The sequence below is a fragment of the Ostrea edulis genome, chromosome 8 (genome assembly GCF_947568905.1).
Source record: "Ostrea edulis chromosome 8, xbOstEdul1.1, whole genome shotgun sequence".
In the NCBI taxonomy this organism is placed as follows: domain Eukaryota; kingdom Metazoa; phylum Mollusca; class Bivalvia; order Ostreida; family Ostreidae; genus Ostrea; species Ostrea edulis.
In genome coordinates, this window is record NC_079171.1 from 8,908,408 (window position 1) to 9,015,187 (window position 106,780).

Sequence of the window (106,780 nt, forward strand, 5' to 3'; positions counted from 1 at the left end):
CTTTGCATCTACTAATTTGTTTTCAAGAATATGTATGTCTTCAGACAGGCTGTCGAAATTATGACTAAGAATCTCTCTGAGAGTCTCAGCAGTTTTCTTTATAGCATCAACACTTTCACATTTTCTGTGTTCCGTACTGACACACATTGCGCAGCATGGCTCTTCGTGATCGTTGCAAAATAGCTCTAGTTTTCTATCCTGATGTGTTGAACACATATTTTCTCTACCAATTCTCGGTGTAATATTCATTCCTTTCATTTTATTCACTGGTACTGTCTTATGGTCAAGTGTTGTTAGACTTCTTTTATGATATTTTGTACACAATTTGCACAAATATTCCATGCAAAAGAAACAAAAATCGGTTGCATACTCTACTTCGCTCTGTCGTAAGCAAGCCTCGCATTGTGTTTGTTCTGATTCCTGTAAAAGTTTTCCTAATACTTCGTTTTCAGGGAAAAGTTCTGCCCACTTCTCTGGCTCACCTAAGGCATTATCAATGGGAATGTACTCACGGCATAATGGACAATTAAATCCCAAACGAGGCTCCGTAGATTTACACACATTATCAATGTAGGAAGATAAACACTTGTGACAGAAGGAATGTGTACACGGTAAAAACCTCGGCGACTTGAACTTTTCGATACATATCGAACAAAATGTAACATCCTCCGTTGTAGAGCTGTCTAGTGAAAGTTGCCATTTTTCTATCACAATTCAACTTTCGCTTTCAGTTCGAATTCAGCGTACCCGTTTTAGCCTCGGCGTTATAAATTTTCCGAAACAAATGGAACACCCCGTGATGTCTGTAAATGAAGTATCGATTGTAGACGTTGTCATTGCTGACAAGAAAATAAACCATAAATTCACTGCCCTTGTATATTAAGAGTCTAATGCACCGTCCTTCCCATGAGAATCATTGGACAAAACGTGCATTCACACTGATAAAAGTGCAACGAGTTATAAAACAAGTCTGTTGCGTAGATCTCTGCCCGGAAGTATAGTATTCGGGAACATGGAAGCCTATGTCGGACATAAGTAATTTAGATAGGAGATTAAAGGTTTAAATTCAATGTGACAATTAATCTCTTGATATTCCAGGATTTAAAAAAAGTCTAAATTTAGACGCACATGCAGTCTTAAAAATTCCGGAGCTATCTATTATCATATACTTTATATTCCACACAATATAATGATACGCAAGACGCAATCTAATACACAATTACCGAGCTGCCCAAGAGTTATTTCCCTTTTTGACCTCTTACGGACGGTGAGGCGCAAAATGTTTTTGTACTCACGCGGTGGGTACAAATGCTGATCGTTGTGTTCATATATTGTCTAAAGGGTGATTATCAGGCGTCATGCAGCAACCCGAACTGCTGGAACACACACATTTAGTAAGTTTATGAGTATTTGATAATAAAATAGCTCAAACAAAAATTGATAATCACCATCTTTCTTTTATAAAAGTATCACTTGCATAGCAGAGGAAATAAACAATAAGTTCATATTTAATGCAATGGCGTAATTCAAACAAAATATTCTTGATATTGTCAGTATAATGTATACCAACGGTTGATAAAAAGAAAAGAAGTAGGTACAGTTTCTACTGTCATCTGGCCCAGGAAATAGATGAATTCAGCAGGAGTCCCAAAATCTGACATTCAAATAAGGAATATATAAGCAAATCAAAACTACGTTTAATTTGATCCGAAATTACTTTCTGTTGTATGACAGGAGCGTGAAGTTGGCATAAAATTGCCAAAAATGCCAAAATGAATGAAAAATTTCATAAATTCAGGGTGTTTTCCCTTCAGAAAACATACAGCCCATGTGTCGAGCAAATTCATATTCAAATACATTTTTCGCCTTCTCTTAATACACAATATATATTAATTGCATTTTGCTCGACGGATGGGGACACCTTTTCCTAAGCAATAATCTGGATCAAATTTAACAGTTATCAAACTCTTTTTGAAAAATGGCGGGAAAAACTCTTATTCATGACGTAATAATGCTATAAAATTAGAAATAACTTCGATTTAAGTTGAGATTGTGTACTTGGCATGTATTTAACTTATTCAAAACACAGATCAAGCTTGATTCAAGACACATTTAAATCAAGAGAAATTTTTTGGGCCTTTTTATGTACACAATTGTACCTTGTTCTTTACGCTTTCAGAACTTTCATCCTTATTTAGATAGCCAGTCTATACTGTATTTATACATCTTGTACCCACCAAAGCGTTCAACAGAATACAGAACGTACCTCCATCACAAAAGAGCTGATATCTCGGAAGTTGCGTATCAAGATCAGGTCTTCTCTAACCGTTACACTGGAGACAGATCTGACAGCATTGCATTTGAGGTCGTGTTATTGACCACCGTCTCATGAATAATTCAATAAAGATTCGACCAATAACAATAACTTGACAAATAATGAAGGACTAATCAGGAATCGTTTTACTGAAGTGTACACAAAAATTGGCATCGATCCATGAAGTGTTCAAACGAACTCCAAATATCAGCGTTAAAGGAAGAACAAATGACGATCGTATATATTATACATCCATTATCGTTAAATATATTTTCTGTGGTATTCTAACATCGATCATGGCCGCCACCACCTTCTTCGATTATTATCCCGTGTTTCTCGGTAATTATCGACATGCGCATGATAAATACCAAGTATGTTCCGATATAACAGGAAACTTTCACGTTGACGAGAGCCTTCATTTGATAGAAAGGTGAATATAACGAACAGTGATCAATCTCATAACTCCTATAAGCAATACAATGTAGATAGTTGGCATGAGCTCACACTTAGTGTTGTTAGATCCCTCTCCAGTGTATCGGTGAGAGAGGATCTGATTTCAATCAGATTGTATCGTCACAACACTATAATAATCATCCTAGGGCACCGAGGTTAGATGAGAACAAAACGCTGGACAAATATTGGGCCAATGTTTTTTGAGAATGTCGAGATTATATGTCCGAGTTAGTTGGGTTAGTATGTAACTTGACTCAACATTTAGTCGATATTGTGAGAATGTCGAGATTATATGTCCGAGTTAGTGGGATAAGTGTGCAACTTGACTCGACATTTAGCCGATATTGTGAGAATGTCGAGATAATATGTCCGAGTTAGTCGGGTAAGTGTGCACCTTGGTTCAACATTTGGCCGATATTGTGAGAATGTCGAGATTATATGTCCGAGTTAGTGGGGTAAGTGTGTAACTTGGTTCAACATTTGGCCGATATTGTGAGAATGTCGAGATAATATGTCCGAGTTAGTTGGGTAAGTGTGCACCTTGGTTCAACATTTGGCCGATATTGTGAGAATGTCGAGATTATATGTCCGAGTTAGTGGGGTAAGTGTGTAACTTGGTTCAACATTTGGCCGATATTATGAGAGTGTCGCCACAGCAATCCGGAGTTACTTGGGTACACAGCTTTGACCCATCCTAAAAATGTGAAGATAAGAAACAATGATCAACCTAAGAATACGAAATTAAGTGCAGGGCAAACACAGGCCGTTAGACATGCCAGAGGTGGAATTAGGTGCCTATGAGGAGAGAGTATCCCCTGTCGACCGCTTACATCCACCTTAAGCCCTATATCTTGATCAGGTTAATGGATTTATCAGTAGTCAAAATCAGTGTGTCAAGAACTATATTTTTAATCACAAGTAATGAGCCAACACATTCATACATTATTTAGAATTACAATGAAACATAAAAAGGTTGGGGGGTTTTTTTTTGTTTTTTTTACATTAATCAATGCTTTTTTTTAAATACGTTGCATTTACTAAAGAATTTGTTCCGTGGCAGAGTGGTTACAGTATTGCGCTCAAAATCACACGGCCTCTCACCTCTTTCGGCGCGGGTTCGAATCCCGCTCGTGCCGGTAAGCGAGAAAGTTTCCCATTTTACTTTCGAAAGGTCGGTGGTCTCTCCCCAGGTACATTGTATCTGGGTTCTCTCTTCCACCAATAAAAACTGGGCGCCACCATATAACTGAAAAATTGTTGAGTGTGGCGGAAAACATCAAAACAATCAATCAAAACAAAAAGAAGTTTATATTTTACATTAGAAATAATAACATTATCTAAAATTCTAAAGAGTGTATAGAATTAATTTATCTATATTTAACATGTGTATTCTTTCAATTAACAAAACTGTTCAAAGGAAATCTTTGTAAGTTAATGCAAGCGAAAGTGTTGAAGATCTGCAGCGTCCAAAATAAAAAATGCAAATAAATACAAAAACGTTTTATTTCTTTTCATTTACAATAATGCGTACATGTGTAGACATGGAATTCTATACATCTTATAGACAAATAAAATACATAAAAAAGTATATACCTGTTATAGACAAACAAAAGACATAAAAAGTATATACCTGTTATAGACAAACGGTATATACTAAATACAGTTCATCGGAATAACAGCAATACTTCCTGTATTACATTTTGATTATACAAGTAAATATATAAAAAGCTGTCATTCATTTCTTTGCTCACACAATACTAACCCTACATACACGCTGGCGGTCTTCCGTGTGGTAGTTTTAATAGATGGATAACATTTTAACAAACATTGTTGATAGAATATGGATTGATACTGGGTTTGTTTTTTATCTCCTGATGAATGAGACAGATCTGTGATTGTGTAAAGAAAGACACACGTATTTTATTTTGAACAGAGATTCTATGGTACATTTGTTAACTACACATTAGTTTACTTTGAATTATTGATACTCTATGAAAGTTAAGCTATGGCTGAATTAACTCGATACCATAATTTTTGGACACTTATTTGGAATGATTTAGCAGCAACATAGTAAAGCAATATTATTACGAATTCACGGTTATAACGAATTCGCAGTTATAACGAATTCACTCTCATAGAGAACTCACGCTTCTTGCGAATTCACGTTTATAACAAATTCAAGCTTATCAAGCTTATTGCGAAGTCATATTTATTCTCCTTAACAATATTGGATATAACGAAGTTTGGTTAAAAGAAACTGTTTCTGATGGACCTGGAGGTTCGCTATAACTGTCTTCTACTGTAAAACTAGACTTTGTCTGTTGTGTTGTTTTAATGGCGCAGGAGCTTCGTTATAACTGTCTTCTATTGTATAACTAGACTTTGTCTGTAGTGCTGTTTTAATGGCGCAGGAGGTTCGCTATAACTGTCTTTTACTGTATAACTAGACTTTGTCTGTAGTGCTGTTTTAATGGCGCTGGAGGTTCGCTATAACTGTCTTTTACTGTATAAAAAGAGATTGTCTGTACTACTTACAGTGATATAATGTCCAACGTTAAGATCTGAATTTAAAATCAGTAGGATGGACATCCGAAAAAATCCAACGTTTAACATGCTTTTATCTTCAATATCGCTTGTACATGTTTAAGATAATCATATTATATAGCTGATATATATTCTATTCATAATGTAAGCCATGTATCCCGATATTCCTACAGCACTAGAAATGCAGACTAGCTCCTATCTAAAGTACAGCAAGTTCCCGGAATGTATGTAAAGTTAATATGTACATTATAAGTTAAATTTGTCTATACCATAACTTAGCTCTACTTGCCGTGATCAAAAATGTGACCAACAATAAAAATTATTCGTAAAGATAAAAATATTATCCAACTCATTTGTTTTATTAAAAAAACAATCAGTTCTACTTTTTAAAAATAAACCTTATCATTATCTGCTAAAAATAACCTTATCATTATCTGCTAAAAGAAAATCTGAATCACCTGCTTTGATAAAAAGAAACAGAGCTACAAGTTTAGATAAAAACACAGAATTACTTATTTTCATGAATAAAATCATAATGACTTATTTTCATAAAACATGCAGTCCTCTTCTGTATAAAAACAACTTATACTTGTCAATGATAGCGTGATGTAGATGCAATGTGTTAAAATATGTGAATATCAGTGTTTTTAGTTTTGTATAGAACACGTACAGGAAGGGATTCTAGGAAGCTGGTGCTACAATTGTAAAAATTAAAGATGTCGACCATGGTCAAATATTTGATTTAATTTTCTTTTGACAAGAACATTTGGACATGTTGCATATTTTTTGTGGTTGGGGTAATTCTGAAATCAGAATACACAAGTTGTTACATCATAAAACATAAAACTTAACTAAAATCAAATTACGACAAACTCAACATTGTCTACATTACCAAACACTTTAAGTGTATCTGTATTCCAGTTCTATTTGAGCAAAATGAGTTTAATGCCCAATATATAATCACCAATATGAACAATTATCAATTTGTGTCTGGTAGTTTCTGTCTAATTAGAGGTATACTTTAATATTCTACAAGTAGGTAGCTTCCTTAAAAAATCAAACAAAATTTCCTTCAAGTTTAGAAAATGTAAATATACAATAAAACACTTTTATAATAATTTCAAACTTACAGTAAAGCACAATTACATCAAACACTCTTATAATGAATTCACGCTTACAGCAAAGTGACATATTTCCTGTAATTTTTAAATTGTGCTATAAATTTCTGAGGTATAACAAATCACATTTATAATGAATTGAAATTGTTCATCCCCACTAATTTATCATAATTATGTTTTACTATAAAACTGTTCGCCCTAGAACTTCACTATAAGTATGTTTTACTATAATTGTTTGCCCTAGCACTTCACTATAAGTGTGTTTTAGTGTAATTGTTTGTCCCCAGCACTTCACTATAAGTGTGTTTTACTATAATTGTTTGCACTAGCACTTCACTATAAGTGTGTTTTACTGTAATTGTTCATCACCAGCACTTCACTATAAGTGTGTTTTACTGTAGTTGTTTGTCACCAGCACTTCACTATAAGTGTGTTTTACTGTAATTGTTCATCACCAGCACTTCACTATAAGTGTGTTTTACTGTAATTGTTCATCACCAGCACTTCACTATAAGTGTGTTTTACTATAATTGTTTGCACTAGAACTTCACTATAAGTGTGTTTAACTGTCCTAGAAATCATTTGTTTTATCTACTATCAATTTAATCCTGTCAAATTTGTATCACAAGTCATTTCTCTACAGTGTTTTCAATGTTACAAAAATGAGAACATTGTGAAACTCCCACCAAAGCCCCAAAAATCTAAGGATGGGATTTTCCCAAAATTATTAAACTCTGTCCATGCATATATCAAACAAGAAATCCCTCCCTCTTAAATAACATTATGGATTTAACATTCAGAAGCATGTCTGTGAAAAAGTACTAATTATCTGTCACACACACATACAAAAATAAAAAGCGACTAATGCCTGAGATAAAACACAAACACGAAACATATGTAGTCCAGAACAATCTAAATAATGAATCAGTGTTAATAATCATTATCAGTAAGCATAGGCGGATCTTTCAGGGAGTAAGTATACTACCGGAAGTCAGGCACCTGGGAACTATGTGTTCTATGATAAAATTGTAAAAGGAGATTAAAACTTCCATGTTAAAACCAAATTTTATTTACATACCAGGCATGTTCACAAGCGTTGCAAGTTTGATGCTTAGCTCTTTAGCAATATACATTTATTCCCCACCAGTAGATTTCCCATTGTTTTCAAGCGTTGTGCCTTTTTTCTCTTGGAAAATATCGATTTTGTTATAAAAACGATATCACCGTGCCCTATTTTCAATTTGGAAAAAAGAATTATTAAAAATACACATATTAAGGTATTGCAGACTAGTATTTTGAGATTCGCAAAAACGCCTCCTTCATCCTGAATCATAGTGTTATCAAAAATGCCTACTGATGAGCGTTTAAAATGCAAGGGCAAGGGATAAATGAAGATGGAAGCCGAATCTTGTCAGATGATGTCAGCATTTTTCAACAGGTTGGTAAAATTTAAACGTGTTAATCTAAAATCGGGGTAACGAAACTGAGTCAGGTCACCGTTCAGCTGATTTAAGACAAAGATGCCAAAGAGTAAACCTTTATACCTATTGCTATATCGATCTTGTCATTGCTGCATACTAAGTAACATGTGGAAATATGTAACTACATAATATATATATATATATAATACATGTATATATAAGTTCCCCAATTTCTTCGCCCCGCTCTAAATGGATTATTAAGTGGCTGGTCATGTTTTAAAAGTATGTCCATAAACACCAGATAATATTTATCTTTTCCCCTCTTCTCTGAAAGCTTCTTATGTATCTCGGGTTTGTAATTCTTGTACAGTGAAGAGGGGTATGTGACGTGTTTCAGTAATTGTACTCCCTCCCTTTCTTTGGAACATTTTGAATAAAAAATCATCAGATTGGTGGACTGGTGGACTGTTAGTCACCGAGGGCCTCTACCGTCCTTTAGCTAAGTACTTCGTTACTAGCTTGAAAATACGGATGTATATTTTATTGCTGTGGTATAATTTAGAAATTAATTTTAGAATTAAGGATTATATCCCCCATGCATAGCTCTTATCCTTAGACGAATTTGACTCCAATGTTTGACACTATAGTTTTCCATAAAATAACTTTTACAAAGTATAATGTTATTTCGGATGTCACAAATTTCGGTTGAGAATCACTGAAGAGATATTATGTGTCGAAATGCGCATCTGGTGCATCAAAATTGGCACCGTGTAAATTTTGCATTGATCACTATTTGGTCTTCCTCTGTTTAAAAAATCGTCATATGCGTAATATAATCTGATGTGTTAACTCGGATGTGAAACATCAACACCAGGTGATATTTATCTTTCCTCTCTATCAAGCTTTTTAAGTATCTCGAATGTTGTCATTCTGCTATAGTGCATTGGGAGATCTGGGGTATTTCAATGATTACAACCCGTTCCTTTTCGTTGGAATATTTTAATTCAAAAAGGTTACATTGTCTTCAAACGAAAATCGCGATTCTCTCTTTTGGGCTGGAAACTACCTAAAGTGCAACGAATCCCATAAAAAATATACTGAACACGGATAGATTAGGATATATCTAGACATATCTAGACCAAGATTGACGTAGAATATTTCCATCGAGGTTTTTAAAGAGGTTCGCACCTGACATTTGAAGTAATGTCAATTTTTTTTGGAAAGTGTATTTTTCATTTATGTATTGAAGGAAAATTAGGAAATTAAACAGAAAAACTGGGGTTGCAGCGCTTGTTACTGAGATATAGTGTTCTAAACATGACCTTTTTGCACTTAAAATTTATTCAGTTAAACTTGATTTTTCTGTTAGTGTCCACAAAACCTAAGCAACACAAATCAATCAATACATAAAATAGATACATAATAATGTCCTCTAACACTACAGATGAAAAAAGAAATTAATATCAGTAAAAGAAATAAATAATGACCTTTTTGCACTTGATATACAAAAAACTTCATGATATCAAAATTGAGAGTTTAAAAGAACATATTAGGAATAATGTCAATTTCTAAACTTTCCATAATTTTCAAGGTCTTGTCTTCCAATTTAAAATGCAACTTTAAAAAGTGGGGGTTGAAGATCAAATGTTTTAATTATTGGCGAAAATACTGATTTTTTATACAAAATTTCGAGTAATTATTTTTCTCCAAGATCAATCCAGAGGCTGATTCAAACAAAATAAATACTGATTTTAACTTCATGCTATGTCCAAAATCAGGATGCCCTCAAAATTAAAAAATTGCGACAGCATTTGCCCATTTTAGGGACAAAGTGTGTGCCCTTTTTCTGTCTAGGTAAAACACGAACTGTTCTATTCCAAGAAGTGAAAAAATTGTCACCATGAATATTAAGGATCTTTAGCTGCCTGTCTCATCAAATAGGATTGATATGAAATAGAGAAGTTGTAGTCCTCGTTCTGAAATCATATCAATAGACGAAATATATAGCACAATATACCCTATTCAATTTGTAGACATTGTCCATCTATTTTCATTGAACTAGGTGTAAAATAACTGGTTTAAATTCGATATCGTGTTTGCTCTGCAAACATTTAAAAACGTTTTATCCTGTGTCACCAATTTAAGTCCCAGGACTCAATGAACTGAGTCATGTATTGATCATGAAAATGTAGGAATGTTCAGAAATCTTTCATTACTTCAGATTTTCTAGATCCGCCACTTCGCATGGAGTTTTTAACTTATTCTAGCCGGCTCCACCAAGTTATATTGTACAGGACATAAAATAAGAATGTCGTAATCTCTCTTCTCACTCTACAACAGAAAAATAACAAGGTAAAACTGTCGCCATGTTGGATTTTGGCCATGGACCCCAATTAGTCATTAGCGGGAATTTCTGGAGACTACCTGAAATTTCGATGGTGTTAAACGCTCTGATTTATTGTACGAAATTAAAATCTTTTTCGATCTTGATTGCAAGCTGTTTTGTGTCAAAGGTAATTCAGTATGCATGATTTCGATGCATTTACTTGTTACTTATTCGAATAGGTATATACAATTGATATTTTATAAAATTTAGAGAATGACGTGATCAGTCAATACTCCTATCCTTTCCCCGGTTTGTTTATTCAGCAATATTTCATAACATTGTATGTAGTCGGTTATCTCTATTTTCATTAGACGATGTGACGTAGTCAACCTCGTTTAGTAGGCGTCCAATTTAGTACGACTGTTCTCTAATTTATTACGGTATAATATACTAAAATTTAATTCTACCTATTTTCTTGAATGTTACGAATCTTACAGCTCATCTTGATAGTAATTGTTTATTGAATTAGTCTTCTCCATATTTTTATTAGATATTTAAACAAGATGAATACTGGTTTTAAGTAGGCGTAAAATTGCTGGTTTACATTCGATATTGTATTTGGTCTGCTACCATGTAAAACGTTTTATCCTAGGTCATCAATTCAAACCCTGAGATGGAATTAAATGAACCATGTACTCATAATCAAACTGTAGGAATGCTAAGAAATATTTCTTTTCTTCAAATTTTTTGGATCCGTACCTCCATGGGGTTTTTCAATCATTTTTAGCCGGTAGCACGAAGTCATAATGTACACAGTATTTTGTGGATTAAATCCTATTGTTGCTATTTGTTTTATTGCTAAACAATAAAAATGAATATTTCATGTTTAGATGAGTAGGTGTTTATCGTTACATGTTAGTTGCTTAGATTTGTAGGTTTACACTGTTATATATTTAACGTGTAGGTGTTTACCGTTACATATTTCCCGTTTAGATGTGTAGGTATACACCGTTACATGTTTGTTGGTTAGATGTGTAGGTGTTTTCCGTTGCATGTTTCATGTTTAGATGTGTAAGTGTTTACAGTTACATATTTCATGTTTAGATGTGTAAGTGTTTACAGTTACATGTTTCATGTTTATATGTGTAAGTGTTTACAGTTACATGTTTCATGTTTAGATGTGTAGGTGTTTACCGTTACATGTGTCATGTTTATATTTGTAGGTGTTTACAGTTACATATGTCATGTTTAGATGTGTAGGTGTTTACAGTTACATATGTCATGTTTAGATGTGTAGGTGTTTACAGTTACATATGTCATGTTTAGATGTGTAGGTGTTTACAGTTACATATGTCATGTTTATATTTGTAGGTGTTTACAGTTACATATGTCATGTTTATATTTGTAGGTGTTTACAGTTACATATGTCATGTTTATATTTGTAGGTGTTTACAGTTACATATGTCATGTTTATATTTGTAGGTGTTTACAGTTACAGATGTCATGTTTATATTTGTAGGTGTTTACAGTTACAGATGTCATGTTTATATTTGTAGGTGTTTACAGTTACATATGTCATGTTTATATTTGTAGGTGTTTACAGTTACATATGTCATGTTTATATTTGTAGGTGTTTACAGTTACATATGTCATGTTTATATTTGTAGGTGTTTACAGTTACATATGTCATGTTTATATTTGTAGGTGTTTACAGTTACATATGTCATGTTTATATTTGTAGGTGTTTACAGTTACATATGTCATGTTTAGATGTGTAGGTGTTTACAGTTACATATGTCATGTTTAGATGTGTAGGTGTTTACAGTTACATATGTCATGTTTAGATGTGTAGGTGTTTACAGTTACATATGTCATGTTTAGATGTGTAGTGGTACACTGTTAGGTACACTGTTACATCTACTAACAAGCGTACCTGTACACGAGTCAACAAATACACAGACAGGACATGATGGTTCATCAAATGATTTATATTGCTTATTTTATATACATGTATAGAAAATTAGAAAAATCGTCATTTTTCTTCTCTCTCTAAAACAGAAACATAACAAGGTAAAACAGTCGCCATCTTGGATTTTTGCCATCAACACCAATTACTCATTAGCCAGAATATCTAAAGACTACGTGTAATTTTGATGACATCAAACGCTCTAATTTATTGTATGAAATTAAAATCTTTTTCTATTTTGATTGTAAACCATTTTGTATCCACGCCATTTCAGTATGCATGATTTCGATGCATTGACTTGTAAATTGTCACTTACTCAAATAGGTGTACGCAATTGATATATCACAAAATTTAGATAATAACCTGATCAGTCAACACTCTTATCCTTCCCCGGTTTGTTTATTCAGCAATATTTGATCAGATTGTATGTAGTCGGTTATCTTTATTTTCACGAGACGATGTTACGTAGTCAACCTCGTTTAGTAGGCGTCCTATTTAGGACGCTGTTCTCAAATGTACTACAGAATAATTGACTACAATTTTCAGTTTAACAATTTTCTTGATTTTAACGAATTTTACAACCTACCTACCACCAGATAATGACAGACAATTTTATTACAGTGAAATTGGATGTGAAAAATGTCTGTTTAGATTTTGAAAATGGCTATAAAATCAATGATTTTTCATTTGTTTACTTGTATCCATCCACGCTCATTGGTGGTTGTGTGATGATGATTTCTTCCTACAATATATGTTCTCTAGATAAGAGAGAAGTAATTTCATTAGTATTGTTTTAAGAATTGTCCTATACAAGAACGAAAGTCGTTCACATCATGTACGCAATCTAGTAACTACACGTGTATTGCTTGTTAATGATCTCTAGAAGGATTCCACGAAGAATCGCTATCCCAGCTCTTCCGTCAGGATAAATGCTAGTGTTTACAAACGTATACACGCCATAGATTGCTGATAGTGACAATTGTTTAAAAGTTATCGTCATTTTTTAAATATATCTAACTTTCATTTTGATCATTCCACTAGCAAATAAGGTAAACATAAATTTGACAGGATATCTATCGAGGTCGTTTGAATGATTTATAAATATTCCAACAAAAGCCACGTCTGTATAGTGCGCGTATCAGTTCATCTAGGTTATTTCAGTCTCGTGTAAATATTTGTTAATGGTTGCATTGTTTGCTCCAATCGACGTTATGTTGAGATTGTTTTCAGTTTGAAAGTTCAAGAACGTGGCTTTAAGGGAAAATGATAGCTTAAAATAATTTCTTATTAAATTTATATACTTATATATAAATGTTTTTATAATGTTTAAAAAACATATATATCATACAATATTCCCATGGAACTCCTTAATTTTTGCATTATTCACAACTCTGTATTTGAAAATTCAATGGAAAACTTTAACAAAAATGAAATCGTATCAAAGTACATCTTTTTATTCATGTATGAGATGTGAAGATAACGATCAATGATCATTCTCATTTTGTATAAGCAATGCACTATAGAGAGTTGGGCAAACACTTATTCCTGGATATACCAGATGTGCGATCAGGTGCCTAGGAGGAGTAAGCATATACGTTAATTGAGAGTCTTGCTTTTCCGATGGTGAAATCAGGCTTTACATGAAATGCCTATTGGAGCCATTCTAAATATGAAATGTACGCATGTAAATTGTCCGCCGTTTATTATTGGGTAGCTGCAGGTCTGAAGCTCTCTCAAAATATTTAAACAGATCAGACATGGTTACATCAACAAATGAAATCCTTTGAAGCTGTGAGTTTTCATGTTGCATGTGACTTTATTGAATATTTGAAGATATGTTTGGACTCAAGTATAGCAGGATAAAATGTTTAGATTTTTATATTAAATTTATGAGACAACAGAGCAACAACAAAAAACCCAGCGATATAAAGCATCAACCATACGCATTTTTCGCGTGGTAATTCGAAGGGTTTAATCTGTAGCTCTCTGATATTTCCCAATATCTTTTTTCAGAGAGCTGTATAGCTCTGTAACAAATTATTAGGGAGCTCCTATATTTTGAAAATAGAGTGTACTTCAAGATTTAGTATTTCTAATATTTTAATATAGATACCTTTACTGTCAACCACGTGTCATTATTGTTATTCTAGTCTTTATATTTGATAGAATTTAAACCTTAACAAAATGAAATTAGGCTTATTTTTGTACGCATAGGTTTCCATTAGCATTGTTGAAAGCATAATTTCTGTAAACCCAACTGCTCAATTACGCATCTTGACACGTTCCCTACACTATCAGAGTATTTGATTGGTGGATATTCTTAACGTTATGACCTTGAACTCATTGTAAGTGAAAATTTTCCCGGGAAAAAGTCAAAAGACATGGTAAGTAAGGGCAATCGAATTTTTGTCAGATTTTCTTTTCGACTTCAATGATCGACTACACAAATATGAAGGTGATATAGCATAAGTTTAATCTCCAAACTACAGATATAATGAAGATGAAGTATTTCGACATAAAATAATTTAAAACGTCCGTAACTCTCATGCACCCCTACACCGGAGGTTTGGTCGGAGGAAATCCGTGGGCAAATCGTCGTGTACTTAACCATCCCAAAAAATGTCTTATAAAACCCTAGAACACATCTACAGTCGATTGCGATTTATATTCGCTTTATTATAAATTTTCATGACATCGAATATTCTGTTCCTATCATTATCATTATGACCTGAAACTACTATAAATATGTTTGTTTTTTTCCTGTTCTGTTCAAATAAGTTTATAATTTGATTATGATATACTCTCCATTAATTTGGAGGAAATAAAGAATATCTTATCTTATCTTATTGCTCAATTTTGCAGTAGAATAATAGAAAAATTTGACTATGTCACAATTGAATCCTAATAATTAATTATTAAAGGAAAAGGTGCTATAATTGTTTAATATTTTAGATTGTAGGAGAAGATTCTGACACGCAAGAGCCAAACAGAGTCAGTTGATGTGCAGTTCAAAGGTAGAAAGCATTTTTCTTTTGAACTAGATTCTGATTCAGGTTCACAGAGTATATTGCGTCCCCATAAAAGGAAAAAAGTGTTTGAAAGTTGACATCAGCACTCAGACCGTTGGGAATCCCATTCAGAGTGTATGTTCAGAAAATATATATACTGAACATGTATGTCCCAGCGAAAGAGATTCGAATTGCAAACAAATTCAAACTTTGATCACATACAATAACAAACAAGAACTTGTATCACATGTGGACAAACAATCACAGACACTTGTAACAGGAACATTGGGGACAAATACAAGTGGACTGTTTATGGGTAGAGTTGTGGTTTCCCAATTTCCAAATTAAAAAAAATACACGAAGTGTTGTTTCTGGAACTGTCCTATTAAGAAGTGATTGCTTGTATTTTGACAATTAGTTCTGTAGACATTATTGGCAGTGGCATATCATTCAAACAATGGATTCATTGAAAAACATTGGTTTAAATAAAGATAACCTTGAAAATGAAAATGAAGAATTGCCTAGACTCAATCAGAGTTTGTTACTCAATATACATATTATTGACTTGTTTAGATACATGTACACGAAAGAGAAGGAAAGAGAAATTTCATGAATGATTAATGTTTTAGGCAGATTGACTGGATTAGAAGTTAGTAAAGAGGCACTTACTACCAAAATGTATAGAGTAATAAAGAATGATAATAAGCATAGAGGGACTCAAAGGAATGATTTCAGGAATTTGCGTTTTTCGAATTCGACAGCTACGTCCGTTATGAAAGTACAGCTGGAACATCAATCATATCCAGAACAGATGACAAGTTATGTTAAAGAGGTTGAAAAAAAAAACAAGCTTTTGTGCGAAAAAAAAGGAAAAGAATAAGTTTTCTTTCTGAGGAAAATAAAAAGCTAAAGCGCAAGTTGGATAGAGGAATGGATAGTAAAGAAAAAAATGAAGAAATTGAAAGTTGATCTTAAAGAGTCGCAAAAACAAACCAAAAATATTAAAAAAAAAGTCCGCCAAACTTTTAAACAAAGGCTTCAAAAATTAAAGGTAACTAATCAATTGAACGTTTCATATAAGAAGTATAAGGAAAGTATGAAACATAGTAAAGTCATAGAGGAAAAATTGAAGGCCTTGGAATTGAACATAAATGTTTTAAAAGAAGACTTTGGTAAAGGAACCATCAAGGATCAATTAGATCATTTAGAGACAGAGAACAATAAATTGAAGGACAGTAATGCTGAAATGGAAAGTAGTGTGCAATACCTAGAAACTGTATTAGCTGATAGTGATAGTAGTGACAGGAATTTAGTCCTTTTTGATAAAATGAAAAGGGAATATACAAATGATGCTGTGAAATGTATCATGAATTTGACTGACTTGAAGGTTGCAAGTAAAAAGGTTCTACCTGTAATCAATGAAGTTGCAACGATGTGTGGGAAAGTACCAAATAAGCTCCCATCTCGTCCTACAGTTGACTCGATAGTGGACAGGAAAGTATCAATTGCAAAAAAACAACTTGCGTGTGAAGTGAAAGACAAACCTAATACTACGCTCTACACGGATGAAACGTGTAAATATGGGACGACAATGCAATCATACATCATTACAGATGAGAAGCAAAACTCATTGGTTATGGGTCTAAGAGAAATGTTTAATAAGAACGGTACATGTACATTGGATACATTTCGTGAAATTATTCATGATATCAACTCTATGTGACAAAAGCGATAATAGTAATGTTGGACTCCAAATCCTTAAAAACATTCAAAATATTATGTCGGATCGAGCCAGCACAGAAAAGAACTTTAATAAACTACTAGATGAATACCGTAGTGATATTTTGTCACAAATCATTGAAAATTGGAATCAACTCAATGAATAACTTCTTTTGTGGACTCCATTTATTTGTTGGAATGGCTGATGTAGCCGAAGAGTCACTCAAGAAGTTTGAAAGGAATTTTTTAGATGGGAAAGCAATAGGATCTGGTGCATTGCCAGAACTTAAAATGTTTCATCGACAAGAAAGTGGAACATTAAGACTATTGAGGACCTCATCTAAAGCGTTTACTGTTGGAGAGGACGAGGAAAATGGTGTAAGCTTGTTTTGGAAAACTCACCTTAGTGAGAAAAAAGAGAACAACTTTATATTGCGCTTTAAGCATAACCGTTTTATCTTCATTTTTCTTCTCGGTCAAACAGTGTTTTATCACCGCAGTGACATCATCCATTTCCTGGACAACATTGAAGGTACCCAAAACAATCTTATCAAAGCTGTAAATATTGATATCAAGGAAGATTTATATGCTGCAGGTGCCAGAACTCTGGGTTTGAAATCTAAGTTTGTCACCGCACCATTATGACGACTTCTGGAATCGTCAGGACATATCTTAGATATGAATCTTCATTTCCAAACTCTCATGCGATTTCTTAGATCTGCAACGGAAGATGCTACTATCACAGTAGAGTTTATCCATGGGTAAATGATTCCATTTGATGTGTCAGACATAGAAGATTATGTGAAGAGGAGGCTTACTTCGGATGATGATACAACAAGTGACCTTCTTATTCCAATTCTGCAATGCATCTTCAGAGGATTACACACTTGACTGTGTAGGCTCATACCTGAGCATTTGCCAGGTGGGATCTTCGACAAACCATTACATGAGCTTGTCCAAATGACAAAATCTGTGATGAAACACAATAAATTGCCAGAATATTTGTTTGGTCAGTTAGATCAACTGATGCCATATAGACCAAATGCTACCATTTTAACCAATGAGTCATTTATAATGTACTCGCATAATACAACAAGATCATGGTTAGACAGTTTAAGTGCAGAGGAACAAAACAAACTGTTAACTGACTCAAAGAAGGAGGGTAGAGCCATTCGTCTTCCATTTCAACAACGCATTTTGGAAATCAAAATGAAACGTCAAGAGCAGTTGAAGAAACAAGAAGAATTAGAACGCTTGGAGCGAGTAAGGGTACAGAAAAATGAGTCTTTGACAAACTTAATTTGTTATTACGGACTTCGGCAATCAATTGCTGAAATTGATGAGGGTTTAGACAGATTACCAAGTGATGTGGAAAGAAGGAAAGCACTAGCAACTCATTTGAAATTTAGGAAAAGTATTCTGAAGCAAAAACACCCTGAAAAGGAAATATATAATTTCTCAAGGAGGCTTCCAACCGGGATATACGAGAAACTCTCGACCAATGGTTTGAATTCAAACTTGTTGGAATTAGTGAGAAACACATTACGTTCACCTACGCATGATATTGCATATTAAGGGATGCCATTATTAGTCAACAAACGCATCGAACATAAATTCACAGATGGCACATACAATGGAAAAGTAATATAAGATGTGCCAGAATTCCCTCATTGGTACAATGTGCAATACACAAATGATGAGGTCATCTATGCTTATTATCTTTTTGAAGACGTTAAGAAAGGTGACCTGAAAATTCTCATTGAAAAAGATTAGACATAAGTTAGTTGGCAATATGTCCACAGTATGCATTGGTTTATATATAAGTATGTAAATATGTATATACATTTGCACTTGAATAATGCTGTACAAGATTTTTCAGACAATATTTCTTGAAATGTTTTAAAGATGGAGGTTACTGCTATTTCTTTGTAAGTTTTTATTCAAAATTCCTGTTCAGAGTTCAGGGTTCTTTAACAACCTAGTTCATATTTATTAGATCTCTTCATTTTTGTTCCTGCTGATTGAATGCATTTTGTTTCAATGCTCAGCATAGACCAAGGTTAAATTGGTTACCTGGATAGCAACACAAAGACTATTGGATTTGCTCATTTGTCTCAATTGCATTTTATTTATCAAAAGTGGGGGGGTGCAAATATGCTGGACATTATCGTATTGCCTAGTTGGAGAAAGGAAACAATTTTGACTTATAATTTGGATTTTTGATGTGTTGGTATCCCACTTAATTTTAGCCTAAAGAAAGTGAACATGCAAATGTGACAAAGGGTTTTTAATTTGTCATTTTGATGCATATAATGAATTCTGAAAATCACTAAGATGAAGCTTTCTTCAGTAGGGAGATATTTTATAAAGATTAACCAATCTTTTCAATGCTTGGGGGCTGCCATGTTGAACAAAATATTACATCCCTGCTGGGTTATTTCTTATCATCCACTAGAGGGCAGCACTGAAGCTGACATTAGTAGGACACATTGTGTGTATTTTTGGCACATTGTAAGCATCAACGTTAAAATGGCATCAGCAGAGAGTGAATTAGATATGGGATATCAGGTTGAACCTGATGTTACAGAGGAAGAAGTTGCTTCTCAGAATAATGGTTCTTCACCAGCAGTTGATTTTAATGAGAGGTTAATTTTCCTTGATTGATGTAATTGTGGAAATTGTACAATGTAACTATGTACATTCAAGGGGTGTCTTTATTGTCATGAGTTTGAATATTATGTGTCAGCTAGATTGCATAAATATACACCTAATGTGCAGTTCTCTTCACCCATATCTTAAGACTGTGTGTCGAAGTCCTGTTATAATTGATACAGCTTACATTTATCCTTGGATTTAATATGTATCCAGAGAGGGGTCTCAGAGGACCTGGTTAACAACTTATTAAACAAGTAAGAAAAACACGAAAATGAAAAATACCTTCTGTATCCACATGTATTAAAATCTTAACACAACATGGCATTTGTGTGTAAACATTTCCAACACATGTGATAGAATACAGTAACAATTCTGTCGCAGACATGCTATCAAGGTTTATGGCCTACAGACAGCTTATCAACTAGGTCAAACGCGGTCAGCCTCTTGGGGAAAAAATCAGAGTAGTTTTACCATCATTTAATTGTTATAACATAAATTAAGGGAGCATTTCCAAAAGAGCACCGCAATTATGTAGGATTTCTTTTTAAAAAACATCAGACTCTGATTCAGATTCTAAATATTAGCAAATAAGTATTTTTTTAATGTCAATAAAGAATATAATTGTAAATTGAATCTCCAAAATTTATCGGTGGTCCATGTACATAAATTGTTATAAAGTATATAAGTTACATGCCTACATTGCAATACTTTTATGATACAGTCACCTTAATATTTAAAATCTAATGAAATTAATTGATATGGAAACTTGAAACATACAGTGTACTGAGTAAGTTCAGAAGTTGGAGGAGCTGCAAATATTTTGTGGGAGTGTTTTCTTCTTTTTCTTAATGCATTGTAATTAGATTTGATTTCAATTCTGTTTGCTCCAAAACTTTATCCATCAATTCTAATATGAATCCATAAACTTTTTCTGCTGTATAACAGTGCCCCAGTCAACAACAATGTGTCTCATTTACGTCAGAGCACAAGAACATACTGGGAAATAATGGATGACCTCCATAAACCTTTAACTTGGAGTGTTCAATTGATCAAATCTCGTAATAGAAACAAGCAAATTAGATTTAGGCAACACTATTCAGTTTCAGGAGGTCTTTTAAGTTTATTATGCAACAAATATTTTTTTCATGTTCAATTCCTTTAAGTTGTTGAATAATTATGGACTAACATTTGCTTCTGTTTCATGTTATTCATATTTTGACTAACATTCAATATTTCAATAGTTTTTAAACATTACATCCATATGGAAAAAAATATAAATCAGCCTTATAAACATGATAAATTGATTATATCAAAGTTATAGATAATACAGTGTCTCTCTACTCATCAATATCATTTTCATGCCAAAAGTAGAATTTTAGTAAGAAACTTAAGTATTTCATGGGCATTATATACATTGAACATGTTGATATATTATACAAAACTTATTATTACTGTCAATTTTAGCTCAAAACAACATGAATTTATATGAAATTTGCATTACAGATTTTGAACATTAAATTCATCTCTATTTCTTTTAAAGCTGATTGAAAATGATGACTTTATCAAGTTTATAAGTGGTAGGTTTGTTTCATTTTTTGGTTAATGTACTAGTATAGATGCATATCCATCACCTTGATTGTCATGACATATAGAAATTTGACTTTTTGATTAATAAATTTGTCTTGGGATGCTTTTAACTGCTTTTTGTGAATCAAAGTTTAATTTTTATATTCCACACGGGTGCTATTCTAAATCGTCTCTCATTTCATTACATATGCATGTATCAAGTTAATTTTTCTGTTCTGATTTTCAAAAAGGCCATAGAAAATACCCACAACAAAATTTAAAAAAAAAATCATTTTGAAATTTCGTCTGGCATTGCTATTTCCATGTCCCTAGAAACTACGTCACAATCTTGTCCTGTTTCTACACCTCGAGGTTGGCTGCGAATATTTGATATTTTAGACTATAGATCTACAAGGAGAACAGAGAAATTTAAGCCTTGCGTGCTTGTTGGCAATCGACACTTCATCAACAGACATCACGGTGTATTCCGTTATTTTAGAAAATTTAGAACGCTGAGGTTCCGACAAATTCGCCGAATTTGAAATGAAACCGAAAGTTGATTTGTAATATAAAGATGGCAACATCACCAGACAGTTCTTCGATGGACGATGTTACATTGTGTTCTATATGTTTCGAAAAGTTCAAGTCGCCGAGGTTTTTACCGTGTACACATTCCTTTTGTCACGGGTGTTAATCTTCCTACATTGTGAGCTTGTGTAAATCTACGGAGACTCGTTTGGGATTTAATTGTCCATTATGCCGTGAGTATATCCCCAGTCCTGGCGCCTTCGATAAGCCAGACGAGTGTGCGGGGCTTTTTCCTGTGAATGAAATGTTGAGGAAAAATCAGACCAATTGCTTTGTGAGTCATGTTTGAGAGAAAAAGAAGAGGAGGCCTCGGACTACTGCTTTTCATGTTTAGAACATTTATGCAAAATGTGTACGAAGTACAACAGGAAGAATGTGTCGTCATGAGACCACAAAGTATTTCCATTGAATGAACTGAAATCGGCGAACAGAAGATCCATTGTTGATATTTCAACAGCTGTGCCACGCATAAGGATGAAAAGGTTAGGTTATATTGCTTTGATCACGAACAGCCCTGTTGCGCAATGTGTGGTGGCATGGAACATAGGAAATGTGAGCAGTTTGATACTATTGAAAATGCTGTACGTGTTTTTAAGGAAAGTGGCAAGGTTGACTCCATTATGGATGATGTAAACAAGTTTAAAAGTAAATTAGAAAATGCCAAAAACGAAGAAGAAAAGAATATAACGGAAATCGAAAATTCGGTTGATGAAATGATAGCAAGATCGGAAGCGGATTTTAAAACTCTTCTTGACCACTTGCAGAAATTGCAACATGAACATATTGAAGAAATATCCAGTTCTCTGAAGAAAAGCAAGGAAAAATTGCAAACATCTATAGGCACCTTAACGGATGGAATACAATGTGCAGAGTATTGCAGCAAAATGTTTGAGCAAGCCCGAATCAGTGAAAATGAAACGGAGTTCATGATGAAGTTTCATACGTCGAAACTAACGTACGAACATTTAAAACACGTGAATTTTTCACGAAAGCGCATCATGATCTCTACGAAAAAGGATCCCATTTTAACGGAAATTTTGAATATGACAGCTCTTTCTGATGTTCACCATACCGAATCCTCTCGTCAACTTTATTTTGATGTTCGAACTGTAGAAATGTCTTTGATAAAGGAATTTAGCATTGATGGGGCTGTCGTGTACGATGGTATATTTTTGTCCAATGGCACTTTTGTGATAGCGGATTACAGAGATGATGGAAAATGCGTGTCTTTTGACAAACATTGGGTCTCCAGCATATTTGGTGAACATCTTAAGAAACCATTCGGTTTGGTAGAAAAGGGTGAAGAAGTCCTCGTGACTTGCAGTGACTCAAAAAGTATTGAAGTATTTTCTTCATCAGATTTTCACAAACTTCGAAGTATTCCCATGACTGAATTCGTTTTTGGAATAACAAACAGGAGGGGCGACATATATGTTGCGTGCGGATCGAAAATCATTAAAATCGATAACGCGAGTAGGGTATTGAAAACATATAACGTAAAAGGGGTAAATAATATCAACATACTTGCAACAAACACTGGTCTTATTGTGTGCAGTGATTGGAAGATAAACAACGTGACGGCGATTACCGATCAGGGAAACATTGCCTGGAAGTATACAAATCGTAACCTGAAATTTCCATTTAGAATCGATCAAGACTCTGTCGGTAACATATACGTTACAGGAAGAGATAGCAACAATGTCCACGTGTTGTCTGAAAACGGTGAACTCATTAGGGTGTTGGAAGACATCTCAAAACCAATCTTCTTTAGATTAAATGAAGAGATGGGTGTTATATGTGTTTGTAGTAATCTTAAAGACCTAAGAGTATTTGAAGTTTAAGTTTCCCAGGAACATGACATTGTATTGATTCTGAACAACAACAGCGACAGTGCTATACAATGTCAGAAAATCTTCTTAAAACATTGTTGTTTATCACAAACACTGAGGACATAACATTGAATTTGATATCAAAAGAAATAAAATAAAACCATAGATTTGACATAAATCTTTCTTTTACTGATTTGATCTTTTCATTGTACTGGTAGTTGTTTTGCTTGTACACCCCAGTATTTGTTACATTTTTCATTGGCAAATTGGAAGGATAATTTTAAAGTTTTGCGAAATAAAGGTGTATTCAACAGAATAAGTATCACGTCCTCCTTAACAATATATAACAACTCGAAATGAAAGGTAACGAACATTGGTCAATTTCATCATTCCTATAGGCAAAACAAAACAGAGAGCTGGGCAAACACGGACCACTGGACATACCAGAGGTGGGATCAGGTGCCTAGGAGGAGTAAGCATCCCCTGTTGACCGGTCACACTCGCCGTGAGCCCTATATCCTGATCAGGTAAATGGAGTTATCTGCAGTCAAAATCAGTGTGCCAAGAACGGCTCAACAATCGGTATGAAACACGTCAGACAGCATTTGACCCAATGAAAGTTGTATTGACGAACTAGATCGTTATAACGACCATAGAATTTGCGAAATGCTTACTTCAATCGAGACTGTTGAAACCCTTGTACCATCAACTTGTTTGTCAGATCCTTCCCTAACAATATATAACAAGAGTACTGCAAACGGTAGAATATACGCCCGTCGGACAGTGAAATTCAACCTAGAAGCATATTGTGCACTCTGAATTGATACATCACACATTCTGAATAGAGAAGACTTAAAGTGGTTCGTGGTGCACCAATCCATCTCACATGTGAACTGATTATGTAATAAATTTTCACCGAAAGTGAGGTTGTGACAAAATGTTGATGCAATATTTATTTATGATAAAAAGTTCAGGAAATCATTTGATCTACTTTTAGCCCTAAAGTAGGTAATGGTGCACCAATTAAATGGAAATGTTTAAAGTGTTAATAGATTATGTATTTCACTGAAAGGGAGATTGTGACTAAATTTCAGAGCAATACCTGTCATCAAACCAAAAAAAATCTGGAAAACTGTTTGACCTACTTCTATCCATAAATTACTCTAGGTCCTAGTGCGTCAATCCAGCTGAAATGTTAACTGCACTTGTCTTCCTCCGAGGGGAAACATTTGACTAAATATCAGGGCAATATCTCCATCCGTAATGGAAAAGCTCCGAAAACCGTCTGACCTATTTTAGTCCAAAAGTAGGTCAAGGATAGACCATTCCTGCTGAACTTGTATTCCTCTGAGAGGAAGCCTTTGACTAAATATTAGGGCAGTATCTGTATCCGTAATGAAAAAAATCCTGGAAAACCATTTGACCTATTTTTTCAAAAAAGTAGGTCAAGGATGGACCAATCCAGCTGAAATGCAAACTGGATTTGTATTCCTCTGCGAGGAAGCCTTTGACAACGTGCAAGGGTAATATCTGTATCTATATTGAAAAAAAAGCCCGGAAAACTGTTTGATCTATTTTTTTTTTAAAGTAGGCCAAAGATGAACCAGTCTAGCTGAAATGCAAGCTGAACTTGTATTCCTCTGAGAGAAGCCGATGACTAAGTATCAGGGCAATATCGTATCCATAATCAAAAACAAACTGCAAAACTATTTGACCTACATTTAGTCCTAATGTAGGTCACGGACGGACGAACCAATCCAGCTGAAATGCAAACTGAACTCGTGTTCCTCTGAAAGGAAGCTTATGTTAAACTTCCAGTGCAATATCTGTATCAGTAACGGAAAAAAGTCCGCAAAACTGTTTGACCTACTTATAGCCCTAAAGTAGGTCAAAGATAGACCAATCCAGCTGAAATGCAAACTCACTCTTACAATTCTTGAGGGAATAATTGTGACCAAATTTCAAAGTTGTACATGCATTTGTTACGGAAAAAACTCCGGAAAACATGACCCGGGTCGGATGGACGGACATCCAGCCGGACAGCGCCATAGCATAATGACGGGTGTATAAAACTGGAAATGAAATATAACGAACATTCATCAATTTTATAACTCCTATTAGCAAAACAAAACAGAGAATCGTGCAAACACGGTTCCCTGGACACACCAGAGGTGGGATGAGGTGCCTAGACTCTCTATTTTGTATTTCTTATAGGAATTATGAAATTGATCACTGTTCCTTATCTTCACCTTTCATTCTTTTTTTTTCAGGGTCGGTAGACGTCATGGGCTTTTTCGCTGTTTGTGATATTCATTTGTTTGTTCTTTTATTCTTTTTAATTAATCAACAACTACCATACTACAGACAATCAAAATTTCATATTTGTTGTTCATATTCTAGGGTGCAACACGACCTTGTCATTCTACACCAACATTTGATTATACAGAATTTTTACTATTTCGAATTCTGTATAAACTTCACTCCATCACAATACTGAGAGCAGCGCTGGGACTTGAATTCGTACATTTTGATGTGTTTTCGATTTCTGCACACGCAACAGATAATTTTCGCTTTGTTTATTTTCATAGTCTGGTCTCGGAATGTCCTCAAAAATTCGAATTATGTTTCCTTCACTGGACAACACATGGACATTGTCACTGGATTTACCAGCGATACAGATATTACCACCAGAGTCTGCATCAAGGCCACATAGAGATTTACGGTGTGGACTGTCGTATTTCCACACGGTTTAACCACCATCTGTAATAGCCGTTACGACGTGTGTTTTTCTGTTACTGTATATTATGTGTTTTTTTCGTGGCGATGATGTGCTTCACGGCAGTCTCTGCGCTGTACTCTTTCACCATTCTTCCATATACTCATTTATCTTCGCGATTTTGTCATTGCATGCACAGTAAAAGTAAGCATCCTTATTTGCTATTCCAAAGTGTTTTGGAAGACTAGTTGATATCCTCTTTGACAATTTGAAATGGGAGTAAAGTGATACCCTTTCGATATATGTTGAACCGTGGCATGTCACGAATAATTCCCCTGCCTTTTCACACAGACCGAAAGATTCCGAGAACGAGTCAATGGATCGTGTGCACGCAAACATTTTGTTATAAAAGAAGCATTTACCATTGTTGCTCCCTTTACAACCCCGCTTTTTGTTGACAGCCATGATAGAGCGAACTTTCCATTTGATAAAAACGTACCATTACGTACGCACCCTGCATCAGTGCTAAAATGATTTTATAAAGATAACTCAACTTTTCTCAGATCGGACTTGACATCAAATACGGACTCTGAAAATACTGCATCAGAAAAACTTTCAAGAGCCATGCTATCTTCCAAAATAGGATCCTTTCGTTCCTTAAGCCCTGTGCGTATTTGTGTAAATTCGTAATTTTTGAGTTGTTCAAATATTTTTCTGCTTTTATAGTCCTTCACAACCATATCGATGTCATCCTGACTTTTTCTACAGTCCTCAATATTTCTGTAACAGTAATCTGTGCATTGAATTCCATCTGATAGGATGTCTATGCATTTTTAGTATTTTTCCTTATTTCTCTTTCCAGCAGTAGCCATTTTCGTTAGATACTCATTTTTCAGATACTGCAAGTGATTAATAGCAACGCGAATTTCTCTCGTGGTATTCTCTGTAATCTGGTCTGCTTTAGCATCCATTTCTGTAACGAACCTTTCTTGTTCCTTCTTTGCATCTACTAATTTGTTTTCAAGAATGTGTGTCTTCTGACAGGCTGTCGAAATTATGACTAAGAATCTCTATGAGAGTCTCAGCAGTTTTCTTTATAGCATCAACACTTTCGAATGTTCTGTGTTCCGTACTGACACACATTGCGCAGCATGGCTCTTCGTGATCGTTACAGAATAGCTCTAGTTTTCTATCCTGATGTGTTGAACACATATTTTCTCTACCAATTCTCGGTGTAATATGCATTCCTTTCATTTCATTCACTGGTACTATCTTATGGTCAAGTGTTCTTAGACTTCTTCTATGATATTTTGTACACAATTTGCACAAATATTCCATGTAAAAGAAACAAAAATCGGTTGCATCCTCTACTTCGCTCTGTCGTAAGCAAGCCTGACAGTGTGTTTGTTCTGATTCCCTTAAAAGTTTTCCCAATATATCGTTTTCAGGGAAAAGTTCTGCCCACTTCTCTGGCTCACCTAAGGTATTATCAATGGGAATGTACTCACGGCATAATGGACAATTAAATCCCAAACGAGGCTCCGAAGATTTACACACATTTTCAATGTAGGAAGATAAACACTCAATACTTATTTCCCTTTATTGACCTCTTACGCACGGTGAGGCGCAATATGTTTTCGTAATCACGCGGTGCGTGCAAATGCTTATCGTTGCGATCATGTATTGTCTAAAGGGTGATTACCAGTCATCATGCAACCACCCGAACTGCAAGGACACATACATTTAGTTAAGTATATGAGTATTTGATAATAAAATAGCTCAAACAAAAATCGATAATCACCATCTTTCTTAGATAAAATATCACTCGCGTGGCAGAGAAAATAAACAATAATTTCATATTTAATTCAATGGCTGAATTAAAAAAAAAACATTATTCTTCATATGGTCAGTTTAACGTATACCAACGGTTGATATAAACAAAATCTACGCTTTCAGAACTGTTATCCTTATTTACATAGCCAGTCTATACTGTATGTATACATATTGTACCCAACAAAGCGTTCAACAGAATACTGAACATACCTCCATCACAAAAGAGCTGATATCTCGGAAGTTGCGAATCAAGATCAGATCTTCTCTAACTGTTACACCGGAGACGGATCTGACAGCAGAGTATTTGAGGTCATATTATTGACAAATAATAAAGGACTAATCAGGAATCGTTTTACCGAAGCGTAATCGGATTGCAAGTTCACAAAAATTGGCATCGATCCATGAAATGTTCAAAGGTACTCCAAATATCAGCGTTAAAGGAAGGGAAAATGTAGATCGTATATATTAAATATTATACATCCATTATCGTTAAAAGATATTTTCTGTGGCATTCTAACATCGATCGTGGCCGCCACAACCTTCGATTATTCTCCCGTGCTTCTCAGTAAGGATCTGATTTCATCACAACACTGTACCAATCATTCTAGGGTACCGAGGTTAGATGAGAAAATAGTGGGCCAATGTTTTTAGAGAATGTCGAGATTATATGTCCGAATTAGTTGGGTAAGTAGGCAACTTGGCTCAACATTCGGCCGATATTGTGAGAATGTCGCGAAAACAATCCCGAGTTACTTGGTTACACAACTAATTACTTTGACCTAAAAATGTGAAGATACGAAACAGTGATCAACTTAAGAATAGGGCAAACACGGGCCATTAGACATTCCAGAGGTGGAATTCGGTGCGTATGAAGAGAGAGTATCCCCTGTCGACCGGTTACATCCGCCATAAGCCATATATCTTGATCAGGTAAATGGAGTTATGCGTAGTCAAAATCTGTGTCAAGAACTATATTTTTAATCGCGAGTTTTCACAAGTCATGAGCCAACACATCCATACCTTATTTAGAATTACAATGAAACATTTTTTTTTTACATTAATCAATGCTTTTGTTAATACATTGTATTTATGGGAAAAAAAGTTTATACTTTACATTAGAAATAATAGTATTATCTAAAATTCTAAAGAGTGTATAGAATTAATTTATCTATATTTAACATGTTTATTCTTTGAGTTAACAAAACTGTACAAAGGAAATCTTTGTAAGTTAATACAAGCGAAAGTGTTGAAGATCTGCAGCGTCCAAAATAAAGAATTCAAATAAATACAAAAACGTTTTATTTCTTTTCATTTACAATAATGCGTACACGTGTAGACATGGAATGCTATACATCTTATAGACAAAAAAAATACATAAAAAAGTGTATACCTGTTATAGACAAACGGTATATACTAAATACAGTTCATCGGAATAGCAGCAATACTTCCTGTATTACATTTTGATTATACAAGTAAATATATAAAAAGCTGTCATTCATTTCTTTGCTCACACAATAATAACCCTATCATACACGCTGACGGTCTTCCGTTTGGTAGTTTTAATAGATGGATAACATTTTAACAAACATTGTTGATAGAATATGGATTGATATTGGGTTTGGTTTTTCTTTCCTGATGAATGAGACAGATCTGTGATTGTGTAACGAAAGACACACGTATTTTAATTTGAACAGAGATTCTACGTTATATTTGTGAACTACATATTATTTTACTTAAATTATGTCTACGCTATCAAAGTTAGGCTATGGCTGAAATACATGTAACTCGATATCATAATTTTTGGACAATTAGTTGGAATGATTTAGCAGCAACATAGTAAAGCAATATTATTACGAATTTATGCTTATAACGAATTCACTCTTATAGAGAACTCACGCTTATTGCAAATTCACGCTTATAACGAATTCAAGCTTATAACAAATTTAAGTCGTATTTATTTTCCTGGTTAAAAGAAACTGTTTTTGATGGCCCTGGAGGTTCGCTATAACTGTCTTCTACTGTATAACTAGACTTTGTCTGTTGTGCTGTTTTAATGGCGCAGGAGGTTCGCAATAACTGTCTTTTACTGTATAACTAGACTTTGTCTGTACTGCTTACAGTAATGTAAGTCCAACGTTAGGATCTGAATTTAAAATCAGTACAACGGTCGTCCGAATAACCCCAACGTTTCTCATGCTGTTATCTACAGCATCCCTTGTATGTGTTTAAAGCTAGCCACACTATAGAGCAGAAATCTATTATACTCATAATCTCAGTCATGTATCCCGATATTCCTACAGCGCTAGAAATGCACACTAGTTCCTATCTAATTTACAGCAAGTTCCCGGAATGTATATAAAGCAAAGTTAATATGTACATTATAAGTTAAATTTGTCTATACCATAACTTAGCTCTACTTGCCGTGATCAAAAATGTGACCAACAATAAAAATTATTTGCAATGATTAAAAAAAAATGTCCAACTCACTTGTTTTATTAAAAGAATCAGTTCTACTTTTTAAAAATAAAACCTTATCATTATCTGCTAAAAGAAAATCTGAATCACCTGCTCTGATAAAAAGAAACAGAGCTACAAGTTTAAATAAAAACACAGAATTACTTATTTTCATAAATAAAATCATAACGACTTATTTTCATACAACAGGCAGTCCTCTTCTGTTTAAAAACAGTTTCATACTTGTCAATGATAGCGTGATGTATATGCAATGTGTTAAAATGTGTCAATATCAATGTTTGTAGTTTTGTTTTTTGTATACAACATGAACAGGAATGAATTCTGGAAAGATTGTAAAAAGATTATAAAAATTAAGATGTCTATCATGGTCAAATATTTGATTTAAATATTTGATTTAATGTTCCTGTTGACAAGAACATTTGGACACGTTGCATATTTTCAGTGGTGGGGGTAATTCTGAAATCAGAATACACAAGTTGTTGCATCATAAAACATAAAACTTCACTAAAATCAAATCACGACAAACTGAACATTGTCTACATTACCATACACTTTTTAAAAGTATATCTGTACTCTAAAAGTTCTATCTGAGCAAAATGAGTTACAATGCCCAATGAGTGATCACCAATATAAACAATCATCAATTTGTGTCTGGCAGTTTCTGTCTAATTAGAGGTATACTTTAATATTCTACAAGTAGGTAACTTCCTTAACAAATCAAACAAAATGTCCTTCAAGTTTAGAAAATGTAAATATACAATAAAACACTTTTATAATAATTTCAAACTTACAGTAAAGCACAATTACATCAAACACTCTTATAATGAATTCACGCTTACAGCGAAGTGACTTTTATTTCCCGTTATTTTTAAATTGTGCTATAAATTTCTGAGGTATAACAAATCACGTTTATAATGAATTGGAATTGTTCATCCCCAGCAATTAATTACAAGTATGTTTTACTATAAAATTCTTCGCCCTAGCACTTCACTATTATAAGCATGTTTTACTGTAATTGTTCGCCTTAGCACTTCACTATAAGTATGTTTAACTGTATTAGAAATCATTTGTTTTATCTACGATCAATTTAATTCTGTCACATTAGTATCAGAAGTCATATCTCTACAGTGTTTTCAATGTTACAAAAATGAGAACATTGTGAAACGCCCACCAAAGCTCCAAAAATCTAAGGATGGAATTTTCCGAAAATTGTTAAACTCTGTCCATGCAAATATCAAACAAAGAACTTCCTCCCTCTTTAATAACATTATGGATTCACCATTCACAAGCATGTCTCTGAAGATGTACTTAATATCTGGCACACAAACATACAAAAATAAAAAGTCCTCAATGCCTGAGATAAAACACAACCACGAACATGTGCAGTCCAGAACAATCTAAATTATGAATCAGTGTTAAATAAGCATTACCAGTAAGCATAGGCGGATCTATCTGGGAGGAAGTATACTACAGGAAGTCAGGCACCTGGGAACTCTGTCTTCTATGATACAATTGTAAAGGGAGATTAAAACGTCCATGTTAAAACCAAATTTTAGTCACATACCAGTATGTCCACAAGTGTTGCAAGTACCGATTTCAGTCATTTTGATGCTTAGCTCTTTAGTAATGAACATTCATTTCCCACCAGTAGATTTCCCAATAATGACAGTGGATTTCCTATCTAACAGTGGTTCCTCCCTAATATTGGTTCGCATCTGACAGTGAATCCCATCAAATCCCATCTGACAATGAATCCAATCTGACAGTGAATCCCATCTGACAGTAGGAGTTTGTGACTACTAAATAAAATTGCAAGTACAAAATTGGTTTCTAACATCGTGAATTATAACCCCACCTTGAAATATCCTGGATCCACCCCTGAACACGTCAACAAACAAAGAATAGAGATTACTGTACACATTGAATATCACATAAAAATCACAAAAAAACAACACTGCTGTACCTGTATAAATAAAACACAGTTTGTAAAATCACTCATTGGTTACGACAATCTTTGTTACCAATTATCAAATCTTGTAGTAAATGTAAATCATGACCGTGATTTTTTTTACAGTAACTCATAGAATTGATCTTTGGAAGTCTCCTGCAGCTGTGACAAAGCTGTATGTACAGTGCAACAAGCTTATAATGAACACAGTTATAATGAATTTACACTTACTGTGGAATAATAATTTGCCTATGAGTGGAGAATGACCCAACTCTTCACAAGCCCTGGAGGTTTGCTATAACCGTGTTACACTATACTGGTGAATAAATCACTATACATAAGATTTAATATGGAAGCATGCATCATAGGTATCTATATTCTTCTGTAGGTCTGAGCTAAAAATAAAAATGGTCCTGAACATGGTACAATTGTCCATAATCTACTGCCCTGCAATAACCACATACACAACTACTGCATTTCTAAATTACACAAAACATTCAATTAAAAACGAGGTTGATCAAAGTCAGATGATTAGTGAACGTGGAATGTATCTCATTCTTTAAAAATCCATATACATACATTCACAATGTCACTCATCTCAGATAATAATACCACAATGCATACAGGTAAAAGACACCTTCCATATCCCAATAAAGTCACATCAACCTCTCGTCACTCATCTCCCGTTTAAAAGTCGCACCAAATTCGCGTCCCTCATTTTGACAGCACAAGCACAAAACTAGCAAAGGTCTTGTGATGTTGTGTGTTGATATTATTGTACTGTAATAGACTCTAGAGTGTCTAAAATCATAAACTTACAGAGGGACTCACTGTCTGGCACATCGCATGGCTGATCAAATCCAGATCATTGTCACGTGATATCATGCTATAAATAGATTACATCCAGATCAATGTCACGTGATATCTTGCTATAAATAGATTACATCCAGATCATTATCACGTGATATCATGCTATAAATAGATTACATCCTGATCAATGTCACGTGATATCTTGCTATAAATAGATTACATCCAGATCAATGTCACATGATATCTTGCTATCGATCTATTACCTCCAAAACAGGAACACATTACAACTCAGAAGCAAAGTTCAAATGTTCAATTTTGCATCCAGATCATTGTCTCTTGAAATCATGCTATAGCTCTATTACCTCCAAAACAGGACGCAATACAATGTGGAAACAAAGTTTAAAAGTTCAAAGGTGCATTGAACGCAAGACCGGTCTCTGTCGACTTGTAGTTCTACTGGTCAAGAAAATGCACACCTACATTTGGACTGGCTGGAATGGTTAATGCGAGAACAAGGACTAGCACATTGGGGACTTGAGAGTTGGCACTTCAGCAGTCACTGTGATCCGGTCCGACGTCGTCCCGAGTGACCGGGATTTTTAACATTGAGATTTCTTCCTCTAGCTGCCGTATCCGTTTGTCTTTTAACGATATCTGCTCTTTTAGGCTAGTGATTTCTTCTAACTGTTTAAAGTAAGCTTTTCGCAACTGAAATGAAAATGGAAAACATCTAGTAAACAATATGTGATCATTTGAAAACAAATCTAAATCATTAACATGGAAGAGCATGGGAATTAAAGCTGCCAGTGAATAGAGATCATTAACATGGAAGAGCATGGAAATTAAGGCTGCCAGTGAATAGAGATTACCAATAATGTTAAGTTTGTAGTAAAGAAATCAAAATGGCATTGGATAATTTCATAATTCCAGACATAGAATTTTTGACATGATGATGTCATGGAAATGATGGATACTGCATGACTACATGTTTCTAGATCTGAAAGCTTACTCACAATTCTAGCTAAATCAATCCTATCATATCATCACATAACGACTAAAATACCAGCATCCTGAAACTGTGGTCACTAAAACAGCAAGTTTCGATTTGTCACAAAGTAGTGTTGGTTATTTAAACAGCTGTTTAAGGATAGACAAAAACATATCATTAGCTGGCAATCTAACTTGAATTTAAATGCATGCTACAAATTCAGTTTAGGCCAACTGTCAATGACACAATGTTATTGGCTACTATGGTGTATATTGTTTGATGTTCCGCTTGAAAACATTTCACTCATATGGAGTCGTCACCATTGTCAGTGAAAGGCTGCAAAATTTACACTTATGCTCTGAACTTACAGCTTTTGAGCAGAGAGGGATCTTTATAATGTTATATCTGTTGTGACACTGGGTCTAGGCTTTTGCTATCTCATTGGAAAGACCACCCTATTTAGTTACCTCTTATGACAAGCAAGGGAAACTAAGGACCTTTTCTCAACTGGGTTTCTACAGGTATATCAGCTGTTATGAAGTTTTATATTAAATCCAAACTGTTGATAACCAACACACATAGCATACACTGTTAGTAAACATCGCCCTGTATGAAAGCAAATCACTCCACAGAACACATAGCATGCACAGCAGACGGGGTATATGTACCCACCACGGAGGGGACCCCCACTAAATACAGTACATGCTGTGTAGACAGGGAAATATATATATATATACTCCACAGAGGGGACCCCCACTAAATACAGTACATGCTGTGTAGACAGGGGGATATATATATATATATATATATATACTCCACAGAGGGGACCCCCACTAAATACAGTACATGCTGTGTAGACAGGGGGATATATATATATATACACTCCACGGAGGGGACTCCCACTAAATACAGTACATGCTGTGTAGACAGGGGGATATATATATATATATACACTCCACGGAGGGGAGGGGACTCCCACTAAATACAGTACATGCTGTGTAGACAGGGGGATATAAATACACTCCACGGAGGGGACTCCCACTAAATACAGTACATGTTGTGTAGACAGGGGGATATATATACACTCCATGGAGGGGACTCCCACTAAATACAGTACATGTTGTGTAGACAGGGGGATATATATACACTCCACGGAGGGGACGCCCACTAAATACAGTGCATGCTGTGTAGACAGGGAGATATATATACACTCCACGGAGGGGACGCCCACTAAATACAGTACATGCTGTGTAGACAGGGAGATATATATACACTCCACGGAGGGGACGCCCACTAAATACAGTGCATGCTGTGTAGACAGGGAGATATATATATACTCCACGGAGGGGACGCCCACTAAATACAGTACATGCTGTGTAGACAGGGAGATATATATACACTTCACGGAGGGGACGCCCACTAAATACAGTGCATGCTGTGTAGACAGGGAGATATATATATACTCCACGGAGGGGACTCCCGCTAAATACCGTACATGCTTTGTGGACAGATATGTGTGTGTACACTGAATGTTTGGAAGTAATATTCGCAAAACAAATGTGGATTTTCATCAGATATAAAATAGCTTGTTCATGATCCTCCATCTTGAGTTTTATTTAAGGTCTTACATCTTGATCTCTTATCTAAAGTCTCTTATTCGAGGTCCCCTCCCGTGCGATTTTATTGAAGGTCCTTCATCCTAAAATTTTATCTAAATTCCATATTGGAATGTCTTGAGATGTTATGTACGTCCTCCGTCTTAAGATTTTATTTAAGGTTCTCTGTCTTCAGATTTTATCTAAGGTTCTCTGTCTTGAGATTTTATCTAAGGTTCTCTGTCTTGAGATTTTATTTAAGGTCCTCTGTATTGAAACCGTATCCATGCTCTGAAGAATGGTGATGAGAGATACGATGAATTTATGAAACCTAATACATACAACAAATTATCCTCTCTCCGTTTCTGTCATTTATCACCAGTAGATTTACACGAAACAAAAGCCCCATGGGCCACATCGCTCACCTGAGTCACATTGGCTCATATATAAAGATTTTCCCTGTATGTTTGCATGTAAAACTGAGATCCCTATTGTGGCCCGACCTACTCCAGGGGGTCATGATTTTTTTCAAAATTGGAATGTGGACTATATCAGGAAGCTTTCATGTGAAAGTAAACATTTCTGGTCGAGTGATTTTTCAGAACAAGATTTGTAATGATTTTCCCTATACATTTGTATGTAAAAGTTTCATCCCCTATTGTCGCCTCATTTTACCCTCCGGGGGCCATGATTTCCATAAAATTGAATCTACACTATGTCAGAAAGCTTTCATGTAAATTTCAATTTTCCTGGTAGTTTTTGAGAAGATGTTCCATATATATTTGTATGTAAAACTTTGATCTATTATGAAACTATATAAAACTATTACGGCCCATCCTATCCCCGGGGGCCATGATTTGAACAAATTTCAATCTGCACTATGTTAGAAAACTTTCATGTAAATTTCCACTTCTTTGGCCTAGTAGTTTTTGAGAAGATTTTTAAAGATTGTCCCTATATTAGTATGCAAAATTTTGATCCCCCTTCTGGCCCCATCCAACCTCCGGGACCATGATTTGAATAAACTTGAATCTGCATAATGTCAGAAAGCTTTCATGTAAATTTCAGCTTTTCTGGCCCAGTGGTTCTTAAGAAGAAGATTCTTAAATGATCCTACCCTATTTTTGCATTTTGGTGATTATCTCCCTCTTTGAAAGGAACATGGCCCTTCATTTGAACAAACTTGAATGCCCTTCACCCAAGGATGCTCTTGACCAAGTTTGGTTGAAATTGGCCCTGTGGTTCTGGGGAAGAAGTCGAAAATGTAAAAAGTTTACAGACGGACGGACAGACAGAGACGGACAAATGACAGGTAACAGGCGATCAGGTGAGCTAAGAACAATGCATTAATATCATACAGAGTAGTCTGTTTCAGAAGGTATATACGGTCCTGTAAATAAGTCTAGACATCACTGAATAGTCATTGTCATGCAGTGTCATCATAAAATACTTGATCAACAATACAGTGCAAATTCATAAATAGAGCTTATCTCTGTTGTTAATGAATACGGTGAACTGACAATTCCGGACGGTTATCAAGATCTGTTCATGAATACTGCCTGCGCTGGAGATATTTCACGCTGTTTTATATTTTACCCATTTCGCCCTCACTTTGAATGTGCAAATTCAAAACTGGACAAATTCTGAATGTTATCAATTTAGCAAACGCCTCAACAGTAAACGTGTTTTTGCAAAATTAAACAGGACGGAATTTTTTTATGCATCTGAGGAATAAAACACTGGGAACTATTTTCTGTATACAAAACAACAGTGATGACGTGGTGCTGCTGAGTGAATGTCTACGTGTGATTCATTGTGTATTGTTTAACGTCCCTCTCCGGAATGTTTCACTCGTATGGAGACGTCACCATTGCCGGTGAAGGGCTGCAAAAACTTGATGCCTATGCTCGGCACTTATCGCCTTTAAGCAGAGAGGGATCTTTATCGAGCTACACCTGCTGTGACACGGGGCCTCGATTTTTGCGGTCTCATCCGAAGGACCGTCTCATTTAGTCGCCTCTTACAATAAGTATGGGGGGTACTGAGGACCTTTCATAACCCGGGTACCCAAGGGAGATCAACGTATGTTGCTACTGCAAACCACAACTTTCTAGCTTAAGCCATCAACACACAGCACAACCTGATTCATTAAAATATTGTTCTGTACTTAAAACTTTCACACACACAAATCAGAATATACTGCCTCCTATTAACGGTTCTGAGGGAAAAAATGCTGAGTCGGTAAACCCAATATGTCATGGGCTGTTGCACGTTCTATTACTAGATGATCAAAACAAAAACCGGAAGACACACATATATTGAGGGGATGACGCAATCAGTTTATTTATCCAGAAAAGAAAAGAAATGGACAAAAATGTTACCATCATCAGTTGTTACATGTAGTTCGTCAATATGAAATATGGGGAAGGGGTTAATACGAACTAGGGGAGGGGATTAACATGAGGTAAGGGATAGGGGGTTAATATGAGTTATGGGAGGAGGTTAATACGAGCTACGGGGTCTAATATGAGCTAGGGGGAGGGGTTTAATATGAGCTAGGGGGAGGGGCCTAATATGAGCTAAAGGGAGGGGTCTAATATGGGCTAGAGGGAGGGGCCTAATATGACCTAGAGGGAGGGGCCTAATATGAGCATGGGGGAGGGGTCTAATATGAGCTAGGGGGAGGGTAGTTAGTATGAACTACTATGCAGATGCTGTTGCTGATGAACTAATATATAACTATACTACACACAACTCACATCAAAAGAGACAGAGAGGAAAAGAGGGTTGTAATCTGCACACATTAGAATCTACCAACCTCGGCTTCATTGGGTGGGAATTCCCCAAACCAGAGTGGTGCCGCGGGGGATTGCGGGGCGGACCACACCTTTTTCACGTGAGTTACATTCTACAAAGCACAGAAACAGTTGCCATGGCAACCGAAGCATAATGAATAAATAATGGTGTACACTAAAGCAGAAAACACATAGATAAACAGAACATGGATATAGACAAATAGTGATATGGGCTTTGTGAAAAGTACAGTACCATTCATTGTTTCTTTTTTTTTCTTTATCCTATTTCTTTGCCAAACAAATATAAAATTTATTAATGCATGAACTATTGGCATAACCTGTACTGTTTTTACTCAGATGTCTAAATTGTTGTTTTTGAATGAAAACTATTCATTTACCTAAAATTCAAACATTCATGACAACATGCTAAAATACTTCTACAATTTGATAAAATTTACTATGTCCCTCTATGACACACTATTCTAACATCCTACTCATGCCCATTCACAGAACCCAAATCAAAATCAGAATGTGAAGATGTCAAAATATGTTACAAACTAAGTACATGTGGTACTATACTATAAATCATAAAAGGATGGGGAGATCCTGCTGTATGTCAAATTTGAATTTAAAAAATACTTAGCTGGTGTTTGGTGGGGTTTTCCCAAAGTCATGTACCTTAAGTATATTTATAGACACCCAGGGATCTTTCCAATGAATTTCCTTTGAATATTTATAGATATTATAAGTTCTCCCTATTGGATATTTACAGACACCACATCACCTCCCTGGTGTAGACTTATAGGTGTGATCTACCCAACATATATCCATAGGCACTCTGGGATTTCCCTAGTGGATATTTATAGAAACCCTGGGATTTCCCTAGTGGATATTTATAGAAACCCTGGGATTTCCCCCAGAAGATGCTGATTTTTATAGACACCCAATGATCTCCTTCAGCAAACATATATTAAGATTCCAGCATTTCCCTAGCGATTATTTACAGACACCCTGGAATATTCCCAGTACATATTGATCTACAAACCTAGATAATCATTAAACACTCCCATTCACATAAGTGGGTATTGATAGACACCCCCGGGCAGGATCTCTCTGTTCATATTGATAGACAACCTGGTTCACTCGGTGGATATTATCAATCACTCCTGATTACCCTAGTATGTACCTCCTGGAACTTACAAGTGAATATGATATAATTCGACTGTCAATATTTATACACACTCCTGTGTAGGACCTCTGCAGCAGGATACCCCTAGGAATATCATTAGGCACCCCAACATCTCCCCAGTGAATATGATTAGACACTCCCAACATCTCCCCAGTGAATATGATTAGACACTCCCAACATCTCCCCAGTGAATATCATTAGACACTTTCAACATCTCCCCAGTGAATATCATTAGACACTTTCAACATCTCCCCAGTGAATATCATTAGACACCCCAACATCTCCCCAGTGAATATCATTAGACACTTTCAACATCTCCCCAGTGAATATCATTAGACACTCCCAACATCTCCCCAGTGAATACTGATAGACACTCCCAACATCTCCCCAGTGAATATCATTAGACACTCCCAACATCTCCCCCAGTGAATATCATTAGACACTCCCAACATCTCCCCAGTGAATATCATTAGACACTCCCAACATCTCCCCCAGTGAATATCATTAGACACTCCCAACATCTCCCCAGTGAATATCATTAGACACTCCCAACATCTCCCCCAGTGAATATCATTAGACACTCCCAACATCTCCCCAGTGGATAATGATATACACCCCAACATCTCCCCAGTGGATAATGATATACACCCCTACATCTCCCCAGTGAATAATGATATACACCCCTACATCCCCCCAGTGGATAATGATAGAGACCCCAACATCTCCCCAGTGGATAATGATAGACACCCCAACATCTCCCCAGTGAATAAAGATATACACCCCTACATCTCCCCAGTGAATAAAGATATACACCCCTACATCTCCCCAGTGAATAAAGATATACACCCCTACATCTCCCCAGTGAATAAAGATATACACCCCTACATCCCTCCAGTGGATAATGATAGACACACCTGGACAGAATCTCCCCAGCAGAATCACGTGACAGAATGAGTATCATAAAATATTTATAGAAACATACAATGTACAACTACAGTGGACATTTTAACAGAAAACGAAGAGATCATACTTGTTAAAGGTCACAGGGAAATAGACATGAATTTATACATATAGTACATATTAAAAATATATCATCAATGTTAGAAATATATCTATTGTCCCTGAAACCAATTGTTTACTACACAATATATGTATACAAGTTATTTTTCATGATTAGATTATTTTCAAAGTATAACATGACTAGTTCGTATATTTTCTTTATTCCTCGTAAAATCAGATTTAGATCAGCATGAATTGAAAATGGTCGCGTTAATTGTTATTCAGTCTTAACTGTATAATGAACTACAATTATTCCTTGAATACGAATCTAATAAGTTAGCATATATGGTTAGTAAGTATATATACTTATATTACGTAAAGTTGATGCATAGCTGTTATCGATAGGATCATTTTATTGAATATATAAATTATATAGAAAGGTATATAAAGCAAGGCAGGTGAGGATATTTGATTCTAAATAAGAATAGAAAAACCACGCGATAGAGTAAATGCCTGAGCTCTGTGTATTAACAGGGAATCTGCTAAAATTTAAATCTTCAATGTCTGATTGTACTGTTATAATGTCACCCAGAATATTGTTTTCAATGTCTATATAGATACTGGTTTCACTGAAAGCTCTTTCAATGTTAGACGAATGCCCAGAATATTATGTCATCCAGGGTTGTGTTAGCTGCTTCAAGCCAATCAGCCGTCCACTTACATGGTCGTTTCTATGACAACCTGCACATGTTGCTTTCTGGGTATCCCGTTTAATCAAGTAAGCTTGGAAAAAATCTCTGCTAAATCGTGCAGTAGGCGGTTGGCAGTGGTAAATCTGTGTACACATTTACACGCAATGTATAGATTTGTTTTACAGTTCTATCATCTTTTTTCATCCTATTTGTTAAATGTGTTATGCACAATCATGCAATGATACTCATGAATTTTCCTTTAAAAAACCCCAAGCACTTGTAATACATAACATTATGTAATGCGTGTCTTGAATACACCTTCAAATTGGCATTAAAACTAAATACATTGATGGCATACAATACAAAATCAACTGCTTTTACGAACATGCACCGAATTCATGATCCATGGACTGAATTGGTTAGTATACATTGTACATGTACAACAAATAAAATACATAACAAAACAGACTAAATCTCTGTTTCATTTCAGTTTCATCCAACATTAGTGTACAGACAATCCTGTCTAAGCTCCTACAGTAACATCACATCTAGAAAACCTGGCCAAAGGGAAGGTGTTGTCGTATAATGACCTTGACCTTTGACACTGTAACCATGGTATCCATTGTCTGTTTCTAACTATCATTTGTAATTGCTTAATTCATACCCGTAACTATACTGACTGATGAAAGACTTAAGACTGACAGCTATAACATTCTGTAAACACAATTTATTATTCAGCACCTGTTACACCCAGTCTCATCTAAAGAGCTCCTGTATCAGCTGCAAATGGGGGCCCTAATCTTGTAATTGATTTATAACTTTATTGATACTGGACTACAGATATATAACATTTCTACTGAATGCGTATAATAAATCTAAAACTGAGAGGTGATGAATTTAGAAAGACACTGTGACAATAACCAGCAGGGCAGTAAACAGCAGGAATTTACCACAATGTCAGTGTAGTTCTTACTATCAAGAGTAGTCCTGACCCAGGGCCATAAAACTCATAAATCTCACACTTACAGACAGAATACATTGTACACAGCTCAGAATTGGATCAGGATTTTGTTTTATGACCTCAGAATAAACACACATCATTAACTATGAAAGCAGTGCCTTATGGTTTAAAATATATGGCTTACATCAGAATTTTCTAAAAGTAGGTCAAAGGTCAATGTAAAGCATTGTGTGCATACATTCACGACAGACAACCGACAAAAAACAACCACGTGTTGATTCAACCCATGTCAACATTTCATCCATAGTAACAGAAGAGTTCCACAAAAAAGGGAGATAACTCACGTCACTATCACCTCCCGGGAAGCCATTAGAGGTGACTTTGGGAGAGGTGGGCGACCAAACCTTTTTGATGGTGCTTTGGTCTGTGGGACTGAGAGCCGCGTCGACAGAATCTGACTGGATTCCATTAGGCTTGTCATCTCTATAGAAAAAGAAAATCATAACGGTATCATTAATCAAAATCTGTGAATCAGACACCACTCAAAATACACAGCTAATAAAACAAGACATGTTTGTAAAACACATACCCACCCACCCCCACCCCGATACAAAATTTAAAAGGGTTATACACACAGATCATTTAAGTGATAGTGGTATCATCGATTCAAAATAATGAGCAGACAATATCTTCCTATGTCAAGAGTAGATTGACCATGTGGCCTAAAAATCAATAGGGGTCATCTACTCCTTATGCAGTACCAAGTTTGGTGTAAATCAAGCAAATAATTTTTAAAGTATAGGAGACAATATATTACTATGTCCAGTTCAACCATTGACCTTTGACCATGTGACCTTAAAATCAATAGGGGTCATCTTCTCTTGAAGATGGAGCAGTGTACTAAGTTTGATGTCTGTCAAGCAAAGGGCTCTCAAGATATTGAGCGGATAGTATATTCCTATGTCCAAAGTAGACTGACCCTTGACCTTTGACTTTTTGACCTGAAAAACATTAGGGGTCCATTTCTACTCATAACCAAGCCACATATGAAATATCGTTATGATGAAGTGAATGGTTCTCAAGATATTGAGTGTACAACATGTGGTCTACCAACCGACCGACAGGTGCAAAGCAATAGGCCCCTCTTCTTTGAAGGAGGGGGGGGGGGGCATAACAACATAATGACCACAGAGGAATGCTGCACGTTGCCATATTCCGAGGATAACAAAGTCAGACCAAGGTGTAATATACAACTATGGTACAAGTAAAATATATCCCTGATACTCTGAAATGTCTGGTTAGTTCGATTTTTGAAACCGAGAACAACAAAAAAAAAAACATGTTTAGGTGCTATAAAATCTAGGGAGTTCACCTTGAGACAAGGATTTAATGACCCTTTCACACGTACACCTACAGAAATAGGACAGTTGTTTGACGCTGAATTCATGCAATGTTTCACCTAGACATGAGATAAGCCCTCAGATGTTCAACTAAGTTTGGTCTTCAAGAATTCCTGTCCCCCGACTATACTGTGGGGATCCGTGGGCGATCGACTCTAGGAAGAGGAGATGGACCCATCCACCACCTTCTGAAGGACCTAACCATCCCCGGATCTTCAAAAAGACCCGTCCCCATTCCCAGGGGATCGGAGGGTCGACCACCACTGCCGCAACAAACCTAATGTAGCAGGGCCCCTACTGCACTATAAATCTTCACCATCATCATCAATTAAGTTTGGAAAAAACCCCATTGATTGTTCCAAATTTCTGGGCCAGCATGCAGTATACATCAACCCATGCGATGGATTGAAAACTCATTCATGTAAACATTTCGTCAAAATAATCTAAACTCTCAATAAAGATGGATCCTTGAAGGCGTATAAAATTTACTTGATTGTGATGAAGTCTTCACTGGTGCTGAGCTGTTTGATGTTGCGCAGTGAGGCGGGGATATTTCTGTGATTGGTCATGGTCGATGATTCCCCTTGGTACGGCTGAGCAGACACGCTTCCCTCTGGTCGTGGTCTGTTGACCGCTTTGTATGTAGTGATGGTTGGAGCTTGGGATAAAGTACTATCCTGGAGGACAGAGTAGTAAATATTGATTTCACCAACATCAAGTTGTTACCATTTATTACTGTGATATAAACAGGCCAATACTTTCAAAGTTTCAAAAAATGTTGTAAAATAAGACTTTTTCACCAAAATCATGAAAAATAGATTCTTTTTTCTAAAAGTGAGTGTCAAAAAACTTCCTATGATTGTTGGGGTGTCACTGGTTACCAATATTTCGTGGATATTCTATCACCAACGTTTTATAGATATCTGATTACTAATATCTGATTACAAATATCTTAAAGATATCTGTTAACTAATATTTGACTGAACTTTGAGATATTTTACCTTATTTTGATTTGAGATATTTGACTGAACTTTGATTTGAGATATTTGAGATTTTTTACCTTATTTTGATTTGAGATATTTGACTGAACTTTGATTTGAGATATTTGACTGAACTTTGATTTGAGATATTTGAGATTTTTTACCTTATTTTGATTTGAGATATTTGACTGAACTTTGATTTGAGATATTTGACTGAACTTTGATTTGAGATATTTGAGATTTTTTACCTTATTTTGATTTGAGATATTTGACTGAACTTTGATTTGAGATATTTGACTGAACTTTGATTTGAGATATTTGAGATTTTTTACCTTATTTTGATTTGAGATATTTAACTGAACCTTGATTTGAGATATTTGACTGAACTTTGATTTGAGATATTTGAGATATTTTACCTTATTTTGAACAGCTTTGGCTGAGGTTAACTTTGGTGCATTAGTCACATGACCATCCTGCAATGAAATATGTGTAAGAAATTAGCATCGACCAATCAGATTGTATGAATGCAGAAGGATCATAAGACAAACCAAAATAAGATTGGACATCTGCCCTCTTAACTCCCAAGTAAGAATTGGCACTCTACCAATTGAGCTGATTGACCACATCCGACCACCACATACCACATTCCTTTCCCCATTTTTAATGTCTTTAAACTTTAAAAACACGAACTCTAGATAATTTTCTCCATTTCTAATTCTGGAACTTTTAAAACATGAACTCTAAATAAATTTTCCTCTATTCCAAAGCTGGAAACAAGACACAACGTCTCACTGCAACGACTTAGGGAAGGAAAACTTATGAATAACAAGATCAAGTTAAAAAATCTGTGTGTCCTGTCGGTCTAGTCAGATGATACGCAGAGGAATATAATGTCAGCACCCAGGTATCTATCCTCTTTCTCAGTGAGGACCGATACAAAATCATTTTCTCTCTACAGAGTGTGGGCTACATTACTGTACTGAAGTTTTATTTCAAAATGAAATTATTCTGTCACTACCAATTCTGAAGTTTTGAAGGAGATGTTGATGGCAAATAAAATTTTTATCAAATTATTGAAAAACAGGTATTTCTATGACTTCCAAATATATGGTATCGTCTTATACAATTCAACGGGTTCGAATCCCACTCGCTCCTGTAACTGAGAAAGTTTCCCAGTTTACTTTCGGAAGGTCAGTAGTCTCTTCCCAGATGGGTTCTCTCTTCCACCAATAAAAACTGGGTGCAATCAGATAACTGAAAAATTGTTGAGTGTGGCGGAAATGATTTTTGAAATAGGTTAGAGGTCAATTTAAAGGTCACAAGGTCAACAAATTTGGTACCAATGGTAAGGTTTTCTCACACAAAATGTACATGCTAACTATGAAAGCAGAGCCTTATGATTTAAAATATATGGCTTATATCAGAATTTTCTAAAAGTAGGTCAAAGGTCAATGTAAAGGTTACCAGGTCAGAAATATTGGTACCATTTGAAGGTTTTGACACAAGGAATACACATACCAAATATGAAAGGTCTACTTCTCGTGGTGTAAAAGATAGGACCAGAGTTAAAGTTTTTTTGTTGTGCAGACAGACAGACAGACAGGTTAAGAATTTGATGCCTTTGAATATTTGATTCTAGGGGCATAAAAAAAAATCCCAAAACAACATTGTAGCTGAGGGTCTGCATTATTGGCCCTGATATTCATATTAGAGTTCAATGTTTTCCACTCCCTGGTTTTCTTTAGATCCACCAAGAAACTCACCAGCATGGACATAAGTATAGGCCCCCTGGTCTGTCCGGAGATCCATTCATCTGCAGAGAGCGAGGGAATCTGACTGGCTGTCGGGGGGTATATGTCTTCATGGAATACAGAAGTCTACAAAAACAGCAGCATGTGTTTAACAATCAATCCCGATGTTTATATCATCCTTACTGGAACACACGGTGATAGTAAACGTGTGTAATGAATTCAGTAAAACGCGGTGATAATGGACCTCTCTATATTTTTACATAGCCCGTTACCTCCCTATTTTATTACACGATTCGCTACCTCCCTATTTTATTACACGATTCGTTACCTTACAAGGCTCGTTACCTCCCTATTTTATTACACGATTCATTACCTCTCTCTTTTATTACACGATTCGTTACCTTACAAGGCTCGTTACCTCCCTATTTTATTACACGATTCGTTACCTCTCTCTTTTATTACACGATTCGTTACCTTACAAGGCTCGTTACCTCCCTATTTTATTACACAGGTCGTTACCTTACAAGGCTCGTTACCTCTCTATTTTATTACACGATTCGTTACCTTACAAGGCTCGTTACCTCCCTCTTTTATTACATGATTCGTTACCTTACAAGGTTCGTTACCTTTCTATCTTATTACACGGCTTGTTACCTTACAAGGCTCGTTACCTTTCTATCTTATTACACGGCTCGTTACCTCCCTATTTTATTACACAGGTTGTTACCTCTTTCTTTTATTACACGATTTGTTACCTTACAAGGCTTGTTACCTCTCTATTTTATTACACAGGTCGTTACCTTACAAGGCTCGTTACCGATATCTATTTTATTACACGGCTCGTTACCTTTCTATTTTATTACACGGTTCGTTACTTCCCTATATTCTTACACGGCTCGTTACCTTTCTGGGTGCAATCATGGATAGCGGTTCTATGAGTTTCTTTGAGGCGTGGAGTTTGTAGAACCTCATCACCTCACACTTTTCTGTATTACAGCCTCGCTTTGGCATCACACCTACAATACACATCAGATCTGTTCCTTATTACATTTGTAATTTGATTGCATTTCTAGCAAAATCATATCTTTATAAAAGTCCATACATGTATATTATAAGCTTTGAATAAAATATTGCACAGAATATCTTCATCACTAAGCAATTCAATACACTTACAGAGATCACAAGAAATGAAGAGATTTAGGTCATGTGTGAAATTCTGAGTGCAGGCTGTGTGTAAATCTAGGACTTACCTAGTCCTCCCTGGGGCTGTGTGTAAATCTAGCCCTCCTTGGGGCTGTGTGTAAATCTAGGACTTACCTAGTCCTCTCGAGGAGGTGTGGGGGTGTGGGGGGGTGTAAATCTAGGACTTACTTAGCCCTCCTTGGAGCTGTGTGTAAATCTAGTACTTAGCCCTCCTTGGAGCTGTGTGTAAATCTAGGACTTACCTAGTCCTCTCTGGGGGCTGTGTGTAAATCTAGGACTTACTTAGCCCTCCTTGGGGCTGTGTGTAAATCTAGGACTTACCTAGTCCTCGCTGGGGGTCAGAGGTGATGAAAGAGTTCAGGTAATGGGTGTATGGTGCTTCATTGTCAATCTCAAAATACCGAATATTGCTGTCTCCCTGTAAATGTCAGGTTTCTTTTAGCAATAAACAGAATGAATCATAAGATTGTCGGTAGATGAATTCATAAAAACCTATCTTTGCTGCTATGATGCATGGCTGAGGACTTGGCCTAATGAGTGGGAATGACGAATTAGTAAAAATATTTCATGAAATATATCTTTCAGAGGAATTTTATTCAGTGAATAAAATTTTAAAAAGTTGGTAAACTATTGATTGTGAAACAGTTTGATAATCAATTATTTGTAATCAAAAAATGTTGTCAAGGGCAATAACTCCTATGCTGGTATTCCCTCTCCTGTTTCTCTATTACACAATGATTTTCCTAATATTCACAATTAATTCATATATGTCTATCAATTAGCAGATTCTCTAAACTGTTGACAATTAAGTTTGTAATTCTAACAAGTTTTTATTTATCTTTAACATTCGGTTATATGAAAATATGTGATTTTCTGATGTTGATTTAAGTTTTTGTATGTCTGACATCTTAAAAAAGGTGGTTATTAATCAAATGGAGCTACATTGATTGAAAATCAGTACAGTTTCTCCACTTTCAATGAACAGCACAACTTTTGGAAAAGGGGCATAACTCATCAGCCCATCGTTCACTTTCAGCAAACTGGCCACCTCTCTGAATCAGTCATTTTCTTCAGTCCAACAACCGGTCGATATTAAGGAGTTTCGCAGTGTAATGACGACATCATAATACACTAACCTTGCCTGCTAGGTACATGACTTTCGTGTCCTGGTCGTAGTATGGCAGTAGAATACTACTGGAGTTATCGATGGTCTCTACCTTCATCGGAGCTGACAGGTTTTTCTAGAGAAAAATACAAGTGTAGTGTATATAGTCTACTAAAATCGAAAGACCCACAGCTACAGCATCGAACATTATCCATGTATTTTAAATGTACTTTGTTATATCCCCCCCCCCCTCCCCCTTTTTTGACTGTTCAGAAAAAAGGTCCGTAATATTGACACCCCCCACTTTATTGCCAAAATTGGTCTGGAACAAAAGTTGGCAATGTATCGAGGGAGCCCTGTATTTAACTCTGTTCATAGCAGTCTTCACAGTTAGCTTTGTTGGTGAAATCTATCAAAATTTAACAAAAGATTCCCGCCACTATAGGGTGATTACCATGAATCTAACAGAATTTAGTGTCACCTTGATTTCACCATTACCTGTATGCATGAAAGGTGAAGATAGCGAACGGTGATCAATCTCATAACTCCTACAAGCAATACAAAGTAGATAGTTGGGCAAACAATCACCTCTGGACACACCAGAGGTGGGATCAGGTGACTGAGAGGAGTAAGCATCCCCTGCTGACCAGTCACACCCGCTGTGAGCCCTATATCTTGATCAGGTAAACAGAGTTATCCGTAGTTAAAATCAGTGAGCCAAGAATGACCTAGTAATCGATATGAAACACACCAGACAGCATTTGACAATGATAGCTTGTGTCATGTGTATATATTATAATACAAAAATTGTTTACATGCTGTTCTCAAGGATTTTGATTGATATTAATACCTCTCTTTCATATTCTCACATTTCTTTTTTAACAAAAAGTCACTAGAAAATGAATTTTCGTTGCCGGACTCTCCTTCATAATTTCTGAAATCATGATCAATCTTCCGAGAAAAGAAAAATGTGGAAGTTGCTTTACTAACATCAAGATTACTTATGTCAGAAAATTCGATTCTAAATGTGGGAGATAAGTTGATGTTAGATACTGTACGAGTGGAATTTTTAGTGAGACACAAATTTAGAGGTTTTCCTACGAAAATGGGTGTATGTATTTAGCGAGAGTTAATTTTAGTGACTGTATAAATCCAAGACAGATTTTCCTTTTCATAACCTATCACTTAAGATAAACTGTTGGCGATTTTCAATTTTGATTCAAAATCAATACTGAAAATGACCGATAATGTGATACGGAATACAACAGATGATTTGATAGTAAATATTGCGTATAAATTGATAGTGAAGAGGGCGGATAATTTGATAGTGAAGAGGATGGATAATTTGATAGTGAAGAGGATGGATAATTTGATAGTGAAGAGGATGGATATTTCGATACGTACGACGTCCCAAACAGCAATCTCCCGATCACTGTATCTACCATGATATGATGTGAAGATTCGCCCGGAGTCCCCGAGGAACACAGCTTTCCATGCCCGAGGCCCCAGATTGTCTAACAGGGGAGACTCCTGCAATGAGAATTTAGTTTCAATGAAGAATCAAATTTTATACATTATACGAATCTATTCGCTGCTGCCTGCATGAGAAAAGTCAACAAGACAAACAGACGTCAGTGGTTAATCTCATAAATCCTATAAATAACACAATATTTAAAGCAGGACAAACACAGGCTTCTAGAAATATCACGTAGGTGTCTTGTAGAAATTCGATCATCACACTGTAGTCTGTATTGCTTGTGAGTGCCAAACATATAATAGAAGTCAACATTGTTCCTTGACAGATGGACAGAAATATTCGAGCATGCCATTCCTGTGTTGCAGCGAGTTTGAAACACTGCCATGTTGCAATAGAAAAAGTAAAAAATTAATTACGCGGGTACGTTAAAGCATTGAGGTTATGAAAATCTTTACTGGGATAAAATCCACGGAATAACATGACGTCACAATTGAAATAAGTATATCACTAAGTTTATATCAAATCCCGATTTTATTTTTATGTAAGTTTTATTTATGCATGAAATAAACCACACAGCTACTAAGATCCAAAGAAATATGGAATGTTATGCTGCCGTCGTGTAATTTGTGTTTGATCAATATGAAAGTAAACTGATGACGTCATAACTATACATCGAGTGACGTCGACACATGTGAAGAATTTATCAAAGTGTACCGTGTAAATATCAACAAAATGTGGAGTACTTGAAATATATGACATGGGATATATGGGATATATATGTGAAACGCTGAGAATTTATTGATATTATGAAGGTATGCTGATTTCATTCATTGACAATTTTGTTTAACGGGGAAAACATTTCATTTAGCATGTCGATCCGATTTTCCTCTGTCACACACTGAAATAAAACTGCAAAAGTAGCACATTATGCCGCATACTTTTAGAGACTAATTATACATCGTGTGAAAGGTCATAAACTAATGTACACGGCAATTACTGATAGAATCGTCTGTTAAGAAAACTTTTAAAGAAAACTGAATAGCATCGGAGCACAATGTAATACATTGGATGAGATGGTTTCGTGCTTATAAATGTTTAATAATTATTTCTTACTGAAAGTGGTAGGATTCTATCAGTAATTCTGATAAACTATGGGTGTTTTACCGTCATTATCGCCAGTTAGACCAATATTTTCAATCCTGGGGTAATGTGCTACTTTTCCATTTTCTATTAAAGTCCCTCCATGATCTATTTATAACAGTCATGCAATGACGTCATACAAAAGCGCATGTTTGTCATGTTGTTATGATACAAAATGTTCTCATGTAAACAACCAAAATAGTTTTTAAAAGTTAGTAGCTCCCTCTCTCTGTGTAGGACAGATTTTAAATATTATGCAGTTAAAGTGCATAAATTGAGCATGACCTCCCGTAAAATACACACATATCTAATGACCCCCTACATCTATTTACGAGTCTAATGACCCTCTACATCTATTTACGAGTCTAATGACCCTCTACATCTATTTACATATCTAATGACCCCCTACATCTATTTACGAGTCTAATGACCCTCTACATCTATTTACATATCTAATGACCCTCTACATCTATTTACGAGTCTAATGACCCTCTACATCTATTTACGAGTCTAATGACCCTCTACATCTATTTACGAGTCTAATGACCCTCTACATCTATTTACATATCTAATGACCCTCTACATCTATTTACGAGTCTAATGACCCTCTACATCTATTTACGAGTCTATAATGACCCTCTACATCTATTTACGAGTCTATAATGACCCTCTACATCTATTTACATATCTAATGACCCTCTACATCTATTTATGAGTCTAAAGACCCTCTACATCTATTTACGAGTCTAATGACCCTCTACATGTATTTACGAGTCTATAATGACCCTCTACATCTATTTACGAGTCTATAATGACCCTCTACATCTATTTACGAGTCTAATGACCCTCTACATCTATTTACGAGTCTATAATGACCCTCTACATCTATTTACATATCTAATGACCCTCTACATCTATTTACGAGTCTAATGACCCTCTACATCTATTTACGAGTCTATAATGACCCTCTACATCTATTTACGAGTCTAATGACCCTCTACATCTATTTACATATCTAATGACCCTCTACATCTATTTATGAGTCTAATGACCCTCTACATCTATTTACGAGTCTAATGACCCTCTACATCTATTTATGAGTCTAATGACCCTCTACATCTATTTACGAGTCTAATGACCCTCTACATCTATTTACGAGTCTAATGACCCTCTACATCTATTTACATATCTAATGACCCTCTACATCTATTTATGAGTCTAAAGACCCTCTACATGTATTTACGAGTCTAATGACCCTCTACATGTATTTACGAGTCTAATGACCCTCTACATGTATTTACGAGTCTAATGACCCTCTACATCTATTTACGAGTCTAATGACCCTCTACATCTATTTACGAGTCTAATGACCCTCTACGTGTATTTACGAGTCTATAATGACCCTCTACATCTATTTACGAGTCTAATGACCCTCTACATCTATTTACAAGTCTAATGACCCTCTACATGTATTTACGAGTCTATAACGACCCTCTACATGTATTGAGGACTCTATAATGACGCTGTACATCTATCTATGAGTCAGGAACCTTCACGATTAACTTACCGCTGCCACCCTTGCCATCCGCGGGTCGATGACCCGTAACTTTTTGTCTTTACAAGACGTTGTAAACAGACTTCCATCTTGGTTCCACGACATGGAGAAAATTGTGTTGTCATGACAACTGACGACATTGACAGGCTCCGCTTGTTCCACATTCCACAAAACACACTGAAAATTTAAAAAAACTTTTATTTACTGCTGTTTTCTGAAGTTCTTCTGAAGTTCTTTTCTGAATATTGTCAAAGTTCATTGGTATAAATATCATGAGAATTATAGTAATTCATAGCATTAACCACGGTATGAAAGGTAAAAAAAAAAAAAAACACTGATCAATCTCCAGTCAGTATAACAAAAACAGTGTAGTCACTTAATTAATAAGTAAGCGTTTTCTTAATATCAAACTCAGCACTAGGCAATATATAGAAATATTACCTCAAATCCAGCACTCAGCAATATATAGAAAGATTACCCCAAATCCAGCACTCAGCGATATATAGAAATATTACCTCAAATCCAGCACTCAGCGATATATAGAAATATTACCCCAAATTCAGCACTCAGCGATATATAGAAATATTACCTCAAATCCAGCACTCAGCGATATATTGAAATATTACCCCAAATCCAGCACTTGGCAATATATAGAAATATTACCCCAAATTCAGCACTCAGCGATATATATAAATATTATATTACCTCAAATCCAGCACTCAGCGATATTATAGGGTTATTGAACTTATATTGGTGAATATTGGCACGAGTTGGCTGTGAAAATGCACGAGCTTGCGAGTGCATTTTGACAGCCAACGAGTGCCAATATTCACCTATATAAGTTCAATAACCCTTTTATTATATAGCTAAAGTATTTAGTTGTTAAATTATATCCCTTTTCACTCAAACTACTCCAAAATAGACGAGAATTCATCAATATTGGCAGTGTGCAATAACAGCATGCATTTCTTAACTGTTCAATATTTAACCCGTCATTAATGCATGAAGCAAACTGATTTTGTAAATGGGGACATCATAATTTATGTACAGTAAAACATTTTGCTTAAGTAAATATCAAAATTACCGGCTCTGTCAGATTCGGAGGACCGTCGTTTGACATTTTGGCTTGTTTACGTCGTTACGGTAACGTCAATATTGAACGCTCATACTCGGAATGTTTCGGGCGCATACAATTTACGCAATGCAAAGTTAGCGTTCAATAAATTCTCAGGATATTGAACGCTAACATTCTCTAGATTTTACCCAGATTTTATATTAGACTATTTATAAGCTATATAATAAATTGAAATATTACCTCAAATCCAGCACTCAGTGATATGTTGAAATATTACCCCAAATCCAGCACTCAGCAATATATAGAAATATTACCCCAAATCTAGCACTCAGTGATATATTGAAATATTACCCCAAATCCAGCACTCAGCAATATATAGAACTATTACCCCAAATTCAGCACTCAGCAATATATAGAAATATTACCCCAAATTCAGCACTCAGCGATATATTGAAATATTACCTATTAAAACTCAGCACTCAACAATATATTGAAACATTACCTTGTAATCAAATCCAGCACTCAGCAGTATATTGAAATATTACCTCAAATCCAGCACTCAGTGATATATAGAAATATTGCCTAAAAGTCAGCTCTCAACAATATATTGAAATATTACCTTGTAATCAAATCCAGCACTCAGCAGTATATTTTCAGCGGTGGGGTGCCACTCAATGTATCCGACCCGCCTCTTGTGACCGTGTAGATCCACCACCCACTCTGTCAGGTTTGTCCTGAGACCATCCTCCGGAATGTTCCATAGTTTGACCTAAAACATGATTATAGATCTTTACTTCCACTCCTGTACATAGAATAGGGAATCATGGAAAAGGTAAGAAATATGCATATATATATATGCATATATATATATAAAAGCACAAAAACCCAACAACACCCTACTTTCTTAAAGTGTCGGATCTGAGAAGATACAAGGCCAGTAAAGAAATTTATAAAAGCACTGAAAAGGCCACGACACTGTTGATATATATATATATATATATCAAGGCCAAATGAAATTCAGGGCTCGAAATTAACATATGCCCGTCAGTCTGTGACTAGTTAAAAGTATGGCGGACTGACTGACATTTGTTTTAGTCAGTCCGATGAGACTGGTTAATTTTCTAAAGCATCATTTTGGAAAATATACTTAGGAAATTTTATACACACATTTGACATGCTTCGATCTGTAGATATCAGACGAATCTGATTCGTAAATATAAATCCCACATTTAAGTGTAACAATATTGTCTGAGGCATATTGAGTTTAATTTCATTTTAATAACATTAACGAAATATGTTTAATTATTTCTGGAAAACTCTGTTGGACTGGTAAAATTTTCTGCGGACTGGTTGAAATTATACCCCATCAGTCCGACTGGACTGGTGACATAAAAAGTTAGCTTCAAGCCCTGAAATTGAAGTTATGGTTCTTAGACCTGAGTGTATCCATTTAAGAAAAAAATGAACTTCACTTTATGGTGGCACACTTCGTGATTTGCGTTGGGATGAGATTTAAGTATGTTGGCGTGATGCGGTGTTTCGTGATTTGCGTTGGGATGAGATTTAAGTATGTTGGCGTGATGCGGTGTTTCGTGATTTGCGTTGGGATGAGATTTAAGTATGCTGGCGTGATGCGGTGTTTCGTGATTTGCGTTGGGATGAGATTTAAGTATGCTGGCGTGATGCGGTGTTTCGTGATTTGCGTTGGGATGAGATTTAAGTATGCTGGCGTGATGCAGTGTTTCGTGATTTGCGTTGGGATGAGATTTAAGTATGCTGGCGTGATGCAGTGTTTCGTGATTTGCGTTGGGATGAGATTTAAGTATGCTGGCATGATGCAGTGTTTCGTGATTTGCGTTGGGATGAGATTTAAGTATGTTGGCGTGATGCGGTGTTTCGTGATTTGCGTTGGGATGAGATTTAAGTATGTTGGGATGAGATTTAAGTATGTTGGCGTGATGCGGTGTTTCGTGATTTGCGTTGGGATGAGATTTAAGTATGTTGGCGTGATGCGGTGTTTCGTGATTTGCGTTGGGATGAGATTTAAGTATGCTGGCGTGATGCAGTGTTTCGTGATTTGCGTTGGGATGAGATTTAAGTATGTTGGCGTGATGCAGTGTTTCGTGATTTGCGTTGGGATGAGATTTAAGTATGTTGGCGTGATGCAGTGTTTCGTGATTTGCGTTGGGATGAGATTTAAGTATGTTGGCATGATGCAGTGTTTCGTGATTTGCATTGGGATGAGATTTAAGTATGCTGGCGTGATGCAGTGTTTCGTGATTTGCATTAAGATGAGATTTAAGTATGTTGGTGTGATGCAGTGTTTCGTGATTTGCGTTGGGATGAGATTTAAGTATGCTGGCGTGATGCAGTGTTTCGTGATTTGCGTTGGGATGAGATTTAAGTATGTCGGCGTGATGCGGTGTTGTTCATAATCTTCAAAATATGTATTTCCAAAAAGTGAACGATTTTTTATATAATTTACATTTTACTTTCATTTCTGTCGGAAACTTCCTAGCCGTTAAAACAGTCACACTATATTTAACAAGATTCAGATGCACAATGACATATTGTTCACTTTCATGGGGAAATCAGGCCATCCATTTCACTTGTTAAAGATATTGATGGTAAACATATTCAATTTTAGAAATATAAATATAATCATCAGAAAAACCCTGCTTTCTGAAGCATGTCAGCCCGAAGTGTCACAATTCAGTTGAATTATTTTCGTAAAACTACATGTAGCTATCACCTATATCAAGGAAATGATCCGTATCATTGAAGTACGCTTCAATTGACATCAAGAACAAACAGAAACAAATCGCATGTTCACTCCACAATTTATTTGAGAAATCAACCATAGCCAAATTAAACAAAACACACAATCCAGTTGTGCATTATATATGACAGAAACTTAATATACATACATTGATCTGCAACTTAAAGGGACTGATTCACCATTTCCCCCCCCCCCCCCCCCCCTTTTAATGATCAAAATCTACTGTCTAATCTCTTTAAAAGATTTCACATAAAAAATAAGGTTATACATTATCACAGAAGCTCATTTTATAGAGTTCATTATTTGTTTTGTAAACAAAGATTGTGGCATATTATTGTTTACGAAATTTTCAAAAGAAATGGATATCGTTCTAAGTTTATTATATTTTTCACATTTCAAGCATTCTTTGGGTAAAATGTGACATCTAAAAGTTAAAATGTGCAAATATGCCAAATTAAGATGCTTTATATTACACAATTGATGTTTCACTTGTTTGTTTGTATACATAAAAAGACTTGAGTCTTTGTTTACATAACACATATTTAAGGCTAAAATATAGCTTTTATTCTTGCATTCAGAAGGTCACAATATTAGTTATCAATATTAAATGAGTTATACTTTTAATATTTAGCATTAAAAATAAAAAAAATAGTTTGTTCAAACATTGTGAAACAGTCCCTTTAAATCAATGTAAAATGTCCACTCATTGTGACAGAAATTTGCAATTATATCTATATCATGAAGTTGTGAGATTGATGACTGGTCGCTATCTTCACCTTTCACTTAATCAGTATATCAACGTCAGAAAATTCTTTAAACAGCAGTACCAAAATTTCACAAATTAAACTGGTTATAGCAATATTTAAGAGTATTCATAATGAATTCACGAAACAATTTCTTTACAAACACATATCCAAAAATTTTGTGAAAAATAAAGGAAACCTATAATTGCATAATTATTAATGGACTTGATAAAAGAATTCAATGAAAACTGAGTTATTGCCCTTGAATTCAATATTTTGAATATTTTATCATTATAATTATTCTTATACAACTTGAACTTTTGAAATATTTTATGTTTAACAAGATTTTTTACAATAAGAACTATCGGAAATGACTCAAACAAAATTCATTCTTTAATTAAAGTACATAATATATGTTCCTATCAGGCATAAATATAAATAAATCATTGATTTTTGAAAACCATGACATCACAGGAGGAAGGAACTACTTTTAAAATTAGATTTTATAAGTAGTTATAATGTGACAAATTTTCCATTCTGTCAGATTAACCAACATGATTTAACTGACATTTACAAATTAAAGAATCCCTGGAGATATTTGTACACTGTCACTGTGTATAGGTGTGTTGTTACTCCTATAATATAGATATCCATGATGTTCACAAAGTAAGAATCACTGGAGATATATGTACACTGTGTGGGTGTGTCGTTACTCCTATAATATAGATATCCATGATGTTCACAAAGTAAGAATCACTGGAGATATATGTACACTGTGTGGGTGTGTCGTTATTCCTATAATATATATATCCATGATGTTCACAAAGTAAGAATCACTGGAGATACTTGTGCACTGTCACTGTGTTTTTGCTATATTGTCCCACGTAAAGATTGTTCTCATCATCCACACACACACTAATGGCATCGTCTATCCCGTGTTGTTCTGTGAGTAGTAGAGACAAGAACTGGCCGTCCTGATCGAGGAGATGAACAGTAGTATTATCACACACCAGGATGTGACCAAGGACATCAGTACAGATTCCCCGGGGACGGAACCCTGACTCCTGGCCTCTGTAGGAGAACCTGTACTGTCCTGATTTATTCACCACCACTACTGCCTGTTTCTCATAATCTGATACACAGACATCCCCGTTGATGTTTTCTGTGATACTGCGTGGGTAACCAAACAGTGGCTTAATAACTCTCCTCTGTATGTTCTGTAGTTTTTCCCCTCTCTTGTTGTACCGCGTGACTTTAGCCATTCTATCCTTCATCATCCCCGCCAGTATGTCCCCCTTGATGTGAGAGGAGTGTATGCTGAGTGGTGTCCAGTCTCCTGTTTTAATGAATTCTGTGATGTTGTTATCCAGTGTTATCTTATTGATGACATTATTGTGACTGTCTGTAAAGATCAGATCCCCGTCCTGTGTGACTGTGTGGCAGCCCAATCCACGACTGGTTTGTATCTTCTGTAGCTGATTCCCCTGTAGATCTGTTTGGACAAGGTTACCATTATAGTCACTGACCCAGAGTCTGCCTGATTTATCTAGTGACATATGGGATGCATTGTTAACACCTGGGACATGGAACTCCCCGACCTCAGTGACAGAGGAAGATAGAGACATTGTTTGTTTCACATCAGATTTCCTATGTCTGTCTCGTTTCTTCTGTTGACTTGTAAATTCCATTGATGTTGAAGGAGGGACAATTTCCATGGATTTTATTTCTCTTATTTCTGCTTTTGTGTCTTTAACATTTATTTTCCCCAGTAATTTGGCAACATCATCTTTGCTATATTGACCAGCAGTAAACACTGGTATTACCGGTTTTGTTGTCCCTGGTATGGGTCGGATTTCCAGGAACTTCTCAAAACGTTTAGGAATTATATCTGTAAGTTTTGAAGAAGACAGGTAGCTATGGAACTCTTTGACAAGGTCATGGAGATATGAAATGTAATCATTCACTGTTGTATCTTGACTCTGTAATTTCTCCAGCAATGACTGTTCTATGTTGTCCACTTGTTGTATATTTTCCGACACCACTTCGTTAACCATGCTTTTGAGGGACTCTCCATCAGCCTTCATGGCTGTTCTGAAGCTGTCCATGATCATCTTTATTTCTGTGGGATCACCTTTTATTTCTTTCTGTAAATCTTGTGATGTTGGAAGGAAATATTTGTGGATTTTGGATATCTCCCCAAGGCAAAGTGCCATATTTTCTGCATAAACTGTCTCCAGATCAATAAATGTATGCCCCCGATGGTCTTCCTGGGTCGCACACTTGGAACATAGTGGAAGTTGGCATTCCTCACAAAGCATGTCTATATCTTTAGTGGGGTGGATCTTGCATTTTTCCACACGAAGTTGTCGTTTTCGTTGTTGATAAAGGACCATCTCATGGTTCTTGTATTCTGGTTTCTTCAGATGTTCATCTCTGCATTGTTCACACATCTGCTGATGGCAAGGGTTGCAGTAAAATTGACAATTCCTCTCACAGTCTTCAATGTCACACTCTAAAAAGTGCTGGGGTGTACCCAAACTCGGTACGCTCAATTTGGAATGTGCCATCTGACTCAGAAAATTAATACAGCTTCTACAAATAAAACGTAAATATTCTAATAGAAAAAGATATATGTGAATTAACTTAACTGTTATATAAAATGATAAATGAAAAGTATGAAAATTACATACAGGAAAAGTGATGTGTATAATAGATGTGTCAGAGAGACAAGAACCATAACTCTGCCAAAAGTTGGGTGGCCGGTCCCATAGAGCTATTATAGTTGTAATTGACCTTCATATTCCTGTGATATATCTATATCTACGTTCCAAATTTCAACTGAATGTGTTCATGTATGACTGACATAAGGAACAGATCAAACTTGTGAATTGTTAAAAGATGTCCCGTGGGGATCCGGATTAGAATATGTTCTAAGTACCCCTTGCTTGTCTGTCGTAATTTATGAGGTGACTACGTGGGGCAGTCCTTCGAATGAGATGGCAAAAACTGAGGCCCTGTGTAACAGCAGGTGTGGCACGATAAAGACCCCTCCCTGCTCAAAAGCCGTAAGCGCCGAGCATAGGCCTAAATTTTGCAGCCCTTTACCGGCAATGGTGGTGTCTCCATATGAATGAAGAATTCTTGAGCAGGACGTTAGGCCAATTCAACTTAATTAATAGATTATCATCCAGGGTCACCAAAAAGTATGGGGTGGGTGGGAGGATTTTATTTTCTAAATTTTATTTTCTGAGAATTCCAGGTTAAGCTTTAATTTCAAACACAGAAAGATACCTATCCCTTCCTTTCATTTACGCGCGTAAGAACGTAAGAAATTAAGAAAATGATATATCTATTTTCTTCACATGGTTTTTCATGTTGCTATACTGGAAATGTAAACAAGAAGTGTAAATACCGGAGTTGGACATGAAAATTTTCCAGAAATTGTAAGTTTTGCAAAATAAAAAAATTCCGGGCGGGCCTATTTTTGAGGGGCGGGCGGGTATGATAATCTATCAATTAAGTTGAATTGGCCTTAAACACAGTCAATCAATCCATAGGGCATAATTCTGCCATACATTATCTAATCAGAAACAGAAAGTAAGCTGATATTTGTATTCTCGTGATTTATCTACATCTCAAATTTCAATTCAAAATGTCAAATGAACATGTATAATGAATGTGAGATAAGGAGTAGAAACTGGGAATTTCTTGAAAATTCTAAGTTCAAGGAGCATAACTCTGTCATAAAATGTTGATCTGACCCAAAATCTGACCTCCCTTGTGTATTCTCATTAGAGGTATATATATATATTTTCTCCCGACGAGTGAGGGGAAACCATCCCCTTACGAAACAGCCTGTAGAGAAATAAATGTTATGTGATTGAACTCCATCTGATCGTCAATTTATATATATATATATATATATATATATATATATATATATATATATATAAATATATATATACACACATATATATATATATATATATATATATATATATATCCTGAATCTCAATCACAATGTTCATGCATGACTGACATCATTAGCATGAGAAACTGTAATCTGTTTGAAATTTTCTGAGTGAAAGAGACAAAACTCTGGCAAAAATCATTCAATCATAACCTAAAACGAACTAAACCCAGATATTCTCAAGATGTATATCTATATACTAAATTTCAGTTGAATCTGTGTATCTGTTGTAAACGGAATCACCAGGTATGACAGAATACTAATTTCCTCGCACTCGGGAACAAAAATAGATCAATTAACACACTGTATAAGTAATGTCCTTATGTTCAAACTTGAATATCACCTTTACTGGACTTGAATTTCATCTCTACTGGACTAAATCAAATTATCTGTCTTGTATGCAAGACAAAATAAGTAGTATTGAGAGTTTTGAAAAGAAGAAGAATTCAAATTTACGAATAATACTCACAGTTCAATGTTTCTATTGTTGGCTTACATTACTTGCATCCCTGTTCTGTTGGAAGATTGTGAGATTTAAACGAGACTTTGTGAGAGCTCTAATCATTGACTTCCTCCACACACCACAAACACACTACATGTTTTGTCTGAGTGTCACATTGAATTTGTTACATATACATCATCAAGTTTTTGTACCCTGCTGGCCCTTCCCAGTTCCAATCAGTGTGTTAGGATGTTAGATTGAAGAATGTAGGAACTATATTGTTACTAGCATATCACCAAACAAAGACAATTGTTAGATTGTTGTTACGAATAAAGTGAAATTTTGTGTGAAATCGTTTGCATGTTTAAGAATAGGTTTATCTTAATCTGCAGACATGATGTAACTGAACAAATAAGCTACAGATCTTAAGTCATCTTGATTGCCAAATAAATGTTTGAAATTCATTAATTTTTTTTTTGCCAAGATGAGCTATAACTTTTATATCCATAACGCCGACAATTACGGCATTATGGTGGTGAGAATCGTTGGTCATGAGAAACTAAAGACTTCAGCAATGTTCATAATTGATATGTTAATTTAGCAGTGATTGGCATCAGAAAACAATAAATATAGAACCTGACCATGTGTGACTGGCCGGCCGTACAAATATTTCTCTAACTATGTCAAGTTTTCCTTCACTGTTCTACCACAGTGTGCATGACTTGACAATGTATTCACTAACATAATATACTTTAACAAATTATCTAGTTACTAACTCAAGGCTTACTATAAAACCAGGTCTGCATGACCCCATTGGCCTGGCCTGCAATAAAAATTGGCCTGGCCCCAATTTTGGTCTCTAATTTGGCTCCAACCCAAATTTTGGCATGGCCTCAAAAGTTACCCTAGCCTCAAATTTTGTCTCCCATTTTTTTTTTCTTTGCCCTCCACCAAAACTAATCTTTTTAACTTAAAATTTTGATCAATTAAATTGATTCATGATTGGTGTTAGTTTTTCAAATAAATCAATGCAATCAAACTTATGAACAATAAAAATTTTTGGTTGTGGCCAAACAAAATTTAGAGGCCAAAATGAGGCCAGGTCATATTTTGAGGTGAGGCCAACTTTGGGTTGGAACCAAATCAGAGGCCAAAATTGGGGCCAAGCCAGGTCTTATAGCATGCCAGTAGTTAGAGCATAACGGGCCGAGCGATAGGGATGGGTGGGATGAAATAGAACAATATATGGGACCATGATTTAAACCTGTAACTTCTCCCCCTAAATCACCAGTAAGTCACTTGTCTGAAACCCCTCCCCCTAAATCTTCAGTCCATCATTTGCCTGGAACCCCTCCCCCTAAATCTCTAGTCAGTCATTTGTGTGGGACCCTTCCCCCTAAAACCTTCAGTCAATCACTTGTCTGGAACCCCTCACTTGAATTTCCAGCAAGTCACTTGTCTGAAGCCCCTCCCTCTAAATCTCCAGTAAGTCACTTGTCTGAAGCCCCTCCCTCTAAATCTCCAGTCAGTCACTTGTCTGAAGCCCCTCCCTCTAAATCTCCAGTCAGTCACTTGTCTGAAGCCCCTCCCTCTAAATCTCCAGTCAGTCACTTGTCTGGAACCCCTCCCTCTAAATCTCCAATAAGTCACTTGTCTGAAGCCCCTCCCTCTAAATCTCCAGTCAGTCACTTGTCTGGAACCCCTCCCCTAAATCTCCAGGAAATGTGAGGCTAGGGAGAAACATTGAAGGGAATGTGAGGCTAGGGAGAATATAAACATTGACAGGGAATGTGAGGCTAGGGAGAATATAAACATTGACAGGGAATGTGAGGCTAGGGAGAATATAAACATTGACAGGGAATGTGAGGCTAGGGAGAATATAAACATTGACAGGGAATGTGAGGCTAGGGAGAATATAAACATTGACAGGGAATGTGAGGCTAGGGAGAATATAAACATTCACAGAGAATTTGAGGCTAGGGAGAATATAAACATTGACAGGGGATGTGAGGCTAGGGAGATTATTAACTTTGAAGGGAATGTGAGTCCATATACACTGCCAAGAATCTATATAACAGATAATATATATATTGAATACACATTTAGATCTCTGACAAATAGTAGAGTCCCGAGCAGACTGTAAACATACCCCCGTCACAGATTTCCTTGGAATCATTTCTAAGCTGATCGCTAACTTTACCCGATATACTTGGTAATCGCACTGTGTGATCCCGAGGACGTCACAATCGCCGATATCAACGACCGATCCGTCACAACAGCCGATATCAACGACCGATCCGAGAATCCGCGTATAACACAGGAGACAAACGTTCATTTATCAATCCGGAAATTACATATTCACTTGTATCATTCAATGTATCAAAGTTTCAACAATGGTAAATTGAATTGTATGAAGATTGTTTTACTGTGGTAAATCAATGAATCCAATTTTAAAAGTGTTTAATAATACTATTGTTAATCAATCTATAAAAGTTTTTATCACAATAAAGGAATCAAGGTTGTTACACCACAATAAATAAATGAATCAGGTTTTTTTTTATCACAGTAAATAAATGAATCAAAGTTTTTACACCACAATAAATAAATGAATCAAGTGTTTTTATTACAGTAAATAAATGAATCAAGTTTTTTACCTCACAATAAATAAATGAATCAAGGATTTTAACATGATAGTTAAGCAATATATACACATCAAATATTCCTTGATCAATCTTTAAAGTGTGATAAATCAAACCTCCTGTGGTAAAGAGCAGACCATCACATAACATCAGCCCCCCAATCCCATATTAGATTTCACCCCCTCCCTCAAAAACACTATACACATGTATACAATATTTCCTAATAAGTAAGTGTATTGCATGCTAAAAACACCATATCACATGTCATATCAGCTCTGGGTCCCATACTGACACTCATACAATGGGCCCTGATCTGATATGTGGGCCACTCGGGCTGATGTGGGGCCACTGGGGCTGATGTGGGGCCACTCGGGCTGATATGACGCAATATGAATTCTAGCATGTTGTATTCTCATGTAAATCATACATTTATGTGCAATGCTACACAGTTTACAATGATCAGTCCTTTTATTTGTGAGAACTCTCCCTGGAGGTGTGTGAGAACTCTCCCTGGAGGTGTGTGAGACCTCTCCCAGGAGGTGTGTGAGACCTCTCCCTGGAGGTGTGTGAGACCTCTCCCTGGAGGTGTGTGAGAACTCTCCCTGGAGGTGTGTGAGAACTCTCCCTAGAGGTGCCTCAGAGTGCCACTTGGTGAGCATAAAAAAACACCCCCACCCCAACTTTCAAGTCCGACAACCCACCCCATTATAAATTTTAGATCCATGTAACTGGTCATTGCATGCACAATGTGATATGATTATCAAACTTTTTCATAGTTGTTTTAGTCAGTTGTAAACACATGATATGTGTCCCTGTCTTATAGTGGTTTCTTCGAATCAGTGGAGATGATCAACTTCCTTCTTTTAACGAGGATAATACTTACCATACAATCTTCAGAAGAACTAGCTATGATGTGGTTATTAAATGACTTACCGTACAATCTTCAGAAGAGCTAGCAATGATGTGGTCATTAAATGGGTTAAATTTGATGTCCAGCACCACCCCTGCATGGCCACACACATGGGGAATCTTTGAATCTACCCGTCCACTCTACAAAAGACATACATATCAAATTCTCTAAAATTGTAAATGCAGTGCCTCATTTCAAAATGATCCCATTCAAGATCAACAAGAAATTTAACTGAAAGTCATGTGTAGCCTGATGTAAGTCTGACGAGTCAGTAACCTGCTGTATTGCCCTGCTGTGACAGTGAGAGGGCAATATATAGTCTGCTGTGACAGTGACAGGCCAATAAATAACCTGCTGTGACAGTGACAGGGCAATATATAGCCTGCTGTGACAGGGCAATACATAATCTGCTATGACAGGGCAATACATAACCTGCTGTGACTGTAACAGGGCAATAAATAACCTGCTGTGACAGTGACAGGGCAATATATAGCCTGCTGTGACAGTGACAGAGCAATACATAACCTGCTATGACAGTAACAGGGCAACATATAGCCTCCTGTGACAGTGACAGGGCAATACATAACCTACTGTGACAGTGACAGGGCAATAAATAACCTGTTGTGACAGTGACAGGGCAATATATAACCTGTTGTGACAGTGACAGGGCAATATATAGCCTCCTATGACAGTGACAGGGCAATACATAACCTGTTTTGACAGTGACAGGGCAATAAATAACCTGTTGTGACAGTGACAGGGCAATACATAACCTGCTGTGACAGTGACAGGGCAATATATAACCTGCTGTGACAGTGACAGGGCAATACATAACCTGCTGTGACAGTGACAGAGCAATACATAACCTGCTGTGACAGTGACAGGGCAATGTATAACCTGCTGTAAGAATGCTAGGGCAATAAATAACCTGCTGTGACAGTGACAGGGCAATATATAGCCTGTTGTGACAGTGATGGGGCAATACCTAGCCTGCTGTGACAGTGACAGGGCAATACATAACCTGCTGTACAAATACCAGGGCAATAAATAACCTGCTATGACAGTGGCAGGGCAATGCATAGCCTGCTGTGACACATCTTCGCAAGCCAAGTGTCCGAGATGAGAGTAAGCGAATCGGACACTTTGCTTGCGAAGATGGCTGTGACAGTGACGGGGCAATACATAACCTGCTCTGACAGTGACAGGGCAATACATTACCTGCTTGACAGTGACAGGCAATACATTACCTGCTTGACAGTGACTGGCAATACATTACCTGCTTGACAGTGACAGGACAATAAATAACCTGCTGGGGCAGTGATGGGGCAATAAATAACCTGCTGCATGCCTCACTGTAAGCTTGAAAAGTCAATAGCCTGCTACTTTGACCTGACCTTTGACCTTGTGATGAAAAATCTATAGTATGCATTTCTCTTCTATCTTCACCTTACACTAAAGACAAAGCTGATTAGACAATTTTCCAGTCAATATGTCATACAAACCTCAAAAGTCTTTTCTGAATAACCTTGACCTTTTGATCTCAAATTGTATAAATATGTTCCTTTGACCATTGTTATTTGTAGGTACTGAATGCAAGGTGAAGATAACAAACAGTGATCAATCTCATAACTCCTACAAGCAATACAAAATATATAGTTGGGCAAACACGGACCCCTGGACACACCAGAGGTGGGATCAGGTGCCTAGGAGGAATAAGCATCCCCTGTTGACCGGTCACACCTGCCGTGAGCCCTATATCCTGATCAGGTCAACGGAGTTATCTGCAGTCAAAATCAGTTAGCCAAGAACATGAAGCCAGCCAGTTGATTGATATGAAAAACATTGTATCAAACAATCCAATTTTATTTTGTCAATTTGACCTTTGACCTTCAGATTTCAAATATTCAAGTGTCTTCTGAACATTGCTCACTTTAATGATGAAGACAAAGTTTATCAGCTGAAAAATATCAGAGTTATCAACATCAAATTATCCCACAGTTCACTCAAATACATTTGTTTTGCTGTTATTTTTTTTGGGGGGGGGGGTGTTACATTTTTTTGTTTTGTTTTGGTTTTTTTTTTTTGTTTTTTTTTTTTTTTGCGTAGTGTGTCAGAAAATCCAGAGTAAAACATTGACAATATGAAACTGAGAATGAAAGTAAGGGTCATACTGCCCAGTGAAACGAATTACACAGGTGTCAGATTATACAGTTGTTACTGTACCTATACACATTGAATGAGTAATATACAAGTAATTTTTCTCTACAGGTGTCAGATTAGGCAGTTTTTACTGTACCTATACATATTGAATGAGTAATATACAAGTAATTTTTCTCTATAGGTATCAGATTAAGCAGTTTTTACTGTACCTATACACATTGAATGAGAACAGGTAATTTTTCTCTACAGGTGTCAGATTAGGCAGTTTTTACTGTACCTATACACATTGAATGAGTACAGGTAATTTTTCTCTACAGGTGTCTGATTATGCAGTTTTCACTATACCTATACACATTGAATGAGTACAAGTAATCTTTCTCTACAGGTGTCAGATTAAGCAGTTTTTACTGTACCTATACACATTGAATGAGTACAAGTAATTTTTCGCATCCTCTACATTCATTCCCCTAGCTTTAGAACATATATTTCATTGTATATTTCATTATGACCTTGACCTTTAAGATTCTTAAATCAAAATGTTTTGATGTCTTCCCTTAACCATTGTCTGCTTAGTATAATAACATAGTCAGGGTTAGGGTTAGGGTTAGGGGTAGTACACCGGCTTAGAATAGGTCCTCAGTACCCGTTGCTTGTCGTAAGAAGAAATTAAATGGGGTGGTCCTTCGGATGAGACCTCGAAAACCGAGGCCCCGTGTCACAGTAGGTGTGGCATGATAAAGATCCCCCCCCCCCCCCCCTGCTCAATTGCCATAAGCGCCAAGCATAGGCCTACATTTTGCAGCCCTTCACCGGCAGTGGTGACGTCTCTATATGAGTGAAAAATTCTCGAGAGGGATGAACAATATTCAATCAATCAATCATACCTTTACTCAGCTTCCAATATTGCACCTAGTACATTAACCTATGAAAATTTAACAATATTCACTCAGCATGTGTTACTATTGGTAAAGTCTTCTTCTTTGAGTGACCTTGACCTTTAGATTGAAAACTGTAAAGATGTCTACCTACAATCATTGTCTAGTTATAAGTATTGAATAACGATAATGTCGGCGCGGGTTCCAATCCCGCTTGCGCCAGTAAGTGAGAAAGTTTCCCAGTTTACTTTCGGAAGGTACATTGTATCTGGGTTTTCTCTTCCACCAATAAAAACTGGGCGCCACCATATAACTGAATAAAGTGCATCGCCACAGCACATGATACGCCCGTCAATCATTATTTAATTATCACAAAACAGAGAAGAGTGGATGAAAGAAAATCATGTCAAACTTTAATAGTAAAAAGATCTAAAATGATTTTTCCACTTCTCTCTGCTGTAGTTTTTTAATGAAAACAAATAGTGCATTTTTAAAATTTTTCAACTGGTAGTTTTGGATTTAAACAAATGCCAAATCTGCAGCTTTGCTCATTGTATATCTTTTTATTGCCACATCTTAATAAAACATCAAATTACTTATCATTAAAATATGCCTATATACATATTGCAACCATCTGTTCATCTTACTCAGAAATGACACTCTGCATGTTGGTTGCTAAGAAGAAAAAAAAGAAAAAAAATATATTATACAATGTCAAATTAATTTTGATAACTTCATTTTGAAAATAAAGGCTAGTCACCAAGACAGATCACTACTAATTAAGAGGCTTAGATTCCTTCTGCCCAATTCCCTAGAGATATAGATAACACCTGCTTGATCAGAGATGCTCTACCAGAAGTGATATCTTATCAAAATGCCCTTTGCATGCTACCCCCATGGGACAAGTGGAATTTCTCTTGTTACTGTTAGAAACAAAAGAAACATTATAAAGGCTTAAAAAACTGTACAGTATATCTTAAAAAATATGTATTTTCTTGATGTAACATTTTTGAATAAGGTTACTAAAAAACCATTAGATCAGAAGGGATTGTACCCATTAAAACATACACTTTTTAAAAAAAATCACCTTAAGGTTGATCGATCCTCATGTGATGTCATAGGTTTTTGCAAAAATCTTATTAAATTAAACTTTGCGCAATTGATAAAAATATATCTTTCTCAGGAATTTTATTCACTGGATATAATAAAAAATCTGGTAAACTATAAATACTGAAAAAGTTTATATTTCACATAGATAATCAATTAATTATGATTAAAAAAATGTTGTCAAGGGCAATAACTCCTTTGCTGGAATTTCCTCTACTGGATGTCTATTATACATTGGTTTCCCTAATATCCACAATCAATCTATACATATTTATGAATTTGCCATTTTTTTTAAAACTGTTGATATTTAAATTTTGTCATTTCAACAAGTTTTTAGCTATTTCTATTATTCTGTTTAACGAAAATGTGTGATTTTCTTATGTTGATGTGTAATTCTGTTTTTGTGTGTCTGACATCTTTAAAAAGGTGGCAACATATACATTTTCTTTGGTTATTAATTAAATTAAACTATATTGAGTGGGAATTAATAAAGTTTTTCCACTTTTAACCATTAATATTGATAAGTCATATGAGGATGGAGCTACCTTAATTAAATGTCACAGTGACCCTAAAGTAGGGTGTGACACACCTTCTACCTGAGATGCATTATTTGACCAAGTTTGGTGATTCTAGGTTTCATAGTTTTCAAGTTATGAGTCAGACAGGGTTTTGCCATATTTGGTCATATCTTCTAATAATTAAAAGTCACAGCGACCTGGTTTTAATGTGCGACACACCTTCTACCCAAGATGCATCATCAGACAAAGTTTGATTATTCTAGGCCTCATAGTATTTAAGTTATGAGCCGGACACGAAAAAGCTAACAGATGGATGGACAGACGGACGGACATGAAGGCCATAACATAATATGTCCCGTCCTAAGACGGGCGTATAAAAATTGTTGAGTGTGCAGGCAGAAAACATCGAAACAAACTAGAACTGTCCTAATGGGACTAATACCCCCCGCGGGGCATATAAGATGATGGGAAATATTTAATGCAAGCACATTGGATATTTTCACATTATCTACAGGGCAATCAATGTGAATGCAGAAGTGTATATTCTACAGTATAGCAGTAAATGAAATATTAAAAATATGCTTAATATAAACAATGAAATGTAGTTGAACTTTATTGTTGAACTTCTTTCCACTTCTTCAATTCCTGATTGACTTATGAGCGTAAACTGGTATTAGAAATAAACTCTGGACAAATTGTGTCTATTACTGCAAGTACAACCAAACCAGAAAATGTCCGTAACTTCCATAACTGTTAAAATATTTCAATGAAAATAGAAGATGCACAACTACATTATATATATAAGATGAGAATAAAGTTTGAATCAAATCTGTTCAACAGTATTAGAATTAAACTCTGGACAAAGTGCGCAACCCCCAAAATGAAAAGAAAATGTGCGTAACTTCTATAACTGTTAAAATATTTCAATGAAAATAGGAGATGCACAACTACATAATATATAAAAGATGTGCATAAAGTTTGAATGAAATATGTCCAGCGGTATTAGAAATAAACTTCGGACAAATTGCATCTACCGACAAACGGACGGACAGACGGACGGACAGACAGACAAAGAGATTCCAGTATACCCCCCCCCCCAAACTTTGTTTGGGGGGGGGGGGGGTATAACAAACAAACGATAATGTCTATGATAATGAAGATACCTGTCAGCTGAGCAATCAACTCAGTGTTATCGCAATCAAAACATTAATCATGTTCCTTTCCACAATTATGAATAGGCTCCCTATTATGCATCTAATTAGCTAACTGGAAGGTCATAATTTTATATCTATACCAAGATAATCGTTCACTTAAAGATCATATCAAAATGCATTTCAAGGGGAATAACTCTTACATGTCTAATGATTTTTAAATGCACACACTCTTCACTTCATAATAGAAATGTCAGAAATACTACAGTTATAAATGTCATACAAATTCCCTTGTACATCACAACATGACCTTGACCCTTGATGTTCATAATGACATGAAGTTGTCATGTCTTCCTTGGATCATTTAGAGTAAAAATTATGAAGTTAGATAAATGTTTGTACATTAGAACTGCTGCATGGATTAAGTTCTAAATACATGGTAGACAGATGGACACATTCTAATTATGTAGTTAGATAAATGTTTGTACATTAGAACTGCTGCATGGATTAAGTTCTAAATACATGGTAGACAGATGGACAATCTAATTAAAATTAGATGTTGGATCCGCTCGCATACTCGCTACACAAACATCTAACAACATCCCGTAGAGGGTCACGTCAGAGGTCAAATTCGATTGACCAATGAAATCACAGGTGGCAAAATCATTGAATGTTTGTTGAAGCCGATAAGTCTAGAGTGATACCGAATTTGACCTCTGACGTGACCCTCTATGGGATGTTTTTAGATGTTTGTGTAGCGAGTATGCAAGCGGATCCAACATCTAATTTCAATTAGATTGACAGATGGACACATTCTAATTATGTAGTTAGATAAATGTTTGTACATTAGAACTGCTGCACGGATTAAGCTCTATAAATACATGGTAGATAGATGGACACATTCGTCAATTCCAGGAATTAACCCTTATTGATGTCCACTGCTGATTGTTCACACACGTTCTGTTCATTCTGGATTTTAAAAAAAAAATTGTGAAATCCAATTTGTGGAGAATGTTTGGAGGCAAGTTTTAAATATATTTATGAATTGAACAGCACCTTTGAGCTGTTCATAATCAATATGAATGGATTTGAATTTGAGGCAAATAGCGATTCACAGAGAATTTGCCTTAAATCCAAATCCCATTCATATTGACCATGAACAGCTAAAAAGTGCTGTTCAATTCTTATATCGATATTCATTTACTAAAACACTGTTTGTTTACATTGCTTTTATATAAGTCATGACATATTTTGTTGCATAACACGAATTCCTAAGATCTGCCTATGTCACAGTCGTATTGTGACGTACGTCAAAACATTTAGATGACGTTACACTTTGTCTTACGTACCCTGCCTTTTATCAACATTGCACGGTGCACTGTATTTGGGAGCTATACTAGAAAACCACAAGATAGGGATGATAAGCAACACAAGTTCACAATCTTAATCCGAGGTGTGACTTTGCGAGATCTTTGTAACACATGCTGTACTTTTACAAATCATTACGCTCTCTCAGTTGCGTGCTTTGAACTAGTTCATAATCCGTTCAAAGTCAATATGAATGGATTGTGTCGCGTGCTGAAATTGGTTGGTTCATAGAGGAAAACGTGATTTGTAATATAAATATTACCCAACATTTAACAAAATATTTACACTACATCATATGAAGAACACACTGATTGATCTCATAAACACTAGAGGTGGGATTAGGTGTCTTATAAACACTAGAGGTGGGATCAGGTGCCTTATAAACACTAGAGGTGGGATTAGGTGTCTTGTAAACACTAGAGGTGGGATCAGGTGTCTTGTAAACTCTAGAGGTGGGATCAGGTGCCTTATAAACACTAGAGGTGGGATTAGGTGTCTTGTAAACACTAGAGGTGGGATTAGGTGTCTTATAAACGCTAGAGGTGGGATCGTCTTATAAATGCTAGAGGTGGGATCAAATGCCTTATAAACACTAGAGGTGGGATTAGGTGTCTTATAAATGCTAGAGGTGGGATTAGGTGTCTTATAAACACTAGAGGTGGGATTAGGTGTCTTATAAACACTAGAGGTGGGATTAGGTGTCTTATAAACACTAGAGGTGGGATCGTCTTATAAATGCTAGAGGTGGGATTAGGTGTCTTATAAACACTAGAGGTGGGATTAGGTGCCTTATAAATGCTAGAGGTGGGATCAAATGCCTTATAAACACTAGAGGTGGGATTAGGTGTCTTGTAAACGCTAGAGGTGGGATTAGGTGTCTTGTAAACGCTAGAGGTGGGATCAGGTGTCTTGTAAACACTAGAGGTGGGATTAGGTGCCTTATAAATGGTAGAAGTGGGATCAGATGCCTTATAAATACTAGAGGTGGGATCAAGTGCCTATGAGAAGCAGGATCTCCTATAAAGTGAATAATTTAGTCATATGTCGTAAAAAGTTCTAAGTCGGAATCGCAGCACTATAAATGAATATACTCATTAAAGATTCCCTGATGACCAGTTCAAAGGTCAACTGTTTCTTACCAATTTTAATGGAAAACATAGAAAGGCTCCACCGCCACCAGTTTCCGTGACAACAGCGAGGAACTTGGGGTTGACGGCACAGAAGTTACTGTCGTGTGTGTTCCGTGTGATGGGTATATTCTCATAACGCTGGTCCTTCTTAGGGATGTTTCCATAGATGTGTCTGAACTTAGAAGACCGAATCTTAAATGCCATCTGAAACATGCAAGGTAAATTCCTATTACTAATGTTAAATGCCATCTGAAACATGCAAGGTAAATTCCTATTACTAATGTTAAATGCCATCTGAAACATGCAAGGTAAATTCCTATTACTAATGTTATTCATTCTAGTTCAACTCGTAAAGCATTAGTAAATAAATCAGGATCTTCATCTATATCCTTAGTGTGGCCAATCCAGGATTTGAACCCATGATTTTCAATTCCCACTTGGTCTAACTGTGAATCTGAGGCTTAAACTAACATCTTGAATTAAGATACATGTATATATAGATATTCAATCTCAGGTACTCGGTGTCAAAAATTGGCCCTGTATACACATTATCATTTAAACCATAAACACATTTGATAGCTAAAACATGCACCCTGTTACTACGAGACCCAGTTACACAGAGGTTATAGCTACCTTTAATTAACTAACAGTTAAATTGCCATTAACTGGTAAATTTATATTCCGATAACTAGACATCAACTGTCAGTTAAACTTAACTATCGTCTGTGATAACTAAACATTAACAGTCATTAATAACCTTAACTATCGTCTGTGATAACTAAACATTACTGTCAGTTAAACTTAACTATCGTCTGTGATAACTAAACATTACTGTCAGTTAAAATTAACTATCGTCTGTGATAACTAAACATTAACTGTCAGTTAAACTTAACTATCGTCTGTGATAACTAAACATTAACTGTCATTTAAACTTAACTATCGTCTGTGATAACTAAACATTAACAGTCAGTTAAACTTAACTATCGTCTGTGATAACTAAACATTAACAGTCAGTTAAACTTAACTATCGTCTGTGATAACTAAACATTACTGTCAGTTAAAATTAACTATCATCTGTGATAACTAAACATTACTGTCAGTTAAACTTAACTATCGTCTGTGATAACTAAACATTACTGTCAGTTAAAATTAACTATCGTCTGTGATAACTAAACATTAACTGTCAGTTAAACTTAACTATCGTCTGTGATAACTAAACATTAACTGTCAGTTAAAATTAACTATCTCTTGTGCATATCCAGGTGTGGATGCCTAAATCTGCATCAGCTAGCTACCTAACATCACAAAACATCATAAACAAACAACAACACAAAACATCATAAACAAACAACGACACAAAACATAAACAAACAACGACACAAAACATCATAAACAAACAACAACACAAAACATCATAAACAAACAACAACACAAAACATGTGAAAGTAAACCCTGATAAGTTATACTGAGTAAATTAAACAACGATTACACAGAGGAACTGACATACTCAGTAAATTAACATTCAATTCTCCCTTTGCTTGACAGTAACATGCAAGCTACTTTTAAACATAATGACAAAAAGCTAGCTTAGCATGTAACATGCAGCATTAATTGTTTGAAATCAAAATGTACCAGGCATGACCTACAAAAGATCAATTTCACATTTTTATGTTTTTTGTAATAATGATTATTCCTCATAAATGCATTAATTGCATGTGTAAAAGTAATACGCGTATGAATACAGATAGATATAGTACGTCTATTTGTAAAAGTAATACGCGTATGAATACAGATAGATATAGTACGTCTATTTGTAAAAGTAATACGCGTATGAATACAGATAGATATAGTACGTCTATTTGTAAAAGTAATACGCGTATGAATACAGATAGATATAGTACGTCTATTTGTAAAAGTAATACGCGTATGAATACAGATAGATATAGTACGTCTATTTGTAAAAGTAATACGCGTATGAATACAGATAGATATAGTACGTCTATTTGTAAAAGTAATACGCGTATGAATACAGATAGATATAGTACGTCTATTTGTAAAAGTAATACGCGTATGAATACAGATAGATATAGTACGTCTATTTTTATAACTGGGAATTCCAACAGAAATGAAAGTACTCTAAGGTATACTAAATACAATGTATTAAGAAATAAACTTCAATACTGAATGCGCCAACATGAAGATCGAGTCACAATTTATACTCCATGTAAATATATTCAAAAGTGAAATTTATTTCTTAAATGTATATTACATTAACAGTAAGGCAGGCTACTGCAAAATTTATTGTAGTCTAATTCGAAGTGTCAATGACACAGCCCATGTTTTCTCGTTCTTACAAAACGTAGATTTAAAAAATTGCCACATCTGGACTGACATCCTTTTGAATTTTGTACTTATACATCACAATAAACCATTACAGGGTTGTCTATCAGATCTGAAGAAGTTTGTGAAAATTTTCAAAAGACTGAGGAAACTGGCACTGCCCAGATTGATGTTGTATAGTACGTGATTCTGCAATTATGCAGTTTTCCGTCTTTCTTTTTTTTTTTTTTTTTCGATCATGGTATACATGTACATGTAGTTGCAGAACTGTAGCTCTCTGAAAAAATAGTTTGACATGTCAAAATATTTTTTCAGAGAGCTACAGTTCTGCAGCTAGGTATACATGGTGTATATATTACAGGGTTGTCTATCAGATCTGTGATAAACCATTACAGGGTTAATATCAGATATAAAGAAGTTTGTGAACATTTTCAACAGACTGCATGAGAAAACAGGCACTGCCCAGATCAATGTTGTATATAAGTACGTTATTCTTCAATTTACAGTCTTCCTTTTTTTTCTTCTTGTCATGGTATATACCTCCGTTCAACAAAAAGATAAATAAATTCATTCCTTAATTAACAATTATTTTCCAATTTACGTTGAAGTATATCAAAAAAGAAAGAAAGAAAATTAATTAACCATATGGTGTACTAGCTAAATCAAATTATTTTTCCTCCTTGTTCATGTTAACATGCAGTCCCAACAGTCAGAAATGAGCAGTAGGAAAATATGTAGCATAATACAAGCAATCAAAGCAGTATTTTTCCTTCGCAGTCAATTCCTTTTGGGGGGAGGGGTGGGGTACATATTTTCAACATGCCAGCTTAAAACACAACATTAAGTAGACATATGCATTACACAATTCATTTCCAACAATCGCCTGCAGTGACCAACATTCTCTGTGCTTTTGTATCAAGTCAGTGCAGATTCGACACCAAAACCTTCTCAATCATTTCCCCACAGACTATATAAGTGCAAAATAAACCCTCGTTACACTGTCTAAATGGCAATTCAACACAACACCATTTTATGGCAGTGCACTAACGTACAACACGAAGCATGCGTTTGTCCTGACCACATACAGGGGAAAAACAAAAACCGGCATATACTGTGAACGTCTACCTGTGTCACTCTCGAGTCTGGACTAACTGGAGAACAGCGGATGTCCATGTTCAATCAGATCTATAATGATCCCAACGAGATAGACATTTTAAATCAGATCTATAATGATCCCAACGAGATAGACATTTTATATCAGATCTATAACGATCCCAACGAGACAGACATTTTAAATCAGACTTATTATTACATCCACCATTCCTACCAGTCAGAAATAAAATGTACGAATCATAAAAGGTAAAAGTTCACCTGAAAACGATTATAAATTAAAAGATCATTAAGGTTCACCAGCGTAGATCCATCACAGCTTGTTAAAACTCCATCAATTTAATAAAAAGCAATTTGTACTCCACGGCCAAAGATCACAGTTTTTAGGTTAATTCAGATTCTTACTTAAAAATTGATCTACATGTGATTTGAAAGGTCGCTCAGCCTCCTCCATCTAGACTTTAAGTCACAATATAGATAACATCTTCAAGTTTAAACCCAAAAATCAGGAGTTAATTATATCATATTTCTTTCATTCCGGGAAAAAAGCTGACATCATGCAAACTTTCCTAAAATAGTTCTTTCCCTGACATTAGTAGGTCTGTAAGTCCAATTTAGTACTATCTCTCACACACACTTAAAAAACACTACACAGAGTGTGGTCCCTTAATTCTTCCTTGTAAATATTGCAGAGTCCCGACTCGTCTATTTCACCTGAATGAATTGAATGCTATCGATATACTACTTCCTCTCACCAGTGCAATATATCACGTAATGGTTGTACATACAAACTCTCACCTGTGAGTGCATCAGAAATGAATCTCATTATTGTATGAAATGTACGACAGGTGAAAACCAGGTGAACTGTACGGAAGACTCTGTCAATCTATCATCATATAACTGATTGAAACCGTTGGTGACAAGTCCGGATTTGAGAATTTTGTAAATCGTAAATCTGAGACAATCCAGCTGCAGACAAATGTCTGTCTCGCTTTCATAACACACATAATACTGAATGTGGCTTACTTAAAAGTCACACACCTACACACCATTTCTTAATTACCTCACAGGAAAGCTAATTAATGCACAGAGATAATTAGAGTGACCATCTTCCAATTAATAATTTTATGAATAATTATGCATAAGTATTGGCACCTGATTGATTTTGATATTTCCTAATGATTTATGTTTAATAATATTAATTAGCACACATAATTTGAGCATTGTTAACAAGAGGCCCACAATCCTTACTGGTCACCTGATCAAGCATTATAGTTTAAAGTATAACTATATAGCCCCAAGGATTATGAAATATCCATAAAAACTTTCCTGTTATATGCATATATTCAAGCTAATTTCATATTCTAATATTCTGCAACATGCAGATACTGCATTCAGATTGATGTGTCCTTATGACAAAAACGCTCCCAAACAAAGATGAAAGATTTTACATAATACTTCATTGTAATTCTAAAAAAGGTTAATATGTTGTCTCAACACGCTGACCATAATTTGGAACTGTGCCAGGACCCGGGGTCCATGGGGTTACAAAATTCCGTTTTTGTACAGCTCCCTCTCTGCTACTAGTATTCCTTAATTAAAAGGTTCTTCTTTAATTCATGCATGCATTTACTTTTTATACAGTATCAGCAAAATTCAATGAAGGAGCTAGACAGAGACAATAATGAATGTAGTAATGCTTGACCTGGTACCCTGGAACCAAAATCTCTACCCCTGGGATCATGAAATTTACAATTGTGGTAAATAACTCAATACCTACTCCTTCTTTTTATATCCATTTCCCTTCAACTTCGTAATCAATAGCATTCATTTAAAAAAAATGTTATGTATAAATGTTTTACACATCATTTATACTGCATGTAATTACCAACTTCAATGGCCCCGCCCAGGGTCAGAACCTCTACCCTTGGGATCATGAAATTTACAATTTTGGTAAAGATTTTCCAGTGCATTCAGTTTTTCTTAAAGATGTGCAATTGTACAGATGATTGTTGAAAACTGGTAATTTTTGTTTACAGTTTTTGACCCGAGGGTGTAGAAGTCCTAATTGTACAATTTATATCCCCCCTGTCCCAAATATGCTATATACCAAATTTGAAAAGAATTGGAACAGTAGCTACCAAAAAGTGTTAACACACAACGGAACATATAGCAAATAGGTCACCTGAATGACTCGACAGTCAGGTGATCTATCAAATGCATTGTCAAGAATGATTTTCGATCACACATGAATTTGGCACAATTAATACATATGTAGTTATAATGATGTAAAAAAAAAAAAAAAACTAATTGACACCACTTGAATCTCTTTTATAAGTGCCTGATTACAATCAGCAGTGTTATACTGTTGTCAATGCCCATCAGTACCTCCTCGTAACCTACTTATAAACCACACAGTGTCAACCACACTCATTCACCAAACGCGCTTCCTACTTAATTCACGCTTCCGCTACTCCAGTATAGGACAAGAGGCGCCCCCCATTTTAGCATCACCGTTAAAACCTTTACCACGGCTCTATAAGGAAAGAGTATGGGCCTTTAATGCCTCATCAGAATAAGATTTTCCCACACCACTCAACAGGTGAATGTCAGGCCATAATGTTTGAAACAGAAGAAATTTTACAATGCTTTCCAAGCAATGAAGAATTGATACTGGGTTAATTACAAGTCACTAACATGCTAATTATATCATCATAAAAGTTCTCAGTGTGGAGATTCATGGATAACATCAGAAATTCTATTTCCCTATATGTTTGCATTCATTTGAGTGGTGTCAGGAATTTTTTGTGTCAATATATAATGCACACAGCAAGTTGTATGTTTCTATGGGGATTTGTTGGTAGTTCTAAAAGTGTCCTTTAGAAATTACAGCTGAATGAAAAATTAGTGTCACTTAGATTGTAATTACCACTTACTTGTAAATATCATATTATATTATCTCACAAACAGATGAAGTTTGAGGAACAGTGTCTAGGCTGCTGGGATACATACATCTTGCATGTTGAACAGTGAATTCATTGTTTCTAATTAGCAGATTACCAAATGAATTAAAATCTAAAAAAAGGGACATTTTATATCTCATAAAATCATTTCACACCAAACCCCGAAAACCTGAAGAAGGAATAATTAATTAGTTAAGGTCTCCACTGGCAACAGACATAGACTCAAGACAAACAGACATAGACTCGAGACAAACAGACATATACAGTCATTATTAGACTTGAGATCAACTGACACACTCATTATTAGACTCGAGATCAATTGTCAAATACAGTCATTATCTGACATTGATGGACTGACAGTGAAGTGAAGATAAAGTGCCTAATGTTTATAAAAAATGCAACAAACAACATCAACAAATTTAGTTACACCCTGAGATTTGAACCTTCAACCACTAGCTGACTTTTATCTTCACCGCTTCATCCAATTTAAATGATTTGTATACTCCACCTCCAACCAGGACACTTAAATTATCCCTAAACTATTCCTAATTAATATTCCTAATTAATGCTGATATTCCTAATTAATGCACTCACAGCTTTTACCTGGATAATATATTTTCAGCTTTTGTGACAATAAAATCTGCATGAAATTTTAATCGAAAAAGTGCCAAGGCAATGCATGCATGTATGTACTGGAGGCCGTGAATGTGATCCCCCCCCCCCCCCCCCCCCCCCCCCCCCCGTGGTTGTTTATCATGCATTATCTGAGGATGTGTTACATAAAGTCCTGACACAGACAATGAATGCGGAGTTGGTCGACATAGTAATTAAGTGACTTACAATACTAAAATGTCCTTGCATTTAAACTCAGGAAATTAATGCTCCGGTGAACTGTGCATCAGTGCAGCCAATGTTTACACGATCTGACCCCTATATGTCCACAGATCAGTGAACCGCGAACAGGAAGTCTCGATAATACAATCAGACCGGACATTCCATTGTAACTTTACAATCCTTCTGTAACACAGAATCTTAATCCTTACAACCCCCTGTGATAATCGTGTACAATATTTTGTTTATTTTATTTTACATGCTTGAAGAAACGTCATGGTTGAACACACATAACTAGTTGCTACACTGGTGTGGAATAAAGAGGTTTACCCAGATGCCCTCTGTTATCAGATACGAATTACAGAATCAAATCTCTGGGAAACAAGATTACGTATAAGTCTATTACCGAGATTAACTACTTATAATAAAGTCTGTTATTGAGAGTATAAGTCTGCATGTCTTAAACTATACACAGAATTTAAAGGTTGTTAGTTTTAGAGTCCGCTGGCAGAATTAAAATTTTAATTTATAAACCTTGATTCTTTTATAATCCGAGTATAAGAGACAGCAGGAATTGACTGCCTGACTTAACAATGCTGAATGAGAATGATACATCGTCATGACTGACTTAATGCTGAATGAGAATGATACATCATCATGACTGACTTAACAATGCTGAATGAGGAATGATACATCGTCATGGCTGACTTAACAATGCTGAATGAGGAATGATACACCGTCATGGCTGACTAAACAATGCTGAATGAGGAATGATACACCGTCATGGCTGACTTAACAATGCTGAATGAGGAATGATACGTCATCATGGCTGACTTCCTTTTAATTGAAACATGAATGGAAATATCAGCAAATACTTAATTGTACATTCCTTTTAAATTCATTTGACTAGCTCAGTAGCTGAGTAGGTTAACGTGTCAAGTACTGATCTGTCTACATAGTGGGTTCGAGTCTAGCAGGGGTTTTAAATAAAAGCCACCACAGAGCCCCCAGTTGTTTAGTTAGGATAGGACTGACAGGTTCTAAGACTAGGGAGGAGTAGGGACCAGGACACTACAGGGCTCCCAGGTGTTTGGTAGGGGGGTAGAGAAGGGATTACCACAAGGACCCCCAGATGTTTGGTTAGGGGGTAGAGAAGGGATTAACACAAGGGCCCTCGGGTGCATGGGGGGACAGGGGTAGTGGGGACCATCACAGAGCCCTCAGTGTTTGGTGTGGGACCACTACAGGTGGTCGGGGGGGGGGGGGGGGGGGGGGATTCAAATATTCGTCTCTATTTGTTCCCAAGTATGAGAATCCAAATTTTAGTACACCTTTGACAGCTTTAAGGATAAATCTTAGATTGTGCATGCTTTGTACAAGAATCATGGACAATAAGGTTGTCAGCTTCAGTGTGTGTGTGCAGTTCTACATTATACTCATAAAATAACAGTAAACAAAACATACCGGCATATTTACACGTGGAGTCCGTACGCATCAATTTCTAAAAATTAAAACTGTGAAGACAGCGTGTACGAGATTTCTCCTCCTGTGGAGAGGCACTGACACAGCGTCTATGAGATTTCGATTGCCTCTTTTGGAAGGTGCTCCACAACTTATGACACTGATTTCTCCTCACTACCAAAAAAAAAGTATTAAAAAAGTACATCAAAAAGCCAAATATTGCATCATTAATTGCATTTTGATATACATGTATAGACTATAGATGTTAAAATTACGTCGCGTACAATGACTGTCAGCCAACAAAAGCTAGGGCAACATAAGACTTTCTTTTCCTAAGTAAATATTACTCGACGTGGCAAAAAGGATTCTCAATGATTAAGCCCGGTACTATATGTATGCAAGTTTAAAATTTGAATAAATAGAATGTTTGACAAAAATTTTATCCCATTGATAAATCAAACATGATATTGATATGCAAGATCACGGAATGATAGTGTTCATCATGACTTCCAATGTGGAGGACGTCTGTGAAAATAGATTACAAGCGATATCATAATCTCTAAATCTTAACAAGTTTAATGTGTTGTATTTAATCCATTATGATAGGTTTATATGTAACTTTAACCCATTTAATCATTATTTTTAAAATTAATAAAATTAAAACTATAAAAGTTTATGATTTTATCAAAATAAAGATTTCCGTTCTACATTATATATAGAAATCAAATTTTGAATCGTGATTGAGACAGATATAATTTTGCTTCATTCAGAGCCACTAAATATTATAGTTTTCTAACACAAATATTAATAACGAAAGTTTATAAACCTTCTTTTATTTTCTGTCACTGAAATATTAATTAAATCACAATTTTACAACAAAAATTTCTGACATCAAAATGGTACTTAATATTGCCAGCACTAGTTTTCCAATTGCCAGCTCAGTCACGGGTTCCATAGATGTATTTCCTATATACGACTGAGAAACACAATACCGTATACAACAGCTTACTACTTCATAAAATACTCTAACGATTATCCTCTCTATCATTAAATTGATGGTGTTAATTGACTAATTACACATAAACTGTCACAATTTATAATCCTAACATTTTATCCTATAACAAAATAATGTAATTATATAAACTCCACCAAACCTTCTACAAGATCAGATTGTGATCCCTGCAGTAATCGTGTCCAGTAAACATCAGTGTCACAAACAAGCTTGTCTTATGTGGTTCGCTTTCGATCTTGCATGGCTGAAATAAAACGATGAGAACGCTGGTAAATATTTATATTGTAGTGTGTGACATAATCACATTTTATATTCCATCTACTGTTATAGTACTGCATGACATACTTTCAGAAGTTGACCTAAATACATTCTACCTTGTATGTTAAATCTCCGATTAAGTTTTGCTCGGAAGCTCAGCGATTGGCTGAATCATGCCATGCATATTTATGAGAAACGAAGATAAATTGTCACACAGAGAGCCACGGGTGAAAGGGAAGAGCTAGGAGTGTACGTTTCAGCCATGGTGTGCAACGATGGGAGGAATGTAGTGAGGTCAGCAACGTTTGATCATTAGCAGACAGATAGTTCAGGAACAGATTCTCAGGACCTCGGGTTCAAACCCTGGCCTGATTTGTTTCATCTTAATTCTCTGTTCTTGCTACATAATGTTGTTACATGTCTTTCTGATGAGATGTCTAGATCCCCATTCTGGCTCTCCACTACTAGCACCAGTCTCACGGGGCCTCAATGAGACTTAGTCTATATACACACAGATTTATCATGAGGCCTCAATGAGACTCAGTCTACACATAGATTTATCATGAGGCCTCAACGAGACTCAGTCAACACACATATTTATCATGAGGCCTCAATGAGACTTAGTCTACACACACAGATTTATCAGGGGGCCTCAATGAGACTCAGTATAAACACAGATTTATCAGGGGGCCTCAATGAGATTCGGTCTTTACACACAGATTTATCAGGGGGTCTCAATGAATTCAGTCTAAACACAGATTTATCAGGGGGCCTCCGAGTGAATGAGACTCAGTCTACACACAGATCTATCAGGGGGATCGACTCAATGAGACTCACTATACACAGAGATTTATAAGAAGCCTCAATGAGACTCAGTCTAAACACAGATTTATCATGAGGCCTCACTGAGACTCAGTCTAAACACAGATTTATAAGGAGCCTCAATGAGATTCAGTCTACACACAGATTTATCAGGAGGCCTCAATGAGACTCAGTAGACAGATTCATCAGGGGGCCTCAATGAGACTCAGTCTAAACACAGATTTATAAGGGGGCCTCAATGAGACTCAACACACAGATTTATCAGGAGGCCTCAATGAGACTCAGTATAGACAGATTCATCAGGGGGCCTCAATGAGACTCAGTCTAAACACAGATTTATAAGGGGGCCTCAATGAGACTCAACACACAGATTTATCAGGTGGCCTCAATGAGACTCAGTATAGACAGATTCATCAGGGGGCCTCAATGAGACTCAGTCTACATGCAGATTTATTAGGGGGGCCTCAATGAGATTCAGTCTAAACACAGATTTATCAGGGGGCCTCAATGAGACTCAGTTAATACACACAGATTTATCAGGGGAACTCAATGAGGAAGGGTAAAAATCAATGGCAATCGATGGCAAAGATCATTATTAAACTTTTTTGGGTGATGAAATGTAATATGGCAAATTGGGACTAGAAAAGTTTGAGGGTGTCAAATGATGGAAATGTAAAGCACTTAGAATTTTTCAATGGAGAACATGATGAAATGATGGACTTAAAATATTTTAAAGAAAATGGTTGCATAATGCAGGACTACTATGTATACTCCATGCAGGTCCATCCTACCATAATCAAACTGACTGCACATCCATTATATGCAACTGTATACAATAATTTGTTTTACAGTGTGAGCGGGATGAGATGTATGAAGACCCCTACAATCAATATCTTGCATGACTTTCAATTTATAAAGACATGCGGTTCGCCTCTTCATTCAAGATGGGAAGCAATGCAGTCGACATCGACAAGGCAGTAGATATAAACAAGGCAGTCAACATCAACAAGGCAGTATAGATATAAACAAGGCAGTCAACATCAACAAGACAGCTAGTCGACATCAACAAGGCAGTAGATATAAACAAGGCAGTCGACATCGACAAGGCAGTCAACATCAACAAGGCAGTAGATATAAACAAGGCAGTCAACATCAACAAGACAGCTAGTCGACATCAACAAGGCAGTAGATATAAACAAGGCAGTCGACATCAACAACGAAGGCAGTATAGATATAAACAATGCAGTTGACATCAACAAGACAGTCGACATCAACAAGGCAGTAGATATAAACAAGGCCGGCAGTCAACATCAACAAGACAGTCGACATCAACAAGGCAGTAGATATAAACAAGGCAGTCGACATCAACAACGAAGGCAGTATAGATATAAACAATGCAGTTGACATCAACAAGACAGTCGACATCAACAAGGCAGTAGATATAAACAAGGCCGGCAGTCAACATCAACAAGACAGTCGACATCAACAAGGCAGTAGATATAAACAATGCAATGTGATGTCACATTTCACACTTTTTTTCCAAACTATTGAAGCACTCATCATATCAGCAACAAATAAACACAGGTATGGAAAAAAAACTTATCTGGTTATAAAATATTTTTGAGGTGCTTTTACAAACAATTTGTCTTATGTACAAGCTTTTAAATGAAGTACTGTATCGATGGCGACATTTTTCCAGAGCACTTTATGAGCAAATCAAAGGTGACTCATATGTGTGTCATCATTGGAGTGAATTTTGCTCACTGGTTAAACTCTCCAAATAACAAACTAACAAATCCTTCCTAACCATTCAAAACCTTGTTCTATACAGTGACATTCTTTATACTTTTAAACTGTTCTATTCACACAAACATATTACTGATAGAGGCTCAAGAGTGCATGACCCCAGAACTTGAGCTGACCTTCTGACCCTCTCCATGGTAACCGTTACCTGGCACGGGCTACATACTGCACCCGCATAGACTGCAAGATCCGTCCATGTTCATACCAAAAAAAAGTTTAATAGCAGCACCAAAATTAAGATTTTATATATACCATTCATTAACCTTGACTACGCTTACCCTGTTAAGTCTCATTTATACAACTCCTTTTTTAACATTCCTCGAGACTGTTAAGGAATTCAATCTCCCCCCGAGTCCTAAAGGTGTCTGAGAGTCGATTCTGCAGGTGTCAGAAGTTGATCAGAGACTCAGTGCAGCATCCACTCTACATGCATTAGAAAGGAAGATGTTTGTGAGTCACTCAGAAAATCAATACGATACTAGCAGTCCCCGAGCTGGAACCACACAGAGAGAGAGCGGAATCCAATATACTGGTAACTGAGTGTGTTACAACTCCCACGTGTTCAGTCGGCCCACTACAAATTAATAAAGTCTTTATATGAGCGTTTGTACAATCCCGGGTCTAATATGTTTTCGAAAATTGTTTCTTCATTAATTCACAGTCTGGGTTAACATGTTTCATTCAATGCTAATTTACAGAGTTTATGAGGGAGATTTCCATCTTAATGCGGATCAATTCACATCAATCAAAGAACTGGGGAACTGAATCTGTTTATACTCGATCTGTGTTCACATCAATCACTGAATTAGGGAACTCAATCTGTTCACATCAATCAGTGAACTTAGGGAACTCGATCTGTTCACATCAATCACTGAACTAGGGAACTCGATCTGTTCACATCAACCACTGAACTAGGGAGGGAACTCGATCTGTTCACATCAATCACTAAACTAGGGAGCTCGACCTGTTCACATCAATTACTGAACTAGGGAACTTTATCTGTTCACATCATTCACTGAACTAGGAAGCTCGACCTGTTAACATATCAATCACTGAGTTAGGGAACTCGACCTGTTAACATATCAATCACTGAGTTAGGGAACTCGACCTGTTAACATATCAATCACTGAGTTAGGGAACTCGATCTGTTCACATCAATCACTGAACTATAGGGAACTCGATCTGTTCACATCAATCACTGAACTATAGGGAACTCGATCTGTTCACATCAATCACTGAACTATAGGGAACTCGATCTGTTCACATCAATCAGTGAACTAGGGAACTCGATCTGTTCACATCAATCACTGAACTAGGGAACTTTATCTGTTCACATTGACATCTTGGTGTGGATCTTTGTGTATCCTGCATGTTTATGGAGTTGATGGTTGATTTGACTCTGGATACCCTGGTGGGAGTTAGATCGGCTGATCTACATTTTAAAGTTGTCACTTCCAAGAGTTTTTCCATTTCTAAGAATCCATTCTGTCCATCCAGATCTGATGAGCTGTCTGGGTCAGGAATTTCTAATGCTGACACAAGTCATTTAATAATTGGGTCCATTACTCCCAATGAGGTCAATTACAGTGATCCCCGCTGTACTGTAACAATCTCACATTCAGCAGGTGTATGATTACAGTGACCCCCGCTGTACTGTCACAATCTCACACTCAGCAGGGGCATGATTACAGTTACCCCCGCTGTACTGTAACAATCTCACACTCAGCAGGTGTATGATTACAGTGATCCCTGCTGTACTGTAACAATCTCACACTCAGCAGGGGCATGATTAGTGATCCCCGCTGTACTGTAACAATCTCACACTCAGCAGGTGTATGATTACAGTGACCCCCGCTGTACTGTAACAATCTCACACTCAGCAGGTGTATGATTACAGTGACCCCCGCTGTACTGTAACAATCTCACACTCAGTAGGGGTATGATTACAGTGACCCCCGCTGTACTGTAACAATCTCACACTCAACAGAACATGATTACAGCCTGCAGTTTCTGTTTGTAATAATTATGATGGCTTGCACTGCTCAGGAACCTGAACCTCATCTGTCGGATAGCTATAGAACTATATCCACAATTAGCACAGTAATAAGTCTAATTTCTTACTGCAGGATAGCTATAATAGAACTATCCACAATTACCACAATATGTCTGGTTTCTTTATATTGCTGGATAGCTACAAAATTATCCAATCCTGTGGGGATCCGAGTTAGAATAGGGCCTCTGAGTACCCCTTGCTTGTCATAAGCTGTGGCTAAATGAGGCGGTCATTCGGATGAGACCGCAAAAACCTAGGCCTTTTTGCAGGCCAGTTCACCGGCAGTGGTGATGTCTCCATGTGAGTGAAAGGTTCTTGAGTCAGGGACGTTAAACAATATACAATCAATCATGCAATAAAAATTATCCACAATTAGTGCTGTAAGCCTGAGTTTCTTACTGCCGGACACCCTCAGAACTATCCAACACCCTCAGAATTATCCAACACCCTCAGAACTATCCAACACCCTCAGAACTATCCACAACTACTATTTTTGTAGCAACAAGTAAATTTGTGAATTTTTTTAAAAGTACAATGTACTTTGAAATCTTGATGCCTTCTTGAAAGAATTTTCATTGATATGAATGAATATTTATATTTTGGCTCTCATGATCATCCACCAAAAACAACAAACGATAATTCCAAGGCAGCTAATTATCTTATATAATGTTACTTATAACATTCAGATGTTACTTGGAATAATATAGCTCTTGTTTTTCACCTGCCGAGACCTAAAGCTTTCATACAAACTGTGTCAATTTAACTTATATTATTATAACCTTGAATCGACAGAAACATTGGCATTTAAATCATTCCTTCAAACAAGGCATATAATCACCAAACCTCAAACCAACATCAAAACCGTACATCCTTATAGATAAAGGAAAAACGTGTCCACTGTGTTTTGAAATTGAGCACCTGTAGAAGTCCGCAGCCTAATCTAAAAGACTGACCACACCTGACCATTGCAGACAGTTGTTATTACCAAAACACAAACATTTAAATCCGCTGTGTCAATGTCCACACAAACATAACCGTACAGCTATTGAAGAAGAAACACCAAAATCTGACCTGGAATTTATAAGCCTTTATAGCTGCAGAGATCCCACTGCACTCACAGGTTTAATAAGTTCTTATAATTCCATCCAGCCTCAGAGCTCTTAATCAAGCCCTGCAGCTGAAAATTACCTAAACATGTTTACAGCTTTAATACCAATGCAACCTTTCTGTGTGCATGTATTTGTATGAAAGAGGAGGGGGGGTCAGGAGGATGTAAAATTTTATTTTAAACAATCTGATTATAGGTAAACCATTGACAGGAATTCAATTAGTACGTAACATATTGATTTATCGTATGTAACTCTGAGAAATCAGAGACCTGAGAGTTTAAGTCCCTCAGCATATTTAGATCAGAGGTTTCTCACTCCGACCGGTGTTTAAATTGACACAACGTCTTGAGACAAACAGGAAGTGTTGCATTATGTAACTCATTATCTTATCGCAATTAACACTTGTCTTAATTCCTGTTGAATTTTGACATTTCCTCGTTTTGTGTGTCGACGTCTCTCTATCCAGTCTACCTGTGAGATTATTGACTGTCCGTGTGGGGTGTGCCGGTTGTGTTAGAGATAGAATAATTTCTGTTGGGCGACATCATGTTTATTATCAAGTCTATACTATATGAGCCAGCTTAGCATTCAATTTATCAATGACAGTTGAACACTGCATGTTGCATCAATGAAAATGTACATATCAATATCTATGCTTGCAATATCGATATCTGACAAAAGTTGTTCATAGTACATGTATAATATGCCAATTGTTATTTCGGACCAACTGACATGACATTATGTTGCATGTTGAACTTCATTAATGAATTGGAACTTACTACAGATGTAGTAATTAACAATTAAATCAGATTAATTTCAAGGATATATATTATATATAAGTAGGTAAATGAATCATTTATTAGTGATAGGTGCATTTTGCATATTACATAATTGCAATATCAGCTAATTAAATCAGCTATTAATGCACTTGACCCAATTTTGACATTTAAATCATTTTTATATTTCAATGTTAATATGTACATATATGTATAGGACAATATATTAAATTATTTGTACACAAATGTTGTTAAATTCTTAATCTTGAAATGATACATTAAGAAATTGTATGCAGTGGAGCAATGATTTGTTTTCAAAATTATACAATTTAAACTTCTAAATAGCTTGATTAATGCGCAGGTAAAATACTTACATTAATCATGAAGCCGTTATCGTGAAGTGACAATTTCCAAACTCAAAGATGATCCTGATTGTGACATCACAATATTAATCAGAGGTGACTGCCGGCTATCTGAGGTTATATTTAACACAAACACCTCACTGTGGTGTCGATATACTCCTAGCCTCAATGACTGCATAGGGACAGTGCAGAATTAAGCCTTATACACCCAAATCCTGTATTAAATTCTCCCGTTACACGCAGACATTAGATCTTAGTAAACAGTCACACGTTAACAGATGATGATAAATTTAAAATTAAATGACAACGGTTAGCATGATGGAATTAATAAGTCTGGGTCTCCAATGTAAAATATCCCACTACAGGTGCATCAAATTATGTACATGTTGCACCAATTTTTTTTTAAAAGTTACTTTGCAATTTAAGAGATTTAAAATTTTCTTTTGCATATATGGTAATTTTAAGGAGATATATATACCGGTACTACTCTGTCAATAATGGCTGACTTCCTTTTAAAACATTAATGGAAATATAAATAATTCAGCTATTTTTTGTCTATTTTCATTTCAATTTAATGGATAAAATGACTAGCTATATGTGGTTCTGAGAGGGTAAATGCATATCGACTGCTGAACTGCAAATTGTGGGTCCGAGTCCTGAGCAAGGGTTTTAATTTTTTTCAGATAACTTAATTTCTACTAGAACATTTTTTGACAAAATAAAGTAAATTTGAAAGTTTTCAATTTCAAAATATTGTTGTACATATATCCTCCACTTTTCTTCCATATCAAATTGCAGTGTTAGCATTCCTAGCTTCTTGAACCTTTGACCTTCTGAACCCAAAATCAATAAGGTTCATCTTAAATTATTACTCCTAGCTTACACAATGCACCAGTGTACTATTTGATTAATGTCTGTCAATCAAAGGATTCTGATACTCAAAATATAAACGACACACTATTTTACTGTATAGCCAGTTTGCCAGGTTTGATCATGTGAACCTAAAATCAATAAGGTTAGGTTCATCTATATACTCCTTACAATATACATGGGTGCCATTATAGTAAATGATTGATTGATTGATTCTTGCTAAATGTCTCGCTCAAGAATTTTTCACTCATATGGAGACATCACCAAGACCGGTGAAGGGCTTCAAATTTAGGCCTTTGCTCAGTGCTTACGGCCATTGAGCAGTGAGGGTTCTTTAGCGTGCTACACCTACTGTGACATGGCCCCGGGGTCACATGTTTTTAAGATAATCTTCGAGGACCCGTGACATTCACACCAGATGTCGAGTGTTCGGCGATGGAACTGTCATGACCTGTTTTAACGACTTAGGTCTAGCTGTCACAGTATTAAGTAAATTATGTTTCACATCAAGCAAAGAGTTCTTAAGATATTGAGTGGACAAAACTTGGTCTACAGACAGACTGACCAACAGGTGCTAAATAATACCCCCTTCTCTTTTTCAAAGGGGGCATAAAAAAATGAAGAGTTATGTACAGTACTTTGATATGAGGATTATAAATCCTTTAATTAACATTGGACCATTGTAATTATTTCTGATTTGAACATTTCAGTTTTGCAGTGGTACTGTCTAGGGTGCTTACACAGGGTATCATGAAGGTGGGAGGATAATATCAGGAGGGAAAATCAACAGGAAGGAGAGAGGAATTGAGAGAGAGATTGAGACAAAGAGAGAGAGAGAGGAATTGAGAGAGAGATTGAGACAAAGAGAGATAGAGGAATTGAGAGATAGATTAAGACAAAGGGGGAGAGAGGAATTGAGAGAGAGATTAAGACAAAGGGAGAGAGAGAGGAATTGAGAGAGAGATTGAGACAAAGAGAGAGAGGAATTGAGAGAGAGATTAAGACAAAGAGAAAGAGAGGAATTGAGAGAGAGATTGAGACAAAGAGAGATAGAGGAATTGAGAGAGAGATTGAGACAAAGAGAGATAGAGGAATTGAGAGAGAGATTGAGACAAAGAGAAAGAGAGGAATTGAGAGAGAGATTGAGACAAAGAGAAAGAGAGGAATTGAGAGAGAGATTGAGACAAAGAGAGATAGAGGAATTGAGAGAGAGATTGAGACAAAAAGAGAGAGGGAGAGGAATTGAGAGAGAGATTGAGACAAAGAGAGATAGAGGAATTGAGAGATAGATTAAGACAAAGGGGGAGAGAGGAATTGAGAGAGAGATTAAGACAAAGGGAGAGAGAGAGGAATTGAGAGAGAGATTGAGACAAAGAGAGAGAGGAATTGAGAGAGAGATTAAGACAAAGAGAGAGAGGAATTGAGAGAGATTGAGACAAAGAGAGATAGAGGAATTGAGAGAGTGATTGAGACAAAGAGAGATAGAGGAATTGAGAGAGAGATTGAGACAAAGAGAGATAGAGGAATTGAGAGAGAGATTGAGACAAAGAGAAAGAGAGGAATTGAGAGAGAGATTGAGACAAAGAGAAAGAGAGGAATTGAGAGAGAGATTGAGACAAAGAGAGATAGAGGAATTGAGAGAGAGATTGAGACAAAGAGATATAGAGGAATTGAGAGAGAGATTGAGACAAAGAGAGATAGAGGAATTGAGAGAGAGATTGAGACAAAGAGAAAGAGAGGAATTAAGAGAGAGATTGAGACAAAGAGAGATAGAGGAATTGAGAGAGAGATTGAGACAAAAAGAGAGAGGGAGAGCAATTGAGAGAGAGATTGAGACAAAGAGAGAGGGGAATTGAGAGAGAGATTGAGACAAAGAGAGAGGGGGAATTGCAAGAGAGATTGAGAAAAAGGGAGAGAGAGGAATTGAGAGAGAGATTGAGACAAAGAGAGAGAGGAATTGAGGGTCAGAAACAAAATGAGAGAAGCACTTTTAAGATGGAAAATGGGAGGTGTATACATTCTCAGTGTAAATGTTCTAATACCTATACTGCTCACAATCACAAATTCTTCTATAATACATTTAACACAATTTGCTCTTCAATTATGAACTTTCAGAGGAGGCATACACAAGTTGCAGATTGGTTAGAGAATTCTGTTGTAGGTAGACTGCTCTGGTGGGGGCGAGTGACAAAACAACACACCCAGTGTATAAGGTCACAACACCAGGCTCTGTTGAAACAGCGGAATGTAAGTGATCTCCTATTACAGGTTCTCTGATGAATGCTGTTTACTTGGCTCTTGAATTCCTCGAATAAAACCGTGTCAAACAGTGGAGTGATAAATCTATACATTGGTCTACAGGTAGATATCATGAGATTCCCCGTAATGGTAGCTGTAAATGTCTTCATACTTCTACGAGTTAAGGCGGCTCACTACACCTTGAAGGGCCGATTTATCAAATCAGCCCCAAATGATTTAATTAATTTGGAGAGCATAATCACTTGTACTAAATACATATTATGTCAAAAAGGCAAAAATGTGCAATTTTGGAGAGAGAAAAAAAACACCATGATTCTCAAAAAATATATTTCAATAAATAATACAATACTCACAGAATAGACACAGGCGGATCTGAACTCGGGATTTTTATCAAATTATCCACCGAGCTATGAAGACATAATACAAACAATTCAATCGATAAGTAAATTTCACAAAACACATGAATCGCCAACCTGTGATATAGTGTCATAAATAATCTTGACAATTCATCCAAATGACCTTTGCACATGTCAAGGTGAGCAGTAACATTTATGTCAATAAACAAACAAACCCCTAGAGCTGAAACTGATGTACATGGAGCAGATTTCTCTTTGAATGACCTTGACATCATCCAAATGACCTTGGGATAAGATTAATTAAGAGACATCCCCAAAGCATAAAGAACACACTCTAACCCCTACCCCTTCTCCCTCCCAAAACCTGTCACTGAAAACCATATGATAACAGTCATTATTTTAGTAAGCTGCCACTCGCATTTATCAAAAAACAAGATAAGTTTTTCAATTCAGCTCAAGTCATTTTCTAACACACTGAATGCCTACATGCTGGATGACAAACTATCGCTACAGTCACAATCTACACGTTATCAGGGTCTCTGTATAAACACGTCGGCTATTTCTCATTGTCTCTGCTGCAAAGTTTCCACTATGTTTGATGACTGTATGTAAAATCGCCTCTGTAATCCTCAGCTAACTGCATAAATCACATGAAAACAACTTCTAGGTAAATCACATTAAAACAACTTCTAAATCACATTAAAACAATTTCTAAATCACATCAAAACAACTTCTAAATCACATTAAAACAACTTCTAAATCACATCAAAACAACTTCTAAACCCCATTAAAACAACTTCTAAAATCACATTAAAACAACTTCTAAATCACATCAAAACAACTTCTAAATCCCATTAAAACAACTTCTAAATCACATCAAAACAACTTCTAAATCACTTCTAAATCACATTAAAACAACTTCTAAATCCCATTAAAACAACTTCTAAATCACATCAAAACAACTTCTAAATCACATTCAAACAACTTCTAAATCACATTAAAACAACTTCTACATTGTAAATCACATCAAAACAACTTCTAAATCACATCAAAACAACTTCTAAATCACATTAAAACAACTTCTAAATCACATTAAAACAACTTCTAAATCACATCAAAACAACTTCTAAATCCACTAAGAATGCAAAAATCAAAAATGCCTGTAGATCTATTTATTGCCAAATGAACAGGTGAACGTGACACCTGTGTCAGATTTATTTCACACAACTCAAAGACAAGAGTCGCATTGGCCACATATATATCACTCACATGAGTGTACCTTGGCCCATATTTAAAGACTAGATTCCCAATATATTCGCATATATTTGCCACAATCTACCCCGGGGGGGGGGGGGGGGGGGGGGGGGGCATAATTTTTACAAACTTGAATCTGCACTATATCAGGAAGCTTTCTTGTAAATTTCAGCTCTTCTGGCCCAGTGCTTCTGGAGAAGATTTTATATGACCCAACCATATTTTATACATTTTTCTGATTATCTCCAATTTGAAGGAGGTGTGGCTATTAATTTGAACAAATTTTAAACCCTTCACCCAAGGATGCTTTTTGTCAAGTTTGGTTGAAAATTTGTCCCAGTGGTTCTGGAGAAGAAGTCAAAAATGTGAAAAGTTTACAGACAGACAGATGGACAGACAGACAGACAAATGGAGGGAGAGAGAGAAAGACAGACAGATGGAAACAGAGACAGATGGAGGGCCAAGAGTGACAGTGATAGAGATAGAGAGACAGGATACAGACAGATGTTGACAGAGTAAGAGTGAGAGATGGAAAGAGTCAATAGCTATATATATCAACTCATGTAATGCTATCCACACAAGCAGAATTCAACACAGACCACTATGTTAGACAGTTACTATCCACACAAGCAGAATTCAACACAGACCACTATGTTAGACAGTTACTATCCACACAAGCAGAATTCAACATAGACCACTATGTTAGACAGTTACTAACCACACAAGCAGAATTCAACATAGACCACTATGTTAGACAGTTACTAACCACACAAGCAGAATTCAACACAACAGTACCAGTTAGTACACGGATCAGTTCTATGTAGTACACGGGTCTGTTCTATGTAGTACACGGGTCAGTTCTATGTAGTACACGGGTCTGTTCTATGTAGTACACAGGTCTGTTCTATGTGACATCTGCATTATTGCTGTGTTGCAGTGCAATAAAATTATTGTTATAATCAATGATTAATTATATGCGCTTCTTGAAAACCTAAGATAATGGGGAGAAATCCACACTTTATAAAACACAACCTAGTCAGTAATCTCATTCTCGGACATACGTTTAAGGTATAAGACTTTAGTGTTCTAAATCGCTATATTTACTGACTATACCATCTCCTGAATTAACCAAGATATCTCCTGAATTAACTGAGACATCTTCTGAATTAACCGAGACATCTCCTGAATTAACCGAGACATTTCCCTAATTAACCGAGACATTTCCGGAATTAACCGAGACATTTCCTGAATAACCGAGACATCTCCTGAATTAATCGAGACATCTCCTGAATTAACCGAGACATCTCCTGAATTAATCGAGACATCTCCTGAATTAACCGAGACATCTCCTGAATTAACCAAGACATCTCCTGAATTAACCGAGACATTTCCCTAATTAACCGAGACATTTCCCGAATTAACTGAGACATTTCCCGAATTAACCGAGACATTTCCTGAATAACCGAGACATCTCCTGAATTAACCAAGACATCTCCAGAATTAACCGAGACATTCCCAGAATTAACCGAGACATTCCCAGACACACGTTTAAGGTATATTACATGTTCTAAATCACTATAGCTACTGACTATAACATATCCTGAATTAATTGTCAAATGAATTAATAGATCACTTTACAGAATGTGCCGGGATGTTAATAAATTGAAAAGTCGGAAATCAAATATACTGAATGGCTGTCTTCTGATGAGGGAACAGACAGTACCTGTTTTATTTTTAGTAGTCTGATGTGGGCAACAGGATTTAAACCCCGAGGAGTTCCTGTCTGTGAAACAAGCCCTCTAACAGGAGAGCGACCAGCAGATGTGACACACATATATCAAGGTCACTAAATGGTCAAGGTCAAGTCTTTACACTGGGTTAGAACAATGGTGCCTGTACAGAGATGTGAATAGTTCCACATGATTTAAGGAGGAATAACATCCCAGAGAAATCGGATGAGCATGAACAGTGAAGGATGTGTACACTGATATTTAAATATTCAAATCTTTCAAATTTACTTTATTTAGTCAAAAAATGTAGATTTAGAAGAAAGCAATCTTTAAAAAAAATTATCCCTAAGCAGCAGGACTTGAACTGCATGGTGGATATCTACTAACCCATCAGCAGTCAAGCCATTAACCAACTGAGCTACTCAGCAGTCAAGCCATTAACCAACTGAGCTACTCAGCTTAAGGCTAAGCTATCCAGCTAGTCAATCAAACTGGGGGGGGGGGGGGGGAATACACAAATGTTGCAGATATTTCATATTTTCATTCATATTTTATAAGGAAATAAGCCATGTCTTGATGATGTACTATTCCTCCTTAAGGCTGATTCATCAGTGTTGATTCCAGTATCCCCCCTTGTAAATGACAATGCATCTCAATATGAGCTACTTTGTGGTGTACTTGGAACCCTCTTCAATTCAAATACTGACACCTTACAAACATCTTCTCCCCCCTATTTCAGAGTCTGCCTAGGTACCCTGGAATGATGGTTCATTCCGATTGCAATCTTTATCTGTCCAACAATTTGTTTGTAATGCTCGTGACTTCTTTGGACAAAACAATGTTTGTCAAGGAAAGGTGTATCATCTTTATCTGAATTCAGACCAAGTTTAAAATAGATCTATTATTGGTACCAGTCAAACTGTGTACTCAATCTTACCATTAGAATAGATTTATTATGTTACCAGTCAATCTGTGTACTCAATCTTACCTTTAACAATTAATTAATATTAAGATTAAGCAAAAAAAAAAGCAACAAGCTTATTGACTTCAATACCTGTATACCTTTAACTAGTATTGTTATATCATCTATCTGTCTGCCCATCTCTGTCTGTCTGTCTAGCTGTCTCATGTCTGCCTGTCTCTGTCTGCCTGTCTCTGTATGTCTGTCTGTCTCTCTGTCTGTCTCTGTCTGTCTGTCTGTCTGTCTCTGTATGTCTGTCTGTCTCTGTCTGTCTGTCTGTCTGTCTCTGTCTGTCTGCCTGTCTCTCTGTCTGTCTGTCTCTGTCTGTCTGCCTGTCTCTCTGTCTGTCTGTCTCTGTCTGTCTGCCTGTCTCTCTGTCTGTCTGTGTCTGTCTGTCTCTCTACCTGTCTCTGTCTGCTTGTCTGTCTGTTGGTTGGTCTGTCTCTGTCTGTCTGCCTGTGTGTCTGTCTCTCTGCCTGTCTGTCTGTCTCTCTGCCTGTCTGTCTGTCTGCCTGTCTCTGTATGTCTGTCTGTCTCTCTGCCTGTCTCTGTCTGTCTGTCTCTCTGCCTGTCTGTCTGTTGGTTGGTCTGTCTCTGTCTCTCTACCTGTGTCTCTGTCTCTCTGCCTGTCTGCCTGTCTGCCTGTGTCTCTGTCTGTCTGCCTGTGTCTCTGTCTGTCTCTCTGCCTGTCTGCCTGTGTCTCTGTCTGTCTGTCTGTCTGCCTGTCTGTCTGTCTCTCTGCCTGTCTCTGTCAGTTGGTCTGTCTCTGTCTGTCTGCCTGTGTGTCTGTCTGTCTGTCTATCTCCTGTCTATTGTTTTGTCTGTTTGTCAACAATTCTAGCCTTGATTATAACTTCTGGGCTATACAACATTCTATACCTGTGATACTAAAATGTCAAAGCTACATAGCTTTTCAGGTCAAGGCAATACACAATTTATGAGATATCAACTTTTCTGTGATGAAGGTACAATTGTCTTATTGAACAATTGGGTGTGTTATACAGAGAGAATATGTTCATAAACAATTAGGGTTTTCTGAGCTCTCTAATGAAGAGATATATGTATCTGCTATTTTCAACAAGTAAACAATTAATCTATCTTAACTTAATTAAGACTTCAGCTGTATATTTGCTGTAAATATCTAATACCACAAAAATGTATCTCGATCGATATCCCCTTAAAGTGTCAAATTTGATTTTAAATAAATAAATGGTGACCTATGCTTTTATAATTTAGTACTATAATTTTAACTAAGGTAAATTACTAATATGTAATTCAACATGTTTGGCCTGCACATAGTATTTTACAAAACTAAATCTTTAAAGTAACTTAATTTAATTTGCACAGATGTAACCTTAAAACATTCTGCTGCCTTGTCGGACATTTCATTCATATTCGAAATTCTTCAACAGCCTTTAAGAAAGCAAGTCAGCAGGTTGTAAATATTTGAACAACATGAGCAAAAACAAATATTTTACTGGTATAATACAAATTCTGTGTCAATAACAAACCCTTTTTGATTTAAAAAAAGGAAATTTAAGGAATTTGTAGGACTGTGTTTTAAGCCCGGTACCACTAGTGAACTGATGGGGGTGGGGGTGGGGGATATATCGTCTACATATTGTTATAATTAAGGGTCCACTGTGTTGTCATCAGATGTCTATAATAAATGTCACCACCCAGTGCTCTCTACGATTCTTAATGGAGTGTAATTGTCGCTAGATGCTCTCTACGATTCTTAATGGAGTGCAATTGTCGCTAGATGCTCTCTAGGATTCTTAATGGAGTGTAATTGTTGCTAGATAATTAAATCACACCATCTGAAACAACACAACAATAATCCAGACAGCCATCTGACCCCAAACAGGATCTCTATCACTGATTGGATAATGAGGTCACTAATTTGCTAATTTAAATGACCCTATATTTCTTGATATCGGTTTGATGTGAACTGACATGTTGGTCGTTAGAAGCTTTGGTAAGATGAATTTCTCTGTACAGAACATGATGTTATATAATGTGCCACATGACAGAGAAATGAAAAAAAACTTGCATACGTATATCTGTACAGTGTGATTTAGCTGTTATAGATCTATAATCATGAAACTTGACATACATTATATTAAATTTAAATTAATGAATGAAAATAAAATCATAAGTCTAAAACAAAACCTTCTCTGGAGTTAAAATAGTATGTTAATTAAGTCTGAAATTATAATAAACAAATACACAGAAACTGAAAGTGACAAGAATCCAAACACTCACAAACTGTATACAGAAATTATAAACAAGAGAAAGTGATAAAATAACGAACACTCACAAACTGTATGAAAAGCTGCAGCAGCTCAAATTCATGTATGAAATATCAATTTGATATACAAGCATGAAACAGTTACAATGTGTAACAGGAATTTGGGGAGAAAATGCAACGAACCGGACCGGGATTCGAACCAGGGCTCCCTGAATTCTCTAGTCAGGTACGTCCCCTACCAATTTAGCTAGCTGGCCACCGATGATTGGTTACCCGGCTGACCGCTACAAATGTATATCATCATCATTGTTACTTAATGATCATGCATTCTTACAGAAAGAATTCTCTCAAGTAAATGTTAACATAATCAAATTCAACTTATCATCCATTTTAATAGTGGTACTAAATTTGGATATAAGTTTTAAAATTAACATTTGGTGCTGGTGATATTCCATTGACATAACACTGGTGTACAACAACACTGTATGTATGTACATATATAATTACTGCAATTCATGAATGAGAACTATTCAGTATGACCTTAACCTCCCTGCAGTGTAACTGATATGTGGCAGACCCTGGTAATTCACTGAATACAAAAGGTGCAATGTTCTCCCTAAGTCTCTATTAAAGTCTTGTTTAGGGTAAGGGGTATTCAATGTCATCCTATTTATAGAAATGTCAAGTCTTCTCAGATTTCAGGCTTTTAATAGTCCTTTATCTGTTTATATACTTGAAATGTTGTGAAATATGTTATTGTGGGGTTTTTTTTATTACCATATCAAATATACCATATCATATTATATATATTTTCTTTTGTTGTGTGTGTTAAATTGTGTGTCATTGGTAGGTAGAGAGAGAGAGAGAGAGAGAGAGAGAGAGAGAGACATAGACAGAAAGAGAGAGACAAAAAGAGAGAGAGACAGACACAGAGACAGACAGAGACAAGAAAAGAGAGAGACAGAGAGAGAAAGAGAGAGAGAGAGAGAGAGAGAGAGAGAGAGAGAGACAGACAGATAGACAGAGAGAGAGAGACAGAGAAAGAGAGAGACAGACAGACAGAAAGGGACAGAGAGAGATAGAGACAGAGAGAGAGAGAGAGAGACACAGAGAGGGGGGATATTAAGGGGTAATTTTATGATTATCCATATAACTTATAATAACTGGGAACTCTTTAAATGGAATCACATAGCCATACAAAATACTTGTATACATGTTCTGAACTAAGTACAATCTACCTGTACACATGTTCTGTACTTGTACAATCTACCTGTACACATGTTCTGAACTATGTACAACCCACCTGAGAGAGAGATATATTAGCTGAGCTCCATCATTATAAAATCAATTAACACCTGTTTACAGACTAACACAGGTGAGTGGGTCATTCCCTATCTATACCTGTGCATTTACGACCCCCCCTGAAGCTCTGTATAGACTCATATTAAGGTGGAGATGTCTTGAGAGTCCCGCTATAGGGATCTAAAAGAATTTCTGCTTAATAATGAATGGCTATCAGCTGTCAATATAGAAATATTCTCCCTTCTGCTACACACAATTTGTTTTATGCAAAATATATTAGTGATAAAACTAAACAATGATGTACACGAGCGACACCACAATATAGCACTGTGATGTTCTGCACGAGCGACACCACAATATAGCGCCGTGATGTTCTACACGAGCGACACCACAATATAGCACCGTGATGTTCTACACGAGCGACATCACAATATAGCACTGTGATGTTCTACACGAGCGACACCACAATATAGCGCCGTGATGTTCTACACGAGCGACACCACAATATAGCGCCGTGATGTTCTACACGAGCGACACCACAATATAGCGCTGTGATGTTCTACAGTATAGCTAAGTACAAATATATATATATAATGTACCTGATGTACTTTTCAATTGGGGTCAAATATCCATAGGTCAAATTTGTGGGATCTAAAGCTGGTGAAGTCTCCATGATTGAGGGATTCCTGAGTGGAAGGTAAAATGATAGACAGACAGACAGATTGTCTCAATGATTGAGGAATTCCTGAGTGGAAGGTAAAATGATAGACAGACAGACAGATTGTCTCAATGATTGAGGAATTCCTGAGTGGAAGGTAAAATGATAGACAGACAGACAGATTGTCTCAATGATTGAGGGATTCCTGAGTGGAAGGTAAAATGACAGACAGACAGACAGACTGAAGTCTCAATGATTGAGGAATTCCTGAGTGGAAGGTAAAATGATAGACAGACAGACAGATATTTACTCTGAAATGTATGGATTTTACGGAATTCCAAGTGTCAATAGTATAATTATATGCCTTGTGGTCCCTATTTAATGTTCTCTCTGTCTCTCTCTCTCTCTCTCTCTCTCTCTCTCTCTCTCTGTGTGTGTGTGTAGGATCTCTCTCTCTCTCTCTCTCTCTCTCTCTCTCTCTCTCTCTCTCTCTCTCTTATTGAGATCTCCACACACAGGGTTAAACCCCAAAGATGACCCCCGACAAAACACGACTAGATCAATCAGCACCGACACCTGAAAATACAATTAGTGCAGACTGTTTCTCATACTGCAAGCTGTTAGCTGTCCTTTCATTTTAAACTGAGTTGACATATTTGGATATCACAAAAGCCCTATTAACAATTTAGAATAGTTATTCTTACCTATATACCTCCAAAGATCATCGATTTAAAAATCCTCACATGAACCGAACGTTGAGTGGTCTATCGTTCGTCACACATCGATCGATATTAGAAAAAATCAAACAAAGGGACACAACTCTACTCAGTAAATCAGTGGCGAATTTTTCCGTTGTGCTGCGCAGCACTAAGCCTAATCCCTGACAAACCGCTAGAGTTAATTGTTTGTTTACCTAAGATTTGGACACGGTCTAGTGCACCTCGCATGCTCAGGTAAACGTGCCACGGCGGATTTTACTGTTTTTCATGCGTAACGAGTTACCTGAGCGCGGATCCAACCATTTTTACCTGTAGCGTAGTGACGAATATAGAGGGGGGATTAAGCCGCACCCCCACCCCGACCCCCTTCTTTGTTAAAAGAGCATAGTGTAAATGATGAATTAATATATTCAATTAAAATTGAATAGACATTAATTAATTATATTTAGTCTAGTCAATCTAGCTCAAAAATGAGCAAAACCTCAAACTAATTGCAACAGAAATGAAATTTTGATTATTCATGCATGAAAACACATGCAAACAACATATTAAAAATCGGCTTTTCTATTTCCATGGGAAAATTGGAATTTTGGGGTAAAAGGATCTGTTTTTTCATGAAAATCGCTAAAAACTGGAAATTGAAGAAAATGTCCATTTTATGTAACATACAGTAAAAATAAGTTTCATATCTCAAATTTCAACCTGGAAATGTTCGATTATTTTTTTTACAGTAGAATATATTCTTTCCTTTACTGTAATTTTTGGGTAAAATCTTGCTTTTTTGAATATAATTGTTAAAGATTGAAATTTCAAGAAGAAAACCCACATTTTGTCATACATTTGAGTCTACCAATAAAATATTGAAGTTAGGATTTATTTTTAAAAACTGCTCAACAAGTAAGATATATAGATTATTGGCAATATATATGAAAAATACCATTTTAGGTAGGAAAACCTACCTTTTTCTAAAACAAAAATAGTGAAAAACTGGAAATGATAGGAAATGACTGTTTTATAGAAAAGATGACATTGATCTTATAAATTTAAGAATAAAACGTCCAAATGCACAACTAAACTTTTCTGCACCAAAATTTATTTTCCCTTGCCGAATTTTGGGCTGAAATCTTCATTTCCCAACTGGATTTTGGAAGAAAATACTTTTTCCTGTCCATTAGGCATATATGAGTTACCACATGAAGATTTATACATTAAAATAAACTGTTAACACAAAACAAGTGCCCCTTCAAAAATGGTCTGTAAAAGATGACCTACATTTTTGCAGTTACTCCCCTTACATCGGAATTTGGAGGCGCGCTTACCATTCCGGTCCTATGTTTCACATAAATACATGTAGTATTTTAAAACAAACAGTGTATAGTAAAGCTTACGTTACCAAATTCTTTATTAAGCTGAGTTTTAACAGTTTGTACTACATCTATGACGAAACAAGGTTCAGTTTCTTCGATTTTATAAAGAAATCTTTAATACGTGCACTTCGTCAAGTTCTAGAGTTTGGGAAAGAGGGGGGGGGGGGGGGTTATAGCCGTATTTGATGTTTAGTTCTATCCAAATTATTGTGCAATTAATACCGAGAATTTCAGGAGTAATCTGTTTTAAAAACAATGGACACATAGAATTAAAAGCAAAATGAATCAGGCACGCAGCATCGTAAAAAAAAAAGGGGGGGGTGAAGATATTTTCACAATATTGCCTGAAAATTGACAAGTAAATTTTAATCCAAAGTTATAAAAATCCTTGATGGTGTGTGTGGTGGTGGGGGGTGGGGGTAGGGGCTAAGGTTGTTCTCTCAGTTCAATTTTACACTTCCACTGTGTACAGTTTACGACAATGCTATTTAAAAAAAAATAATAATAACAAAAAAAATAAAAGAGGAGGGAGAGCAACCAATCTGTCTAAAAATCGACCTCTGTACGTAAAAATTTATCAACTTTGCATGTAATGATAAAAGGTGTAGAGCCATTATTGCTACATATACGTGCCTGATAATTATATAAGTGATCATTTGAGTAATTGCAGTACAGTTCAGTCCATGTTTTTACAAGTACAACGGCTAGTGTCACAATTTGCCTTGCATTTACAGCGAAAAACGTTCAAAAGTTTATCTGGCGCGACTTGTAATTTAGTTTTAACGGATACAAGAATTGCTGAAAGCAGTGATTATAAGCCCCAGTTCGAAGGATCCAAATTAATCATTTCTTTAGCCCACTCTATGACTTAAAAAATTCTTGCAGTGCTCCTTTTCTGCAGCTGTAGTTAGTAGTTAGTGGCAATGACTGAACTTATAAAAATGATATTGTGTTAGAGAATTCTTCACATAGCAAATCTCCTATAAGTGTCTCTACGGTATTCCATCGTACAAAGTCGATATGACATCGACACCAGAATATATCTTTTTCTGTATGAAATCCTCATATAGGAAGGTGAAGATAACGAACAGTGATCCATCTCGTAACTCCTATAAGCAATACAAAATAGAGAGGTGGGCAAACACGGACCCCTGGATATACCAGAAGTGGGATCAGATGTCTATGGGCTATAAGGAGTAAGCACCCCCTGTTGACCGGTTACACCCGCCGTGAGCTCTATATCTTATTAAGGCAAACGGAGTTACCCTTATTCAATATCATTGTGCCAAAAACGGCCTAACAATCTATATGAAACAAGTCAGACAGATTTGACCCAATGATAGGTTGTATTGGCAAAGTAGACTGTTATAACGACCATATAATTCGCGAAATGCTGACTTTAAACGAAACAGTTGAAACCCCTTCACCATCAACTTGATTGTCAGTAGCATGCCTCCATTTAAAAACTAATCATATACAGAATTTTTTCGCGATTTGTCTACATTTTGACTATACAGGACCTGTTTAGTTGCCGAACATTCTTGACGTTGTGTCGCATCCTGTGAATGCATGTAGAATGGGAAAGGATTGACAAACTTCGTTTCCTAAAAAGACGTCTGGTTTTAACGATATTCTTCACTTATATTAGGGGCAAGATCAAAAATTCGATGTCTCACAAAAAACTAAGTTCACATAGTTTTCACCAAGACCCCCCCCCCCCCTTTTTTTTAAACTTAATATGACAAATGTTGAAACTAATCGAATAACAAGAAAAGAAACGTACGATTATAAATAACACTCTGTATACCTTTTCTACTGTTTATTCACAAATGAAAGTGTACATTAAATCTATTAAATGTTCATTAATATGTTTTAAATATTATGTGGTATTCAACATTGTAATCGATGTCGGATGACAGAAACTTGCGGGAGTTTTTATTCCCCTCCCCCTAACTACATGTAATTGAATTTAAATTTTCATCCGACATTGATTTCGTCCCTTAGGGCAGTTATGTTTATTTCAGAGTTCGTTGCTATTTCTGTGCTTTATATATAGACATTTCAAACACAATATGCATTTTGTATGATCCTCTAAAATTTACGATAAATAACTGTATCGTGTGCCAACGTGGCGAGAATTCCATCGTCATCGAAAACAAGTGTTGTC

General features: G+C 36.1%; 3 protein-coding genes and 1 long non-coding RNA gene across 13 annotated transcripts in view; 1 reads left to right on the forward strand and 3 right to left on the reverse strand.

Annotated features, from left to right (window-relative positions):
* LOC130049597 (uncharacterized) overlaps nucleotides 1-147 on the reverse strand; it is a 1,353-nt gene extending 1,206 nt beyond the window's left edge. The window contains exon 1 of the mRNA XM_056147434.1: nucleotides 1-147. This exon is cut by the window's left edge and continues 1,206 nt beyond it. Coding sequence (XP_056003409.1) covers nucleotides 1-147 — 147 coding nt within the window.
* A 13,042-nt stretch (nucleotides 148-13,189) lies between these two features.
* LOC125662087 (uncharacterized) lies at nucleotides 13,190-27,921 on the forward strand. The gene is made up of 4 exons (XR_008798249.1): nucleotides 13,190-13,309; nucleotides 15,095-15,156; nucleotides 23,906-24,034; nucleotides 26,096-27,921. It is a non-coding gene; the product is annotated as an uncharacterized LOC125662087 (long non-coding RNA).
* A 1,417-nt stretch (nucleotides 27,922-29,338) lies between these two features.
* Nucleotides 29,339-103,404, reverse strand: LOC125662077 (coronin-2B-like). 10 transcript variants are annotated; one of them, XM_056148117.1, is made up of 19 exons: nucleotides 103,232-103,404; nucleotides 83,846-83,947; nucleotides 82,695-82,865; nucleotides 77,452-77,511; nucleotides 73,996-74,190; nucleotides 65,701-65,817; nucleotides 54,814-54,963; nucleotides 53,132-53,296; nucleotides 50,352-50,477; nucleotides 48,979-49,083; nucleotides 48,164-48,260; nucleotides 47,543-47,655; nucleotides 46,652-46,765; nucleotides 45,305-45,361; nucleotides 44,398-44,585; nucleotides 42,853-42,991; nucleotides 41,577-41,690; nucleotides 38,691-38,780; nucleotides 29,339-33,997 (listed from the first exon to the last, which is right to left on the reverse strand). In XM_056148117.1, exons 4-19 carry the CDS (start codon nucleotides 77,497-77,499, stop codon nucleotides 33,839-33,841), a joined length of 1,977 nt encoding a protein of 658 aa, XP_056004092.1. In that variant the 5' UTR covers nucleotides 77,500-77,511; nucleotides 82,695-82,865; nucleotides 83,846-83,947; nucleotides 103,232-103,404; the 3' UTR covers nucleotides 29,339-33,838. The 10 variants fall into 10 exon arrangements, with proteins under 10 accessions (XP_056004092.1, XP_048750215.2, XP_056004094.1 ...); XM_048894258.2 differs by lacking the exon at nucleotides 103,232-103,404 and adding an exon at nucleotides 100,751-100,927; XM_056148119.1 differs by lacking the exon at nucleotides 103,232-103,404 and adding an exon at nucleotides 90,899-91,047.
* Nucleotides 57,183-63,335, reverse strand: LOC125662082 (RING finger protein 207-like). Its single transcript, XM_048894267.2, has 2 exons — nucleotides 62,156-63,335; nucleotides 57,183-60,308 (listed from the first exon to the last, which is right to left on the reverse strand). The coding sequence occupies exon 2, from the start codon at nucleotides 60,281-60,283 to the stop codon at nucleotides 58,550-58,552; it is 1,734 nt and encodes a 577-aa protein (XP_048750224.2). The 5' UTR covers nucleotides 60,284-60,308; nucleotides 62,156-63,335; the 3' UTR covers nucleotides 57,183-58,549.
* Nucleotides 103,405-106,780: the final 3,376 nt, after the last annotated feature.

Coding starts and splice junctions, on each gene's coding strand:
- LOC125662082 (XM_048894267.2), bottom strand. CDS start 60,283: ATGGCACATTCCAAATTGAGCGTACCGAGTTTGGGTACACCCCAGCAC.
- LOC125662077 (XM_056148117.1), bottom strand. CDS start 77,499: ATGGACATCCGCTGTTCTCCAGTTAGTCCAGACTCGAGAGTGACACAG. Junction 65,818..73,995: donor TATGTTTTCCATTAAAATTG/GTAAGAAACAGT, acceptor TGTCTTTTGTAG/AGTGGACGGGTAGATTCAAA. Junction 46,766..47,542: donor CCATGATTGCACCCAGAAAG/GTAACGAGCCGT, acceptor CTGTTTTTGTAG/ACTTCTGTATTCCATGAAGA.